This window comes from Amphiura filiformis, chromosome 3 (assembly GCF_039555335.1).
Source record: "Amphiura filiformis chromosome 3, Afil_fr2py, whole genome shotgun sequence".
NCBI lineage: Eukaryota > Metazoa > Echinodermata > Ophiuroidea > Amphilepidida > Amphiuridae > Amphiura > Amphiura filiformis.
This window is the reverse complement of record NC_092630.1, coordinates 35,081,430-35,196,429: the sequence shown is the minus strand read 5'-3', so window position 1 is coordinate 35,196,429 and position 115,000 is coordinate 35,081,430. Positions and strand designations below refer to the sequence as shown.

At 36.0% G+C, this 115,000-nt stretch overlaps 3 protein-coding genes across 4 annotated transcripts; 2 read left to right on the top strand and 1 right to left on the bottom strand.

The window, feature by feature from the left end:
- Positions 1 to 16,904: 16,904 nt before the first annotated feature.
- LOC140147220 (metabotropic glutamate receptor 8-like) lies at positions 16,905 to 18,262 on the bottom strand. The gene is made up of 2 exons (XM_072169000.1): positions 17,165 to 18,262; positions 16,905 to 17,015 (listed from the first exon to the last, which is right to left on the bottom strand). Exons 1-2 carry the CDS (start codon positions 18,260 to 18,262, stop codon positions 16,905 to 16,907), a joined length of 1,209 nt encoding a protein of 402 aa, XP_072025101.1.
- Positions 18,263 to 35,023: 16,761 nt separating this feature from the next.
- LOC140148423 (synaptic vesicular amine transporter-like) lies at positions 35,024 to 79,935 on the top strand. 2 transcript variants are annotated; one of them, XM_072170358.1, is made up of 16 exons: positions 35,024 to 35,196; positions 52,678 to 52,894; positions 57,116 to 57,413; positions 59,000 to 59,058; positions 62,094 to 62,177; positions 63,028 to 63,120; positions 64,814 to 64,903; positions 66,175 to 66,279; positions 67,164 to 67,259; positions 68,326 to 68,404; positions 68,853 to 68,904; positions 70,810 to 70,873; positions 72,847 to 72,966; positions 73,237 to 73,282; positions 73,973 to 74,060; positions 74,790 to 79,935. In XM_072170358.1, exons 2-16 carry the CDS (start codon positions 52,729 to 52,731, stop codon positions 74,928 to 74,930), a joined length of 1,581 nt encoding a protein of 526 aa, XP_072026459.1. In that variant the 5' UTR covers positions 35,024 to 35,196; positions 52,678 to 52,728; the 3' UTR covers positions 74,931 to 79,935. The 2 variants fall into 2 exon arrangements, with proteins under 2 accessions (XP_072026459.1, XP_072026458.1); XM_072170357.1 differs by lacking the exon at positions 35,024 to 35,196 and adding an exon at positions 51,135 to 51,341.
- An 11,544-nt stretch (positions 79,936 to 91,479) lies between these two features.
- Positions 91,480 to 100,082, top strand: LOC140147219 (transmembrane protein 26-like). The gene is made up of 3 exons (XM_072168999.1): positions 91,480 to 91,703; positions 98,115 to 98,274; positions 98,644 to 100,082. The coding sequence occupies exons 1-3, from the start codon at positions 91,480 to 91,482 to the stop codon at positions 99,265 to 99,267; spliced, it is 1,008 nt and encodes a 335-aa protein (XP_072025100.1). The 3' UTR covers positions 99,268 to 100,082.
- The last annotated feature ends 14,918 nt before the right edge of the window (positions 100,083 to 115,000 follow it).

The following is a 115,000-nucleotide window of genomic DNA, read 5'->3' as shown; positions in this document are numbered from 1 at the left end:
AGCAGGGTCATTTGGTGTCATCGAAATTATGCAATTTATTATTGCTTTCTACTGAAGACAGTTATTAGGTAATTTATATGGCAATCTACTGGAGACGGCAATTAGGCCCTATTTAATTAATTCTGGGAGTAAGTATATGGTCGAATCCAACGAAAAGTGTACACGGCATGTTCAGGGCCACAACTTAAAAGTATTAATCAATTGGCATTCGTTTTTGTATTGTGTTTATTCGCCTTGATCATACGCTTAGCGCCATATATAATAAGACCCCCTTCTGTGAAAAACTTAGACACAAAGACCCCAAAACATGCTATTTTTACCCATTTTTTCAAAATATTTCTTAAAGTATTTTTAAAAACATCTAAATCAGTTATGAAAAGAAGTCATTGGATTGAATCTAAATTAATTTCCTGAAAGGTGTATATTCAAAGATTGCCTGTTCAATTTTTCACATATTTGTACATAATTATGAATTTTTTTTGACAATTTTTTGAGTGGTATTTTTTTACATTACCTACGAATACAATTTTTCATAGCACTAGATATATCTTTAAAAATGGAAATCACTAATAAATGCGCAATTGATACAAGCTTTGATATGTCCAATACTGAAATGCATTGCATTCGGACATCTTTATTATTGTGTTTAGCTGCCAGAAATTCTAAATGGCACAAAGGTAGGTTTGGTAAAAATTTGCATTACCTCCGAATACATGTTAAAAGCTGTGCCATTTCCACAAAGTGAGAGAATAGTAAACAATAGTTAACCAATAGGTGCGGGGTAATACACTCTTTATTTCTACCAAGTTTCAATAACCTGCGTTTAAATATTTCTGAGATGTCAACAATAAAAGTAAGTATTCGTAGGTAAATTTCGGTAACCGAATGTTACCTACGAATACACTTTGACATCATGACAGTATTGTGAAACACCGCCATTCATGCCAATGCCCATATTGGTACATAACGAAGGCCTGTATGTTTGCTATCAAATCATATGTCAATGAAAGTTGCGAATTCACATACATGCCCACCATGCAAAACTGAATACAGCTTAATTGGTGAAAAATATGTACTGAAATAGACGACGGTCTGCTCATTTGAAAGAAAAATCAGATTCAAAGAAGATTAGAAGGGATAAATACTTGGATTTGTCAACTGTCATGTGTGCTTCATTTTAAATGTTTTCCGACCTTCTGGTTTCTGAGTAATTTGTGTCCAAATTGATTTATTCGAAGGTAACTTTTGACGTTTTCGCTAAGGTTACCTACGAATACCATGGAAAAAACGACTGTTCTCATTGTCTCATGATCTAGACAACACATTGATGGACCCTGGTATAAAGCTAATTGTAGTTGCCCTCAAACGAAAGGCCACAAGACGTAACTGACTCCAAGATGGACTTCACAAGTCTGCAATAACGGTTTTAAGCGATTTGTGTGCAATTAAGCAAATTAAAGTCACTTTAGTGCCTTTGTTTCTTACTTCAATCCTCTTTCAACCGCTGTGAACCGACATTATTAATACATGATAGGGTCTGAAATATCAATAAACGCACGTAAAGAAAATAATACATTCAAAGTGCTTTATAAAATGAAGTTTTGATTGTGATATCCACCAAAAGTCTAATTCTTACCTACAAATACTGAAATATTACTTACGAATACAGCATAATACATGACATGTGTAATGAAGTGTCCCTACCAATGGAAATTAATTGTCAAAACTTTAAGCGGTACCCCAGGGTACTATTATTACCCATATACGGATTCATTCAACAATTATTTATTATGTAAAATTGCTGATTAACTACTTGTATATCAAAATGAAGTGGTCAACATCTTGCTAAAAGCATCAAAAATTTTGATCTAAGGTAATAGCATTTATTCATTTGGACGTACCATCTGAAAGGGATCTAAAAACTGCCATTTTATTAATTCATTACCATAATAGCAAAATTTAAACCTATAAACTCAATATAGATATTGTTAAATCGCTCATGTTACCTACGAATACCCGGGTTTATTCACCTTTTCATTGTATAAAGCGTTAGGTATATGCGTATAATTCCTAATATTCTTGAAAACATATATCATACTCGTTCTTATACAATGTGTAAATTGATTCATACTCATTTGATAAATAAAATACAGAAACTGACCTAAACTTCAGTTTCAAAAATAAACTTGCATAAATTGACTAAGATCATATTGATCGCGTTATAAAAATAAAAACAAATATTTTCTAGTTGAGTTAGCATTTTCCTGACACCCTGTGGTCTACATTACATGAAAAAAGCGTTAATGGGAATATTCCATTTGTTTTAGGTTGATTAGTATTGCGATAGTGAAAGCATCCTAGTGGTATTCGTAGGTAACATTGGGTTTTGATATCACATTTACTATCACACGTCCTGGATTTATTTTTCAAGATTAGTAATGGCACTTTTGGTTCCTATAAGGCCAATATGTCATCAATCAATGGGCAAAAGGAAAAAATTGTGGAGACATTTTTATTTCGGACTTTTATTTTTGGCCCGTGGACACTTTTGGTTGGATTCGACCATATTCATTTTTGGATTTGGGGTCTGGGGTAAGGGTCATTTTGGGTTAAAGAACATTTTTAGGGTAAGTGTGGCGTCAGTAGTCATTTGTGGTCACTTTGAAGACAGATTAATTAAGGTCCCTTTGTGGAGCAGCGTCATTTGGAGTCACTATCTACTGAAGACAATATTGATATCGTTATCTATTGAATACAGTGATCAATTGTATATTGCTATCTACCGGAGACAGTAATTATTTAATGTATTCTTACTATCTCCTGAAGACAGTCATAATAGAATAATTATACTGAATCTACTGAAGAAGAAGTATGTATGTTTTTATTGTTATTATACTGACAGTAATCATTCAATTCATTATTACTATCTATACTATAGAAAGCAGTAATTATGTAATTAATCATTACTGTATAGGTCTATACGCTATTGGTGCCAAGTGGATTAGGAGGACAGGCAGCGTATGTAAACCTTGCTATAATTAGGCCTATGTTAATTAATCTCATTTACACTAAAAATGTTATTGTTTTTTACCTGGATGCATAAAAGGGGCGATACGGTATTTCACATAAGCTCGAGTAAAATCCATAATCTATTTAACTAACATAAATCCCCTTTAAGATAACTAAATGAATTATGACTATAAAAACGCCTATACTTTAAAAATATATAACCTTGAAATTATTTTGGGATACATTACTGTCACTATACTATAGTGGGTTTCTTTAAGGCCTACATTGTACTTTTTTTTTTATTGGTTTGCATTTTGATTTTGTAACTGCTACGGTAAAGCCACTTTAGGCCTGCTTTTATATAAGGTATGTAATATAGGCCTAATCGCATTAGTATTTTTAGAAACGCGTTTGTAGAATCCGCATGACCGAAATCTAATACGCTAGCTAATCTAGTATCCCAGACATTTTTCCTAAATGCATATGCATTTTGGGATCATCACATGATGGCGCTCTACTCATTCACTCCAGCCGGGGTATGTTCCCTATTAAACATGTTAAAGTGCCTTACACATGTTTTGAAGAACAGAATGTTCAGTTACTATACTGTAGCCTATACTGGTACATAATAGGCATAATTATGATTATTTCATAGTGTACATTTAGAGACAAAGCAATAATAATTCCTGTTTTATTATTACTGAAGCTGTGTACAAAAAAAAATAGTAAGATACGTCAAGCAAATTGTGGGTAACAAAAATGGCAAACAAGTGCGTGCAGAGATTTATTTTAAAGGCTAAATTCTATAGGTCCAATCTGTAATAGAGGTTATGAAATAGCTTGTAACTTTCATTTGGCGAGGACTGTTAATGTACGCGCACGAAGAGTTTATGTTTAGTTTTAAAAAAATAAGAGGGGGAGGGTAAAAGAGCAATATGTGTAGAAGCGATTGTGAATGTAGTAAAAACAAAGTCTGATTTTTGTTTTTTTCTTCTTGAAATATACCTCAATTTAAAATTGTTACGTATTATGTCTAATGAGACTGTCGTCTAGTATAAAGGGTATATTACAGTATTATACTGTATAGGCCTACATAATATCACAATAGCAGTGAGGACTGTGCACTAAAATGATGCGATGACCCGGGGCGATGACATGATCAAAGTGTATTGAAGGTCTGTGTTTGTAGGCCTATGTACAGAAGGGCGAGAACTCACAAAACGCAAGATAGAAAAAAGGGACACAATTTTTTTTACTTCGTATCCGCGTGAATATTTCTCACACTTTTATATAGTTTGGAGCAAATTTTTGGAAAAGGAAAATCGTGCTTATGAAAACATGAATACAAATGTGCATAATTAAGAATTAAAGTTTAAAGAACAAAATATGATTTTCATTATCATGTAAAGGCAGTCTACTGTTGGAGGGGCACTTAGCATTACAATGAAGGGCGTATGTTCAGATTAAGAATCCATAACTTCGGCCTAACCTAGGACAAATCTTATTTAATAGTTGTTTTAATTGCAAACTTTATACACATTCTTGATTTTGTAAAATGAGTTGATTAGCAAAAAAGCCATAGGTCATGGTTATAGGTATAATATCCTAACCAAAAGTGTAATTATAGGGTGGGAAGATTCCATTTGCTTTATTTCACAATAGTGATTAGTGAAACTGTAGAATCAAGCCTGTTCGTGAGAAAGGTTGAATCATGCGAAGTGTTTTAATATGGAGCAGACTCAAGTAAGGGGCTATTTATAACTTTTTATCGGTAGCCAAACTTTGGTGGCAAGAAGAGGTCCCTTTGGCACTTTTTTGCAGGTCACTTTTAGCCCTGAATTAAGAATTAAAGAAGCATAATTCTTTCTTTAAAAGTAATTAAATACATTTAGAGTCGAATTTATAAGACCTGAACATACAAAGAGCTACCAAAGTTACTCCTATGAGCTGAAGTTATTTCCTTTTACTGTAATTAGCACCCAAAAGTCATATATGAAGTCCTATGAAAATTACCTTTTACCATATTTACAGACCTGTTTTATTTACAAATGTAATTGATGTTTAACTCCTCCCCTCTTTTTGGCTCTAAAAATCTCTTCAAGGACATTATTTTCTAAGTAGCCAAGTTTATAAAGTTTAAAGTGTGTGTTTGTATTTTACTTCTGATACATGTGCATTTTTCTTTATACAGACAAAGTTACCCACCGTTAAAACCCTTGTTAAATATATCATTATATAAACTATGAAATATAAATAAATAAATAAAAATAAATAAATAAATAAATAAATAAATAAATAAATAAATAAATAAATAAATAAATAAATAAATAAATATCCGTGTAATGGTTTTTTTTTTTTAATTTGATAATTTTATGTTACATCTTGAATTTTTATCATTGCATGTGATGAGCAATAAATATACCAGGACCAAGGATCATGGCGTTGTTATTTTACATTTAGTTGTCTCATCTTTATAGGATGTATCGTTCTTTTAATATTAATGAATAAATAAGTAAATAGATAAATTTCTCATCTTTATAGAATGTATCGTTCTTTTAGTATAAATAAATAAATAGATAAATAAATAAATAAATAAATAAATAAAAATAGCTGTGTAATGTGCTTTTGTTATAATTGTATGTTTCATCTTGCATTTTTATCATTGCTCGTGATGAGCACTAAACGATTATGGCGTTGTTATTTTGCATTTAGATATCTCATCTTCATAGCATGTATCGTTGTTTTAATATCAATAAATATATAAATAAGTAAATAAATAAATGTCCCATCTTTATAGGATGTATCATTCTTTTAATAAGTAAATAAATAAACAAATAAATAAATAAATAAATAAATAAATAAATAAATAAATAAATAAATAAATAAATAAATAAATTAATTAATATTAATATCAGCCCATTGTCTTCATTCATTTCCCTATCCCTCTCATCTCCATTCATTACATCCCACTTCCTGCCCCAATTGATAGTTCCCAGGAACCACTTATGTCTTCTATTGTCTTGCTAATTTCCTTTTCCTTTATGTCCATGTCACTATATATATGCATGTTTGTGTGTTGTCTTGTCACTTTGTTTTGATAAAGATCCTGCTAGGATCGAAAGCTCAGGCCCCTAAACTTTTAAATTTTACTTAAACAGGCTATTTTTGTGGATAAGCAGTTTACAACAGCTCACCTTTTAACGTTTAAAATTAATTAATAAATATATAAAAATAAAATAAATATAATTATATAAATATATAAATAGACATATAAATAAATAAAGGAAAGAATAAAATAACAATGCCCCAATTCTTCACCAGCCTGCTTTTAAACGTGTATTACGTATTGGAATTGTGCAATACACATTAAAAAAATCATACCAATTGGGGCAAAATACTCTCATTTTTATTTATGAAACGTAAAAATTAAACAATTTTACAAAAGAGCGCACTCTACCACTGACCTCACCAACACATCAGAATATTTACACTCATCCACACCCACCTCATACCCATCCCCACCTTATTACTTCACCCACACCCCGACACACGAATAAGCCTACGCCTATCAACCAAAGCAACGAATACACACGTATACGCACCCCCCTGTAACCACACACTACACCCCCTCAATATAACCCGTCTTTTGCAATTTGTCACGTTGTGACAACAGAGGGCGCTGTGATTGAAATGCATGGTATTTTTAGGACGCATAACCTTTGGCCCCTTATGCGCAATAGATGTCCTCTGATCACTGACGTTTCTATGAAAATGTCCGCTTATAGCCAATATATGTCCCTTTACGTCAACATATGTCCGCTAATAGGCAATGCAAAAAGGTCCACTTACGTCAATGCATTGCCTATCAGAGGACATATGTTGACGTATAAGGACATCTATTGAGCATTAGCGGACAATTCACATTAAGGACCATTACTACTACTACTACTACTACTACTACTACTACTACTACTACTACTACTACTACTACTACTATTTTTACTACTACTACTTCTACTTTATCTGCTTCTTCTTCTTCCTACTCCACCTCTTTCATTTTCCTCCTCCTCTTTCTTCTTCTTCTTCTTCTTCTTCTTCTTCTTCATGATTGTCTTCTCCTCTTTTCTGGTAAAAGGCAAATTGACATATTGTACAAGAAGTATTAAAGTTTTTGTCAGAGAAGAACGGCATTTGTTTACATTTTGAGAGCGTGCAGAGTGTAAACACGGAAGTGGGCTTCTTCTTCTTCTTCTTCTTCTTCTTCTTCTTCTTCTTCTTCTTCTTCTTCTTCTTCTTCTTCTTCTTCTTCTTCTTCTTCTTCTTCTTCTTCTTCTTCTTCTTCTTCTTCTTCTTCTTCTTCTTCTTCTTCTTCTTCTTCTTCTTCTTCTTCTTCTTCTTCTTCTTCTTCTTCTTCTTCTTCTTCTTCTTCTTCTTCTTCTTAAATAAGCTTAAAGCATATACATATTCAGCAAAGAGGCAGCTGTGCATGATTTAGTGATTGTTTGATGGGCTTGGATTTTGCAATGAAATTTACCCTTCATATCGTAAGATTTAGAAGTATATAGATTTGGATGTAGTGAAATATATTGAAACTACGAGACTATTGTTTATTTATAACCGTGGACTTACGCATGCGATAGCACGAGACATTGGCTTGCATTCACCTGATATACGTTATCAAAAGTTTTCGTCAATGTTTATAAAGTTCTACGTTTATTTTTATTTTTCAGTCGATGCTCAAAATGATCGCATCAGAAATCAATATTATACTGGGAGCAGCATCTTTGTTACAATAAAATGTTACAGGACTCTAAAAAGAGACATTCCAACGACGCTCTTTATAATGCTAGCGCAAAAGATACTTTCAGGGTCATTGGTATTTTACTAAACCAAAATGAGAAAAGTCTGCCATCATTGTACACACCTGATGTGCTAAGCAACAAGTTTGCTGAATTCTTTAATGAAAAAGTTGAAAAAATTAGAATTAGTATAAAGTGTAGTCCTAGAAGTAGTGTTAAGGATAGTAGTGTTAAGGATAGTAATAGTAATGTAATTGATATTCCTCCAGGTAATGACTCAGTGTCCTCACTACATAGTGATGTTTTTATTCAAAATCATCTTGATCATTTCAGAGAATTGACTGAAGATGATGTTCGTTCTATTATTATGAATTGTGCCAACAAAACATGTAGTCTTGACAGCCTTCCCACCTGGCTGCTAAAGGAGAATATTGATATTGTTCTTCCATGTGTAACTGACATTATTAACTCTTCTTTAACAAATGGTATTTTCCCAGGTGATCTCAAACAAGCAATTGTCACACCTATCCTCAAAAAACCCAATCTAGATTGGAACAACTTACAGAACTACAGACCCGTCTCAAACATCGCCTTCATAGGGAAGCTAATTGAGAAGGCTGCAATTATCCAGATCAATGACCATATGCGTGCTAATGAGCTTGATGAATTATGTCAGTCTGCCTATAAAGAAAAGCATTCCACCGAGACAGCACTGCTCAAGGTGACCAATGATATTGCTAGGGCCATTGATGATAACAAGGCAGTCTTCTTAATTATGCTTGATCTTTCTGCTGCCTTTGATACCATTGACCATGACATTTTATTCTCTCGTTTAGAGCATGGCTTTGGTATCAAAGGCACAGTCCTACAGTGGTTCAAGTCTTACATATGTGGTCGTCAGTTTAGAGTATCTGTTGGAGGGTGATGTCTGATAGGCATGTTCTTGAGTGTGGCGTACCTCAAGGCTCTATTATTGGGCCAAGAGTGTTTACAAAATATTCTCAGTATATTGCTAACATAATCCGTCGTCATGGTTTACATTTTCACATATATGCCGAATGATGTTCAAATCTATGTGTTTTTCAATCCCAAGATTCCTGGTGATTCAGCATGTGCCATCTTCAAGCTATCCATGTGTGTCGAGGAAGTTCGAGATTGGATGCTTTGTAATATGCTCAAGTTAAATGACTCCAAAACCGAGTTTATCATTGCTGCCCCTCCACACAATATGCCCAGCCTCTCCAACATCAATATAAAGATCGGTGATGCTGAAGTAATTCCATCTGCTACCATCAGGAATCTGGGAGTTGTTTTTGATTCTACGATGAACATGTCTAACCATGTAACATCCATTTGTAAAACAGTTAACTTTCTCTTGTGGAACTTGTCCAGAATTCGTAGGTTTGTCACCGAAGATGCATCCAGTAATGCCATGCGGGCACTAGTGTTATCCAAGATTGATTATGCCAACGCCCTTCTGTCTGGATGTAGAAGCAAAGACGTTGCTCGCTTACAAAGACTACAAAACCGTGCTGCCCGCATTATCTTCCAAATTCCATGCCGTCACTCATCTTCACCTCTTTTAAATTTGTTACACTGGCTTCCAATAGACAAGAGAATTTGCTTCAAAGTGCTACTCTACATTTACAAGACATTGAACGATCTGGCACCACTCTACCTCTCTGATTGTCTGACCATCCGTATTCCAACTTGGGAAGGCCTTCGTTCAAATCAAGATCTTACGCGCCTTATCATTCCTAAGACCAACAGACTGATAGGTGATGGATCGTTCAGTGTCTTTGGACCCAGAATCTGGAACAATCTTCCTTCATCCATTAGGTCATCTCCCACAGTTACTACTTTCAAACGTAGCCTGAAAACCCATCTTTTTAACCATTGCTGATTTTATGTTGTTTCTTTTGCATATTTTTGTTTTCTTGTAGTCTTTAGTAGTAGGGTAAGTTTTCTGTAAAGTGCAATGATCATTTCTTTGAAATTGCGCTATATAAATGCCGTTGTATGTATGTATGTATGTATTTTGCGTTTTGAGAAACAAAACCAAATTAAACTAAAACGCTTTTAATATAGATTTCATAAACATGGACTGTCACAGGATGATCAGTTAGGTGGGAAAACAAAAAGAAACATTATATTTTCACAAGTAGGCTACATTAAAAGATAATTCAGCATGTCTTATTTAATATGGGGTTCTCCTTATATCGCCGATAATTTAAACTTGCTTTATGCTAGTTTTGTTACACGCTCGGGAAAATTATTAGATGTTCGATGAATTGTGAAAATATATAATTATTAGTTACTGACCATACACCTAAAACCTCGAATCCTAATAACCTACTCACCATCGACTAATTTCCTGACCAAATTAACAAGTTCAATGACTCCAAAACCGAGTTTTTCATTGCTGCCCCTCCACACAATATGCCCAGCCTCTCCAACATCAATATAAAGATCGGTGATGCTGAAGTAATTCCATCTGCTACCATCAGGAATCTGGGAGTTGTTTTTGATTCTACGATGAACATGTCTAACCATATAACATCCATTTGTAAAACAGTTAACTTTCTCTTGTGGAACTTGTCCAGAATTCGTAGGTTTGTCACCGAAGATGCATCCAGTAATGCCATGCGGGCACTAGTGTTATCCAAGATTGATTATGCCAACGCCCTTCTGTCTGGATGTAGAAGCAAAGACGTTGCTCGCTTACAAAGACTACAAAACCGTGCTGCCCGCATTATCTTCCAAGTTCCACGCCGTCACTCATCTTCACCTCTTTTAAATTTGTTACACTGGCTTCCAATAGACAAGAGAATTTGCTTCAAAGTGCTACTCTACATTTACAGGACATTGAACGATCTGGCACCACTCTACCTCTCTGATTGTCTGACCATCCGTATTCCAACTAGGGAAGGCCTTCGTTCAAATCAAGATCTTACGCGCCTTATCATTCCTAAGACCAACAGACTGATAGGTGATGGATCGTTCAGTGTCTTTGGACCCAGAATCTGGAACAATCTTCCTTCATCCATTAGGTCATCTCTCACAGTTACTACTTTCAAACGTAGCCTGAAAACCCATCTTTTTAACCATTGCTGATTTTATGTTGTTTCTTTTGCATATTTTTGTTTTCTTGTAGTCTTTAGTAGTAGGGTAAGTTTTCTGTAAAGTGCAATGATCATTTCTTTGAAATTGCGCTATATAAATGCCGTTGTATGTATGTATGTATGTATGTATGTATGTATGTATGTATGTATGTAATAAAACAATTTTGGCTAAATAATATTCAGCATTTAGTAACTAGTAGTTTCACGCCTCACGGCGATCGTCAGACTATTGCTCTGTTGTTGTTATGATCCTTGATTACGGAACCGAAAAAATATACGCAAAGTAGGCCTACGCGGATAGGTCTACGCATAAAGACGCGTGGATATGAAACATACGCAAAGTCGACCCACGCGGATAGGCCTACGCGAAATAGATGTGAATTTCGCGCGAAAATTTAATGGCACCGCAAATCAAAAATCAAAACAACAACTTAATTCCGCCTACTTCTTTTTTCTTGCGTGGCGACATTTTGAGATAAGTTCGGATTTTTTGTTTAAGAGGGTTTCTTCTGACATTTTTAGAATATAAAGCTTTTCTTCTAGACAAAGATTGCATTGACCGGATTCTCGTCTCATAGTGTTTGATTGCTTAACTATTTCCCAGATGATTTCATAATTGGAATTAGGCCTACTTTTTTTAAGGTTCCAAACATGTTTTGAAAGTTCAGTTTCCTTTTCATATTTCTCGTGTCTGAAGGACTTCGTATGGTTACGGAATCGATCTTTGAACGGTCCTCCTGAAAGTCCTATGTATACTTTAGATTCCACATCAGATGTTACAGTAGCCTTGTACACTATTGCTTCAGTCAAGCATTCTCCACGGAGGGACAATTTGCTTTGATTCTACAGTTGCATTTCCTTGCGGTTTCGGTTTGTTTATGAGTCCTTATTTTGATGACCTTATTATTGTGTGACTTGATTATTGACCTCATATTTTTCATGCAACTGTAGCTAACCTTGGTATTATTGCGATTAAATATCTTGTGCAACTTGTGCCCTCGGGGAAAATGCTTGTTTATCAGTTTGATTAATGTTCCGCCGACATTTGTTTTTACGTTCTTGCTGTAAGGCGGGTTAAACCAAATTATCTTCCTTGAGCGGTTCTTCTTCTTTCTCGTTTTCCTGTTGTCTTCATTGTTGCTGCTGAATTTGATGGATCCGTCGTATCCGCTGGATTTCAGTGCTTCGTTGTAACATGGTGCAGCTTTTTCAAATGTTCTTTGGTTCGATGATAGCCTGTTGATTCTCTTTTCTATGGCGGCAGGGATGTGCTTGATGATTTGTGGAGGATGGTTGGACTGTTTGTTAATGTACATTGGCTCATTATTTGGTTTCTTGTACGGTTGGTGCACGCCGGTTGCCAAGTTCATGTTTATGTCGAGGTAGTTCACTGATTTCAGGTTTGTCTCCACAGTTATTTTGAGTTTCAGAGACTGAAATATACGTATGATTTTTTTACGTTTACGATCTGCTTGAGGGCCTGAGTGGTTCTTTAACACTGCGAGACCATCGTCTCTGTATAATCCTACCTGATGTGCATCGAGCTCCTTCTCGATTTTGGTGAGAATATAAAGGCCTACTAGTTCGCATACTTCGGCCCCGCACACCGTCGACGTCCTATACGATAAATATAAATTTAATACTCCGTTGGTGAGCGACGGGCGAGTGGTAGTGAGCGACAGGCGAGTGGTATTTCACTGAACGCAAGAAAAGGAGTTCTATCTGATTGGCTAGCAATCGATCGCTTAGGTCGCTCAGTAGTCAACTACAAACTCATGCATTCAATTCGATTGAAATCGATTATTCTATTATTGACGAAGATAAAGAGCGTGATAGTGTGTCAATAATGTACATTGTATTGCACCTGGTTTTACCAGCATTCCTTTATAAAATAATTTTCTCAAAGAGTTGAATATTATCAAAATTTTTACCCAGGATTTCCAATTTTTTACCCGCACATTGCAGTTAAACATATCCACAGCAAAATACCGGTCCTCACTAATTAGTACATTTAATTTCCAGTTAGTACATTTAAACGAAACCTGTGATTTACGTGACAACAAATCAAATTTTCTTACAATAGAAATATCATATGGGATACTGATATGGTAGGCCGCAACCGCCACAACGTGGAGCTGCTACGCGTAGCTGACTTTTTGTTCCGTGGAGCCAAATTGACCAATCATGTTAGAGTTTTTCATTACTCGGAGGTAAAACTGACCAATCAAGTACGACTTACTCATTACGTGAAGCGAATTTAGTCATTAAGAATTTGCCAGACGAGCTTCACGTAGTTGCAAGATATCCTCGGTCACGATAGTTATGATTCAAAAAGTAATTTATGAAAAGTACGAACCGACTTATTATTAAGATGGACATGCACTCACAGGAAACTCATACAGTATTGTACACAACTATATAGCTAGGCAGAGTGGTGGTAAACCATGCACACAATTCTGCGATCTGCAGTGTATCACCGGGAGCTGATTTGTACATCTTGCGCGGCGTGGCCTGCAGAATTCGACCTTCAGCAAACCAGTTCGGATTTACTTTATATACTAGTAGTAGGCCATACATACTGTAGTTACGGTACTGCCCGTTTTCCTATACACAATACTCAGTGCGCTCACCATTGACGCGTGACCTAGTGTATGTTAGAAGTATTATGCCATTGCCTATATGACGTCACTGTGTAAAAAATAACCAGTCAATATTTAAAGTATTCTCTGAAATTCTAGAAAATATATTTTTGTAACATTTCCTAAATTTTTAGCTAATTTAGGTGTTTGGAAATATTGGTACTTTTGTGTTTTAGGAAGGATATGTAAACGACAGATAACACCAAAAAATATGAACAAATTATTTCTAAACCGTGTTAAGTCTGCAAACCATTATGCTTCTCATTTTCAAGAACGCTGGTTAACAATAAGCAGACTATTGTCTCATTTCGTAAACAAAAGCCCAGACAGTATTGTTACCTTGCGTTCGCTTTATAATCATTCACCCAACTGAAACTATAATACCAGCTCATTGTTCATTGCACAGGTAAAACAGACACAAGTGCAGTGTGTATTTAACCAGAGAAGATCTGATGTAACATAGTTGAGCTGTTTTCATTGAGTGTTATCTTGGTTTAATAGCTTTTAATGGGGTTTAAGTCCTTCAAAGGTCGTGGTGAATTCTACTGTAGACATGACTGCATCATGATTATTTTAAAGTCAACAACATTCAACAATATGATCACCGTGATAGTATGACAGTATCAGTACCGTGGGTGTCAGTGATCCTGGCCTGACACAGTAGACAAACAAACAAACACGCCACACACATGGCACATGCATGCAAGTAACATTGACTATACACTAATCAAACAATGGTATTGATCCTGTACAACTGTTTGTGGTTTATTTACATTCGATTCATTTAAAATCCACATAGTAAACATTAATTTTGGCAAGAGTTTTCTCTCTGGAACGATGATGCATCAACTGGCTCCGCGTAATGAAAAGATCTAACATGATTGGTCAATTTAGCTCCGCGAAGCGAAAAGTAAGCTACGCGTAGCAGCTCCACGTTGTGGCGGTTACGGCCAGCCATATACTGATCATGCGAAAATCGTAAAACATAGAATAGAAACAGTGTGGCCGGCTCTCAAAATCTCAAATTGTATGCATAGCCTGAGTCGCACGGCCTATCTCGAACAAAATAGCTCAAAATCACCATGCGTAGTTGTTGAAAAACGTGAGGATTTATCGTACTACCACGGCAATTTTTAACACGAAGATATAGGGATGACGACGGTGTGCCCCGTCATATGCCCCCATGGGCACGTCGAATGCGTTATCAGTGTCACGTTTTACCCATGGGTTGCCCTTTGTGTCGTACAGTAGTGATTTTCTTGCATGTAGTATTGTTTCTTTTTCTACATTTGAGATACTTGTGTGCCTTTTGGCCCAGTTCAGAGTTTTAAGGAGCAATTCCTGAGATATCGATGGGTAGAAGTCTACCACATCGAATACCATGAACGTGAGTTTGTCTTTGTCTTTAAGATCGGTGAACCAGTCTATTACTGAATTGGTGCTTCTCCATTGTTTTACTTTAGTTTTCTGTCGGATGTCATTGTTTATGCGATCTAACATACGTTTGCTCACCTTGCCTATTTCAGTCTTTGTAGGATTTATGAGTCTACATTTCGGGTTGTTCTCGAAGTTGCTCTTGTGGTCTTTTAGAGTTACGAATGCCTGTTGTTCTGCGGTGCTGTCAATCCTGTCACTAATGTTGAGTTTATCAGCGATGCTGTGGAATTCCTTCTGTATATTGTCCACTATATCGGTGTCAGCTGCTTTGTATTTTGCTGTGATGCTGTTTGTAAGTAACGCGTCGTAGTCCTTATGTTCCTTTTCGTATAAGTTCCTTGATTTATCTGCATTCACAAACAGTTTGTCAGATTTATTAATTTTGTCAATGTCTTCTTTCATCATAGATTGGAAGCTGTCGTTCACTGGTTGAAATTCTATGTTGTCCACCATTGCGAGCATTTCTCTTTCGAAGTCTGCCATCTCTTTGCTAGGTGGAGGTGTTCTTTTTGATTTTAATCCGAACTTTTCTTCATTGTTGTCTTCTTCGTCGCTATCGCTATCGCTTTCACTTTCCACTTGATCTTCAGCATTCAAAAGAAGAAGGCTTTCCACCGCATTCTCTTGATTATACTTTCTACCTTTTCCAGGAGCCGTTTGATGTATTCGGCATGCGATGGTATCGGAATGTTCTTGTCCGAGTATTGTTTTATTAAATTAGCTCTACCTTGTTAAAAATTGGTATTGAGCACTGTGAAACGACTATCGAGTGACTATTTATGTTATGTATGTATGTATGTATGTATGTATTTTGCGTTTTGAGAAACAAAACCAAATTAAACTAAAACGCTTTTAATATAGATTTCATAAACATGGACTGTCACAGGATGATCAGTTAGGTGGGAAAACAAAAAGAAACATTATATTTTCACAAGTAGGCTACATTAAAAGATAATTCAGCATGTCTTATTTAATATGGGGTTCTCCTGATATCGCCGATAATTTAAACTTGCTTTATGCTAGTTTTGTTACACTCTCGGGAAAATTATTAGATGTTCGATGAATTGTGAAAATATATAATTATTAGTTACTGACCATACACCTAAAACCTCGAATCCTAATAACCTACTCACCATCGACTAATTTCCTGACCAAATTAACATAGCTTATTAGGCATCATGAGGTTTAAAGGCCGCTTCAAATATCTGGAAAACACATTAAGTTAGTAGCTGTTTCAAGTTTGTTGGTATAGAGGTGAACAATAATTTACTTGATTATATTTTAAGCCTACTTAATTGGGTTGCCCTTGAAAGTTTGCCTGGTCAACTGGATTGGCCTTTAAATTAAGTACGAATTAATATGGGCGGGACCCAACTATACCCATGAAGACAGTATGAAATTAGATATTTTTGTAATGGGTCATGGCTCATTTTTTACTAACCTGAATGGTGATAAGAACACTGACCATGACGACTTGGTCCGTTACACTCACAAATCTGGGACGACGAACTGACCGCTTTCCCGCCTGAAAGATACGATGAATTCGAACAATCTTCAATAACGTCGGTGCAAACATAACAGTGAAGCACATTGAGATCATTGACTCTGCAATAGGACACGAAATATTGGTAGGCTCAGCTAACAGCAACAATGCATCAATGAATGCAATAGAAACACCTAGTAAATTGACTGCGCTTAGTTCTCTACTCGTCGCTTTAATGAGAGGGTGGTTTCGATAGATCCATAGTCCAACCGCCGTAACTAAAGATACTATCAACCCAACAGAACTCAATACCAGAATAACTAAGATAACAGGATTGGTAAATTTCACAAAAGTAGCCTTTATAAGTTCACATTGTGAGTGTCCATCGTCTGGCCAATGCGTCGATGGACATTCTTTACATCTGGTATTTTCGTTTACGACGATGGCATTTTTTGGGCATGCTTGGCATCCATAGCAACATTTCTCTTCTAAAGGTATCGTTATGTGTCCAGGTTGACATTGTTCTCTGCAGAGTGAAAACGGGGCATTGTTTGTATGGTCAACAAATTGAATTTTGTCGTCGTCTAAATCCAAGGAAGGCCCGTCAAACCGTGCATCCCAGAAACCAATGGTTTCAAAAACATGTTTGGTGTCTTTCATTTGTAAATTAGTCACCTGATATGTTCCAAAGGTGTCACCATGTTGATCAAATTCAAATACACCATCTGGACCGTTAAATGACACATTAAGCAGATACTGCTTCAACATTGGACCTGTGATACTCTTAGGAGAAATGCAAGGACCTCGACGACAACTGTCTGTGTAGAAGCTGTGCAATGCATGGGCAACTGCATATACTGCATTTATGACAGGAGCACCGCTAACTGGATACATTGGACACTGTGTGATGTTGGAGCATCCTTGTGACGCTTTCCACTGCTGCCAATAATCATGGTACCAAGGGGTTCCAGAAAAGATACCTGGATCACGACTAGCAAAGTCAGCGGCGAATGCTGGCGTTGGAAAGTAAAATATAAATGGTCGAATAAAAATGCTTCCCGTGGTTATCGTGGCAACTTCTCCGAATTCAGTACCCCAACCATCACTCCCAATCCATGTTAAATTTAATGCCAGATTCCTTTTGTTAATAGTGGATAAGATACTTGAAGCTACTCCGCTAAGTGAGAACATAACGACTACCTTTGCTTTCGGGAACTTTAGTAATCTGTCAACTGCATCTTCAACTTCATCTTTAGGCGCATACGGCTGAATGGTAGCAGACATTGCGATACAAATTCCAGTTTTTTCTGCGGCTGCCTTGACTTGACGTCCCCCGTGAAGGCCATAAGTGTCAGCAGAATTGATCAGCGCAATATATTTCCAATTGAACTTCAATAAAATATCAATTATGACAGCGACTTGTAACCGATCAGGTGGTACCGTCCTGAAGAAATACGGAAATCTAACGATGTCGCTAAGCTCGTCGCTCGTAGATGTGGCTGAAAGTAAGGGAATGTGAAAAAGATTGGCTACTTTAGACATCCATACTGTAGTAACGCTGGCAGCTGCTGAGACCAAGGCTACTAAGTTGACAGCATCTCGATCCTGTGGTGATATGTCACAGGTATCAGTAAAATAAGACAGAGATGACCATAAAGATATATCTTCAGTACTACAACCATCACGGATCTCATAACCAATAGTTATATTTGGTAAAACATCGGTTCTCGCGTTAATGTCTTCCACCGCCCATATCATAGCCTCGGAAAACATTACAGAAAAAAATGAAATATCACCTTTACATATTCCGTGTTCATTAACGCTGCTTTTGAATTGAAATATGCTACCAATGGAAACATCTCCTGGCTTTGAGTAAACTTGACAGGTCCAATTGGTATCGGTAGATGAAATGGACGAAACAAATGTCGGGAACAATAGCATGAAAGTCAGGAACAACTGCATTGTGTATGCTTTACACAACAAATCACTAATGATTAAGAAGACATATTGACAGTATGAAGTTATTTGAAGAAAACCCCAGCAATAAGCGTAATAAATGGGTCTCCAGGCAATTGCGACGTTCCATGATGAAACCCAATAGGCTAGTTGGCAAGAAATAGTGGCGCAATTCTAACGGAAAGCAAGCTTATTAATAACACGCAAGGTCAATATATTTATTTGCTTCTTATAATTGCCATGCTTTTCGTCGTGACATGCCATTGTAAATTGAAACGCGTACGTGAATTATTGAATAATGCTTCACTTTTGGTCATTTCTGTAATTAAATAGAAAGGGAGGTAATTTAAATCGGTAACTAAATTTAAATACGGATGGTTTTATTTCAAGGTGATGGGATCAACTGGTACAACAAACATTAAAAAGAGTCAAAGGCAATTGTTTACTATAATGTATCTGATTATTTCTGTTTTTCTCTTCAGGGTTCACGCAATGTAGCAAAACATTTATTTAAAGTACAAGTTAATGTCTGCAAGATGCTTCAAGTATAAAAACTGTATGATAAAAACTTAACATTGTCTAATTGTTTCAGAATGGTGTACATTTATCTTAGAGCAGTCCCTATTTTAACGTGCCTCCTGACATGTTCGTGCAGTGAGATTAAAAATCCGTGCAGTTACAATTAAAAACAGTGCTTAAACTATGTAGTATAGAGATGCTTAGTAGAGCCTTTCTTACGGTCACTTACCGACAAAAATGCCAACAAAAAAGCGCACTCAACACCTCTTTTCTTGAAAGTTTCATGTCGTAGGGCTCAAATCAATATAGAAATAGTTTGGGAACGGCTATCTTAGAGCAGTCGCGGACAAAATTATAAAATTATATAAAAAAATTTCTATAAATGCTTTTGAAGTTTGATTCTTTCCTTAAGGGATCTAAAATGAGCGTTTATTGAGTTTCGACAGTATTTTTTGTGGGACATGAGAGCACCTCAGACCTATCGAATTGCATTCTGAATACGAAGCATGTCTTCCTGATATCAAATAATTTTCATTTTTTGAAAATCACAATATAATACAAATTTTATGACAAATTATGAAAATTTGATATTTTTCAAATTTTTGATATATAGCAGTCCTCGAAGTAAATTATATAAATCACCGTGTGGTAGTAGGGGTGCGGAAGTTTTTACTACTTCCCCGCGTTCGCGTAATTGCACAGGCGCGGGGAAGTAGTCAAAATACCGTACTCGGACGCTGGCGTTATTAACCAATAAGATGTCTGGATTATCTAATTAATATTTATGAGGTATAGTAATAATATCTGACTACCAGATCATAAATTTAGAATCAAACAATTAAAAAAATCGTGGTCGTGTTGCGGGGTCTGTAATCCATGTTTAAAGGTGTGGTGAAACATTACAAACCGGAAATGTATTTTGTTAAACTATCAGTTACACTTACGCACTTTGCACTTTTGTTACTGAAAAGAGAGAAACAAGAAATGGACATAAAGAGACCATGTTCTTGTTTAAAATGAAATCCAATGTTAAAAACCAAGATACATTTTGTTTTTCAAAGTACGAACGTTAAACTTCATAATGGCGAGGTAGCTTACATGTAACCGAGGCTTTATCACCCATTCTAATATGCGGCCATGATCTCTCAATGGAGTAGCTAAATTGTCAAAAGCATTTTTAAAGGACACCAGACCACAGAAGGGATATGATCATATGCGTTTAAGTAAGCTTAGGAAAAGTGGGGGCGCTCAGTTAGTCACTTCTCAACATTTATATTTTTTCGAGATTAAAACACATTGCTACAGACCAAGAGGTTCAGGAAGAAACACTTATTTAATTTTCAACTAAAATTACATCACCGGAGAGGCAATGGCAAATTGATCTCAACTAACATTAAAAAAATTATGCCAAAATTGAAAATGTCTGTGAAAAGCTCTGTCTTTCCACTGGGGATTTGTCATTTGGTCTAATACCATTTGATCTAATATCCATTTCGTCTACATCCATTTCGTCTAAACCCATTTAGGTCTATATCCACTACGTCCAATAATCATTTGGTCCTATAACCATTTGGTCCGATAACCATTTGGTCCGATAACCATTTAGTCTAATAACCATTAAGTCTAAAACCATTTAGTCTAACAACCATTTAGTCTAATACCCATTTGGTCTATACCCAATAGGTCTAATAGCCATTTGGTCTAATACCCATTTGGTCTACAAACCATTTTAGTCTTACAAGCATTTAGTTTATTAATAAATAGACGAAATTGTATTAGACTAAATGGTTATTAGACCATACAAGTATTAGACCTAACGGTTATTAGACCAAACGGTTATTAGACCAAACGGTTATTGAAGAAATATTAGACCAAATGGTTATTAGACTATATGGTTAGTAGACATACTGGATATTAGACCAAACAATGTTAGACTAAATGGACATTAGACTATATGATTATTAGACTAAGTGGCAATTAGCCTTTCTGGTAATAGACAAATTGAATTTAGACAAAACGGGAATTAGACGAAATGGTATTAGACCAAATGGCAATAGACCTTTCCACTGAACATGCTGAATTATTAAACAACTACAACTAGTTTTAACTAAAATTGCTCGCTTCAAAAGTTCTTTCGATCTATGTATATTCTGTGCTTAAACTGTTATGTTACCCGCCGATATAGTATATTACTAGCTCCCTTTGGTAAAGTGGAATTTTTAGAAACGTTGTGCATTGACGTAAAAAAAAAAGGTTGTAACAAATAATATTTTATTTTTTAATATCTGGCCATTAGATCATACTTTTAGCATGAAACGTAAAAAAAGAATGTAGTCAAAGGGAAATTCTAGCTAAATTGATTCTAGCTAAATTGTCAAAAGCATTGCAAAAGGACACCAGAGCACAGAAGGAAATACTTATGTGTTTAAGCAAGCTTAGGAAAAGTAGGGTCGATCAGTTCACCACTTCTCAAAATTTCTACTTTTTTCCCAAGACCAGAACACAATGCTATAGACCAGGAAGTTATCTTTGGAGAATCATTTTTACACTATTATTGCTTTAAACAAAAACGCGTCCGGGTGTCCAAACCAGAAGAAAACGGTCCTCTTTTTGTATCCATAACACAAAAAGGCAACTAATATGATCATAGACCTACTTGATTTTTTTTAGCAAGGGCGTATCAAGGGGATTTCGGGGTGGGGGACGCCACTCTTGTAAAAACAATTGAACAATTTTAGGCGAATTTGGACCAAATTTGTACAAAATTTGGGCTTCTCCCCAGAATGGCTAATAGAGTAGGATTTGGGCTGACAATTTTTCATGATGGTGCTTCAGGGATCAACCGCCCCTACCGTGAATCTTGTCTAGTTTGTGGAAAGCGACGAAGAGGGTGGAAATGGAGTAAAGAGAAGATAAAGAAGGAGAAAAGGGGAAATAACAGATGAAAAAAAGAAGCACAAATGAAAATGAAGAAAGAGAAGTGGAGAGCGAAAATCTGCTTGGGGGATTTAAATAATCTCGCTCACTATGAGCTAATAATGGACTGGCGAATTATAAAAATTATAAGAAACGACAGTATCCAAAAAAATTATATTCAGCATTTTTAAGCACATTATGCATAACAAATCATGTTGTATTTGTATACTATTTGATTGCATCTTCGTCAATCAATACAACAAATATCGTTTCTAAATTCATCTAACTCTAGAGAGTAATACAGAATATATCATGCAGTGGGCAGCATTTAGCATAACATGAGGTTTAGTACAGATAATGACTAATGCAATGTACGTTTAGAACTTTTGAAGCGAGCAATTAGCCTTTTATAATTGTGCAAATATTTCAGTGGATATGTTGAGCGTTTCTCAGACATTTTAATTGTGCCCTAAATTTGGCATGTTAGTTGAGATCCCTTTGTCATTACCATGATTACCTCGACAATGATATAATTTAGTTATTTGTTAATTTTAAAAATATGGTGAAAATTAAATTAGAATTATTCTCTCCAAAAAGTGATTCTTCCTGAACCCCATGGTCTGCAGCAATGTGTTCTAGTCTCAAAAAGAGAGTATACATTTTGAGAAGTGAGGAACTGAACTCTTTTCCCTCAGCTTGCTTAAACACGTGCAAGCATTTCCCTTTGGGTGATTTGATTGGGTGCTTTTTGTAATTTAGCTACTCCATTGAGAAGATGAACGCAAATTATAATCTTCGGTTAAATGCAAACTACCTCGCCATTATGAAGTCTTACTTTGAAACAAACGTGATCTTATTTGGTAAAAGTGGCTTTCATGTACAGAACATGGTCTCTTTGTGTCCATTTCTTTTCACTCTCTTTTCAGTGCAAAGTGAGTAAGTGTAATTGATAGTGTAACAAACATATTTACGGTGACATGTAACGCACAAGGTCTAGTAATGAAACCTATAAAGATGGATCACAGCCTGACACATTAGATGGAAATTTAACTGCCATTGTCAATATAGTAATCATGCGTCTAGGTTAGTTTGGGACCAGTTACTTTTGGAGTTTTGAAATAAGAACAAGAAAAACCGCTGGATTTCCTTGTAGGCCCTAACTACATTCTATTTTATGCTTCATGTTAAATGACCTGGTAGTCAGATATTACAATTTAAAACCAGCTTCCCATCTTCTTCAGACAATACAACGGATAGCGTTTCTAAATTCCATCTTACTTAAAGCCATATTATAACATTTCTTTAAAAATAGATTAGTATTAATTTTCAATAAAATATTAGCATTATTTTACTGTCAGATATGTCCTCTTTTAATTTTGAGCCGAACAAGTGAGGTAAAGCAAAGAAAATCGGAATTTACAACTAGCACCAATGCATGTCACGCCGGCAGTTGTAATATGGTACGACCCTCTGGCGTGTGTGTGTGTGTGTCCCGCACGCCGTGTACGTAGTACTGTGTTGACATCGCATACGCGTTCGACTAATATTTCTATCGTAATAATAAAACACTGATTCAGGCGGTTTATTCAAAATCTCGGATTTTGACAAAACTACAGCACCTAAAGTCTTGATTTTTGCAGAGAATCTTTGTTTACTAAAGTACATTACAATCGTGTAAAAACCTGAATTTAATTTTTTTTTTGAGGGCGTTCTCCTCAGCAAATGTTATAATATGGCTTTAAGAGAGTATACACAATATATCACCGGCGCAGTCCCTGTTTACTCTCATTTTTTTTAAAATTCGCCGCCGAAGGCAGCAAGTTCTTTCTTTTTAATTTCATGCATTTATACACAGTTAGGTGGGGAAAAGTTCTTTTTTAGTGTTGGTGGGGGAAGTTTTTTTTTGTTTTTTTTGCTCATGTAGTGGGTGAAGATTTTTTTTTCAAAAACTTCTTACCCCACCTGAGAATATAATGGTGCGTCCCTTACAATTAACTTAGACAAGGAACTAACTATAATACTTGATTGTCTCGGTTACCAGTACGATAACTCGGGGTGCTGATTCTGGCTGTTATGGTTTATTGTGGATTGTATGGAGTGTACGCTTCTTATCCACGGTGTAGCTTACTGGTTTATAGTGTGTTTTGCGCAACAGTTATAACATTTGATATTGTTTACATTAATTCCCATGAATGTACATATGTTAGATTCCCATTTCTAACTGGATGACAAGTAATACATGGCTCATACTGCAGTTACTGTCCGTTTTCCTATACACAATACACAGTGCTCTCACCATTGACGCGTGACCTCTACAAACAGTGTATGTTATAGGTATATGGGCATTGCCTAGTTAACATCACTGTGTAAAAAATAACCGGCCAATATTTAAAGTATTCTCCAAACTTCTAGCAAATATATTTCTCTAACATGACCTAAAATTACAGCTAGGTTAGATGTTCAGAAGGGGTCGCACTTTCGTAGAATATGAGTGAGGGCAAAGCATAGCTAGCTCATAGCTAGTCACCTCCCCGTGTTAATTGAATGGAGATTTGACCGAAAATATTGAGCTATATTGGTAACGGACCGCTCCGTTCTGAAGGATGCCACAAAAAAACGGTACAAGCTACATTTAAAGTATTCTATGAAATTCTAGAAAATATAGTTTTGTAACATGTCCTAAATTTTTAGCTAATTTAGGTGTTTGGAGAGGGTCGCACTTTTGTGTTTTAGGAAGGATATGTAAACGACAGATAACACCAAAAATATGGAGAACTTATTTCCAAACCGTGTTAAGTCAACAATCATTATGTTGCTCATTTTCAAGAATGCTGGTTAACAAAAAAGCAGGCCATTGTCTCATTTCGTGAACAAAGGTCCACATACCATTGTTTCCTTTCGTTTCCTTTATAATCGGTTACCCAACTGAAGCTATAATACCAGCTTTATTGCGATATCGCACATGTAAAACACACACATGTGCACAACCAGAGAAGATCCGATTTAATCAGTTGAGCTGTTTCAATGAGTGTTATCTTGGTTTAATAGCTTTTAATGGGGTTTAAGTCCTGCAAAGGTCGAGATGAATTCTACTGTAGACATGACTGCATCATGTCAGATACCCAATATAATATCCTTACAGAAATTTATAATTTTGGCATAATTTTTTTTATGTTAGTTGAGATCAATTTGCCATTGCCTCTTCGGTGATGTAATTTAGTAGTTACTTGTTACTTAGAAAATATATGGTGAAAATTAAATAAGAAAAACAAAACACCATCAAAGGTGATCCTTCCTGAACCTCTTGGTCTGTAGCAATGTATTTTAGTCTCGAAAAAAGTATAAATGTTGACATGGTTGAGAAGTGACAAACCGAGCGCCCCCACTTTTCCTAAGCTTACTTAAACGCATATGAGCATTTCCCGTAAGTGGTCTGGTGTCCTATACAAATGCTTCTGACAATTTAGCTACTCCATTGAGAGATCATGGCCGCATATTATAATGTGTGATAAAGCCTCGGTTACATGTAAGTTACCTCGCCATTATGAAGTTTTACGTACTTTGAAAAAAATGTATCTTGGTTTGTAACATTGGATTTCATTTTAAACAAGAACATGGTCTTTTTATGCCCATTTCTTGTTTCTCTCTTTTCAGTGACAAAAGTGCGAAGTGCGTAACTGTAACTGATAGTTTAACAAAATCATTTCCGGTGACATGTAATGTTTCACCACACTGGTAAAGACACCTTTAAACATGGATTACAGACCCCGCAATACGCTCGTACGATTATTTAACTCAAATTTCCAATATCTTGACCACACGTGTAGCTTTTTGGAATCTTTACTTTGGTTAGGAAAAGTACTGTAAGAAGTGCTGCAAGGCCTAAGAAAAGACGACCACTGAATTAAAAACGAACATGAATTCTTTAATATTTGATTCTAAATTTATGATCTGGTAGTCAGATTTTACTATTTGATTGCATCTTCTTCAATCAATATAACAAATATCGTTTCTATTCCATCTAACTCAAGAGAGTAATACAGAATATATCATGCAGCGGGCAGCATTCAGGATAACATAAGGTTTAGTACAGATAATGACTAATGCAATGTACGTTTAGAACTTTTGAAGCGAGCAATTAGCCTGTTATGAATATGCAAATATTTCAGTGGATATGTTGAGCTTTTCTCAGACATTTTAATTGTGCCCTAAATTTGGAATGTTAATGATATAATTGAGTTATTTGTTAATTATAAAAAATATGGTGAAAATTAAATTAGAATTATTCTCTCCAAAAAGTAATCCTTCCTGAACCCCTGGTCTGCAGCAATGTGTTCTAGTGTAAATAAGAAAATATATAAATTTCGAGAAGTGAGGAACTGAACTCTTTTCCCTCAGCTTGCTTAAACACGTGCAAGCATTTCCCTTCTGTACTTGGGTGCTTTAATTTAGCTACTCCATTGAGAACATGAACGCAAATAATAACGAGTGCTATTAATCTTCGGTTAAATGCAAAGTACCTCGCCATTATGAAGTTTTACTTTGAAACAAATGTGATCTTATTTGGTAAAAGTGGCTTTCATGTACAGAACATGGTGTCTTTGTGTCCATTTCTTTTCACTCTCTTTTCAGTGCAAAGTAAGTAAGTGTTATTGATAGTCTAACAAACATATTTCCGGTGACATGTAACGTTTCACCACAAGGTCTAGTAATGAAACCTATAAACATGATAAAGATGGATCACAGCCTGACACATTAGATGGATGACAAGCAATACATGGCCAAAATACCCAATATAGCCTAATATCCTTACAGATCCTTTTCAATTTTGGCATAATTTTTTTATGTTAGTTGAGATCAATTTGCCATTGCCTATCCGGTGATGTGATTTAGTTAATTGTTACTTTGAAAAATACGGTGAAAATTAAATAAGACAAAAAGAACCATCAAAGGTGATCCTTCCTGAACCTCTTGGTCTGTAGCAATGTTGACATGGTTAAGAAGTGACGAACCGAGCGCCCCCACTTTTCCCAAGCTTACTTAAACGCATATGAACATTTCCCGTAAGTGGTCTGGTGTCCTATAAAAATGCTTTTGACAATTTAGCTACTCCATTGAGAGATCATGGCCGCATATTATAATGTGTGATAAAGCCTCGGTTACATGTAAGCTACCTCGCCATTATGAAGTTTTACGTTCGTACTTTGAAAAAAATGTATCTTGGTTTGTAACATTGGATTTCATTTTAAACAAGAACATGGTCTCTTTATGCCCATTTCTTGTTTCTCTCTTTTCAGTGACAAAAGTGCAAAGTGAGTAAGTGTAACTGATAGTTTAACAAAATACATTTCTGGTGGCATGTAACATGTAAGAAACCTTTAAACATGGATTACAGACCCCGCAATACGCTCGTACGATTATTTAACTCAAATTTCCAATATCTTGACCACACGTGTAGCTTTTTGGAATCTTTACTTTGGTTAGGAAAAGTACTGTAAGAAGTGTGCAAGGCCTAAGAAAAGACGACCACTGAATTAAAAACGAACGTGAATTTTTTAATATTTGATTCTAAATTTATGATCTGGTAGTCAGATTTTACTATTTGATTGCATCTTCTTCAATCAATACAACAAATATCGTTTCTATTCCATCTAACTCTAGAGAGTAATACAGAATATATTCAGTGGGCAGCATTTAGGATAACATAAGGTTTAGTACAGATAACGACTAATGCAATGTACTTTTTTGAAGCGAGCAATTAGCCTGTTATAAATATGCAAATATTCAGTGGAAAAGTTGAGCTTTTCTCAGACATTTTCATTGTGCCCTAAATTTGGAATGTTAGTTGAGATTCCTTTGTCATTACCTCTCAAATGATATAATTTTGTTATTTGTAAAAAAGATGGTGAAAATTAAATTAGAAATATCCTCTCCAAAAGTGGTCCTTCCTGAACCTCCTGATATACAGCAATGTGTTCTAGTAAAAAGAGTATACATTTTTTAGAAGTGGGGAACTGAACTCTTGTTCTCAGTTTGCTTAACACATGCAAGCATTTCCCTTCTGTGCTCGAGTGTACGTTAAAAATGCTTATGACAATTAGTTACTCCATTGAAAAGATGAACGCAATTATAACGAGTGCTATTAATCTTCGGTTAAATGCAAGTAAAGCTACCTCGCCATTATGAAGTCTTACATTGAAATAAAAAGTGATTGTAAAAGTGGCTTTCATGTATAGAACATGGTCTCTTTGTGTCCATTTCTCTTCACTCCCTTTTCAGTGTAAAGTAAGTGTATATGTAATAATGTGTAACAAACATATTTCCGGTGACATGTAACGTTTCACCACAAATCTAGTATATAATGAAATCTATATCGTATGATGGATCACAGCCTGGCACATTATTGAATGGAACTCTAACTCCCTTGTCAATATAGTGACAAAACGTCTAGGTTTTTGGGACCAGTTTCTTTTGGAGTTTGGAAATAAGAGAACAAAACGCTGGATTTCTCTGTAACTACATTCTATTTCAATCATAAATTTACGACCTGGTGGTCAGATATTACTGTTTGATCTTCTTCAGTCAATCATGTCAATACAACGAATAAGCTTTTCTCGTGGATATTTACTGTAAAACACAAGGGTTAGTACAGATAATGACTAATGCAGTGTACTTTCAGAACTTTTGAAGTGAGCAATTATAACTTGTTGTAATTATTCAAATGATTCATTTGAAAGGTTTTCTCAAACATTTTCATTTTGGTTTGGAATTTTAGTTGAGATCCCTTTGTCGTTGCCTCCCTAATTATAGTATTTAGTTATTTGTTACTTTTAAAAATATGATGAAAATGCGGAACTGAGCGCCCTACTTTTCCTTAGCTTGCTTAAACGCATTTCCCTTCTGTGCTTTGGCGTATTTTTATAAAGATGCTTTTGAAAATTTAGCTACTACATTGAGAAGATGGCCGAAAATTATAAAGAGTGCTATTAATCCTCGGTTCAATGCAAGCTACCTCGTCATTTAATATGAAGTCTTACGCTCGTAATTTAAAAAAGTGTATCTTGTTTTGTAAAAGTGGCTTTTATTTTAAACAAGAACATTGTCTCTTTATGTCCATTTTGCTTCTCTCTCTTTTCAATGACCAAAGTGAAAAGTAAGTAAGTGTAATTGATATTGTAACAAATACATTTCCTTTGACATGTAACGTTTCACCACACTAGTAAAGAAACCTATAAAGATGGATAACAGCTTTGCACTTTATTAGACGAAAATCTAACTGGCATTGCCAATATAGTGACCACATGTCTGGCTTTCGGCGGGCTTTCGGCTTCTATTACTTTGCAGTTGGTTAGAAAAAGTAGGAAGAAGTTTTATAATAGGAGGAGACGATTGCGAATTTCCCTGTGACTACATTCTCTTTTACGCTTCATGCTAAAATTGTGCATATTATTACAAGATTACAAGTAATTTGATGCCATCAGTCACAATAGCGTTTCTAAATTCCATTTTATTGAACAGTTGAAGAGAGTAATGTAATATATCGGCGGGTTGTTTAACATGAGTTCTTCTTCTTCTTCTTCTTCCTTATAAGTGCCTCCCTCATATGTATGAGTATTATCGCACTGCGTACAGACAAGCTGTACCTATTTTTTACTCTGGAACCTAGAGTAGATGAGTGTATTTTTGAAGTACAGTCAACAGTACCGGGATGATCCCCTGCTCTTTTCGAATAGCCTGTGACGTTCTTTAACGTGCACACTACATTAATGTGAGAAAATATGCATGTACACGGGACCGACAGCTTAAAGTGCCCTCCGAAGAGTTTTAGCACCGAAGGGCGAAAGTATTATAATTTGGGTACCCTGTTGTCTTACACATATCAAACTTACGATATTATCTGCCTATGCATCCTACTATCATGTAAGCAGGCAATCGGTAAGGTGTTATTAGAATCCGGTGCATTGGTCTGTGTAGATGCGAGTTCAAGCCCCGGCGCAGTCCCTGATTGTTCTTGTGAAATAATTGAGCTATAAACTTTAAATTAACCTAGACAAGAAAGTGACTGCTTAATAAAAATTATTGTCAACTGGTTACCTGTACGAGAACTCGGGTGCTGATCCTGGCTGCGGTTTATTGTGATTTGCATAGATCATGTAGATTATAATGGTGGTGTCTTACTGGTGTAAGGTGTGTCTTGGGCCATAGTATTCAGCGAATTCCTGTAAAGTGTGCCGAGGCCTGTGGGTGCTATTTTGAGTAAGCATAAGTTTTGGAGGGTGTTTTGGTGTTGCACAGATTATTGCTTAATGCGGCGGCCACCTCATATTAATTCATATGTCCCATGAATCATAGTTGTCGTGATTTGACAGAGTTGATAAGAAACACAGTGTTGGTGATGGCATAGATCCTTTCATTACTAACATGGTCAGTACGCTTGATGTTCAGCATTATCCTGCAACATGATGTACCAAAAGCGTTGATCTTATTTTCCATGTCAGTAGATATCACCCAGGACTCACAGCCATATAGCAATACTGCAATACAAATGGTGTGAAGAATTCGAAAAAGCTTGACTTTTGTTGCAATGGAGATTGTTGGACTTCTCCACAGATGCTCCAATTTCCATGCAAGCGCCTTCCGTCGGGAGAGGTCACTGGTGCTAGAGACCATCAAGATAGTTAAAATCGGTGACATACTTGATGGGTTTTCCGTATACTTGCAGTGGTGGCTGTGGATTGCAGTTGATGGTCATATACTCGGTTTTAGGAACACTGATGATGAGACCCGGGCTTTCTGCTGCAACCGCTGTTCTGATCAGCTGTGCCTGTGCCCGTGGAATTGAGAATTCAAGCAAGGCAATATCGTCAGCGAAACCCAAGTCGTTCAAAACCTTGGCAGGATATCGCCTTGAACGACGCGGATGTGTTTCAACACCACTGTCAGTTCCATCGGTAGCCATCTTCATTAGATAGTCGATGAGAACAATGAATAGGAATGGAGCTAGAACATCCCCCTGCAATACTCCAGTAGTCACTAGGAAGGGATTCAAGATGTTGCCATCTACCATTTCGGCGCTTCATCTTCCTGTTGATTGTATCAAAGGCTTTCTTCAAGTCAATGAATGGTATGGTGAGTGGAAGTTGGTAACTCTGGAAAGCCTCCACGATTCTACGGAGGATATGCGTTTGCTGAACACAGCTTCTGCCTGTTCCCTAATTCCATTCAGTAGGATCTTATTATACACCTTATAGCTACAAGCTTTGTAAAAACTCCTTCGCAGAATTCATGGATGATGTCTACCATAGCTTCACCACCACCCTGGACTGCCTCAGTGGTAATCACACAGTCCAGTCCAGCAGCTTTGTTTGTTTTCATTGCTTGAATGGCTTTTCTTGTCTCTTCCAGGGGGATCGGCATAAATAGGTAAGTCCTGATCGGTGGGAGATCAGATGTTGATGGTCCGTTCTCATTGTCCTGCAAAGCCCAGAAGTAGTCTTTCTACTCAGTAAGTAGTTCTTTGTCACTTTAGGGATCTGTCTCATCTGACTTCTACACTTCTACACATTATATAAATATAAGGGTATTCCAAAAGAAATCCAATTTTTGGTTTGCTTTGGATGTGATCTGAGATATGTTCTTATTCCAGCGGAGATCCTTTTGGATGCACACACCTAAGACTTTTGCTTCATCGAGACATTGGTGGGGGGATTCAGAAATAGTTGGGGTCTGTTTTGAATGGGGTCTGTTTTGAAGCAAATCTGGATGGCTTTACACTTGGAGAGATTTAAGCTAAGCTTGTTGGTGTTATTCCATTAATTGACCTTGATTCTTCCTGATGCTTGCTTGGTTGTGGATGTAAGCGATTCTCTGCAATTATCATGTCATCCACATACTTCCAACATTTGATATCAGAATCCATGTTTTGGGCTGCGTCATTGATCACCACTTGAAACCCAATGGGACTACTCCCCATTCAAATACAGCACCAATATGTTTTAGATTAAAAAATATTATCCTGTTTTACCAAATGAAACATAGCTAAATCCTAATCCTATAGTTATTCCTAACTGGCAATAAAAGTCAAATTTTAATATTTTTGCAATTTGAGCTAGAATGGTCCAAAAACATGCAATTGTGCATGTTTTCTTACAATTGTAGTGACACTGATTGTAAGACTTGGCACAAGTCTAAGCATTCAAAATCTTGAATATAGGCTAAGAGTTAACTCGAAATTAGTCTTTGTTCAAGTCTTTGGGTCTGATTGTCACAGAATACGAAAAGGTCGAAAAACAACCTAAAAATGCATGTTTTTGGCCCTTATTTCCAAAAATTGAACAAATATTAAAATTTGACTTTTATTGCCAGTTAGGACTACCTAAAGGATTAAGCTATGTTTCATTTGGCAAATCCAGATAATATTTCAATAAGCAAAAAAAAAAAAATTTCTGTTCGCAGGGGAAGAGCTCCATAGACAGTTTAGTTATATCGCACACATTTGACTCGTTTACTGACATCCATGGAACAATGGATCTTCCTGATGGTCGATCATATCGAACGACTTTGAGCAATCTGTCACAACCACTGTTCAAACAAGAGTACTAGTATCCTTCGATTTGAAGTGTAAAATGCGTGAAATATTTCAAATACAAGTAAGTCCGTGTATATTTCAAATACAAGTCCGTGTATTTCTTTACAATGTTCAGGGCCGGGTTTACCATTGGGCCAGAATTTGGGGGCCCCCAATGTGGCCATGCGCATGTTTCTTTTTAGCCTAAAACCCAGGGTTTTGGACCAAAATATGCTAAAATTGCACAAATTAACGCGCTGCGAGCGCACTGCCCCTTTGCACAGCAAAATTCACCTTCATTTGGGGTTAAAATTGTCTGAAATTGAATTTTTCGCTCGCTTCGTGCGCAAAATGTCCTAGTAAAATCGATCTTATAGTAGGCCCCCTATTTGTAAAACAAAACCTGGCTTCCTCACGGTGAGTTTGGGGGCCTCCGAATTTTGGCCTGGCCCAGGGCCTCCAAAAAGGTAAATCCGGCCCTGACAATGTTTGAAGCATGTTGCTCGTTGCAATAACAATTAAAACAACGGCACTACTGTAACAGACCTGCAACTTGTGCTGACTACCTAGTTTTAATTTTATAGATCCATAATGATGTGCATTCTGCGGCTGTTGTAATGTGTTTTAAATTTTACATGTAGATCATACAATAACATACATGTATACATTATATTTAACACGGAGGACTCGGGTACGGTAAATTGACATTACACTCTCTCAAATAGTGCCATGATATACGGTCAATATTAACGTCAATGCCGGAAATTTGTTTAAGAAGGTTATGGGGTAAATGTTACTGCAGTAAATTTGAGTGCATAAGTTGAAATAGAGAAAATTGGTTGGAAGATTAGTGTAGTGAGTTGGAAGCACTAGAGACAAAGGAATGGTCAGATTTGTTAACTTAAATAAGCGGTGCGTCAAATGTAAACAGCCTTAATACGCTCGTATTTGGGCGAAAAATAAACACCTTTTTGGGTTAAAATTTAATCTTATTTTATTCAAACCCTGACTTTGAGTAATCGCAAATCAATCGGTGCGTTGGGTTAACGTTTTTGCCCAATTAAAACATAGAGTGTTTATAATGTGATCAAAAGTTTTGGATTTGTGATTTTAGCCCAATGTTTTTGTATACAGAGGAATATATATATATACATGAAACTGAGGTTTATAAGAAATATAAGAAACCCCATAATTGACTGACATTTTTAAAACCTAAGTGTGTGTGTGTGCGTGGGGGGGGGGGGGGGGGGGGGTGGGTGTGTGTGTGTGTCGGGGGGGGGGGGGGGGGGGGGGGTGGATACAGCAGTGGGGGTATGTGTGGGTGGGTAGGGGTGTATTCTATATAAGTTTATAAGTTACATTTGTGAGAAAATACAAAGACAGGAAGTCTACCTTACTAGTATTATACAAAACAAAACAAAATATCCATGAAATTTGTCAATATCACATAATGAATTGTTTACATGGGGTATGTTGGGGTGTGGGGTGTGCGTGGGGGTGTAGGGGTTGGTAGATAAGTAGGTGTGCATACATCCGCGAGTTTTGAGGGGGGCATGTGTGTGTTGGTGGGGGGGGGGTACGTGTTGACATGTCTTTTATTTTTTCTTGCTAATCTTGATGAGTATAAGTGATGCAAACAAACATACCATCAGCATTTACATAAATATCCATTATATATAGACACTTAACAGATCTGTAGCCAGTGTTTTGCTCCACTGCTGCGTGCCCGACTTAACCATGTTAAACTACAACAGGCAATGATACAACGAACGAGCGCAACAGGTCAATACAACGTCGCCGACTTGCCTCAGATTACAAACCCTGAAGCGCTATTGGATGAAAATAAGTAAGCAGATACAACTTACGCTAGACTCTTTTTGAGTTTCTCCCTCTAACTACTTGCTGCTTCATGGTATACATTCTAGGTAAAATAAAGACTAGTTGTAGGAAAGAGTAAGCAAGACGATTTAAAAGACGAATCCCGAAACAGTGACAGAAAATATAAAGAGCACATCTTTATTGGCTGCGCTGAATTTAATTTGAATCTTCGTACGGGAAGGGATAATAACAAGATTAGTAAAAAAATCCAGTCGATGTTTGCACTGATTTACGAAATTTGATTCCCATGACGTAACTTTCATTGATGATGACGCAAGGCATCGACAACTTCAATGATTGACGTTTCTCTTCGTACAGAAGGCGTGGTCTATGTTACTCGTCATTTTATCTCTGGACTTAACAAGACGTCGTGTATCTACGTTGGTTCATTATGGGACAGCTATAAATGTATCTCTACAACCCTGGACTATTTAGCTATATACAAACAATGACTCTCATCTAATTTCCTTGGCAATTTCCGATTGTACGATGCAGAGGCGAATATGCAAATAGCAGCTTTTGATCTTAATGAAGTCATACTACCACGTACCACGCAACCAACGCACTTATTAATTCTCTGTATCTAACACTGATTTGAAGAAACCCGGCAACAGCTTGAATGATCTGTAGTTTGGATTAAAATATTTTAAACGTTTGTCTGAATGCTTCAAATCTAAATAAAAGGACTTTAGGATATATCTTGATTTGAACAATTATCAGAGTTGTTGATCATAATTGAAATTGATTAGTATTATTAAATTTAAATGCAGTAAGAGGTCTGATTTTAAGCTCCTATTTCATTTGGATGGTATTTTAATAGCCAGGATTCTACACCAGTCTCGCTCGCACGGATATTATTGGACTAGAACAGGTAAGAAAAACACTCAATTTGTTAAATATTGGTTTGTAGATTTCGCTAAACAATGACAAATTTGGAGAGATTTATATATGTGTGCATAAATTGCAACAAGAAGTGTCTCAGTTTTGGAAAAGTTCAGGCATTTGGGGGGTGTTTTTTTGCTTTTTTTGCTGCTGCATACTCTACAACAACAGTTAGAAATATAATCCACAAACACTCCATGCTTCTCAACAGCCCGAAAAAAGGAATTGTGTGGTTTTTAGGTGTGTTTCAAAATATGTTTACTTCTTTTTTGCATGCACGATTTTAGGCTAATCTAAAATCCCATAATGTACTCGTATATATATATTATCTGTAGGCCTATATTTTTTATATATGACGTTCATTCACAAACCTTTGTCCAGTACATTTGTATGGCTTCCAAGATGCCACTATTTCGAAAATATTTACATTATCTATGTCATCATTCAAATAATTAGAAACGAAAGTACGAATTTGAACCGATATGGCTTCCTCTACTACTACGAATACTAATAAATCCAAAACACTTTGTTACTTATCTTCAACACCTGTAAAATGCAACTCTTAAAAAATACATATCAATAGGCCTGCATCTACAACTTCGACACGCAATTATCACAATCATTTGGTAGTCAAAAATCACCAATTAATTTGACCTACTGCTGTTTTAATGAGCTATTATATATAAAATGATTTTAATTATTCTAATTTAAATAATTGTTTATACTGAAATTCAAAATGACAAAAGCCATGGATAATTATCCAATACAATGAATGTTCGCCGTCTTATAGTTTTAATCCCGTTGGTTGTTTGGCCTGCTTTTAATTAGGTCACTGCCCTAGGCTAATCAGTGAAATAATCGATAAGTTGAATAAAAATGTGTTATGCCAGTTCACTAATTTGGATGATTGAGAAGAATTGTTCATTGCTATATGACGAAACATCTTCGTTCCTTTGTTTGTCAATTGCAAATTTTAAAATTATACCTAACCCAAGTAAAACATCTTTCCACAGGAAATATAGTGCATCTGCTAAGCTGAATCATTTTGCACTTTGGACCACATAAACTTCATGTGTGGAAACCCTCATGCTTTTATCACTAAGTTCACAATTGTACCAAATTTGGGAGCTTACCAGCTGTACTAATATTCTGTGTAGTTTTTGAGCGTTACATTTTTGACGTCACAAAACGAGACAGATTATACGGGCGAGGATAGCCAACAACACACACCCTACCCACACCACCCTCCCGTATACCCCACTCACCCCGGTCCATACACCACCACGCTAACACACCCACACTTCGCATCCACCACCCATACAATAGAGATCATAGTTCATTCCATTTGCATGAGCGTCACTGACATTCATCGATGGCGAGGACTTTATCAGCACTAGACTAGACACGTGATATGTGTTATTGATGAAATAAATTACAAGAGAAAGATTTGAACACATATTACTGATTACACACTCATCTTTTAGCCATCAATATTACAATCTGAACCCAACCAACTTTTCTACGAAGATCTGAGAAACAGATTATATTGGGGCCAAATTAACTATTACCGTCATTGCCTTATAGAGATGTCCCAGAAAACACAAAATATTTTAAAAACCCAAACCCATAACCCCAATGAACCCGTTCAAAGATTTTTAAAACCTTTCTTTATATTATGGGCTTTGGCAAAACTGTTTTAATAACATTAAACGTCGGGTTTTATAAAGGTCATGAAAACGTTTTGTATGAAAACACACTGCAACAATATTTTAAAAATGTTTTCAATCATAAACTATTGTTTGAAAAGATATTTTGCCAAATATGTTAAAATATTTACATTATCAAAAAAATGTTTTTTAATGTTATGAAAACGTTTAAAATACCACCATTTTGAATCGTGAAGTCGAATTTAGGGAACTGAGCAGTAAAATGAGCGAATGAACAGTGTAATGAGTCAATGAGCAGGGTGTGAGCAGGAAAATGACCGAATGAGCATGTAAATGAGTAAGGGATGAGTGAATGAGCAGGGAAATGAGTCAATGAACAGGGAAATGAGCGAATGCAGGGGCGTCTACAGAACTCCATAAAAAATGGGGTCAATAATAGACAATTTTGTGCGCACTGCTTGTGCAGGTTGAAGAAACAAAGTACCGGGGTACATGTTGCTAAAATACTTGAAATCTTGGACACGACCCTTCCCTTTGTGCATGTTTACGTTTGCCACACTGAAGGATATTGATAAATGTAAACGCGTGTTGAAAATTTGTTTTGAGCATTTTGAACCGAAATTGTTCTAAATTAAAGACTAATTTTTTTTTACACTGTTATTCAAATGTTATACTTTATAAGACCTGTTTACAGACGCGTAGCCACGAATTCTTGATGGTTGGATCACATAAAGATTAAAAAAAGTTTGAAATGGTGGGCCAACGCGTCACACTTGCGCGACACAGGGGTGTCAGAGGTATGAATGAGCCCCCTAATAATTGGGCAATGTTTCAAAATTAAGGCCCAATTGAAGCCATTTGGTGTACTTTTTTACACAATTAGTGTGGACATTTTTGTTGGAAAAAGTTTGAAATATTTTGAAAATGGACCATTTTTTACTAATATTACTTTAAGAAAAAAGGTGGGCACTAGTAAAACTTTTGGCCCAAATTCAACCTGCCTATTGCCCAAAAAATGCCCACCCTGTAAATTATTTGCCTAAAAAAATTGGTCACCATATAATTACCATACAAATTTGATTTGATTAAAGTTCCGTAAAGTACAACTTCGAGCAGGAATAAATGTCAAAAAGCATGGAGAGTAGGAAGCTTAAATTATTTCTGAGCAATTTGCACACAAAACCTGAACGTGGGAAAGTTCCCTTGTCTAAACATTGATAGTGGCCCTAACAAAAGGTTCTCGCCAGGGTTGTTCATCACAATATGAAGCAAAATATTGTTGATAAGGCTGAAAGTCAAGAGGTGTTATTACCTGGTCAGACTTCTTGTTCATGGTTTAGTAATGTTCAAGGCAGACATAATGTACAAACAAACTGGAAAGTAGTTTTGTGTAACCTAGAATAAGTGTGAATTGTGGTGACAACATTAATGATGTACAATTTCGGTCATGACGGAGGGAATATAGTTCTCCTTCAAAATGGCATTGTTTTGTTGTCAGTGAATCTATTATTCAAACAGTTAAACTTCGTCAAAAGCATGAATTGTTTTTGTATTATTTGGCCTGAATGGAACGAATAATTGCACTCTAAATTTCAAGAATTTAAAATTAGTCCTAATCGATTGTGATTAGGGACCGATCTAGACTATGCCATAGTCGAATTTTATTAAAAATATGTTATTATTAGTCATGATGAACCCATTTCGTTGAACTCAAAATTATACTGATGTTTATTAAACTTAAAGTATTCAATAGTAAAATGGTCATAAAGAGTTAAAAATATCAGATAATTAGTGACAATAAAAATAATTGAATGCAACAATATCTTGCATAATTATAATGGCTCACTTTAATACTGAACAATTCTGATTTTGGAATCTACCAGTTTATTGATAGCTAACAAACAGAGGGAGTGCGGTGACTGAAAAGATCAGATACAGATGTGAAAATCTATCAGTTGCACACAAATCAATATAAATCAGTTTTATGCTTAAATGTAATAGCCAGAGTATGCAAAATGGGCAAGTGGACTACGGAGAAGTCTAGGACCGATCAAGCATTATAAATCTTAGAGATTTAAAACTCAAATCTATAAGATTAATTTTAAATTCAAAATTGTTTGGTCTCTAATTACAACCTTAAGGATTTATTTTTAAATCCGTGTAATTTTGAGTGTAGTACTAATAAACCAATACAGTAAATTGCTGCTACATGAGTGCTTATCTCAAAATGGTTCCGAGTTTGAGTAAAACTGTATCATTGTTCTTAGGGAGCGATCACTATTTACGCCAGGAGGGAGGACGGAGGACTGTTTTCATACATTTTCGCACAAATATTTCGCATTCCCCACCCCATATTGTAGGAAAATTTCACATCCCCCTTGAAACCTTCAATGCCTTGTATATAATTTCAAGTCCCGTGTGACCTCTTAACCTTTTACCTTGTGACCCATGACCTGGCAGTAACCCCCAGGTGACCTTTGACCTCGTTTGACCTGGAAACTCGTGTCCCATGCCCGGAAGTGATTCCTGTTGACCTTTGACCTTATGCCTTTGACTTCGTGACCCGGAACCGGAAGTGAATGTCCGTAATTGCCCGTATACAACTTAAAACGTTTTATACCCTTTATATGCCCTTTATATAACCCGACATTTAAAAGTTTTCTGTCAACCTTTTCTAACCTTTTGCGAATAATGTCGTAAACGTTTTGTGTTTGCTGGCTATGCAAGTCGCTTATAATCACTAAAATATTACAAAAAATATCTCATTTCAAATGGATTTCATTGATTAGTTTAAGTGAAAAAACATGTAAAACTTAACTGGATTTCAAACTGCGCACCTTTTCGCTGTTCGATATTTAGAGTTCAAATTCATATTGACACCGATGACAACAAGCCATCATGGTGGTTTTTTCATCATCAGCACAAATTTCGAACATGTTTAGAATTACCCAAACGCTGCGTTGCTTTATTGAAAGTGAGATAGAGACTTCATTTTGTATTACGAATATGGGTATGTTTTGGCGTTAAGACATCTATAAACAACTTTAAATTGTACCAATCAACTGTATTATATATATAAGATTGTTAAGGGTGGTCCCAAAATGGCGTCTTGTGGTACATCAATATAAATTTTCAATGATCCAGACATAATAGCAACGGCTGGCAACAACAACTGGCATGTTTCATAAAAACTTTTTGGTCAGTTGATCTAAATTCGGAGATTATACTTGTACAATTTCATTTGGTGGAAAATATTTAAGAAATTCAATGTTTACCTTCTTGCCCTCTTTCTTCTTAACCCGTGATTCTTTAGAGAAGCGAAGCTCAGCGTATTCTCTGAAGATTATGATGCCTAAACTGAACTAAAATTGTTTTTAAATGATGTGGGAAGAGTAGCATGAGGTATTCATCTCCCGGATTCATCTATGTTTATACTTGCACGAAAACTAGGCTGTTGCATATACTGTAAATTGCTCCCAGTGGCGGCTCCAGAATTGTTGAGATAATTTTAGAGATGGTAGAGCATGTGCCTCCACAGTGGAAATATCCATGATTTCATATTTTGACTGAGGGGTAAGCAGGCGAACAAAATGTCCCTATCGTAAACCATCTTCCCCGGTGGCGAGGCTCTTCCGCCAGGATTTTGTTAGTGCTCGAAAATCATTTAAGGGATGGAGTATGAATGTTTAGACAGTATTTGTTTTGGGACATTAGAGCACACCAGACATATTGAATTACATTCTGAATACGAAGAATGTCCTTCTGATATCAAATAATATTGTGGCAAATGATTGAAAATTGATATTTTTGATATTTAACAGTACTCGAAGTAAACTTTATAAATCTGATGATTTGTACTTAAAGTGTATGTAGGTGTGATGACAAGCCGACGATCAATTGAAAATTTTGACCTTTCGTATTGAAGATATGGATTTTTTCCCAAAACACCAAAAAAATTAGATCTGTTTGGGAAAAAAATCCATATCTTCAATATGAAAGGTCAAAATTTTCAATTGATCGTCGGCTTTTCCTCCCAGCTACATACACTTTAAAAATATATCATTAGATTTATAAAATTTACTTCGAGGACTGTTATATATCAAAAATGTGCAAAATATCAAATTTTAATAATTTGTCATAAAATTTGTATTATATCGTGATATCAGAAAGACATTCTTCGTATTCAGAATGCAATTCGATATGTATGTGCTCTCATGTCCCACAAAAAATACTGTCGAAAACGCTCATTCCAGATTACGGATGCTCTTATACATTTTCTTAAACACCGATACAACGGTGTAAACCCACTAGTGATCATTGTCCATTAAGTAAAGAACAACATACATGCTTATTAAAAATATCACCTCCTCACCCTTTCCTCTTATGAAATCACGCAAAATAAACAAACAACTTGCAAGAAAACAAATAACAACAATCAAAGACGTAGAGTATTTGTTTATTTTTCACAACATTGAATCCAAATGATTTTGGCGCCAAAGTACTATCTCTTTAGGCTACATGTGGATCGATTATGTGGCACAGACACGATCACCACGTGCCGTAGTCTTATAAATACACTACGCAGATTTACCCGCCAGCAAATCCATGTATCGGCAATACTCGATACGTTCTCTTTGCAACTAAAAATGTAAATATTTTGTAGTAAAGAAATGAAAAATATGTTACCCTCGTGGAATTATTGTAATGCTTAAGTAAAAATCGAAATGTAACATTTTTTATCTAATTCTGCGGATTGAATCTGTATTATTGAAATGCTTGAAGGAACGAGTACATAACAAGAATTCCTAATGGAAAATTGAATGATTATAACTTATAAGTTTGAAGAAGGAATTTGCAATTTTCCCTTTTTGTAGAGGAAAGATTGAGCATAAATTGTTTAAAAGTAACAATGATTATCGGTTTTATATACAAACACTCTCACACCCTCGCCCCTCCAACACTACTACTTCACCCCACCACACACCTACACCACCACCACCCCACCCCATCTCCACACATATCAATCAGACTACGTACAGGCTGAGTCAAAAAGAAGTAAACTCATGTTTGAGGGGCTGTAACTCGAGATCTGCAAGGAATCTGCTAAAAATAAAAATACCACTGGAAAGAGCAAATTCTACACGTTTAAATAAAAAAAGAATTGTTGCAATTGCTTTCAGCAAACTAAAGTTATACTCATTTGAATACAACCACCCATTTTTGTAGCTGCACACGGCTGATTGATTGATTCGACGAATCAGCAAAGTGCTAACAGGATTTATTAGTGTCCTATGCACATTGAGCTTGTTCACAATCTTATACTGCTCCCTTACATGGAACCCGGTTAGCTTTAGGAAATTGGAGACGAAAAAGACGCTGAAATTCAGTGGGACTCTTAGTTTCATGATACTTCGTCGACAGAAACGCGCGCTCTCGTGCGGCAAATTGTGGTGCCATGTTGTCAGTTGGCCCGTTTTATTATAATGTAGTGCAATGAGGTAAAATTCATATTGAAAAGAGCCCTTTAACATGTAGGAATTATTGATCGAAACCACACCTGCCACAGAACTTTGCATTTGAATATCGCGCCTTACCAATCAATATAATAGGTAGGCCCCTATTTGGGAAGTGAAACCGTGTGCAGCTACAAAAATGGGTGGTTGTATTCAAATGAGTATAACTTGAGTTTGCTGTGAGCAATTGCAACAATTCTATTTTTTATTTAGACGTGCAGAATTTGCTCTTTCCAGTGATATTTTCATTTTTAGCAGATTCCTTACAAATCTCGAGGTACGGCCCCTCAAACATGAGTTTACTTCTTTTTGACTCAGCCTGTATGAACTTGCATTCAAATGGAAATGTGTCTCCATGTTAACCAGGAATAGGAAAGTTTACGCTGCACTACACACTTGTTGCACTACGCATGTGGACGTACATAATTAAAATCAACCTGTTACATAAGCCTATATACAGGTATTTAGGGAAATTTAATTGAGTACAACTTACCTTTCTAATTAAATAGGTTTAATTATTCTGTAAATGCCCCGTGTTTACTTTGATCTGACATGACTAACGATAGGTTTTATTGCGACATTCTTACTCAGTGGCTATTATGGTTAAGCCAGCTTGTTCGGCATGTCGGTTTGATTGATTGAAAATGTTAATTAAACTCAAATACAACCAGATGCAATCTTCATAAATTGTCAACTCAAATGTTTTAGTTGTATTGGCATTATAAAATGTGTCCTTAAAATGTACACATACATGTCAGAACCTAAATATATCCCAGTACCAATACTAACAGCAATGAAGATGCATGCTTATTATTTTTTTTGCAATCTGATTAACACTAAATCGCGAACGTGGATATTTTGTTCTGTCAGCATGGTATGAAAGAATTCATGTTAATGGTCAAAGATAAACGCCAAAATACCACAGAAACTGACGTGAGTAATAATAATTTTGGAGCACCCGATGGCTCTCTATCAGTGAACAGCAATGCTTTTACTGTAACTTACATAAATCACTTTTTAATATGTCCCCAAATTTAAGAAAATTTAAAATTTATATTTTCATTTTTTTTTTTAAATCAAAGATGCGTGATGTTAGCCACAGTATTTCTGACCTATTTTTTCTAATGTTCAAAATTGTGGTTATTTCTTCTTTTCTGCTTGTTCTTTTCTACGCTTTTCCTAAACGTATCAAAGAAAACATCTGCGTGTTATAAACCCCAAGTCTTTCTTCATATTTCTCCCCACGTAACCGAGCAACAACAAAGCGCAATGACACGCGAGGCAAGAAAAATAATTCATAAAATGCAAAAGCTAAGCTTAAGATGATCAAATATAGGATCCCTTTGGCCAAACACCTTACCCCCGTAGGGTTACTAATTACGAAACGTATAGCGCATACACTCCGTGATGTTATGGTCTCGAGATCTGGATAGACATTATATAAATGGCTGGAAAATTCTTAGGGTTTTTGGCCGTAGCTGTATACATCATACGTCAGAAACGTCACCAAGTAAAGATCCGTCGGTTTGGGTGAATGGTAGCTCTGGGTACTGCATGCTGCTTCGAGGGAATAACCGTGAAAAAAATAGACCACAACTTGGCTGACGAGATAAGGCATGGCGTATGGATTTTAAAAAGCGTACAATTTAAAAAGTTTGTATACATTAAAAGCAGTTCGAAGTCCTTTTTTACAATTTCAATAGTAATCTTAAAGTCCAGAAAATTAGATGTGTTTGTTATTAGCAATCATAAAATTGATTTGGTATGAATTCGTTCGGAGCATAATCACAGAACTTGATGATCCTTAGACCATGTAAACGGTGTTAAACAATAAACTGATTTCAGTATAGTTTATGAGTTAAACAAATACATATCTTTAGGAAACGAATTTGGAGAAACCTTCTGTTAATAAAATACTATGCTGAGCCACCAGCCTGGGTGGCTCACGCTCCAGTAATTTCAGATGATTGAGCTCAGTAATACATCAAAGAATGTCTTCCAATTCATGAAAACAAATAGATAATCAGCTTATCGGATTAAATGCTTAGAGGGAAGGTCTTGCTGCTCAGCGAGTGTTTGTAATTATCAGAAGGTTTTCTCCAAATTCATTCTCTAATGATTTAAAATTAACCAGATATTCAACAGACAAATTGCACGATTACAGTTATTCGACATAATGCTAGTATAGTGAAAAAAAACAAGCAATGCAATACTTAATGGGTATCAATTGCAATACTTTAATAAGGACAGTATATACCAGCTATACTTACGCAGAAAACGCAGCTTCGGTCGATGTGTTTGAACTCAAATTAGTGTGTTCTCATTTAACGTATATAAACATTTGAATACTGTTTCAGATATTAACGTTTTGGTTGCCTCTAAACCGAAGCCAGGTTACACATCAAGGTTCCCTGCTAGTATCAAGTTTAAAACCTACGGCAAAAATCTATTGCCCTGCCCTAAATCTACTCAAAATGGGTATATGGGCCAAATCAAAATCGGTAGCGCGGGTAATAGCACTTATCGTCTTGAAACATATTGTTACTTTGATAAAACAATACCCCCAATGCTGTATTTTATTAAAGCGTATAATTGCAATCAAGTGTGTATCGCCTAGATATGGACGGGAATGTCGACTATAAAATATAAATATAGAACGACAACAAGACAGTGTATTCAACACCCAGATTCTAAACAAAACCGAAAGCGTTGTAATATTTTTTAATATGTTTTTGTTTTCATGTAACACCGTTGGAATATTAAAAACACAATATTTTGAAAATGATCAAAATAGTATCACTACCGTATATTTGCACCGGGCATCCGGCAGCTAGCACAGAACGAAAAGACACCAAGCAACGATATGAGCCTTCCATTCACCATTTGAACAATTTATAGTCCATCAAATCTGCCAACCTGCTAAATGAAGCTAAATGATGTGTACAATTAATTCTTACATGTGTTTGCTTTGTCCTTCTGTCCTCAGTAAATACAACATTATCATTAGGAAACGAATTTGGAGAAAACCTTTTCGCCAGCCCATAGGGCTGGTACCTAATTCTGAGATGGGGTTTGTGTACACTAAAGATTAGCTAAGATTATAGCCTTCTTCTATTGGTATGAATAAATTTTTTTTACTTCTCGTGGTGGAAATGTTTTTGATGTCTGCTAATTCGATTTGCAAGGAAAAGAAAGTATGTTTTGCCGTTTCAACGAACGAAAACGATTGAGTATTGTCAAAGTTATGTTTGAATTAATTATGACTTAAAAAGTTATCATAGGTTAGGCCTACACATATAAACATAAACTTGTTCAGCAATCAGCATATCAAAAAAATGACATGGTCAAAGCGGGGGAATGATCACGAGGTCATACCAGTGGACTACTGAGCATAGCATGATGTTTGGTTGCCTGTGAGTGCATAATTGATATCTTGATAACAGATCTAATAATGTTGTAGAATCAAAATCTTCATTATATGGACCACATTGAAGTCAAAGTAATTATCTATCCTATCCTGTATCGTTTTATGGATAAAATTGACTCAAAATGTTATTGATGATATTATTGCTATCTTTAACATCAGTTTTGTCTTTTCAACGGGAAAAATCCGATTGAAAATAAAGTTTTTAGGGGCTAGCTATAATATTGAACAATATATCCCATATTTTGACATGCACTTATAGAAAATAAATAAATTATTGTCTTACTTTATATATTATAAATACTGTAAAATGACACATAACTAAAGTGAGGCCAATTTCTATCTTTTTTATTTGATTCATAAAATTACATTCAACAAAATGATTGAAGACTGAGAAAACACACAAAGCAGACTATTACAGAATGGAGTAGGTTAGATGCCATGTCCATAGCTTTGCAGGAGTTTCGGACTAACAATATCAACACATTCAAAAAATACAGTTTAAAAGTGAAGATTGTAGTGAATGATCAGTCCTTTATCATGTGCTTGCCACTATCTACTTTATAGTAAACTATACATTGCGAAATAATATAAAATTATTTTAAAATAAAATGTGCATGTAAGTTGAGTTAACATAGCGAATTAACTAACAACTGCAGTGTATTTCTTGATTTTAATAATAAGCATGGGTAAAAAGCAGTAAAGACAAAAAATACAGAACAATTTGGAGTAATGAATTAAAGAGTTGACAGGAGTTATAGGAGTTAATGTTTTTTGCTGTTTCAGTGTGCATGTTCTCACCATTGATGGTTTGGTGAACTGTCATGTAACATGGATGTAAGCGTGACCCTAAAAAATGCCTTTCCAGGTGACCCTAACTATTTACAAGACCTCTTCTGCATTGAGGCTGGCCTTCCCTTTTAAAGGGAATTTTTATGTTAATAAAATACTATGCTGAGCCACCAGCCTGGGTGGCTCACGCTCCAGTAATTTCAGATGATTGAGCTCAGTAATACATCAAAGAATGTCTTCCAATTCATGAAAACAAATATAGATACTCAGCTTATCGGATTAAAAGCTTAGAGGGAAGGTCTTGCTGCTCAGCGAGTGTTTGTAATTATCATTCTCTAATGTACTTCTTCCAGCAGGTAAATGGTAAGGTTCACTGTATACGGCTACGAAATTCTAATCTTGGAAATTGAAATAAGGCGATCAATAATTGTTTCCGTAAATAACATCTTGTCGGGTCTTCTCACGACGCTATGAGCTGAACTACATAACATAAGCAAGAAGTAGTGATATTGGCGGTGAGATGAGCGATATTGAAGAAGAAAAAAGATAAACTAATACACGCATAGTGGCAATTTTTTTAGTGTTTCAACTTCAAGCATTCAATATATTCATGTTGTTATAAGAAAAGCTTTCACCAGATAGACGTAAAGTATAACAATAAACGCAATAATGTGAAAATAGGTTCCCGGAATAGGTGGGCTTATTAATAGCCACGTGGTTGATTTCAAATATGTTGTCGTTATTAAATCCCAATTTCTATTGTCTACGACGTTTAACAATAAAATTTTTATTAATTTGCACTGTTAATTGAGGCGATTATGTACGCAGAATGTTTGAAAATGTGACTTTCCTTTTCACCATGCAGGTTGGAACCTATTTGGTCAAACTCCTGAGATTGTGTCCCACTGAATTCCTAATCTATAATCGTGAATCATTTCCATAGTTTTAATTTTGCAGTATATTTGTGTCTTTTTTCTTTCCAAATAAAGCATTTAAAGCCATACTTCAATTAGATTTGTCATACAAACTAAGTGTTTTGTATGGTTTAAGAGTGTTCTTGCCAGTTTTCTCGCAAAAAGACTCACGTGATTGTATACTTCTGTGGTGGATTGCTCATTTATGTCTGTCCTTAATATTGCTTAATAAACAAAATATTTAAAGCCATATTTTGATATATTTTTCATACATCCTGATGTTTTTAAGGTTAGTTAAGAGGTGGGTTTTTGCCAGTATAGAAAACAGATTCACATGTAATACTTCCTGTATACTGTTAAAAATGTCCGTAAAAACAGTTTCCGTAAACTAACAGAAATCTGTAAATTTACGGAAACTGTTTTTATTTTAAATCATTTCAATGAAAGAAATATCAACTGACCTCAGATTATGATTAAAGTATTCTTATTTTCCAACATACATTTCATACTTACAGTGTTAAACATTTTGTTAAATACAGTAAATGTGCTTCAATAACTTTTGTTGACGGAAATATTTCTGTTATTTTACGGAAATTTTGACATTTTTCTGGCAGCAAAATTTCCAGAAGTTCCGTTTTCCACTGTATTTATTTTTTTCCGTAGAAATACATACATTTTCTGTAATTCATAACGAATTTTCGTAAAATATACTTAAAGTGTCTGTTACATTACAGAAAATATCTTATAATTATGGAAATAAAATGTTATTTAACGGAAACAAAAAAAATATATTCTGGAAATTTTACTGCCAGAAAATTCCGTAAATTTACGGAAATATTTTTAACAGTGTAGTCGATTGGTTAGCTTGACTGGTACCGCATCTTGTAGCGAGTTAAGTTGAGGCATGTATAGCGTATCCTGCAGTATTCGGTTACTTTCACCTGGCCAAATCGGGCTGGATTTTCGCTATCGATATGGGGGAAATCTGAAGTTCAATCAATCAAAAACCCCGCCGTGCGGATATAAAGTGAACTTGCGTGTTTTGCTGTTCACTTCGATATTATATTGTCTAATTTGCATTTGACAACTCAGTTCGTTATATACGGGGAAATTTAAACGGATCTTATACAAAATAGTGGGGTTGGGTGAGGTTTTGCTGAACATGATTATTTGTGTTGTTCAAAAAATATAATCAATATGTTTTTGAGATCCCGGTTTGAGATTCGGCATAATTTTGCCCTGTCTTGAGATATTAAAAAAGTGTGCTTCATAGTGGTTCATTGCATCCACTTATATTATGCCCAATGTCACAAGGGGGAAATGGGAAATCGCCCAACATTTATCTGATTGCGACATAACGACACTTGTTCAACTTTTCAACACATTTACTATTATATACTCTACTTCTAGCAAATACACAAACGTTTAAAACACGATTTAAACAAGTTATATTTTGGGTTTTGGTTTAGGTAATAACGTTTTAATAACATTAAATTTAGGGTAATATACAATGTACAGGTCATGAAAACGTTTGAAAACGTTTTGTATGAAAAAACACTACAACAATATTTTTAAAATGTTTTCAAAATGTTATTGTAAACTATTTTTTGCAAATATATTTTGTCACTTTAATAACATTATGTTAGAATATTTGCATTAGGTTATCGAAAAATGTTTTTTTTAATAATGTTATGAAAACGTTTTATGCCCTTTATATCCTTTATATAACTCGACATTTAAACGTTTTCTGACAACCTTATATAACCTTTTGCGAATAATGTCGAAAACGTTTTGAAAGAGTGAATTGTACTTGTTAAGGGATGGGGTACGAACGATTGGGCAGTATTATTGTGGGACATTAGAGCACATCAGGCATATCGAATTGCATTCTGAATACGAAGAATGTCCTTCTGATATCAAATAATTTTGAATTTTTTTTTAAATTCGCAATGTAATACACATTTTATGACAAATGATTAAAAATTGATATTTTTGATATTTAACAGTACTCGAAGTAAACTTTATAAATCTGATGATTTATACTTAAAGTGTATGTAGGTGGGATGAAAAGCCGACGATTAATTGAAAATTTTGACCTTTCGTATTGAAGATATGGATTTTTTCCCCAAAACACCAACAAAAATTAGGTCTTTTTGGTAAAAAAATCCATATCTTCAATATGAAAGTTCAAAATAATCAATTGATCATCGGCTTTTCCTCCCAGCTACATACACTTTAAGACCATATCATTAGATTTATAAAATTTACTTCGAGGACTGTTATCAAAAATGTGAAAAATATCAAATTTTAATAATTTGTCATAAAATTTTTATTGTATTGTGAATTTCAAAAAATGAAAATTATTTGATATCAGAAAGACATTCTTCGTATAATTCAGAATGCAGTTCAATATGTCTGATGTGCTCTCATGTCCCACAAAAAATACTGTCGAAACGCTCAAAACGCTCATCCCAGATCCCTTAGTAGCCTATTATAGAAAAAGTGAGGAGCACTTCAAAAATAGTCGATTTTGAATAGAAAATTGAAAGTCGTCAAACTATTGGTTTATAAAAACTCTTTTAACGACATTGTTTTTACATTTCAGCTGCTGATATCTATGACAAATCCTTTTCATGTTAAGTCAAAAAATTTCATGGCTGATTGCGTTTTGGCATGTTTGGTAGGCTTCTTCATTTCAACTGCTTATTCCCATAATTATCCTCTTCCAATGTTTCAAATTATTTCCCTCACACATCATAAGATATGTTTTTTTCTCAAATAGGACTTTGATTTTTTTCTGTCCTATATCATGACGTATATCTCCATGGAGTGGGTTAAGTGTATTAAGTGTCGACGGGCCTTAGCAAATATATTGGTGATGATGTGGTATTGTGCATTTAATAGAACTCGTAGAGTGAAGGCAATAATTGGTTAATGTATATTGACAATGTAAAAATATACATTGTTTAATTCACATTTTATGGTCTAATTCCACTTGGTAATGGCAAATTTGAATAAATATATTTTTAGAACATAAAATTTATTTTCCCTAATTTTATATTTGTTCATAGTATTGTTGTCAATGTACATGGTCCTTCAGGTAATATGGGGGCAATTTGTGATGAGGCTGTGGTCAATTTTGCGTCATAATATCCCAACGAACATAGAACATAGTAGTTAATCATGGACATATAGAATCAATTTGAAAATGCCCGTTTTATTCATCATGAGCTCTAGGAAAGTGGCCAGTTGCAAATAAAACACATTTAGTTGAAAATAATATTGATGCAAAACATTGCATCCATGCTTAACGGTCCCGTATTACCTGCAGTCCTGCACCCGGGCCTGCATCTATCTTGATAGGCCTTATGACCAATTACCAACCTCTCAAACGGTCACAACTCATAAGCTATATCACCGGAATCATTATCTGACAATGATCGAATCTATTATCAGCATAATCTTTGTCAGTCAGTGTCATTGATAGAAACAAACAATAGTCACACATCAAATTTGACTTGTAATAGGCGGGTCTCTTAACACCGTTCAATACATCATAACAATAGGCGCAATTAAAGGCATCATCCGGTAATACGTAATGACGTGTGGGATTGACATAAACGTCATTAACATGCTTGATTCAGTCATGAAACAAATGTCTCTGTCATTTGGTGGGATTCACATTTACTTAATGATCACATCTTGGTGAAGAAGACCTATACTTTACGGCCGCAATAAGGATCTATGGTTTATTATCATTATTTATTTGTGGGTGGAATAATACTTTGGATATAATGTGCCAGCAACGTATTCCAATACTTAAGGTAAGTGTAAACGATGTCCCGAAACTCACACATATGACAGTTTCTGTGCTATTGTCAAGTTTTATACATATTTATACTTAACATAACTGGTATAAAATACATCCTTTCAATATTTTCTGTCAGGTAATCCATCTGTTCCATAATGTAATTGTAAAAGATTAGAGCAAGCTTGCTGTAAACGTCAAATTACAAATATTGCACATATACACTTCAACAGCTTACCCGTAATATTTCAATATCTTTAATAAGGGGCACGATAGCAAGAACAATCATTATTTTTGAGACAATTGGTTATGAGAAGGGCTCCGACAATTTGTTTTTGCGATTTTGAATTTCCCGTTTTTTATTTCTGCTTTTAAGCCATTCCTATGAAAATTAAATATCATCTTCTTTGCGGGGATCGCTGTACTGATCAGTCTGATTGTTAGGTCTTTTATGAAATACTAGAGAATAAAGCTATTGTATTCAGCCGCTGTCGTGCATCTATCGTCTCATATACCACGTGCGGCATCATTATTTTTGGTGTAAAACAACTCGGCTTCGCCTCGTTTAAAATAATGACGTCGCCCGTGTTATATAAACGAACCCCGCTATCACATTAAATATATATATATATATATATATATCAATTTGAACACTCTGTTCTTGAAATATATCAATTTGGAAATCGTATTTTCAATCCATTTCACGATTCATAGAATGTGCATTGAATTACCATTCAAATCTAGTACCCAGTTTGGTACTTCAGGTATAGATCGTCATTATTGAAGTCTTATATATTTCAAGGACAAACGGCCAATTTTCAACATTCTGAATGTATATAGGAAATTATTTCTTGTCTTCGTTCAATCAGACATGAGATACATTTGGCATAGACGTAGATCCCGGGGGAGGGAGGTGGTGGGGGGGGGGGGGAAATTCCCCCGGGTAAATTCCCCAATATTTTGCCAGAGGAGTGGTCCTTATATCATCCCCAATCTAGCCTCCAAAGTGCTAATTTTTGCACGCTTCGCGCGAATTTATTCCACTTTTGCATGGGTTGCACCATATTTCACCAGTTTAGCTTCAATATGGCAAAATTTTTCGCGCGCAATTGTACCATAACCTTATTCTGTCACAAAAAGGTGCTGGATTCCCTAAACTTCAAGAATTTTCCCAACCCCATCCCCCACCCATGTCAAAAAGAAATCTACGCCACTGACGTTTGGAGCAGTTCACTGAGAATGGCTCATATAGTTACAGAAAGTGCAGAACATGTATTTTCGGGTGAAAACCCTAAAACTAAAACAACCCAATACGATTATAACTTGAGATATCTTGTTTTCTTGCATTGAAGGAGGAAGATTCCCGCATCTCCGTCGCCGACGGTTTCAGCGAGGAGCCCAAGATGACAGTATCTGACGTTTGGGAGCAAATTCGCAATGCATTACATTATCGTTGGAGGGATTTCAGCGCCAGAACATATGTCAAAGAGTTACGGCAATCTAGAAAGCTTGTCCTCTTTATCGTTTTTGTTGCACTGCTTTTGGACAACATGCTTATGACCGTCATAGGTGAGTTTTTTTGTTTTTTTATATTTTTTAAAAATTATTTTTGTTTATTGTTTCACTCAACTGTCACTTAAGGGGGTACTACACCCCTGCCCAATTTTGTGCCTATTTTTGCATTTTTCTCAAAAATTATAGCGCATTGGTGACAAGTAAATTATGTTTATTATAGGGGCAAGGACTACAACTACTGCACTGGAAATTTTATTTCAGCACAAACAACAATTATGAAGTTACAGTCAAAAATGAGGGAAAACCAATATTTGATCAATAAATCAATAACTACTTGCCTTGAGTTGCTGAATTTTCAGTGCAGTAGTTGTAGTCCTTGACCCTATAATAGACATATCTTACTTGTCACCAATGCGCTATCATTTTTGAGAAAAATGCAAAAATAGGCACAAAATTGGCCAGGGGTGTAGTACCCCTTTAAACATTCATATCTTTTCTCAGGAGTGTCGTAGGATAGTGATTGAGGTGTCAAAATACGCAGGACAATCCCCCACACGCGATTATTTAGCAAACGTACAAAATTAGTTGCTAGATTTTAATAGTGGGGAAATTTCCTAACCATAAGAAACTTATTTTGCGTAGTTCAGTTATAAATAGAAGTTTTTATGACTGAATTTCTATAAATTTAATATTCTGTCTATATTAGAATGTTTCTATAAATATACAGGCCTAAATTAAAAATAAACAATGGGTAAATATATTCTAATACAGACTTGACATTAAGTATGGAATATTTCTTCACGAAGTGCCAAGACTAGTCTGGAAGGGGTTTGCATAAACCGCACGGCCAATTAATTGTGGTGTGTTGGGAGATCGGAGATGTTGTAAGCTATTTTAAAATTGTTTGATAGAAAATGTGCTTTGCGTGAGTTTACATTATTGTAGTGCATTTACCAAAAATGGTGGATTTAAGAATTTCGGCATTTATGCAACATTGTTCTGTTATTATCCTATTTATTGGGTTTTGAGGTGATATTTCCTAAAGCTGAAATTACCTAAATAAGGCTCTTAAAAGTGGTACGTACTGGGCTGGGCTACATTATGTAAACTCATGGAAAGCACATTTTCTGTCAAAAATTATTTGACACCATCTCCCGATACATCCCAATAAAATATTTAGCCCGTGCGATTTATACAGACACCTTCCAGACTAGTCTTGGCACTTCGTGATGAAATATTCCATACTTATTGTCAAGTCTGTAATTTAAACATTATATTTAACTGCTTATACTGTCAATCCGCATACAATGTAGAAATAATGATATAAAAATATGGGGGTGTCGTATATATCCAAATTTCATTCTCATAAATATGAAATGAATTTGTACCTAGCAGTGGTTCTACGAAACCGGATACGGACGCCGATTGAAAATCAAATTAAAAAGACGTTCTCATAAATAGTCAGCTGCGTATCGCGTGTATATTTCAATATTTCTGAAAGTAAACTATGATTTCACGGAATATAACGATTCAGCACTACTGCCACGAGATCATGAAGTTACTCGGATGTCTCGATAGCATGATTCAATTTCACTACTTAATTAATCCTACAATACAGACTGCTAATTAACTTGTTTAATTAAGCTAGTGACGTACATATATGAAATGTTTATTTTTGTGACAGTCTTTTACCATTCAACATAATATACGTATAATAGAGTTGTTTGCACAATGCTAATATAAGACCATGCGGTGCATATCAAATAATATTTTATTAACTTTTGTCAGGTTCGGTTATAAATCAGTATTTTTTATTGATGCATTTGTATCTTTTATACTTTAATAACGATGCAGGAATAGACATATCTTGACTCGTACATGTTGCAAAATATAAGTTTGCTCTCTATATAATGAAATACAATTTTCAAAGATAAAATAAAAATGTGCAGGACGAAAAACTTTAATCCGTCTGTTTACGAAACAGTCAACAGACAATTTTGAAAAATAGATTGGAGTCAGTATTACAAATGTTTCAATTCCGAATTTGTAATACAGGGTGTCCCATAAAAAAATTACCGGGCGAATAAATTTGGACGTAAGTCGAGAAATAGACATCAGAATCCAAATATCTAAAAATCAGCGTGTAGCCCATCTTATTCTGCATCTTATACGCTAATTTTAATGGAATCGGTTGACTGATAGCGAAGAAATGAGCGATTACATAACGTATGCGTCAATTCACTTCATTCCAAGTTTGAAAGAAAGATCATTCAACACAATGCGCACTAGTGGTTAACTGTCAATCGACTTCATATTTTGTTCGGTGAAATCCTTTTCGTTCAAACAATCTGTTTCTTGCAAAACATTTAATTAGGTTTTGTTCAGATTTGACAACCTTCATGATATTAAATATGAAAGCTTGCATGTAAGATGATGCTCGGTACTTGTAAATATCTTTTTTCGTTAATGTTGATATAAATGTTACATAAAGAATTATTGTAGGCCCATTCCATGTCAACTCCAGGGATGTGCACCGCAGCACCTCTTCAATTTTTTTCTTTTTCTGTGTGGTGGTAGATATTGATGAGAAAGTAATATCCTGAAAATTTGGGCTTCATACTCCATTTCGTTTTCCCGTGGCATCAATTTGAAATTCAGGGGGGTCAGCGTAAAAAATGTGTCGCAACGCGAAAGACGACGTTTGGAGGTCCATAAATGTATAAAGGAACCCTTTAAAACTTTGAAAAGTATGTATCCTGGGGTACTTTTGGTGTAGAATTCAAATCTGCTATCAGAAAACTTGTAACTCCTTTACTTTAAAAATATGGGCCCTCAAAATGCAACTTCGTCCAGGGGGACCAACTTTGGGGGGGAACTCAGAACTCGAAAGTAAAAATAATTTCAGCGTCAATTTCTTTGCCAGTCAGAGCCCTTTGGTAGGACATTACTCTTATCCAATATTGAGCATATTAGAATACATTTAGCTGAGATATTACCCATGGAAAACCACTTTTTTTACATTTTTACACCCCTGAAAACCAATGTCAGACAATTTGCCCCTATATCTTCAAAGGAGTTACAAGTTTTCTGATAGAGATTTGAATTCTTGGACAACATTCTGAGATACATTGGCTTTTTCAAAGTTTGATGGGTTCTCTTTATACAGTTATGGTTTGCCTATCTCCATAGCGTTGTACACATTTTTGATTTTGCATGTAAATTTCAAATTGATGCCACGGGAAAACGAAATGGAGTATGAAGCTCAAATTTTCAGGATTTTACTTTCTCATCAATATCTACCACCACACAGAAAAAGAAAAATTGAAGAGGTGCTGCGGTGCACATCCCTGAGTTGACATGGAATGGGCCTGTACAGAGAATTTCAGCTGGCTTAAAAAGATTCTCACACACATTAATGTTGTTGGAATATTTCCAAGAAATTGTAATGCAAAGTTTAAATCGTTTAAAACTTCAACATTAATGTTGCATGGTATCAAAAATCACACATAAATCTTTAAGCACTTGATCACTGTCAGTCTTGGGTCAAATGTTCTTTGGAAAGTTAAAATATAACATATTTGCACAACCTAAAGAATTAAAGTGGGAAAGCTTCCAATTGCAGAAATCAAACTGTTATTCATCTTCACGTGAAAGCATGAATAACATAACACCGTCGGATTATAAAATAGATAATGTGGACTAATCGTTAATTTCTTCGCAACCAGACAACCGAATCAAATCAAATTTTTGTATGTGATGCACAATAAAATAGGCTATGCGCTACATTTTAAATTTTCTTATTCTGATGTCTATTTCTCGACTTACGTTCAATTTTATTCACTCGGTAATTTTTTCTGGGACACCCTGTATGTTATCAAAAAGTATTTGACGACGGAAAAAAATATGCAACGACGGAAACGTTTGTACAATATAACCACAAAGTCGAACAAAATAGACAATTTTGCTGCACAGTAGTCGCATGTTGTTCCGCCTTTGCATTCAAATGTATAAGAAGACCACCCGCTATGCAGAAGGTCACTCCGAGACCTTCTCTCTATAAGCTGTTATGGCAGCGCGGAAGTCACGTGCGTATTATTTTATAAAAACGTATTTATAAATATAGTCGAAGCATACTGCTAGAAGCAAATACTTTTATCTTGATTTTGTTTCACGTGTAAGGAATAACGGGATGCCTATTTCTGTACAATGTCTTTCCCATATCTATAATTCATTCATGTCTTCCTTTTTTCCTTTTTTCGCTTTTCTTTTATACAGTTCCTATAGTACCTGATTATATTATTGCAATGGACAACAGTAACAAAGAACCACCTGCACATGATTTGAATGACAATTGTACATTAGTACATGTAAATAGCACATCAATGCCAATATATGCCATATGTTTCAACGAAACTACGAACACAACAGAAATAGTACCGCCCACGACGGGTGCCGGTTCACCGAAAAGTGAATTCCAAAAACAAGAAGATAATGTTAAGATTGGACTCTTATTTGCATCCAAAGCATTTTTTCAGCTTTTAGCAAATCCAATTGTTGGTCCATTAACAAACAGGTAAGCTTTAAGAAAATAACGCTTGGAATTTGAAGTCAATCTCAAGCCATTAGGGGCAGTGGTGTAGCAATGGGGTGGTAAATGGTGGCAGCTGCCCATGTGAGAAGTATTCCTCCCTCTTGCCTTCCTGTGGTATGGCCGCCCTGCTACTATTAAGGTTTTAATACTTTTGTGTACTTTTAGCCCATTATTTGTCCCCAACTTCAAAGTTGCCCAGGAAAGTTGCCTTTTCCACATCCCCCCTCTGAAAGACTCCTGGCTACGCCACTGATCAGGTGTATTATGTGGTAGAAATTCAACCAAAAGAAAGTCATTTAAATAATGGTGAGGCAAGCACGCCCTTTCAACTTTCATATGAAAAGGTTTGGCTACAAAAGGATTCTCTTATAAATGCATTTACTCACAGTGTTCACCTTGATACACCCGAGTACACAGATTTTTCAAAGAACAGCGAGCTAGCCTCTACACGGTCTGTGTTTATACTTAACGGTTGAGTGTATAGCATCATAAGAGCTATGTGAGATCTAGCTGGTGACTAGTGGAAATACGGCATCTGTGATTTGTTTTTGTAACCCCGAATGTTCCCTTCATCCAATTATCAAAGTTTTTATATCAAACGAAAGCTAACACTTCCCACTATAAAAACACTTTTTTTTCACTCCGTCAACAGATGACGCAATTCAATGTTTATAGCAACGCGAATGTGAAACTTTTAAAAGTTAAAACCTCAAGTGTTCCTTACATTATTTTTCAAATTTTATGTCATTAAATGAAAGAGCACACTTATATTGCCCACATACTAGCTTCATTTCAATGAGCAATGGCCAATTTTCTTTAAATTGCAAATCTTGTGCAAAAAGTTCATATTTTTGCTTGTTTTGTCATACGGTTATAAATTCAATGAACTATGACTTTGGTAAAGACCACTTACAAATTGATATGATAAACGAAGCTAAGAATTGGTTGTCAAAGGGGTTATAGGCAAAAGACAGGATTACAGAGTTGGTTAGTGCTAACTGATTAGTAGCTCGATAGTTTGCTTTGTTAGTCTTAGATATTGCTGTTTTTGCCTAAACTGACTTTGCTAAAGACCACTTACAAATTGATATGATAAAAGAAGTTAAGAATTGGTTGTCAAAGGGGTTATAGGCAAAAGACAGGATTGCAGAGTTGGTTGGTGCTAACTGATTAGTAGCTCGATAGTTTGCTTTGTTAGTCTTAGATATTGCTGTTTTTGCCTAAACTGACTTTGCTAAAGACCACTTACAAATTGATATGATAAAAGAAGTTAAGAATTGGTTGTCAAAGGGGTTATAGGCAAAAGACAGGATTACAGAGTTGGTTAGTGCTAACTGATTAGTCGCTCGATAGTTTGCTTTGTTAGTCTTAGATATTGCTGTGTTTGCCTAAATTGTACATCTTTAAGACGGAATTAGAATGGTTTGCTGATGAGATCAGCTAAAATGCGAAGGATATCGGTCTTTTCAAACCTATTCCTTATCTTGTGCAATTTTAGAGATGGATTACATTCTTGATCATAATGATTAGTTTGGAAATGTATTTTCATTCATATTAATTTTCTGCAGATTTGGCTACAGTCTACCAATGTTCACCGGGTTTGCTATCATGTTTGCTTCAACGTTAGGTATGTATATTGATGACCAACAGCATGTCAAAGCCTAATATTAAAAAGTTATATACTCAGAACGCTACTATTATCAACATATTTTGGCTTATACTTCTTGACATTTTGTAAAGCATGCATAATTGCAGGTTCTAAATAATTGTTTCTATAATATTGCAAGACTGAGACATGAATTTTAAGTAAACCATTAAGAGCTAACACTTGAACTATAGCTTGACTGTAAACACACCGTTATAGTTACTCTCTTCATCTTAATCATGTTAATGCTTGTTTCTAGCGAAGTCAGTGTGTTGCAAGAGTCCTTATTTTACGAACATTGCACTATACAGTTCAGTTATTACTATTGCAGGTGCAGTGTATTGTAGAACACATGATTTTGCACAGTTACCAATGATTACATCCAATAAGTTCTGCGACTGGTTCAGGTGCATACTCCACAGATGTTAACACTGGCATTAATTTAGATTCATCTTTGCACCATTGAACATGTTAAAGTGTACAAGGATCATAAATAACTGGGCACAAAGCGTCATCCCGTGCCCATATGCTGGCTTGAAGATGAGCACGGTGAATATGCTGTAAAATGCCACCAAGCGTTTGGAAGAAGCTTGTGAATAACCTGTGTAGGTAGAAGCACCAAATATGTAGCAGCCTCTACTGCTGTGTGGTGGAAAAGGTTCAAAAGCTTAAAGGAAGTGTCCGGCAATCACAACATTATGTCTTATATGTTAGAAAAATAATTATCAAGCACGAATCATATGGTTTTATTTCAAACAATGTCATATTAACCATAAAAACGAATAAAAACAGCCATCTCTCAACACGCGATATTCAAAATTCCCGCGCTGAAATTTTCTAGAGCAGTGACGTCATGGTTATTTGTGCTCATTTGTCGTCAGGCTTCATTGAATTATTAGGACGTCATTGCTCTAGACAATTTCGGCGCGGGAATTTTGAATATCGCGTGTTGAGAGATGGCTGTTTTTATTCGTTTTTATGGTTAATATGACTTTGTTTTAAATAAAACCATGTGATTCGTGCTTGATAATTATTTTTCTAACATATAAGACATAATGTTGTGATTGCCGGACACTTCCTTTAAAAGCTTTTGAACCTTTTCCACCACACAGCAGTAGAGGCTGCTACATATTTGGTGCTTCTCAGTACCAAAGATGTATCAGCCACCACTGCTGTTTCTCTGCTGTTGAAGAGGTTACGCAGGGTATTGACAAGCTTCCTCCAACGCCCGGTGCTATTTTACAGCATATCTACCTTGCTCATCTTCACCCAGTTATTTATGATCCTTGCAAACTCGGATGGTGCAAAGATCTAAATTAATGACGGTGTTAACATAATGTGAAGTGTGCACCGGAATCAGTCTCAGAACTTATTAGATGTAACTGTGCAAAAACCACGTGTTCTATAAATGTGCTGTACCTGCAAGAGTAATAACTTACAATGTACTGCTCTGTGTAAGTGTAATGTTTATAGCTAGCGAAGACTGTTACAACACACTGACTGAGCCAGAAACAAGTGAGGAGGGTAAAGGTGGAGAGAGTACCTATAATGGTGTGTTCCAGTCAAGCTAATAAGTTTCAGTTCTTAATGGTTTACTTCATTTTCATGTCTCAGTCTTGCAATCAATATTGGAAACAATTATGCAGAACTTGCAAGTACGCTGTACCTTACAAAATGTCAAGAAGTACAAGTCAAAATATATGTTAATAATGGTGGCCATTTTGAAATCTGTAAAGTGTCGCTCAAAAATACAACTTTCTTGGATTTTTTTTTTAATCCTTGGCATTATGAAGATGTGTATCATTATTGCTACCGGCTTAAGTAACTCTGAATTTAAGACAAACATTGTGATCCGAAATAACGTTGACCCCCCAAAAGCTCATGTGCGAAGTTCAGGCTTGTCAAAATCGAGAATCTTACACTAGACGGCTAAATTTCACACCTAAGTGTAACACCCCCGGGTAACACCATGGATTTAAAATAAAAAGTAGTATCAACCGTTATGGTTTTGCTTTTATTTGGCCACGAAAATTTATTTTAAATTAAAAAGGTGTAGATCACAATGCGTGTATTTCAACACCGAATTCAATCGGTGCATTGCGTCATTATTGACTAAGTGAGCCTTGCATAACAATAGTCAGCAAGTGACCAGCGTTCTGAGTGTATATAATTCACTCACTGATGAGTCTATTATTATATTCCAAACAATAACATAAAAGTTTGGGAAATATCCGGGGGAAACGCTTAAAGGGCATTGGACGTCATCCAATTAGGCCTATTATGTTATAGGCTTGTCAACTATAGTAGAGCTACGTCATGTTTGACCATGATGTAATAATTAAGAGTATACCGTGGGTGTCTAGGTCAAAAATAGAAAGCCATAAATATTTTCTCTACTAGGAACTAATTAATCATTTAACTCGTCTTTAATTAGCGCGACAGTCCAACTCAATTGATTAATAGCTGCAAACAATGCTACGGAGGATGGCTCTGCCAGGAAGCTTCAAGAGTGACGTCGTATTGCACAGGGTCAATTTTACACATTTTTTCTTTAAGGCACTTGTACCGTAAGGCCAATAAAAATGTGTGTTCGTCCGACCCAAAAGACAATAAAACTCTGGTCGCTGTTCTTTTTTGTTTGTTTGTTTGTTTTGAACTCGTAAAATTTCATATTTTTTGCACCTTTTCACTCCCAAATGTGTAGTAATAATTTCTAAGAAATACTTTGATTGTCAAAACACCACATCAGGTGCTCGTAGCTTGTAGTTGCAAGATGTGTTTTCACTTTCCATATGTGAACATAGTGGAAGTGCCCATGAAAAAAAACCCGAACTACTTATTAAGGGAACTTATAGCAACGTTTGAACAGTATTTTTTATGGGACTCGAGAGCACATCAGGCATTCGAATTGTATTCCGAATACCCGAATGCGAGGAATGTCCTTCTGATAAAATCGACGTATATTTTAAATAATGTTAAACAAATTGTCATATGTTTGTTACTGTTTGTCTTTTCAGTGTTTGCATTTGGCGAGACCTACGTAGTATTATTAGTGGCGAGATCCATTCAAGGAGTGGGATCGTCGTGTTCCTCTGTCGCTGGTAAGCATGTCACCATAACAAAGAAAAGGATTCATGTTTTTGTGGGTCATTAATCTCAATTTTGAAACTATTTCTGAAATAATTGCGAGTTACTACCAAATCCTACCAATAATGTTTAAAGGATGAAGACTCCGGCAATCACAACATTATGCCAATATATGTTAGAAAAACAATTATCAAGCACGAATCACGAGGTTTTATTTAAAACAAACTCATAGTGACCATAAAAACAGCCGGCTTTCAACACGCGATATTAAAAATTCGCGCGCTGAAATTGTCTAGTGCAATGACGTCATGGTTACTTGTGCTCAATTGTGGTCAGCCTTCTTACAAGGACGTCTTTGTACTGGGCAATTTCGGCACCCGGGAATTTTGAACATCGCGTGTTGAGAGACGGTTGTATTAGTTCGTTTTTATTGTCAATATGAGTTTGTTTTAAATAAAACAATGTGATTTGGGTTTGATAATTAATTTATAAGGCATTATAATCATATAAGGCATAATGTTGTAATTGGCAAATACTATAGTCTAGAGATATTTATTTGAATAGCATCACAGTGTACAATGTTTTACCCTTCTCTGTGGTATGGATATTTAAGGTTTGTCATACTTTAATAATGAAAATTAACATGCCTATTCCAGTAACATTGAAGACAGCGGCATCTCTTTGAAAGGAAATATGTATAACAGAAAAAAAGTTTAAAAAACATGTAGAGAGCAACCAAAGTAATATTAATTACACCGGCGTTAATTAAGGACATTCACACAAATGATTTATGATCTTGAGGATATTAAAAAAGATATTAATGGTTTTTTTCTTTTATATATACTTTTTTTCACTGGCTCTTAGGAATGGGTATGTTGGCACAGAGATACTCAGGAAACGAGGAACGTGGGACGGCAATGGGGATAGCATTAGCAGGGCTGGCCTTTGGAGTACTAAGTAAGTTATACAGAATTCATGGAATTTGAAAACTACAGCAAGTGAGCATCCTACTAATAATACGGTACCTGCCGAATTGTGTCCCTATACTGTATTGCTACACATTATACACAGATCATCCAAATACCCCACACCCACCCCTCCTACATGCCTGCCAACCGTTCCGATTTAAGTTTTTGGCGACTTTGGAGAACCACTGTACCTATTCTGAAGTGCTAGGATCATAAGGATCATTCACAGTTAATTTAAAAAAAGATTGGAAAAAAATTACAAAAAAATTACAGTTTGTTATTTTTAATATGCAAACCATTAGCCAATATTTACCTCTTCATGTAGCACATATTGTAAATGCATGGAAAACCAATGCATCTATAATATGTGATACATGAAGAGGTAAAAACTAGTTAATGGTTTACATATTAAGGATAACAAACTGTAATTTTTTCATAATTTTTTTTTCAAATTACCTGTGAATGATCTTAGCACTTCAGAATAGGTCAATTGGTTCTCTAAAGTTGCCAAAAACTTTGAAATTTTTTTGTAAAAATTAGAAAAAAAAATAAATTAAAAAAAAATAATAATTTTTTTCCAACCTTGAATAACAAGTAATTTAGGGTCTATAGCTTCTTTTTTCCAAAGTTTTGTTTCGCTTCTCGCTTCACTCTAATTAGACACCGACCTTAGTTCCAAGGGTTGACAAGTATTCGCCGTTACGGGTGAGCGCGTGCTTCGCGCGCCCCGGGTCGCGCGCACCCTGTACAGACTTTTATTTTTACAATGTTGGCAGGTATGCTCCTACTACAACTACTAACCCACCCACACAGTCAACACATCCTACTGCCGCGTGTTATTGCATTTGAAATAGTTCTACTATATTTTACACAATTTCTAAAAACAATGACAAATCATGTCAGCTACAATTTGATGTCTGACTTGAGTAATAAAAAACAACGAAATAGGATGTAACTGAATAATAACTATACTACCCGGAATTTGTCAATTGGATGTTGACTATGTTATTGGCCTGAAACAAGAGTTGTCATCGATCGCTTCGCACCCACGTTAAGCGTGATTTGATTCCACGCGTTTGGTGTATATATCATTTAAGGGAGACCGTACCAGTTCTTGCAACTTGTAACCTTCTTTTCCTTTTTTTTTTTTTTTTTTTTTTGCTATTATTCATTCAGATTGCAACATACATGTATCAGTTTGGGATTAGCAGTATACAATATGTGTGTGAATCCCGGGGTTTCCCGCAATGTTTATATATATTTCTTAAAACTCATTTAAGTCATGTAGCGTGACCCTCTCTTTATACATGTATAGACGAATCCAATTTCACGCATTCATACACCTCAATGGCAGCCATAGCTGGGTCCCCGTCGGGTATAATATAACACCTAAAATATGAAATGATGCGTCCTTTGTGGGGATTTTAAACTGCAATCATCATCATCCGTGTTACACGTAGACAATATAGAATGATGGAAGTTTACAACACAATACAACATAACATTGATTTTTAAGCGGCTTTGATCCACCTAATTGGGCAGTCACAACACCAGTTTGGTGCGCCGGGGACCCAGTCATGGCCGACTAAATTCTGACAATCACTTGGCTCGTTGGATTCGTCTATAGGCAAACACTTGACTTTTATCTTAACCAAGTTTGCACTTGTTTTATCCTGTTGCAGTTGGACCCCCCTTTGGCGGCATAATGTATGACTTTTGTGGTAAAGAATCGGCATTCTATGCGCTTGCAGCACTAGCTCTGGCTGATGGATGTGAGTAAAACAAGAAGTGTTTTTAATCAGAAAATTGATCAAGTATGGTTGGTTATTAGAATTTATTATAAAGCATTTCATTTTATGAGCAAGAATCAATACTATAGGGTTCTAGCATATTTTTAATGAAATAGAATCTAATCTTACATATGTAGCTAAACAAACAATTGTATATCTTAAAGCCATATTATAACATTTGCTGTGGAGAACGCCCTCAAAAAATTTAAATTCTGGTTTTTACACGATTGTAATGTACTTTAGTCAATAAAGATATTCTGCAAAAATCAAGACTTTAGGTGCTGTAGTTTTGTCAAAATCCGAGATTTTGAATAAAACGATGGAACCGGCGTTTTATTATTACGATGGAAATATCAGTCGAACACGTATGCACAGTACGTACACGGCGTGCGGGATACACACACACACCCCGAGGATCGTACAGTATTACAACCGCGGGAGTAACATGCATGGACGCTAGTAGTAAATTCTAATTTTCTATGCTTTACCTCAAATGTTCGGCTCAAAATTAAAAGGTGACATATCTGACAGTAAAAGCTAACATTTTATGGAAAATAAATACTAATCTATTTTCACAGAAATGTTATAATATGGCTTTAAGAAAAAACATGTTTTAAAACACTTTGTCTTCTTAAGACTAAGCTTGTTCCCTTTTTTGGCAAAATATCACTGCAAAACAGCAGAGCAACACTTACACTTTGAACACTTTAATATGGCTAAGTTTTTGCAATTTGAGGGAAAATGGTAAAACAAAATGCAATTTTGCACGTTTTCTTACAATTTTAGGCACAAAATTGTACTTGCACAAGTCTAGGCATTCAAAATCTTAAGTATAGGGTAAGAGTTAAAAATTTTACTTTCATTGCCAGTTAGGACTATCTAAAGGATTAGGATTTAGCTATGTTTCATTCGGCAAAACAGGATAATATTTTTTGAATTTAGTTTCTACATAATAGACTGATTCAGTCTTCAGTTTCGATTTTACTTGTATCAAAATTTAAATTGACATGTTAAATTTATGTACTGCTCTATGCCTCGAAATTTGGCTGTTTGTTCGTTCAATAGTTCAAGCAAGATATAAATGTTTCATATCTAGACTTATATAGCCTCATGTATAGCTGAAAATGAAGAGAGACATGAATTTCATGATCTTTTAAGTTCGTATATTTTAAGATGCAATAACAATACTTTCTAGAGTATCTTGTAATAATTACTATTATTAATCGGAATCTATGCTCTGTTCCTCTTTTTAGTACTTCAGTTATTCGTCTTGAGTCCTGGTATCAATAAGGAGGCTGAGATGGAAGGAACACCACTCTGTACATTATTACGTGATCCATACATTCTTATCGCAGCAGGTAAGTCATAGACTCTAGTCCAGTTTAGTCTGTGTTACAGACTGGGAAACTGATTACTACCCGCGAGCTACCAACGTGTGTAGGAGTATAGCATGGTAAAACCGGTCCCGAGCTGTCGCGTCTTCGCCGCTCCCCCCGGCAAGGATCGTGAGTCGTCTTTGACAAAGACTAGTTCAGTTACGTGTTTGGTTGATTGCGTGATGATCAGTACATTCTTATCACAAATCTTGTTTGTGATTTTACATCACAAATTATTATGGGTCGTTTGTGAACTCGATTATAGTAACGATTGCGTGATCTTTATTGCGACGAGTGTATGTTGTTAACAAATTATTTTATCATGTTTAAGGGAAATTTCTCTTGATATACTACGCTTTTCTTTTAATACATCTTATACTTCGGAAGTGGTATACAACATTGGTTATCAGATGCAGAGGGCAGTAAATGATCTATAATGAATATGGTATATAATTTAGGCCATATTTGTGTCAACACTGGTCAATGAAAATACGTTTACAAAAACATCGCAATATTCTCTTTGCATCTCATGAACCGGAAGCATATCCATCCTAATGTTAAACACTTCCTAAAATCACTTATTATCATTATTTTTATTATTATTAAAATTCCCCGAATTGTGCTATTAATATGACCAAATAACAAATCACAGATTTCACAAAGTTAAACAAAATAGACAACTTTGCTGCACAATCTGGTGTCGTTTACTGCCTTTGCATTCAAATGTACAGGAAAACCCAAGCTGTTATGGCAGCGCGGAGTAAGTCACGTGCGTATTTATAAATACGTAAAGCATGTTGTTATAACACGCTTCATAGAATTGGTATAGATAGTAATACCGTTTGTGATATTTCATTTGTGTATAGGTGCAATCACATTTGGTAACATGGGAATAGCACTATTAGAACCATCATTACCGATATGGATGATAGACAACATGACGGTATCAAAATGGCAAATAGGTAAGCAAATATAATACGAACGAATTCAAAAAGCTTGAACTTGCCTGGTATTGATATTTTGGAATCCCGGCTTGTAATTTTTCTTTAGCTTTGAAGATAAGAGTTCGATTATACATATAAATTTATATCAACTAAGTCAGAATGGACGATCTGTTTTCCAACTGGTTGTAATGATTCAAAACTGTGAAGGGACCCTTATACCTTATGCCAATTACGAACTCATATAAGAAGAACCTATTATTAAAAACATATTACCCATTAAACATAGCTCGTTAGGGGATTCGTAATCAAACTATAGAGAGTTCCCGTGTTTTGGGTTACCCGCCATCTTGGAGGGAAACCTAAACTCCGTTTACAATTTTCAGAATACCAACACTCGCGCAATAATTAGCAAATGTTATTTTGTAGAATGTAGCACCAATAGGGTCATTGACCAAATCAAAGGAATGAGGAATACGGCGGTTCGAATCACGTTATAAACACTATTGTAGTCCGTTCCGCTTGAAAACACGGGAACTCTCTATTGTTGGTTCTGCACAGAAGTGGGCCCGGGATATTAGGTCAAAAATAAAAGGTCTGTTTACCCTTTCAGCTCAAAATTTATTCCGAGTCTGTATTTCGACTTTTTTTAAGATCCCAAAGTATTCCGTGGAATCTATAGCTTCCCATGGACCATTTGGTCAATGAGAAACACTTGGATTTATTAATTCTTGGTCAATATTAACACTGAGGCAATTTTAACAGAATGTACATGAATGTACATGACTACCATATTTGTTGACATCTATTATAGGAGAATATAATTGGGTATACACCTTTTTAAAGATCTAAATTTCACCAATATTTAGTGCTGAGAACTCCATCAATGTTAAAATGCTATAATACGTTTGAAAAAAAAAAAGCGACTGCATGATTTTTCGATATTTTGAGTCGGTCGGGTAAGGGCAATCAAACCTTCTTTTCAGTCCTAACCAATATAGCACTCGTTCACTTTCGTAAGTTGTAACAAAGTAAATAAGCGTCCAATACACAATAATGGTATAATAGTTTTGTATCTTCGTTTCAGGTGCGATCTTCTTGCCAGCCAGTTTTTCTTATTTAATCAGTACAAATATTTTCGGGCCGTGGGGATACAAAATTGGGAGGTAAGTATACGCCCACTCTCTTGTTTGTTATTTGACACAATGCAATAATTTATTTATTATTATCCTTATTATTGTAATAGCAGTGCTGTAGTTTAGTTTGCAATAACCTTATATGGTATTCGCTACTTGCACGGTTCCGCCATTATGCACTATGTGCGGGAGAGCCTCGAACTGGCAGCATACATGAAAGGAAGAATTATGTAACCTTACACAGAACGTTATGACTAGTTCAATTCCCATTCATGTATGCTGCCAGTTCGAGGCTCTCCCCGCACATAGTGCATAATGGCGGAACCGTGCAAGTAGCGAATGTTGTTGAATGTTGATTTATTTTTTTATTTCGTGCTTTTACTTTAATGTATTAACTAAATGGCATATGTATGGTTTTCATCATATATCTAGTCTTGATATAATTTTTTACAAATTAAAATTCATTTTTAAATCACAGGTGGCTCTGTTCGCTTTGTGGTATGATTTTAGCCGGAGTGGCGATGGTAACGGTGAGTTTGCAGTTGTATTGTATTTGTGACACGATCTGGTCCATGGGGGCCAAAGGAGGCATTTTTGACAATTGAGTTACTGTGATTATTACATTATACATACAATAGTCTATCATTTACTGAAAACACCAAAGGTCTAGCATACTTGGTTCTAAAGTTATGAAGTTTTATGATGTCTATTTTCTTATGTATTTTATTGTTTTTTACTCCATATTTTTACCTTTATCTCAGTTTTAAATTTGCCGCCTTTGGCCCCCATGGACCAGATCGTGTCACATTTTAACTAACTATAAACGAACAATTATAAGGACATGATAATCTACCCTGTTTAAGAAATAAATAGCTATTAGGAAATCAGTAATCCTATGACCCGAAGTTCCCATTCCCAGAAAGTGAATTTCAAACAATGTGTGAGTTTGTGTGTGGGGAGTGTGTGAGGGGTAAAGGGGGTCAGCGTATGTGTATTTGTGCGCATACAATTATAAATATGTGGCTGTGCCAGCCCCGCCCCCAAATTTGCAAAAGTATACAAAAAGTCCAAAAAATTACAATTTACGAGCGTAGCGAGGTTTTTTACGCTTTTTTGGTCAAAAAAGGTTCAAATTTTGGGAAGAAGGTCCACTTTTCACAAAATCGCCCCCCCCCCCTCCTTGAAAAAAGTCCACTTTTTCAAAATCAGCATCCCCCCTCAAAAAAAAAATTCTGTGTACGAGCGTGGAGACTCTGTGCAACGTTCAGAAAAGCGACATAATAAATTTAAAGTCATATTAAAACATTTGCTGAGGAGAACGCCCTCAAAAAATTAAATTATGGTTTTTACACGATTGTAATGTACTTTAGTCAATAAAGATACTCTGCAAAAATCAAGACTTAAAGGCTTAATGTACGATTTCCTTCAAATTTTAAATTTGTCATTATATACTCAAAATGCTGAAATAATACTAGTAATAATATAGATAATTCTTATCGGGAATGGTTTCTGTTAATTTAGAGCTGAAATAACGAGGTAAAGTGAAAGAAACACTGCTTGTTATTTTGGCCGTTTAACACGCAGTTCTATGGGAGGACATAAAATCATAATTCTAAATTATGACTTTATGTCGAACTTTGCTCTGTTTACCTGCAAACACAAGAAATTTGGCTGAATCCATTTAGGTGCAAGTTGTGACATGTGTAAACATTACAAATATGCCAAAAAATCAGGTTTGAAAAAATTAACCAAATTCATATTATAAGATCGTACATTATGACTTTAAGGTGCTGTAGTTTTGTCAAAATCCGAGATTTTGAATAAAACAATGGAACCGGCGTTTTATTATTTCGATGAAAATATTAGTCGAACACGTATGCACAGTACGTACACTGCGTGCGGGATACACATACACACACCCCGAGGATCGTACCGTATTAAACCGCGGGAGTAACATGCATGGGCGTTAGTAGTAAATTCCAATTTTCTATGCTTTACCTCACTTGTTCGGCTCAAAATTAAAGGGGACATATCTGGCAGTAAAAGCTAACATTTTATGGAAAATAAATACTAATCTATTTTTACAGAAAAGTAATAATATGGCTTTAAGTATTGAGAGTCAACGGACGCTTTCCGTTTCCTTGTTAAACATATACCATTTCCATTAAAGGCCTAATTGCCACATTTGTATAAACATGTATTTGTTGTTTCTTTGTGGGTGTGTGGGGGCTGTTTTCGGGATGTGTTGTGTAATGTAGGGGTGGGTGTACTGTCAAATTTCATTGTTAATTTGAAAATATGACATACACCTTTAACTGCAATGTGAACTTACAGTACCCGGACATCTTCGGATAATAAATTTTACAAAATTACAAATGCAAACGTATTATTGGCCTAATGATCATCGTTGATTGTCTTTACTTTCACTTTCACAGATACCATTGGCGAAGTCTGTACCTCATCTCATTGCACCAAATTTCATGTTAGGATTTGCCGTAGGTAAGTTAGCAAAATATAACCCACACCGGGCTAAGCAAATTCAGTTAAAGCGTCGTTTTATCAAACTATCGAGTCAAAGCAAATTCGACTAAAATTTGATCGCGTTTTCCTTATGAGCCCCGTTAGAATAGTATCAGGAGCACAGGGTCAATATATCACGGTTGTTTGATGTATATAGAATTGGCTTCATTATTAAGCAAATACAAACTATAGGTGGCGCTATTTACCCTAAATCATATTTCGTAATTTGCAAGAGGTAGGTAATCAATACTGCCATTAAAACAGATGGAATATGTGAAACAAGTAACAAAGAAGTTTTATAAACATATTTCATCCAAAAATAATAGGAATTATTTGTATTAAAGCTTGAAAGAGTAATTTGCAGTAACTAAAAAATAGCGCCACCAATCTTGTCATAAAATATACATTTTATACACGAAAAAGCTTTACAAAACGCTTTGAAAGTGAATAATGTTGTAAATAACGGGAAATTAAAGTTGAAAATGACTCAAAAGCATCTGTATACATTAGCTTTACATTGGCTTTACAATTTTGCCCTTTAGAATTCTCTCCACTTTGTTTGAGAGCCATTCTTTCTTTCAAAAGATGTTTGAAAAGATTTTGAATCACAACATTGATATTACCTTAGCTGCTAAGAGTAATACTATTTCACTATTGTTGATTTTACATCACAATATATGCCCCCTTTACAAGTATATTATTTGTTATATCTTACCGAACGAGGCTTTCTCCCCTGTCCTATGTTTTTTCATCCAGCAAGATATTAATACAAATATATGTAATTGAACGCTGTGTCAATATTGTACCATAATGATATACAAAAATGGAAAGTAATAATTATTTGGTTGAATATCAGTCGCGAGAATCAAATGGGTGGAGCAGGAAATTTAACGTACGAAGAAGCCTATCAAATTTGCTTTTGCAGATAGGACATCCACGTGCACATTCAAACAAAGTAAAGCATATTATAGGCTTCCTACCAACCCATTAATTAGTCTGGCTTTCTACCAACCGGCAAATCTTCTTACGCAGTGACACACATTTCTTCCGATACCGAGAAATATTCCAGTTTGTATTAATAATGCAAGTCAATCCCTAGAACCTTTCTGAGTGTTTCAGCAGTAACAACACAGTGTTGAAGTTTTGTGATGGAAGAAAATATGTCACATAGCCTTAAACTTACATTTGACAAAAGAAGTAACAACTGGTTTATTCAATAGACATCAGCAGATGATTTTAAGCCCAGGCACTATGTATGACAAAGTATATACACCAGGCACAACAAGAAACTCGTCAGTTATATTCATCCTTGCTGTTCAATAACTTGATAATTTTGGATTATTCTGAAATATACATTTTGTTAATTGGACTTTGCTTTCTCATTTGACACCCTGTTAGTGAAAAACGAACAAGAATTGACCAATATATTCGCCTCCAAAGCCTCAAACCCCAAAATAAAAGGTTGCATTTTCAACGATTTTCAATGGGAACGCATCGTTATATTGCACACAAGCACCACAGGCCAATCAATAAAGCACACGGTGTAACAGGCACAATTGAATCGTTAAAATTGCAACTTTTCATTTTGGGGTTTGAGAGTTTGGAGGCGTATATCTTGGTCAAATCTTGCTCAATGTTCTCATGTTCGTCAAATAAGAAAGAAAAGTCCAATTAACAAAATGTATATTTCAGAATAATCCAAAATTATCCTATTGAACAGCAAGGATAAATATAACTGACGAGTTTAAACCTTCTTAGAAACGTAACCAATTATGTTATACAACCTGTTTTAAATCGGTGAATCAAATATTGGTGAATCCGAAGTGCAGGGGACTGTGCTACTGATCTACCAATGAATAACTTGCTCAAGCTCTCGTAAACCACATTATCATTTGGGAAGATTAATGAATAATATCAATAAGAACAGAATACTGATCTGCTTGGTTTTGCAGGTATGGTCGATGCCACGATGATGCCAATCATGGGTTATTTGGTGGATATTAGGCATGTGTCTGTTTATGGCAGTGTTTACGCCATCGCCGATGTAGCCTTTTGTGTAGGTTTTGCCATAGGTAAGTTTATCAATCTTTTTACGTTTCACAGCCGTGACCAGTTTTCACAAAACCTGGACGACATGTCAAAAAAGAAACTTTCATCTGCATGTTTACATTATAACACCTTATAACAGCTATACCTTCGACTATATATTTATAAATATGTATTCTGAATACGTGCGTGATATGTTTTATTACTTTAATAAGTTAAAAATATCATTATATATAATCGTTAAACAGTATTATACCAAGTAAAACTAATTATTTTATGATATCTACCCTTTACAGGTCCTTCGTTGAGTGGTGAGCTAGTACATGTAATAGGCTTTCCATGGTGAGTGCATATAATTTCATATTTTTACGTTACCTCTGCCGCACAAACTTTGCACTTTCACCAAGGTTTACTATTTGTCACCGCACCGAGGTGACCACACCAACTGTTAGGCTAAATGGTCCGTATGCACAAAATAAGTTGGACCAGGTCTAACATAAAACCCGGTCTAACCAGAGAGGTTAGAATTAGGGAGGGATCCTTTTACTGCTTTCTTTTCCTCTTTAAATTGCTCCTACTAGCAAAGTCCAAAAGTTAAACTGCAGCCAACTAATATTAAGCTACATGTATTTGCCCTTAACAGCATCTATAAGCATAGAGAATAATTTATGTAAATACCGAAAAGTTTTTCTGCGTAGGACTAATCTCCATAGTTAGACCACGTCTGGACCCGGGGTCTGGACCTGGTCTAAATTGTTTTGTGGATACGGACCATGTGATATATAGCCATGCACGATTTGGCCGAAAAGGGGGTGATATTCTCAAAAGACACTGCTTTTTTGCTTGACATAAGTGACATTAATTCAACATCCACACTCACTTTAATCACGTGAGCATAGTTATTAGATTCACTGGCAAAACGAATTTCACAAACTTAATTTATACACAGTAATCATAGTCACTTTCTTGTCATGAATTCGACATACATTGCCTTCCTGTATATTTTATGCTTTATCTAATTTCCCTATACAGGTTTCTGAGAATCGTGGCTTTGATGGGATTCGCATACGCACCTTTATGCTACTTTCTCAGGGACCCACCAGCACGAGAAGATAAAATGGTATGTATACATGATGTTGTATCGCCCAAGGGCAAACAAAATACAAAGACAATTAGATGATGAATACAAAACAAGATCCAAATTCACCCTGATACAGAAACTGATTAGTTGTTATTCAGTTTCTTGACAACACAAATTTAATTTCCCCAAAATAAAACAGGTTCACAAGAAAAAGTACATCGCAGATCGTAGTGATATTTTAAGGGAACATATCAGATGTTTTTATTTATTCAGAAAGGGTTTGGTAATGTGGCACACAACGGAAATAATATTATTATCAAGAATTCGAGTTATTGATCATCAATAATTCGATCATCATTTGATTCATAATAATCTAAATGATTATTAGGCGATGAAAAATCCTGTTCTACGGGCAGACAGACCTTTGAAGTAGGATTGGTCCGTCTGACTTTCTTTCTTTCTTTCTTTTTTTTTTTTTTTTTTGCAAATGACTTCAAAAATCACCAAAATCTGTAAATATTTTGTAGTTTGGGGAAATACCAAAAGAAAAATTTGCTCCTGATATTTTCGACATTTGGGTCTTCATTCATTTATACAGGAAAAATTTGTTTCCCAATCATTGTAAAATCCGGGTTGGTCGGGCCCGTAGATTTTCGTCGTCTTACCATCCAATAATTCAATATAATAAAGTAACTGACGCGTTATGTTTAATTATTTCTGATTCTTCACTAATTTCTGTTTAAAATTGTTTTTGTTTTTTGTCAACAGTCTATTCTAATGGAAGAGCGACTGCCAGTATCATATACAACACACAAGATACAGCAACAGAGTACGTTAACCTATAACAGTATACAAGATGATGGATACCATACGATGGCTGATGAAATGGAATATACGGCAGGGGAATGACATTGCAACTCATAACTAATTTATTATAATGTACGGTGCAATATTTAACAAGTGGTATAAGGGTCATTATGTTTTTTAACCATGAAAATCGAAATGACTAAATAACTGGTCGTTTGTATATACCAAAGGCTATATGCTTGAATCGAAAGAATTTAAAGCTTCTGAAATTAACATGCTGTACTGTACAGTTCCAAAATAGCATTGTTGCTCACATACAAGAGTTTTTCTTACTGATATATTGTTGACATGCACCGCCAGTTTATGTCACAATGTACTAACCCGAAACATTAACCTATTCAATAGGTCCAGCGTATTTCGCCAAATAGTATTCAAATCTTTAAGCTTCATTGAAACGTCAAGGGGTCGAATTTTTAAAACATTTTGTTCTTAATGCATCTGAGCACAAAAATAGAGAATGAAACTCATATATTTTCATAATTGACTCCATTAGCTGTATGTTCTTTCTAAGTTCGTAAAGTCATCCCAATCATCATACAAAAATGAATCCATCGTGAAATTAGAAATTACGCCTTTTATTTGTTCTATATTTTGTTCTACACATGTACTTTACATGTACTTCAATGTTGGCCAAATTCTGTTTATATTTTCACCAGAAGCCATATGAATACTCGCGAGTGATGGACGTTTGTCTTGAGTTGGATATTTTATTTTACTCTTTAATTTTAATGTTAATCAATTCATAATTGTACTTAGTATAATACTAGTGGATCAAAGTTTAGGAGTGATCATTTTACCGTTAATTGTTATGCTATTAATTACGTTGACCTTAATATTTGTCTTTTTCTCTGTTATGAAAGTATTGCTTTTAAAACCTTATTGGCAAGGACCGAGCAATTTTATTGCAAATTGTAAATTAAAAAGTACCGTAAGCATAAATATATTTATTTTTATTGACATTAAGTGAAATCAAATGTGCAATTTGTAAATATATTAATACCTTGTACATTACATTTATTCAGCCAGTTAACCAATATGAGTATATACGTCTGCAACATCTATACTAATGGCTATATTAAATGGTTGGATATGTTTTCAGCTTAAACCTTTTATTCCAATTGCTAGTTGTGTGTAGTAAAGTCTATGAAACATATTTGGCCCAATTATAATTTTAATCATAAGACGCTCAACTCTAAATCAATCTTCCTTGAGGTGCTGATGCTAACAATCAGCGATGTTGGCATTACATTTTGAAATGTATTGTGGGATAGTTTGAACTATGACCTAACGGGAAAATTGCTTTTATCAGTAGTAATTCATGTATTATTGTAATAATGTTAATTGTTATCATTCGAAATATATAATGAATTATGAGATTACATTTTTTTTAAATTTGTAGTAAATCATTTTTAAACAGTATTTTGTGAGCACACAAAAACAATTTTTCTGATAGTTCAGATGTACCATATTTTGCTACAACAGTCCCACAATGTATCTTCAACTTGTAATGTCGACATCGCTTATTGTCAACATTTATCTTAGCAGTCCTGATGTTCATGTGGAAACAATGAAAGAATCGAGATTTCGATTTGAGCGTGTTTATGTCTTGTGGTTTGTTATTTTGTAAGTTCATAGGTGCAAGTATAAAAAGTAGAAAGATTAGATTTAAACTTTCATCTGGTTCCTTCCTCAGTGGGTAGTACTAGAGGCGTGTAGATGCTGGGATCAGTTTTTTAGATGTTCTTCTATACCATACTGAGATCAGAGACACTAAATTGGCAACTCTAGTAGAAGGATATTATTTGCTTGTTGTGCCTCGTTCATAGCGCCTTTCAGTGATTGATATCTGGAAACACTGATCTCGACATCTCACACTCCACTATACGCCGAGGAAGGAACAAGTTAGTTCCGAAATGATCTAGAAAAATAATCCGATGAGTGCAGATGGAAATTTGAATCTTGATAACCTTTTTTGGTTCTTTATTGTTTATTTTATGTTGAACTATAAAGGACACAACGATGTTTTGATATCATTGTAAATTGTACTTTTTGAGCATCATCTGGTGCTTACCGTATTTTGGATTGTATACTACCAAAATATCACCCATTTTATCCCTTGCGACTTGAATACCAGTATTTTAAATATTTTATGTATTTTACTAAGTCAATGTACGATTGAAGAGTAAGGTGTAACCCTGTGTCCAAGAGGTAATGCTGTGCTGTGCTGTGCATCTGGGAACTGGGTGATGATGTGGTGCTGTGCATCTGGGAACTGACACTCAAAATGCAAAATTGAACACTATTTTTTTCTTTGAAATGATTCTGTTCAAAACATAAATTTACTTAAACTATTAGAGGTTGATGATTAGTATCTGATTTGGGGAGTGCAATACATTATTATAACGTATAAAAACTACAATTGACCTAAGACTAGGCTGAACATTTCGAGTATGAAAATGTCTCTGAAAAGATTCAGTTTCATGGTTTTAGGCAATAACATTGACAAAGTCACTAACTGTCTAACTGACTGACTGACTGACTGAGGGACTGACTGACTGACTGACTGACTGACTGACTGACTGACTGACTGACTAACTGACTGACGGAATGAATGAATGACTGAATGAATGACTGGGTTGTTGTCTCTACTCTTTGGCGCCGCAATCCATCATCCACGTAACGTAACAAGAACCAGACGTATCAGACAAGTGAGACCGTTTTAAGATATAGTAAGAATTTACAAAATTATGTAATCAAAAATAACCCCAATCATGTTGCTATACAAACAAATTCAAGAAGACATGACATACTGCAGATGACAGTCTATATCGTTCAGTTGACTGACCCAAATGATTAACAGAATTTCACAAAGTACCCATTTTTTGTCTTCAGAATTGCGCAGACAGCCAGACTTGGTTGCAGGTATTTGCTGACCCTTGAAATAGTACTACATCAGTTCTCTGCAACATTTTAAGCAACGATCATGGCTACCTTATGAGTTCTTGGAGAAGAGTCGGGATTTGATGTTATTGACAAGGTTCTCTCTCTCAACTCGAAGACTCAGAATTATCAGTCGTCTTAGGGCATTTAAATAAAGACACTTAATTTAATGCCCACGTGACCACATGGGCGCAGACATTACAGCGTCTAGACAGTATATCTGGAAAAGTGACCTTTGGCACAGCGGGGGTCTTCCTGTGTATTTCAATTGGAAACGCGGGATACATGTCCAGATTTTCTAGCAAATTTGTCATTTTTTTGCAACTTTGTAGTATTATTGTAAGAGTTTCCGTCGATAACTTTTTTTTCCGTCGACCAAAACTTTCAAAATTTAGTTCTTGAAAACATACTAAAAAAACAGAATCTCCCAATTTTTAATTAAGTTGCACATTAAATTTTCAGCAATTTTGATGATATTTGTCTGAAAAATTCCTATCTCTTAGCATTGTAGCACATCTACTGATCACTTGGTGGTCTTGGTATGGCGGCGCCCATGGGTCACGTGGGCATTACATTTAGTGCCTTTTATTTAATACCGTGTGGTAACTGATTATGATATACCATGTATTCCTCAAGAATTCGTAATTGCGAATCATCATAATTGTTCGATATTCCAATAAGTAATCAAGAACTTTGGGAATAACAGACCTTTTGACTTTTCAGAATAATTGACTGGACGAATCCACTTGTGAACTTATGACACGTATATTATAATAGTAAACCACTTGCTGACTTAACGCATAACTGTAGATGATGGTAATTTCTGCCATCCATTGCAGTCATGAAATTATCGGTTTTTATCGTTAGGCGACAAAAAAAGAAAACCCTGTTCTACTGGCCCGACCGACCCAGATTTTGAACAAATTGGGAGAAAAGTTTTTCCTGTACAAATGAATGCCGACCCAAATTTCGAAAATTTCAGGAACAAATTTGTTTTTTGTATTTTCTTCAATTATTTACAGTTTTGGTGACTTTTTTTGGGTCATTTTCAAAAACAACAACAAAAAAAAACAAACAAAAAAACACACCAAAAAGCCGACCGACCGACCGTACTTGAAGGGTCCTTCCGCCCGTGGAACAGGATTTCTTTTTTTCGTCGCCTTACCGGCATAGTACCGGCCGTATTCTCTTATAGGCTTCTGTAGTTCATTATATTTCAGTATTTGACCAATAATCTTTGCAAAAGACAAAGCTGACGACCAACAGTGGCAACGAACTACCATTTGTAGCAGAGTAACTTTGGTGGGATAATTCGATAGCCAATGATAGCAATAGCAACAATTTGTTCACTAAGCGCTTTATTTTTGGTGGAACAAACAAATAAATTTTCCCAAGTTTTCCATTCAAGTAAATACCCTGTTAATGACATGTAAATGACTAAGTTATCGCATTCCTAACAGAATAAACCAACACTATCGTGATGTATTTGGCATGATTATAAATAAGTTTTAATTGTCTTCGTAAAAGAAAACCACAAAAAAAAACCAGCGTGGGCGTCCAGGCACCTCTTTATTGAAGACATAATACTTTGACTATATATTACAGACCGACTAATGACTATCCATATAAAGGCTTCATCAGTTCTCTGTTTTTTTCTTATTATTTTTTATTGGAATATATAAGAATATTTGCTTCTCCTACATGTAATTTTGAATGTTAAGACAATTCTGAACAAAAGACGGCATACTTCAAGTGCGTCGTCATAGTGGTGAAAACTATGTACAACATTGTAGACATTTTGTTGGTTTTGAATAGTTATTCGAGAAGCACCAGTCTTGAGAGCCCTATAATGAAATATATAATGATGTTTAAAGGATTTGTAATGTTTATCTGATGTGCCACGATACTGCAGAAATTAGCTTTTATTTTCTCACATTTTAGAGTAACAGAATTAGAAACAGCATGTTTTTTACATCTGGTCCATAGGGCGTACACAACATTACAAAATCAGTGAACATTTAACGTTATGACCTCTGTCGAAAATGTTTGGCATTGTTTTTATGTGCTTAAATGTAAATAAAATATATGGTTGATTTATCAATATGAACATCGATTTCTGTATGCGTTTTTATTGATATTAGTAGGTATTTAAACATTTGAGTTAACTATCACCATTTCTGTAATTTTACTACTTTTACAGTTTATTTTTGAGACAAACATAACTTACAATAATTAGGTAAAATAAATATATTAAAATCGTATAATTTTACTACATATACACACACTGGCCAAAAGTAACTTCGCTACAGAGAATTTTTTGGAATTGAATAGAGTACCGAAGTGTGACGTCATAAAATTTTCTTTTTAGCATTTCAGCATTTTCATGACCATATTTCAGTAGAACATGATGAAAAACATCCACAGTCCAAATTTGGTTGGAATCGGATCATGAGGGCCCGAGATATGGCCGCATGAAAACCTAATTAGCCCCATTGAAATCAGTGTAAATTGGCCTGGTTCATAACTGTTTGGAACCAGACCAATTTACACTGATTTCAATGGGGCTAATTACATGTAGGTATTCATGCGGCCATATCTCGGGGCCCTCATGATCCGATTCCAACCAAATAATACGGGAATCAGCGTCTTTTGTTAGAAGTCACGCATGAGTAAAGTGGATAACCTCTATTAAAGTACCGATATCAAATTTCATTTAATGAAGCAAACTATCATTTCTCCCCTTTCCTGCGTAGACATTCAATACAAACACTTCTAACTGATTGGAGGTCCCTCGTTACACGTTAATTCAACCATCTCTAAATTCTACCCACTGAAATTCTAAATTCAAACTTCCGTCACGTTTTTACTTTTGTCTTCATTGAGGAATCAGATAGTGACGTTTGCAGAGTATTATGGTGGGTCATGAGAGCACATCAGACACACCAAATTGCCTTCTGAATACGAGGAATGTCCTTCTGACAAAATCTAATGATATGTGCTTAAAGTGTACATTTGCAAATTTCGACTTTGCGTGTTGAAGATATACCTCCCCCGGCGTAAATTGCAATTCGGTGTATCTGATGTGCTCTCAGGTCCCACAAAAATACTGTGCAAGCGTCGATATCCTGATGTGATGGAAGAATGAGAGTTTGAAATTGTTTGATGGCATGTAAAACTGAGTCATTTTTAAGAATAGTTGAACAATGAGGGCGCTATTTATCTTAAATCGTGTTTGCATCTTTACAAGGGATAGTGATATTAGATCATCAGCAAAGACAAAAAAAGGGAATTTTCAAAAAACTTTGTATCATGAAATGTAAGGTATACTCATTTTATTTAGCAAATTGAAATTTAAGATATATGTAAATAGCACCCTCAATTTGCCCACAAATATACAGTTTATAGAATAAATTAGCACTAAAACCATAGGCGTAGATCCCGGGGATTTATCCCCCCAATATTTTGCCAGGGGGATGGTCCATACAATAATCCCCCCAATGTTGACGCCTGATAATGGGTTTCTGACCAAATTAACCTCATATTTGCCCATTTTAGCCCCAAAAGTGCAAATTTTCGCGCGCTTTCGCGCGCATTTAATCTACTTTAACACCATATTTCATCAGTTTAGCTACAAAATAGCAAAAATTTTCGCGCGCTTCGCGCGCATTTATATCAGAAACTAATTCTGTCGCCAAAGGGTGCTGGATTGACTATACATCAAAATTTTTTTCCAACTTCATCCCCCTCCCCCAATGTCAAAAAGAAATCTACGCCACTGACTAAAACGCAGAAAAAAGATGAATAATTTGATATAGAAACGAAAATCGATGTTAAAAGTTGCTACATAATATATGTTTATATGCAGGTTATTAGTGTGATAGCTGTTGGTATTATATTCAGGTGTAGAATTGAACATTTAAATAATGTTTTGTTCGAAAAATTGATAAATTTTCATATCAAACAACCGTGAGTGGGTGGAATTTACATATGGTTGAACCCGAGTTCTCTGATTACAGTTGGAAGTGTTTGTATTAATATCTATACAGAAAAGATGGGACAAAGGGTAGTTTACTTCATTAAATGAAACATGATATTTGTACTTTAATTAGCATGGGTTAAATCGTATAGTTCCCTTACTGTTTTTGACAATGTTACATGATCTGATGATATAAGCTGCAAAAAACCACTAACCTAACATTTATATATAGTATTGGAACGAGTAATTATTTTATTTGGGGACCTTGTGGCATCGTCCCAATGCTGAGCTGCTTTAGTATCTTTCACTTCTAGTCCCAATTCTACCTGGCCAAGTTGATGGCTTCGAAACAGGTAATCCCGTCCGTGGATTACCACTGTCAGTGTTGTCCGTTTGCGTAAAATATCAAACGACGGCTGTGTTAGGTTGAATGACATTGCTTCCTTGAAGACTATTTCTTTGGAACTATACCTGTGATTCCTTGTCGCTTTTTTGAGCATGATCAGTCCGTCATTTGCTTCTGTAGCAATATGGACAGAGATGTTTGCAGCTGAAAATTATGATTTGAGAAAAAAAGAGAATAACTAAGTTTAGTTTTAGTTCTTCAATACATTGAATGAAATAAAACACTGATTTATATGTTTTCCTCTTGAAATGTAATTTCTCGAACGTCAACCTTACAATATCTTTTTAAAACAATCCAACATCCGAGTCCAACATACCGTAAAACCTCGTCTACAAGCATATATATATAGAATGTTTTGATGAAAGCTAAACTAATATGAAACAGCCGTCAATATGCCAATACAACATATTAGTCTTACAATAATATTTGTTTGTATATGCTTGTATCGGTACTTTATTTGCTCAATCTCTATAATGCTATAATATTGTGGATGGAGGGCGCCTGGATTAATATGCTTGTAGACGAGGTTTTACGGTATCTTGTTATATCCAAAAGATCAATAAAATCAGTTTTAACGTCGAGTTTTTAATTGTTATGGTACTTACATTTCATCATATGTGAAGACATCCCACTGATTTTTACGATTGTGACAATGAGTCTCTTTTCATACGGCTTCACACAAATGGCCATGCATAATTTTGGGTGCTGGAAACAAAAAAATGATAAAACCTTTAAGACCAGAAGATAGCAGGAAACAGTTACCATTATTTAATTTGTATGTGTAGAGTGACAAGAAATATGATTCTGATTCTTAATATACCTGTTCTGTAATTGGGTATGTGGTCAGAGCATTAGGGGCTGTGCAATATTTATGAGCCCCCAAATGGCATGCCAAAAATGGGTTGCCCCCCCCCGCGGCCTGTCAAAAATGCAAACCTAATGGTCTAAATGATACTTCAGGTACCGACGGTACAGATCATTGATTTAATGTCTTGGAATTATTGGAAAGATGAAACTCTACTTGCAAGAACAAAGGGGTCAATTTTCAAAGTACATCATCTTATTATGTATTTACATGAGTTATTCGATTTTGTTTTGCTCAGAAATCAAAATACTCAAAAAATGCAATTCAGAGACAACTACAGTGCCAGTGCATTCAACTAAACTGCCGTATATAGTCAGTTTACAAATGATCTTAAACTGATCATATACGTCAGTTTAAGATATCTAAGTGATAGCGCCCTCTATTGTTATTAATTAAATTTAGTTCGTATATGTAACGATAATTTGAATGTAAAAGTAGTAATTTGATAGATAAAATCCTCCACGAGGAGTGGGGAAGGTTTTGGTGGTGTCGGCCGTAAAAACAATAGCGCTCAAAGACAGCATTCTTCAAGGATGCCCCGCAGGGCTACAAAGAAACAATTAGCGCTCAAAACAATGACATAAAAACAATAGCACTCAAAGACAACATTCTTCAAGGATGCCCGCAGGGCTACAAAGAAACAATTAGCGCTCAAAACAATGACATAAAAACAATAGCACTCAAAGACAACATTCTTCAAGGATGCCCGCAGGGCTACAAAGAAACAATTAGCGCTCAAAACAATGACATAAAAACAATAGCACTCAAAGACAACATTCTTCAAGGATGCCCGCAGGGCTACAAAGAAACAATTAGCGCTCAAAAACAATAGCATAAAAACAATAGCACTCAAAGACAATATTCTTCAAGGATGCCCGCAGGGCTACAAAGAAACAATTAGCGCTCAAAAACAATGACATAAAAACAATAGCGCTCAAAGACAACATTTTTCAAGGATGCCCGCATGGCTACAAAGAAACAATTAGCGCTCAAAAACAATAGCATAAAAACAATAGCGCTCAAAGACAATATTCTTCAAGGATGCCCGCAGGGTTACAAAGAAACAATTAGCGCTCAAAACAATGACATAAAAACAATAGCACTCAAAGACAACATTCTTCAAGGATGCCCGCAGGGCTACAAAGAAACAATTAGCGCTCAAAACAATGACATAAAAACAATAGCACTCAAAGACAACATTCTTCAAGGATGCCCGCAGGGCTACAAAGAAACAATTAGCGCTCAAAAACAATAGCATAAAAACAACAGCACTCAAAGACAATATTCTTCAAGGATGCCCGCAGGGCTACAAAGAAACAATTAGCGCTCAAAAACAATAGCATAAAAACAATAGCACTCAAAGACAATATTCTTCAAGGATGCCCGCAGGGCTACAAAGAAACAATTAGCGCTAAAAAACAATGACATAAAAACAATAGCGCTCAAAGACAACATTTTTCAAGGATGCCCGCATGGCTACAAAGAAACAATTAGCGCTCAAAAACAATAGCATAAAAACAATAGCGCTCAAAGACAATATTTTTCAAGGATGCCCGCAGGGTTACAAAGAAACAATTAGCGCTCAAAACAATGACATAAAAACAATAGCACTCAAAGACAACATTCTTCAAGGATGATGCCGCAGGGCTACAAAGAAACAATTAGCGCTCAAAACAATGACATAAAAACAATAGCACTCAAAGACAACATTCTTCAAGGATGCCCGCAGGGCTACAAAGAAACAATTAGCGCTCAAAAACAATAGCATAAAAACAACAGCACTCAAAGACAATATTCTTCAAGGATGCCCGCAGGGCTACAAAGAAACAATTAGCGCTCAAAAACAATAGCATAAAAACACTAGCACTCAAAGACAATATTCTTCAAGGATGCCCGCAGGGCTACAAAGAAACAATTAGCGCTCAAAAACAATGACATAAAAACAATAGCGCTCAAAGACAACATTTTTCAAGGATGCCCGCATGGCTACAAAGAAACAATTAGCGCTCAAAAACAATAGCATAAAAACAATAGCGCTCAAAGACAATATTCTTCAAGGATGCCCGCATGGCTACAAAGAAACAATTAGCGCTCAAAAACAATAGCATAAAACCAAAAGCGCTCAAAGACAACATTCTTCAAGGATGCCCGCAGGGCTACAAAGAAACAATTAGCGCTCAAAAACAATGACATAAAAACAATAGCGCTCAAAGACAACATTCTTCAAGGATGCCCGCAGGGTTACAAAGAAACAATTAGCGCTCAAAAACAATGACATAAAAACAATAGCGCTCAAAGACAACATTCTTCAAGGATGCCCGCAGGGCTACAAAGAAACAATTAGCGCTCAAAACAATGACATAAAAACAATAGCACTCAAAGACAATATTGTCCAAGGTTGCAAATGATTCCGCCACTTCTACATCTGCACCTACCTTGATGGTATCTTCAAGGATTCTCGTTATCCGTGTAAATGCCATTCCACGGGCACCTAGAGGCACAACTACCTTTCCGGCACGACAGCCAATATCTCGGCAGTCTGATCGACGAATCATTACTTTGAAGGTGAGATAGTAAGAATCTAATTGACCGTTTAGTTTAAATGTCATTTCTGATCCAAATAAGTAGCCACTGTTGTTAAATTCGGGCATCCATCTTGTATGTTGTCTCGAAAATCTGCATTTGTCATTGTGTTTTCCAAGCCACACGATCACCTTTGCGTCTAACTTATGTATGTCTACGTCTGGTAAATAAGCCGAATGAACCGTAATGTTGACTGTCTTCAGATCATAATTTACAATGCCAGAAAACTCTATAGATGGCTGTGTGATACTACCGATCAAGATCGAGTTAGTACTGCAATAAACAATCGGAGATCCACGGCTCGTGCTCTCAGAATGGATTGCAGGTGATGTTGTTCTTCTTCGTGTATGTTTTGAAAATCCAATGTCTTTTGCACAAGGTACTGATGAGGAACGATTGAAAGATGATCTTCGGATTGATCCAGTGTGCAACGATGACTGTGATGTCATCTGCTCATTCTGTTGAGAGATCTTTGCTGTGCTGCATGTATCTACACTTTGAAGGGATTGACGGGATGTTAAATTTCTGCACGGACATTTTCTTGAAGAAGCTGTGTGAAATATACTCTCGTCAATGTCCCAACGAGCAGGTTCCTTGAGCATAGGAAAGCCGTAGCTTGTTGTTGTATGTTCAATATGTTTTAAAGTCATTCCTTTTGGGAGTCCAGGATCAAACAAGTTTTGTGGTCTGTTTGAAATTTGTTTGCTTGTTGACATGCTGCTGATAGATGAAACACTAGCAGAAAAGCTTTCAGAAATGGGTTTTTGCAACACTTTGCAGACAAAATTGTTCGAGTCTGAGTGTGCTCTTTGCTTCTGGAAACGTACATCTCTGCAGGATTTACACCTTTGGCGACTTGGAATGACAAATTCGGGCACTGTGTTTGGAGTTAGCCCTATCTGTGAGGAACTTGAGTTTCTACTCAACGGAAAGTCATCTATGGAAGTTGAAAAGGGCGAAGTTGCTCCTTCAGATTGGTCACGAGAAAGCCATGTTCTGCTACCTCTGGTTAGTTGGTGATTTTTCAATGCTGAACTGAACTCTTGAGACATGGTCAACGGCCATCGTTTTTTATTTACAGGTGATCTTGGAAAACGATTTAAATTGGGAGTGGACATTTTCTGCACGCCAGGCAATCTTCCTATAAAGCTGTGAGTTTTAGACAAAGAGGAATTAGACTTCTTGGCAACATTTGTGAAGCTGTCTTGTGTTCCTAGACAAGGTGGTTGTATTAGTGGTAAACTTTGTCGTCTGCGTATTTGTTTTGATGGTTTTTCTGCAGCTTTATCGCTCGATTCATTTTCTATTGTGATAGCTGTGTCCAAACTTAACTGCTTTTTAAATATTGCCTTCTTTTGCCAGTGGGATTTCTGTTTGAAGGTGATTTGCCCAATATCTGCCGGTTCCGCTATGACTGGTGGTTCGCGTTCACAACTTTGTGACCTTTGACCCTGAGTCTCGCTTTCATTACTCTTTCTTTCTTGGCATTCAGGTATCGTTTCTAAACTTGGTTGACGGTAAGTTTCTTTTATGACATTAGATACTGATAGGTCTACTCTCATTGCCGGCATACTCGATCTTCGTCTCAATAGTTTTTTGGCAGGAGTTTTGGGTTCTTCTGTGAGATGTAACCCATCATCTTGAGCTTTGTTCGCTTGCGGAACTTTAGTCTGACTTTGCGCGGGTAATGATTGACAATTTTGATAATCAAACGATTTTGAAATTGCTGAAAACATCGACATTTTAGATCTTGTCACAGGTAAACTTTTCGTCGCGATTAATTTGCTGTGAGCAGAAGGTTCTTGGTTTTCGGATTCTTCCTTTCCTTTTGACGTATACTTCAATGACACAGTGTGGCTGCGTTTTAGTGGGTGCTTTCTCCGTTGACGCACGATATTCGAATCTGAACGACGCTCTCCGGTCCTGGCCACTCCACGGGTGAAGCGGTACAACCATGTTGAGGCCGTGAATGTGGTCCTGCGCTGAATGCTAAATTGGGAACGAAGTTGACTATTTTCTCTCCTAAACATTTTTATATTTGATCTCGGAATGTCTCAATGCCATCTGGTTTGATGAGTGTAATATGTCTGGTATTTATACCTCATGCAAGACTTCTCTTAAGTAATTGAAATCTTTCAAAGGTTAACCTCCGTTTATGGGCCCATGTGAATAAAATTTAATTGTACACAACCATTGTATGTTTTCTAAATAATTAGTAGTCTCACTCTAACATGCATTAAAACAAAACACATTCTAATGGGCAATTATCTGGTGATGAGTCCTGGTGGTCTAAATTCATTCACAAAGCAACAAACAATGTGTCGTGGGTGTGGTGCAACTTTTATATTAATTACATACCTCTGACAAATTACCCGGCTTCCCTATTGTGTTCTTGATCCAATGCATCGTTATGATATTGATATTGCATATGCTTTAATAAAATGCTTCGATAAATTTGTGACTGTTTTTGCACTTTTCTCAAAAACTAATAAAACACTGGTAACAAAAGGTAAAAAAAAATGTATATTATAGGGGCAAGGAATCCAATTACTACACTGGAATTTCAGTGACCCAAGACAAGCGGTTCGTTATTTATGATAAGAAATGAGGTACCGCTAGGATGTACCTCATTTCCTATCATATATACTGAACCGCTTGTCTTGAGTCACTGAAATTTCAGTGTAGTAATTGGATTCCGTGCCCCAATAATATACATAACTTTTGTTACCAGTGTGTTTTTAGTTTTTGAGAAAAATACAAAAATAGTCACAAATTTACCACAGGGGTGTAGTACCCCCTTAAATGTGCGTGTGAGTATTTTATTTGATGGGGTGTATTTGTGGGTCTGTGATGAAGTGCCTTGATGTCAAGCCTTGACCTTAAGGGTACTTGCCCATCAATTTCATTCAGGGGCGTGAAAAACGGCACAGCGCATTAGTAAAAAGAATAAAAAATACTAACATTTTCACCAGGGTTCGAACCACTGCCAATTGCACTATGAATGCTAAAGATGCCTACTGTGCCACGGTGACTGTGGTTAACATTCGGCGATTTTCAAAGATATACATATCAACACGTTTCTAGTGTATTGAAAATCAGATTTTGGTAGGAATACAGTCATAGAAAGACATATGACTCTACTTGTCTGTTTGTTTTTCATTTAATACAAATTTATTTTGATGAATTGAACTGGTACGACTCGACTCGTGATAAACGACGATTAATTTTGTAATAATAAAATGAAAACGCTGGGTCACTCACGACGTCATTTGTAATTCATGTCAAAACCTGGGGAGGACCACACACATCAGTGTTACTGTATACGTGCGCAATCGATACTCAATGATCCAGACAATATCGTTTGAATATACCGCCCTTATGTATGCACCTGCTTGACACATCTTGTCACTTGCGGGAAGATATACTATAGGCTACAATAGATACCCCACCGTAAATAGCTCTCTTCATTACCTCGCTGTGCCATTATATACGCGTAGTGTACGCACTTTTGAACCATATTTTGTTCAAAAATGATAGGAAGGGACTGTTTTCAGCTAATATGTTGGTTATCAGCAGATGCTTATAATGATACCGGGAAGTGTTGCAGAAAGGTAAGCGTACTCTTTATTTATTTATTTAAAATATCACATATCACTGAATTTAAATTGGAAATCCAAAAAGGAAATGTCAGGTCAAAATTCTCACCTTAGAATTATTGTGAAATAAAATCAAACCAAATTTAGGCTCCGCAAACAACGTCCAATTATTTCCATTGGTGTTTGCTATACGTGCATATAATAAATTATGATTTGGGGCTAATTTGAGAAGAGTTAATGCCTCGAGTTTCAAAATACACCGAGTGATGTTTTTTGATCAAAAACATCGACAATTCAAGACTCTGTAAAAACAAATCAAGAATTTTCTGGGATAATTGCAACTAAGTATAGTAAAAGTTATGATCTAAGCTACCAGATGCATCATTAATTTCCTGACTATGATATTTAGTTGTGGGAAAAGATTACTTTAATGTTTTGGCGGGATTATTTCCCGCCAAAAATTTCAACCAAAAAGAGCATGTAGCCTTAAGGTTGTCTTAAGGCTTGATTTTAGGGTCTTTGGCTTTGGCTTTGGCCTTAGCCTTGAGGGCGAAAGCCTTGATCTTGGCCTTGAGGATCAATATCTTGCAATTTTCAGTCAAGGTTCTTTAAGGCTTAACATATTTTTGCGTTGTCTTAGTAAATTGTAAAGTGGGAATTTTTGCCTTTTTATATATAGATGTGTAACCCTAATGAACAAAGACACCTTTTTCCTCTTAAGGTAATTGTAATAATATGTATAGAATAATGTGGCCCAAGTATTCAAATTACTGATCACCTAATATTCATAAACAATTCATAATCGTGCGATAAACAGCATAACTAAGAACCCCCGGTGAGGTGAAAATTGGGAAGGGGGAAATGTTTGGCAAGCCAAACGGGATTTACAAACAAATTTTGTCAAGTATAAAAGGGAAGGGGCGATTTTGACGCACATTTATTTATGGCGGTACCTATATGCAATATTACAATCTAAAAGCATAGAGAAACACTTTAAATATGCAAGATGGGCATTATCGCATTATAATTAAACTGTATACAGGGTATCCCAAAAATCATTTTGAACCATCATATTTCTTACACATATTATCGTAAATAAAATCCGAAGACATAATTTGAAAAGAGCAAATTTTTAAAATTTAATATTGTTATACCAAACGTGATGTAATTTTCTTTTTCATTGAAACCATTTTAATGCTTAAAAACACCATTTAATGTTTAAACACCATTTCCAAACTACAATTATTTCGTTGAGTTCCTTTACAACGAAAGTGCCCTTTTTAAACCAATAATATTAATATCTACTTTTAGATTTAAGTCAGGAACGTTTGCTGGTGATGTTTACTACCTTTCAATATTTAATATTGGATTATAAAGTTTAAATTGTATTCTGTCACTAGAAACTCTCAAAAACATCATGGTCATTTAGCTGAAACTTAATAGTTTGAGCTAAATGACCATGATCATGATGATGTTATCAAAAGTTCCTTTAATGCCAACACCTCTCTATTAATTAGTTTTGTGACCAACAATGTTAAACCACAGGCTATTATTGCACGCTCTCAAAATGTGAACAAGTACCCTTTTTCTCTGCCTGAGACTGTAGAGCTAGTAAGACTAGACAGTAGTTTGTTATAAAGTAGAAAGTGGAGCATTTAGTCTGAATTTTACCTCCAATCCACGTTCACGAACTGAAATATTAATGAACACGTTTTCATGCGATTATGTACAACGTAATGTACTAGCTAAAAAGAACTATCTTTGCTCTTTCTTATATTAGATACTGACTGGACGTATCACTTGAAAACCATTATGAACGTGAAATGAAAAGTGTTTGAACAAAGTCATGTCTGGAAGTTGAAAACCTCGACGCCAACGCCTGTTTTTGTATCAAACTAAGTGGAAGGAGCCCACCTGGATCCCATTTTGAAAGAAGTACCAGGCTGGGTCACTAAAAGGTGTCGAAAACCAGTCAAATGTGTTATGCATAAATTCAATTATTATTTCCATTTCAATAACTTCTATTATATAGTGTGTCGATGGGTAGTTTGACGCATAACTATTTACAGGTAGTCTTGACGTTGAGTTGTCATAATTATACACAACACAATAAATCGTTAGTGTTAACATTTCGTTAATATATGCAGACGAAATTGTCATGCAAAAGTATGACAAGACCGTTCTATGTGGTTTGAAGTATACATGACTTCTAGTTCGTGAACATCATGGCTACTCCCACTGCCAGAATGGTTACAGCAGCTTTCATTTTCGCCGCATGGAAGGCTCTCATCAGTAGATCGTTGTTTGTAATTCATGGCTTGATCACCTTTTGGCGTGTTAGTGATGTCTATAAGGACCCCTTGTACTATCTATTACTGGTTCCTTTTGTGCTTTTGCTCATTGAGTATCCGGTCACTACCAAATGCACTAGAACAGGTGAATGGAAATGGTACGGTAACTATACTTTTTATGAATTTATTGATATAAATCTTTAAGATTGGTCTTCAATGGTTAAATTAATTTTATAGCATCAACAACAGCCTATACTGGTATTCCTAGTGAACACAGTCCAATCAAACTGACAGGTATGCTAATGTTTTATGTGTAAATCGTTTGAATTCAGGCACTTTGCAAATTGACGAGGTTCCTTGAAAATACATGCCCCAGTAAGTTGTTTAGTTGGATACTCATTTGGACAGAACTGATATTCGTGTTTCGATCTCATCTAATTATTTATTTTGTTTTGTTTATTTTAACTTCCGTATTCAAGGTAATAGCAAGCGCAATAACATATAATTTTTCTATAGTGACCCCTCACTGTGTTAAGGGAACTGGAATGAGCGTTTTGAGCGTTTCGACAGTATTTTTGTGGGACATGAGAGCACATCAGACATATCGAATTGCATTCTGAATACGAAGAATGTCTTTCTGATATCAAATAATTTTCATTTTATGAAATTTACGATATAATACAAATTTTATGATAAAATTTGATATTTTTCACATTTTTGAGATATAGGCCTAACAGTCCTCGACACACATTTTATGGCAAATCATTAAAAATTGATATTTTTGATATTTAACAGTACTCGAAGTAAACTTTATAAATCTGATGATTTATATTTAAAGTGTATGTAGCTGGGATGAAAAGCCGACGATCAATTGAAAATTTTGACCTTTCATATTGAAGATATGGATTTTTTTCCAAAAAGACCTATTTTTTTGTTGGTGTTTTGGGGAAAAAATCCATATCTTCAATACGAAAGGTCAAAATTTTCAATTGATCGTCGGCTTTTCATCCCACCAACATACACTTTAAATATAAATCATCAGATTTATAAAGTTTACTTCGAGTACTGTTAAATATCAAAATATCAATTTTAATGATTTGCCATAAAAAATGTATATACATTGCGAATTTCAAAAAATCAAAATTATTTGATATCAGAAGGACATTCTTCGTATTCAGAATGCGATTCGATATGTCTGATGTGCTCTAATGTCCCACAATAAATACTGCCCAAACGTTCATACCCCTTCCCTTAAGGGCTTTCAAGTGCTATGGCGTGTGATGCCTACTTATGAATTTCAAGAGGACATAGGTCAAAAGCCATAGGTCACAGAAACAATTGACCTTTTTCATCCAAACATCCATCTTAATAAATTGATACACTTACCAGTCCATGACGCATATGTCATGTTCAACAATATTCCCATGTAAAATATTTTTGGTCAAAACTAGACAAAAATCACCAAATAATGGCATTTTCACGCATAAATGAAATGCATTGAATTAAGGGACGAGTTTGTTCATAGCTGTTAAATATCCATGTGTTATGTATTCTGCACACCAAACATGATGTTTCCAAAATCATGAATTTTAGAGAAATAGCTAATTAAAATGTGACATTTCTGGGTAAAAAAATGACAAAAATCTTTAAGTGGCCGTTCCCATGGTTACGAAATAGAGCGTACACATTTGACAACATGGTGGGAAGGATTCTCCTGACTCTTCTGAACATTTTGATATATGATTTGTCCAACGACGCAGAAAATTCATGGGCTGGTCCTTATAATACTGCCTGCTTGTTCATAAGAGTCAAAAAGAAATTTCATTCTTGTAAAGGAAACCATAAAACGACACATAACATTGTCGTATAGTATAACACATTACGTGCGGAGTTTGAAGCAAGAAAAAAGTTTTAAAAAGTACATAATATAATGAATATTCAGTATGATATTTTCCAACACCGAAACAAGTCAGGTATTCATATATTCTTCCTTAATGTATAAAACGTAATCTTTATCATCTTATTATGAAAGATTGGTCGGCATTTTCTTTTCCATGTTAATTTGTTTTGAGGATTGATACCTTTGTTATTTGATTTTTTCTCCACCACTTTATACGTTACCATTTATTTAGGGTCTCTGTATCTAAATAAAATCTTGAAAGTGACACAAGTCATATCGTTTGCTTTATTACTGTTAGAATATAGCAATACAAATAATGAAACACTAACCTCACCTCACCTCACCTCACAGGCCTCTGTCGAATGTAGCCCTCCTCAAGTAGTTTCCATTAACTGTTCTGTGCCATCTTTGCTTTTGTCTTCCCTTCTTCTCTTTCTTGTTCCATACTGCAGTTACTGTCCGTTTTCCTATACACAATACACAGTGCTCTCACAATTGACGCGACCTTTACAATAGTGTATGTAAGAAGTATAGGCATTTTGCCTAGTAAAATCACTGTGTGAAAAATAACCGGCCAATATTTAAAGTATTCTCCAAACTTCTAGCAAATACATTTCTCTAACATGACCTAAAATTACAGCTAGGTTAGATGTTCAGAAATAGTCGCACTTTCGTAAAATATGAGTGAGGGCAAGACATAGCTAGCTCATAGCTAGCCAACTCCCCGTGTGGATGGAGATTTGACCGAAAATATTGGTAACGGACCGCTCACTTCTGAAGAATGCCACAAAAAAACGGTACAAGCTACTTTTAAAGTGTTCTATGAAATTCTAGAAAATAGAGTTTTGTAACATGTCCTAAATTTTTAGCTAATTTAGGTGTTTGGAAGTAGTCGCACTTTTGTGTTTTAGGAAGGATATGTAAACGACAGATAACACCAAAAAATATGAAGAAATTATTTCCAAACCGTGTTAAGGCGTGGGGTATGAGCGACCTTGAAGTACAGGTATCTGGAGAAGGGAAGCAACGAGTTACCCCAAATCACAGCGACAGGTAGTAACTTGGCCGCCGAGTGTTAATATATATTTATTTTGGAAGGTTCGTGTTTGTTTTAAATTTTTGGGCGTTTTCCCAAAATTTGATATTTTTGGTGATAAAAGCGACATGCCAAAGACAAATCTTTTTGTACATACTTTGTTATTGCTAATACAACTTTTTTCTGCATACCTACGTTACAATTCGTTTTGGAGATTTAGTAATATTATAAATTTTGTGACTGCATTTTGGCGTTTTCGATGCGATTTTAGGCTTACCGTGATTTAACGTTGATATCTGGTCTTGCTCCTTTTATAATTTCACTTTGATCGTCTGCTTTTGTAAATAACAGAATGTAGATTGGCTCTGAATAAGTCTCGTAGTCCTCTTGGTGGGTTTTTTCATGATATATTTAGTTTGTATTTGCATGTAACAACCCAAAACCGACCTCTGATTTCAGGGTTGAAGGCTGTTTTCGGAATGCCCGTAGACTCAAACAAGTGCACGAGTGGCGACTATGGTTTTATACTTCCCGCATTGATGATTGCGTCTACGCCTAACAATATACTTCTTTCTATATGTTGACTGTAGCTGGTATATACACTAGTATACAAAGAATTGGTTACATGTCAATGACCATTAACTTCAGGGATAGACCCTTCGATTATTTATGCGCCTTTCTATCATGCAGTATCTTTACCCGCAGACATTAGCCCGTGTCATTTGCCAATATTGCGTAACGTTAAAGGTTAATACATTTCGAAGAAACTGTGTGATTCTATGGCCTAGCGGTCTAAGGTGTTGTGCTTCCTAAGTTGCTGTTCTAGGCGTCGCTTGTTCGAAACCGTGCGTCTGTCACTTTTCTTATGCTGCTTTATTTTTCCAACGTTAGGGCCTAGAAAAACACATTTATAATTTCTTTTTGTATTATTTATTTATTTATTTATTTATTTATTTATTTATTTATTTATTTATTTATTTATTTATTTATTTATTTATTTATTTATTTATTTATTTATTTTATTTATTTATTTATTTATTTTATTTATTTATTTATTTAATGACGTTTTGGGGCTCGCCAGAACGGACACATTTATTTATTTATTTATTTATTTATTTATTTATTTTTCGATTGATTATTTGATGATTGAGTGAGCAGATTTATCGATTGCTACTTTAGTTGTGGGATTTCTATTTGATTTTTTGTACATTAGTATTGATTTTTTCCGTTAAGCATTATCAAGAATTAATATCACAGGTTTTAGGGTAGATAGAAAGTTGGCTTAGTGATACTAACCGTTGATTCAGAACCGGAAGGTGCAGGGTTCTATTCCCACCTATGCCTATTTTTGAAAGAAGACTTGGAAAATTTCTGCAGTAAGTTTATTTGGCGCGTGATCTCAGTTATTCATTTTCTGATGGCTGTGCCTCTTACAGACACCCTCCCTCTGGAATCCAAACCACGGTTCGCTCATGCTCATTTTCAAGAAAGCTGGTTAACAAAAAGCAGACCATTGTCTCAGTTCGTGAACAAAGGTCCACATACCATTGTTAACTTGCGTTTCCTTTATAATCGGTTACCCAACTGAAACTATAATGAGCTGCATTGCGATACCGCACAGGTAAAACAGACACTTGTAATTGTGCACAACCAGAGAAGATCTGATTTAATCAGTTGGGCTGTTTTCAATGAGTGTTATATTGGTTTAAAAGCTTTTAATGGGGTTTAAGTCCTTCAAAGGTCGTGGTGAATTCTACTGTAGACATGACTGCATCATGCTTGGCTGCCATTCAGTTAAACTCTTTGTTCATCTATGGTCCTCGCAACGAGTTATATGACCTGCCCATTTCTTTGTCTCTTTGATCCTTTCAATGATATCTTTAGCATTTGCTTTGTCCTTCATTTCAACATTGTTACTCGTATGGTGATATATAGCATTTTTCATTCCATTCCATGCTATGCTACCTTGAGTTTTTGTTCCAAACAATTGGTTATTGTCCAAGTTTCACAACCATAGGTCATTGTAGGTAATACACACTGGTTGAATTCAGTGTCGTTGGCAATCTTTTGTCACATAGGATATCTTTGTCCATTACGTTTTGTTACCTGGAGAGATTTGATCATGTCTCACCTCCTTTTTCAACCAAATCGACGGTAATAACTCTTGTAGTGAGGGATCAACATTATTGCCTCAGGCAAAACTCACTTCCTCATGGGAACTGAATACCACATAAGGTCATTTTTATGTAACTCATTAACCCATTTGTGTTATATACTGCCTCTAGCTATAATGACATCCTTATGATCTAAGCAAATCATTGCTTTTGTATTGGTGAATGTTCGGAAAGTACCAATTTTGTCCGGAACATGCGAGGTCTAGTCCGTATTATTAGTCCGCAAAAGATAATTCAATTCACTCTGGTTCAGAGTTTGGTTACTTTGTCCGAAAAAGTCTACAAGAGTCCGCAAAAGTCCGTAAAATCCTAGAGCTTGTGATAGAGCTGTATACATGAAGTCACACCCAGCTCCAGTCCATTGTTAAACTATTGATATAAAGGGTCATAAAAATTCTGGCCCTGTTGGCTGTGAGCAATAAAGTGTTAATTGCAAATGGTCATGGTTACTGAACATGGTTGAGTCTAAAATCTTTTCCTATTTTGTTTTATAATTTTTGCATGTTTTTACTATATATATCCATGGTTAAATGAAAAATGTGACTTTGCCGGGACGTGTGCGAGCAAAGCGTGCAAAAATTTCCCATTTTAATGCTGAAATGAACTGAAATAAGGATAGTTGTGGCCTAAAAAACCAAACGGAAGATAAGCCTTACAAATTGGCCAATTTTGGCGGTCGGTACGCCACTACTATATTTAGTGGCAACATTCAGGGCGTTCCACGGACAGGCTGGTTAGGAAAATAGCACTTCCGCAGACAGAGTCATAGGCTTAGGAACCGGGGGGGCTTGAGGGGGCTCAGCCCCCTCAATAATTTTGGTGCGGGGCTGGAATACCTTTCAGCCACCCCCCCCCCAATAATCCTAGGTGAACTTAAAAAATTGTGATAAAATAGAGGGAAATGAAGTGTGCCTGTCATCATGCATTTGATGTTACACTTACCGAGGAAGAAGAAGAAGAAGAAAGGGGTCTTTGTGACCTATATTTTGCAAAATTTTCTGACTGCGAGGGGGAAACCCCACTGGTGCACCACCCAGTCTGGCCCCACACCATTTTTTAAATTTTCAGCCCTCCCCCCAAGTTGAAAATCTTCCTAAGCCTATGAGAGTAGCTGTCTTGAACATGCGGTCGGGCTCTAATTTGCACACTGCTGTTAGCATGGTTAGGTATTCAACAAATTATAGTGCACCAATATGCTTCAATATACATTCTGCTCTAGCGATAGTCTGCTATTTTGGTTTTTGTTGATGTTGCTCATTTAATGGGTAATTTTTTCAAAAAACATTCCAGCCCCTCCACCTGGAGATTTAGTGGTATGTCCCTTACCATTTAATGAAATGCCATTATGATATTTACTTTCCCTCGGGGTAAAATTCACCCTTCCCTGCGAGGCTCTTGATTATTGCACTACCCACAATCAACTACCATTGACCCTTTTTTATTATTTGTATATTTTCAGGATTTGTCCCAGCCTCTTCTTGTACATACTTGGCGTAGTACCCGGCATATGGCTACTCCAACTTGATGCGTTACATTCAAGAGTAGAACATATGAAAGTATCAGGATCGCAAGTGTGTGGTACCTACGTAGCCAATACAACATTTGGAGACATACAAGGAGTAGGTAGTACCAGGCGCGTAACCATGCAAAGGGGAGGACATGGGTACAGGATATTCCCTCGGGAAAATATTTTTCGATGGAATCGGCCTGGAAAAAATCAACAATACATCAACCATTATCTGATACTCTAAATCGGTACAAATAGTTTTGTCTCCTAACTTGAGAAGTAACATTCCCCAGAGGCATTTGAAAATATTGACAGTTCACAAGCGATTTGGCGGGGGAAATTTTGAAATATTTCATTAAGTGGCACATGTAACGTAATTTTAACCCCGCCAAGAATAATTATAATCATAATAATCTCTCTGCTATATCTGTTGGTGGGGATAAGTTTATAAGACTCTTTATTTCTATTTTGCATACAACAGATTCAAATCCCATTGGAATTGAGCTCGGCGGAATGGACACTGGCTCTGGAACAAATTCTTCTCGTTCTTCTTATCCTCGGAAAATGGCTATTACCGAGAGGTCATTTATCACGTGACCAACTTGCTCAACTTCTTATGGGTTACATTGGTGTTGCAGCTGATAGTCTGGAGTTCTCTCTGGAAAGCCTTAAGGAACCACAGGTGCTCTGCGATCTGGTTATCATCATCATCATCTTATCTATCTGGTCCTGGAGTCTTCTTCAATTCTGCCTCAATACGACCGCACTAGCGATTTCAGATGAATCTGATGATAGTGAAGAAGGAATAAGAAGCGCTTGCTCTGGGTGTTATCAAAGTGATATTTGGGCGCTAATCGTGTCTGTTATCTTACAAGATGCGCCTTATCTGGCAATGCGCTTATTTTTGATGATATACGTTGGGGCTATTCATCAGATGATGCTGTTTTTCACATGTAAGAACGTGCTCGTAATCAGTCTTCAGTTTTACCGCCTTGGTGTTTTGTGCTGTGGTAAGGATGATGTCACAAATGCAGAGTTTGGTAATGGAGAGGTATCGACACGCGAAGAAAGAACCCAAATTAACCCAAATGTAGTTGTTGATTGATCCCCGGATTGATCGCGGACATTTAGCTGTTTTTGAACATCTAATTTTAATTTACATAATGTGCTTAAGCTACTTTTAATAATTTATTTGAAAGATTGTGATTTTTCAATATGGCACACGCTTTGACACACTTACGATTCCCTTGAATAGCAGCAACGTGATTTTCTAAAGAATTAGCAATGAGGGTAAGGGTCGGATCATACTTCATATTCAACGTCCATGTCAAATATGCATGAACCTGATAAATCACAATATGCGTCAATGAAATGTTTGCACGTCTACACTAAGATACTAGGATTTCTAGACTCGGGTTAAGACTTTCGTCGGCGAAAGAAGTACATGCAAGTGAAAGAATTACTTTCAAGTGAAATAATTACTTGCAAGTGAAAGAATTACCTGCAAATCGAAAAGGTTGAAATTTGAAAGGTTGTGCAAATCATCTCTAAGAGACGCAAGACGATGCTACACATAGAATTGCTGACAATATAATGATTATAATGACAAGATGTATCGAGAAAACTTGCCTTCACTGAGAAAGTCCACTTTCGAATTCGCGATTAATGGGTGCTGATTCTTTGCAAAACAAAAGATCCGCATTGTACATGTCGCGTCACCGGGAGATGATAATGTTTCAAAATAACAATTCAATCTTTCAGAGGCGCAACATTTCAGTACACATTTTCCCCCCAAAAGACCTAAAATTTTTTAGGTGTTTTTGGGGGAAAAAAATGTGTATTTCACAATACGAAAGGTCAAACTTTTTAAATGATCATCGGCCTTTACTCCCAGCTACATACACTTGAAGTACATATCATTAGATTTATTTATAAAGTTTACTTCGAGGACTGTTTTTTAAATTTTTAATAATTTGCCATAAAGTTTGTTATATATCACGAATTTCAAAAAATTAAAATTATTTGATGTCAGAAGGACATCATTCGTATTCAGAATGCAATTCGATATGTCTGATGTGCTAGCATGTCCCATTTTCTACTATTGTTTTATACTAATTTTAACTGACAGCCTTTATAAAAGCTCCTAAATATACATATTGTAAGAATATATCCCGAATGTTACCATTTTAAAGATTCAATCCTTAAACCGACAATAGCCGTCGGACTACCCTATTGTAGACAAATCCATTTTCACGCATTCCTACACCTCAGTGGTAGCCATAGCCGCGACGGGGACCCAGCCATCTCACCTAAAATGTGAAATGATGCGGCCTTGAAGGGTATTTTAAACTGCATTCTATCACCCGTGTTACACTTAGACAAAAGAATGATGACAGTTTACAACACAAAAGAATCTAACATCGAATTTTAAGCGGGTTTAATCCACCCAATTGGGCATTCACAACACATGTTTGGTGCATGTGGGGACCCTATAATGGCCGACCAAATCCTGACCACGACTTGGCTCGTTGGATTCGTCTATACCTGCAGGAGCTGTTGAGGCCGGGTGTTGAGGTCATTGGTCGTTTTAGTCGTAACATGGAATAGGAAAAGTAGACCAATAGTTTGTATTGCCCCCGCACGCGCAGACCTTCCTCGGGCCCAGACACATGTGCATTGAAACGATTGAATTAATTACGTCACGGGCACGCGTACTTTGTGTTAGAGCTTACGGGCGATGAAAAAGTGGATATAACAATTTATTATATAATGTAAAATTTATTTTAGAATTAAATCCATATTATAACATTTTTGCCATAAAATGTTAGCTTTTACTGTCAGATATATCCCCTTTTATTTTTGAGCCGACCAACTTCGGCAAAGCAAAGAAAATTGGAATTTACTACCAGCGCACATGTCGCCGATACGTACCACTCCTTCGGTCATGTTGTTGTACGACCCTTTGTTGTGTATATCACCGTCCCGCACGCCGTGTACGTACTGTGTGTTATGAACATCGTGTCTGCGTTCGACTAATAATTCCATCGTAATAATAAAGCGCCGGTTCCGGCGTTTTATTCAAAATCTCGGATTTTGACAAAACTACAGCACCTAGAGTCTTGATTTTTGCAGGGTATATTGGTTTAATAAAGTACAATTTAATCGTGTAAAAAAGGAATTTTAAAAATTCAGTGAGGGCGTCTTCCTCAGCAAATGTTATAATATGGCTTTAATGAATGCGTTTGTTTGCTGTATTATCGCCTTAGTAGCCCAGCAAACACAAAAATGTTCTTAAAACTGTATTCGAAACGTTTTAATAACATTTGAATGTCGGGTTATATTAAGGTAATGAATACGTTCTTAAAACGTTGTTGTAAAACATTTTGGAAAATATTTTTATGAATGTTATTAAAACGTCTTTATATCCTTATCATAACCCGACATTTAAACCTTTTCTTGAAAACGCTGTGTGTTTGCTGGGATATTCTTTTCTTTACGCTGTAAAAATCTATTTGTATGCTGTTTCTCGTCTCATATTCACGTATTATATGGTTCCGCCATATGCGGGCAGAGCCTCGAACTGGCAATATATATGAAAAGAAGTATTACGTAACTAGTTGTTCAAATTTGTGCTAAAACGTCATCTCTGAAATAAACAAAATTGGGACTTTTCCTCAATTTCTCATTTATAGACACTTGTCGAAAGCAAATGAGCTGAAAACGTGCGAATTTTGACTATACTTTTAGAAAATAAAGACGCAACAAGCTGAAATAAACGGTGGATTATTTTAACCACATTTCACTGGTATTATTATTATTATGATTTGGTAATGCGCCCTCTTCAAATCTGCATGTTTCCGAAGACACCCTCTACGTCGCGCGAACTTTTACATTTTCTACATCCGTAACATCCGCCACTTACTGGCCCCCACCACTTTAATTACGTACATACATGCATGCTATGATTTGTCTTGCAAAAGTATATTAAAAAGAACGGTCTGTGTAGTTTGGAGTATAATAAAGTACACCACGGCTACCGCTATCAGAATGGCTATAACGGTAACTTTCATTTTCGCCGTATGCAAGGCTCTCATCACCAGATCGTTGTTTGTCATTCATGGCTTGATCACATTTTGGCGTGTTATCGATGTCTATAAGGACCCTGTGTACTATATTTTACTGGTACCTTTGGTGCTTTTGCTCATTGAGTATCCTGTCACTATGAAATACACTAGAACAGGCGAATGGAAATGGTAAATAGACTTTGTTTATGAATATATTGATATAATTCTTTTGAATGTGCCTTCAACTCAATGGTAAAATTAATTTTATAGCATCAATAACAGCCTATACTGGTATTCCTAGTGATCATAGTCCAATCAAACTGACAGATTAGATAATGTTTTACATGTTAATCGTTTGAATTCGGGCACTTGTAAATTGTCGAGATTCTTTGAAAATACTGGCTCATTATCTATGCCTTGTAACGTGATATCTTTCGTTACCCCGATTGTTTACGAATGAGGGCAAGTGTCATTTTTTTCTCTTCTACACATATAAAATCTGAATTTTTGTCAGTTTTTGATTTCAAAACGCAAGGTTGTTTGTCAATACGCTCGCTAACGACTATCGTATTCTTTCAACACATATATTCAAGTGCAAGCCTTAAAATGCAAGGCTTCTTTAGAAAGCAAAAAATACGGGAGATACTCATTATTTTCTACCCCGGTATCAAAAGATTTATCGTCTGAATAGCAAATCGTGCATCAGAGGAGGCTTAAAGGCATTCCTACAATGCACTATGATTGGGAAATTTGACCAATATAACCTAATTTTAGAGGCAAAGTCCCCATTGCCACACACACAAAATGGTCATTTTAAAACTGCAGCCAACGAGCTAATAGTTGAGACTTAGGACTGATATTTGATTTACTTACAGGAAACATTCATATTGTCCCACTGCATTAATTTTATTCCTAAGTCTCGATCTTTTCAATGTTAAATAATAGGATGAAAACATCAGATATTTGCACAGAATCCCAATGCAAAGTATGGTCAACTTGCCACATGTGTACAAAAACCAGACATACCAAGGTCAGAAACCCCATTGGGCCATGGGAATGTCTTTAAACATCCTCTGATCGTGCATAGCACATACACGTGTATCGATTCCGGGTATTGATTTAGTTTCCCTGCTGTACAATGTAATTATTTGCCAGGCGATGTAGCTCCATAATGGGTAAGACTTGTGTTCAGCTTTGAAGTAAACATTTTATAAACAAAATTATATCTTCATTTTGAAAGAAGACGATACACGTTGCCATAGTTTGGATGCATGTCATGGCTAGAGGAAATATACATTACGTATTTTTTTTATTTGTACACTCTTAGAAAAGGGTTCTTCTCTGTCCTGTTTGTATAACCCTCAAGAGAAATGGGTTCATGAAAATTGTATTAACCCCAAAATGGTCTTTCTGGCCTTTCCAGAACCCTTTTCAGAACAAAATATTCCTTTGATATATTTGTCACCTGTAATGTTGATGAACGTTTCGAACATTTATAAGCTTGTAATGCGTACTATTAGCAGTGTGTAAAATTCAGCCTAAAAGCAGGATAGACTGCTCTGAAAAGTAACCTGTGGCCTGAAAGTAACCTGTCCATGTGTAACTTTGTTTTTGATGTATCGGTGCACGGGCACTGTCTTAGTCTCTAGTTATCAATTGACAAAATCTCTAAGGTGGGCATAATATTGCCAAATCGTCCAGCTGACCGCTACCAAAGTAACTTTACTGGACATGTGCAGGCGCCAAACGGAAGATAAACATCCCAAATTGGTAAATTTTGTCCGAATATTTTGGCGGTCGGTACGTCATTACTACTTAGTAACAATACTTCAGGGCGTCCGTCGTAGCACGTCCGAAGACAAAGTAGCCCGTTTCGGACGTGCGGCCGGGCACAGTGTCATCGCCCCGATATCTTCATGGCAGAAATCGCTATGGTAGGTTAAATCCACAGCCACGCATGGCCATTTTGTTCCGACCTTTGAGACGCATAATGAGCCGAGGGACATGACTAAGGCTAATTCGTCGGCTGTATTCCATAGTGGCGTATAGTGATTTTTGGTCATTTTTTTGATTATTTGCACATATGTATTTAATGATGTTTTCTTTCATTTGTTGTATGTATCATCAGTCATAATTAGCGTATAGTTACAAAGTGACATTTTTCGTATTCCATAGTGGCGTATCGACCATACGCCACTTTTTATACACATTTTATAATTATGAAATATCGGCAAAAATGAAAAACATCGTATGTCATAGTGGCGTACACGTATCGGACCTATACGCCACTATGGAATACGAACGACGAAAAGTAACGCCATAGGGATTACACGGCGACCGAGGTGGCGTACGGTTAACGTTAGGTTAGGGTATTGCGTTTTGTTCGTTTTCCATAGTGACGTATAGTTTTATTTTCAGTTTGCCAGCAATAGTATGTATTTATTTCTTTTGAAAAATATATAACAATAAAATCTATTTAGTTTACTACAGAAATTTCACATCATTTACAAAATATGATGCATGTCTGATTTACACAACTCGATTTTAAATTGGCATTTCTTCAAACCCGATTTTCTCGAAAAGTTGTTTATTCGCGGCGCCCCACTATACGCCACTATGGAATACGGACGACGAATTGACCTCTCTGTGTGTGAGTGAGCATGTATACGCCATTGAGGTCAATGGTCATCGACTTTTATACTGCCTCCACGGGAGTGAGTGCAGCTAGCCTACGCGCTGTGCTATAGTTCGGCACATATAAAATCAGAATATTTTTGTCAGTTTTTTAGTTCAAGACGCACGCTTCTTTCTCAAGACGCTAGCTAACGACTATCATATCCGTTGAACATATATATTCAAGTGCAAGGAACCAAATCTTGATTCTATAGACTAAATCATATTCATCATTTTCTACCCCGGTATCCAAAGATTTATCGTCTGAACATCAAATCGTGCATAGCACATTCACGTGTATCGATCCCGGGTATTTATTTTAGTATCTCTGCTGTACCAAGTAATTATTAGACAGGCGATGTTGGTGTGCCGGGCTCTATTTCGCACACTGCTATTCAACAAATAGTGCACCAATATCAATACAGGGACGCACTCCAGTTTTTTAAAGTGATAGTGGGCTATTTTTGTTTTTGTTGTTCTTGCTACATTTAATGGATGATTCAAAACATTCCAGCCCCTCCGGGCAGCCCCTCCCCCTGGAAATTAAATGGTATGTCCCTTACCTGAAATTATGATCTGCCATATTTACCTTTCAATTGTGTAAAATTCACCTATCCCACATTCTTGATTATTGCACCACACATTAACAACTACCATTGACCTTTTTTATTATTTGCATATTTTCAGGATTTGTCCCAGTCTCTTCTTGTACATACTTGGCGTAGTACCCGGCATATGGCTACTCCAACTTGATGCGTTACATACAAGAGTAGAACATATGAAAACATCAGGATCACAAATGTGTGGTACATATGTAGCCAATATGACAGTCGGACTCAGAGACATACAAGGAGTAGGTAGTACCAATGGGTAACCATATAGAGGGGAGAGCATGGGGACAGGCTATAGACCTTTTCATACTGAGTAATTCCGATAAAACCCGAAGCATGAAATAATTTCCCGTATCGCCCGCGCATAAAAGTACCTCTTCAGCATCATGTACAGTGCAAAGTTCCAATGTATAACAGGCATCATAAACTATGATGAACTTTCGACGGTCAAATGTGGATGAGAGAGGTACTTTTGAGGATACTCAACATGCAATCAAGCGTGTGGTGGTAGTGTTATGTAAAAGACTGACTGTGGAAGAGGTGATGCGCATAAACAAAACGTTCTGTAAAAAAATTACTGACGAAAAATGACGGACATTGTCCATTTCTTTCCATTAGTATCTTATTGTGAAAAACCAAATTGCTGAGGTGTTAGCTCAATATGCTAGGAAAATATTTCTCGCGATGACCCCATGTCAAGTTCACATTGGCTTAATAAGCTGTATTTTCGCGCAAAAGGGTGTCGTAATTCATGACATTCCTTGTCTGCCAGTTACAATTTGACCCCCTAGCTTACTGAATAAATAGCGCGGTTTTCCGATCTTGATATGAAAAGATCTATAGACGAATCCGATGAGCCAAGTGATGGTCAGGATTAAGTCGGCCATAGCTGGGGCCATCCGTGCCAGTTCTTAGTTCGTTTGGATTGCGATCCAAGACTCCCAATATCGCGAGCGTTATAAAAAAAAGGTTGTCAGCAAACGTTACATTTTGTCGGGTTATATAAAGGGTATATTAAGGGTAAAACGTTTTCATAACATTAAAAAACATTTTTTGATAATCTTCTGCCCAGCAAACACAAAATGTTTGACAGAAAACGTTTAAATGTCGGGTTATGTACGAGCGTAAAGGGTATAAAAACTTTTTAATAACATTCCAAAAACATTTTTGAAAACTTGATACAAAACATTCTAAACATAATGTTATTTTGGGGTTGAAAAAATATTTTGCGAAAAATGTTTGCCCAAAATAATTGTAATAACGTTTTAAAAACGTTTTCATGACCTTTATATAACCCGACATTTAAATGATATTAAAACGTTTTGAAAAAAAAAAACATTTTAAGAACATTAATGTGTTTGCTGGGTGCAAATACTTTAACATAATGATATTTAAGGGTTGACAATATATTTGGCAAAAATGTTTGCAAAAATAGTTTAAAATTACATTTTGAAAACATTTTAAAAATATTGTTTCAGTGTGTTTTCATAAAGAACGTTTTACTACGTTTTCATGACCTTTATATAACCCGACATGTTAATGTTATTAAAACATTTTTACCTAAACCAAAAGCCAAAATATAACTGATTTAAATCGTTTTTAAAACGTTTTTGTGTTTGCTGGGTGTACAATTCTGCAGAACATTTAAGGTTGGTCTTAACCCTAGAATTGTGGAAACTTGTGGGTCTCAATAAACTGCTAATATCTAAAATATATAACACATGACACAACACCATTGTGAACAATTTAATTTTCATTATATTTCATTTATCTTTCCTGGTCTTTCATTCATTGTAACTATAGTATTGTTGGCACTCTTCACTTCCTAGCTTTCAGTTTTCCTTTATTGTATTCTTTCTTCGAACTGTATTATACTTTCTTACTTCGCTTGTTCGTGTTATTTATTTTCTTTTTCTCTTTTGCTTCCTTGGTCTTGTATTGTTATTTTGTGGTGTTTTGTTTCTGTACCTTATCAGCCTTTCCTGTTTTTATTGTTAACAATACATAGTTATACTACATATTGAATAGATTGTACAATGCCAAGAAAAGAGAGCATATAAAAATTCAAGGGGTTGATGAGGAATCTTATTGGTATTACATTACCTGTGCCTGACACAAAGTTTGCATTTATCTTTTATTTCACAGCCCCCTACCCCAAGGTCTTCCCTCTGTCAATGAGGTGACCACATAATAGGTCATCATATAGCCAGAAGCAGTATTTCACCCAAATGTGTCACTTAGCGTGTTTATAGTCAATTTAAGGCCGAGTAGCGTGTTTATAGTAAAGTTTTAAACATATCTTAAGCAGAAGTAGTAGTATTTGTTCCAGCTGGCTTGTGCTTGTGGCTTGTCACTTAATATAGTAACCACAGAGGAGTAAGATAAAACAGAGCGCGTACCACCAGTCAAAGTCTCCGCCTCATCCGATAATGAGGGCCGATTGTTCCATGAAATGCGACAGACGCAATTACCGCGTATTGTTATGGTCGATCGCGTAATCGCTAAAGCACGCAAAGCTCTATCGCGTATACGCGAAGGAACGCAGCGCTGGCGTGATTGTTAGACACGGCATGATCGAACAATCGGCCCTCATGAATATGCGAGAACTGGTAGCATACAATACACGGGGACTTTGACTGGTTGTACGCGCTCTGTTTCTTCCTCCTCTGTGATAGTAACATAACATCATCCGGGATATTAAGTAATGAGCGACGACTGTGACCGAGACTATTATAGGTGCATTCCGGACTTACAGTGAAGTGTTTCCAAACAATGTGTGACCGCATAGAATTTATTTGTGACCATTTATATGTGAAGAACGTAAAGTTTCTAGTCCATTTAGTTTTACAGATAATTATAAATGTGACATTTTGGGGTAAAATAGCGTATCCGTTGCCATGGATACAGAATAGAACACGCGGCTTACACAATATTGTCAAAATTAAAAGATTCGTCAGACTATTCTGAACATTTTTATATAATTATGATTTATCAATTGAATATATGAATACAAAAGCCACCCAAGTCCATACTTTGGCCAAATTGAGTTAAGCATGGGAAAGTGTTGCTATACATAGGCCTGTCATATGTATGAAAGAACAACTCAAATTCATCCTCTGTGTCTATTGAGCATGTGAAAAATAGCATGTATGAAAGAATCAACCCAAGTCCATGATTTGAGTCTTGTAACACATTGATTGAAATCCAGTATGTATAAAAGTCCACTTGTAACACATTCATTGCTGGAGAGTGACTTTTGAAAAAAAAATGGGTTTAATAAAGGAAAGTGTGTGGTTTATATTACATGGCAGAATGCTTACCAACATTATACATAACTGTGTGCTTTATTTTGTATTATCTTACTAGTGGTAATCTCATTCCAACATTATTGTCTTAGTATATGATTCAAAAAACCACCCAAGTCCAGAATTTAAAATGAACACCACGAAGTCCCTGAAATGCTAATCGTCATACCTAATACAGTTTAACCCACCATTTGCACGTACAACTTACCATATTGACCAGGTAAATCTAACTGAAGGAATTAAAATGATACACAGGTTTTTTTCTCAAAATCACTTCCCTTGGACTTGGGTGGGTTTTGGATTCAGGTATTCAATTCTAACTATCTGCACGACACCGTTAAATAAAGCACATTGGATGAATGGTCTGCACACTGATATCTGTTTCGGTGGGAATGAATTTATAAGACTTCCTCTTTTTCATTTTTTATAAAACAGATTCAAATTCCATTGCAACTGAAATCAACGGAATGGATAGTGGCTCTGGTACAAATTCTTCTTGTTTTTCTTATCCTCGGAAAATGGCTACTACCTAGAGGTAATCTATCACGTGCCCAACTTGCTCAACTTCTTTTGAGTTACATTGGTGTTGCAGCTGGTGGTCTGGAGTTCTCTCTGGAAAGCATTAAGGAACCACAGGTGCTCTGTAACTCTGCTATCATCAACATCATCTTATCTATCTGGTCCTGGAGTCTTCTTCAATTCTGCGTCAATACGATTAAAGCAGCAAATCCGGAAGAATCTGCTGATAATAAAGGAGTGAGGCGCGCTTACCGTTGGTGTTATAAAAGTAAAATTTGGGCGCTAATCGTGTCTATTATCTTTCAAGATGCGCCCTATCTGCTCATGCGCTTATATTTGATAATATACGTCGGGGCTCTTCATCATATGATTTTGTTTTTCACATGCAAGAACGTGCTCGTAATCGGTCTTCATGTTTACCGCCTTGGTGTATTGTGTTGTGATAAGGATTGTATCACAGATATGACAGATGCAGTGTCTGGTAATGGATAGGCATCGACACGATAAGAACAATAATAATAATAATAATAATAATAATAATAATAAATAATAATAATAATAATAATAATAATAATAATAATAATAATAATAATAATAATAATAATAATAATAATAATAATAATAATAATAATAATAATAATAAAACAGTATTTATATAGCGCATTGTGAATCTCAGATTCCTCAATGCGCTTTACATATTTAAAAACTACCAAACTTAATTTACAATATATGATTTTAACTTAAGAATTATACAAAAATACAAAAATACTAAGCATAAAATAGCAGACCAGCTGCAAGCAAACAGCTTTTGAAAAAATGCCAAGAGTAACACCAGTGAGAGGCCCACCGACAAAATCCCCAAGGGGGATCGTCGGTGCACCTCACACCGGCAAGAAAGAAACCATATGTGACCCGGCAGCACAAATGAGCCGTAAATTCCCTAAATTGTATTCTGAGTTACGGTGTAAAATGTGTACGAAGGTCATATTCATCGGTAACCTAAGCTGGCCCGACATCCGTCTTATTTTGATAGTCAAAAACTAATCAATAATCCTATTGTTGAAGTGGATAATAAGCTTCTACCTTAGATGGCTATAGAACTTTTAATAGCTCTGGTCTTTGTTTGCTTTTGCTAAAGCCTGTTCAAGTGGTGGGTTACCAGGCATTGTAATTTGTACAGGTATGCATAACCAACAATTAACAACGAGAGAACTTTCTTAAACCTCGTTGACTTGGGGATGATTTGAAATGACCGCCAATTATGACTGTTTGATATTTATTGCCAGCAATGTGGAAAAAGAGACACATGTAAAAACGTAAAAAGCTATAATTTGACCGGGGGAGGAATTTACGGCTCATTCGCCGTGGACGGTCACATATCAATCCAAATGTAGTTGATTGATCGTGGAGATTTGACTGTTTTCGTAAATCTAATTTCAAGTAATGTACATATGCTTCCGCTACTTTGATATTTGAAACGTTATTTTATAAAGAATTAGCGATGAGGGTAAGGGCCGGTTCATACTTCATATTCGAGGTCAAATATGGAGTATTGAACCTGCCCTAATCACATTCGCTTAAGAGTAGTATGCGCCAATGAAATACTTGCACGTATATACTAGGCTTTCTAGACTCAGAATAAGACTTTCGAAAGAACTACGTACCTGCAAGTGAAAGAATAGTATAGTTGGCTTTTGCTACGAAAAAGGAGATTAATCCAGGCCCAATTACTGATAATTACCCCCTTTGGTCAATTTCACTCCAGGCTGGACAAGCCCACCCCAATGATAAACCACAGCAGACAATCCAAAAGATAGGAAATTGTTATGTAATAATGTTATTATGATACATGTTGGTACACTTTTTGATTGTTCTATAATGGGAAATCAGCAGGAGTTAATTGGAGGGATTAGTGGTTTTGATTTTTATTCCTTTTCGTAGAGCAACCAGAGTATACATGCAAGTGGAACAATTATTTGAGAGGTTGTGCAAATCATCTCTGGGAGACGCAAGACGTTACAGTGACGTCACACACAAACCTGCCGACGATATAATGGCAACTCTGCAAAGCTGGTGTAGAGTCGAGGAGACTTGCCTTCACTGAGAAAGCCCGCGATGAATTGATGCTTATTCTTTGTAAAACAAAGGCATTGCAGAATTGTTTGGCACGGAGTATAGTTACTGTTTTGATGTTCATTGATGTATGTAGAGCACGACCGTCAACACGCAAAATTCTGAAGGCTATTTAGCATAAATTGATGACGTCATTTCACTTTCACGTGTCGCGTCACCGGGAGATGATTTGCGCAACCTATAATGTTTCAAAATAGCAATTCAATTTTTCTGTGTAGCGCAGAGGCGAGACCTTTGTCCCACGAATGACTATTAACTTGGGTTAATCGCGACCTTCCACGCTGTACATGGTTGTTCAGCAACTTAACCGAAGGACTGTTCCAAGCATCAGTGAGCAAGAACACGGTGCATGGAAGTGCAGTGAATAGTCCGTAATTAAGAAAAAAATCACTAAGCTTGACTGAACGTAACCTCTCCAGCAGAGAATTTTTTCCTAAACTATCAAAAAACGTTAAGACATTTGATCTGATGGGTGGAGCTTATGCTTAACTTTAGAAAGAAAAAATAAATAGAGTTAATTACAGTAGTATAACCATAAATTCGGCGATGCACAGGTTTCATCTCAAGGCAGCTTTTCTGTGCAAAGCTGTTTCAACAGCACGAGGCGAATCGGGTCCTATGCAAGGTCGCGTCTTATTCTGGTTCATATTTTTCATACTAATTCCGGAATTTATTCTGACCGACGATCTTTATCCTAAAAAACATATTCACTGGGATATAAAATGTAGCTGTTACCATTAACATGTAGTCCTTAAACCGCCGACAGCCACAGGAAGCTGTTGAGGTCATCGGTTTTAGTGGCAACATGGAATGGGAAAAGTAGAAAAATAGTGAAATAGTTTAAGCATAAAACTCTGATTTGTGTACCGTACTTCCTCTGTTTGTTAGCTTCCGAAGTATTTTTTACTCGAGCTTTCGCGATAAATAGACTGATAGATCCACAATCAGCATTGTTCAGTAAATGAGCCCTCATTATTACTCCAACATTATGTTGCATTCAATTACATACGTATAGACGAATCTCATTTCACGCATTCCTACACCTCACTGGTAGCCATAACTGGGTCCCCGTCGGCTACAATGCACCCAAAATGTGAAATGATTCGGCATTGGCGGGAATTTTAAACTGCATTCCATCTTTTTTTACCAGTTTTACACCTGCGGCGAAAACACACGTAGACAAAAGAATGATGAAAATTTACAACACAATAGAATTGCCTTCGGCAAAACACACAGCTTCTACATTGTCTATTGCCTTTCTCACGTGCGGCACAAAGACAATAAAGTCAAACGCTACTTCAAATGGATGTCTAGTACTTGCAAACAAAAGGACTATGTATGAATAGATGCGACGGGATTACCTTTTATTCGCACGATTGTGCGGTCAAAACACCAGTTTGATGCAGCGGGGACCCAGTAATGGCCGACCAAATCCTGACCATGACTTAACTCGTGAGATTCGTCTATTTTACTTTTACTGTCACAATTTATATAAACTTTTTTTATGATAATTTATTGAAAAATATATTTTAATTGTCATAAACATCAGTATAATTTCGAGTTCAACTAAATGCGGTCATCGTGATTAATAACATATTTTTAAGGATCAACTATTGTACATGGCATAGTCTAACCAATATTTTGTATTGGCCCGCACAGACCTTGGAAGAATGTTCTTCCCAGGCCCAGACACATGTGTATTGAAAAGATTGAATGGCACGAGTACTTTTTGTTAAGGCTCAAGGGCGATGAAAAAGTGGATAAACTATTTATTATTATAATGTAAAATATATACCGTATGTTCCTTTACGCAGTAAAAAGCTATTTGTATGCTGTTTCTCGTGTCATATTACTCATATACGTTATTTACATGCCTAGTTAATTATATAGAATAATTTTCAATGATTTATCCAAAGAATAATGTGCATAATGTTGCTGACCATTAGGTATCGCACCCGGGGTATCACACCGTTTAGGTATATGCCCTTATATAGAGCACCAAGTATATTAAACTAAGGTTACTTTTACGCCCAATTGAAGTACACGTAAGAAAGCTGATTGTTTGCTTTGCTTGTTTCGAGACCGTTCTGGCAATATATGAAAAAGTTCATGATAACCACTCGATTGCAATCGATGAAAATTTAACATAATTATGTTTCAATATATGGGTAGTCTTCCATCTCGCTTTTTGGGTACGAGGCCTCAAACAGCGCCCTCGCTGTTTTCGACATGTGTTAAGGCGCTCAAACCAGTTTCTGGGACCTATATTACCTAGATGTTTTTTTCTATCGATTCAAATTCCTCTATAGGCCGTTCAAGCTATAAAATGCGCTACTCTTTTGGATTACCAGATTACCAGTCAAAATAGGAGCCCGGAACTCATTATCGGGTTACCCAAATGGCGCAATGAATGATTTAGTGGAGTGCTCCCTTAACATTAAGGTCAGGTTAAAAGTGTCAATTCCTTTAGAAAAATATTTTACTCAACATAGAGTAAAAAGGTCACAACTCAACAGTTGAGTAAAAAATTACTCAACATTGAGCTCATATAGGTCACAACTCAACAAATTAGTAAAATATTTCTCAATATTCAGCCTGCGGGACTCTTCTATATTGGAACTCCATTAGTTTTAAGTCTTTACTATGAAAGTCAGCGACCTCACGGGTTTGGGCCACAGAGAGCGCTATTTATCATGTTTATGCTGTACTTTCCAAATTATAACAATTGAATGTAAAACTAGTGGCAAATGGTGGTCATAGACCACAAACCTAGCTGGGGCATGTTGGTGTTTTGGAGGTATCTGACCCCAGCAAAATGTTCAAAAAATGTTCCCCTGGTCATCGAGGTTTATTTTCACCAAATTTGAGCCCCGTACTCTTTACAGATGTCCAGAAAATGCAATTCTAAGATTGGACCCCAGGTAACCTTTGACCTGACCCCTGCACAGTAGTCCAAAATGTTCCCCTGGTCATTAAGTTTGTTGTCAAAGAGTTTGAGCCCTGTACCCCTTACAGGTACCCAGAAAATGCGTTTCGAAAAATTTGACCTCTGCATGAGCTTTGACCTGACCCCTGAAAAATGTTTCCCTGGTCATGAGATTTGTTGTCACTAGTGCGTTTGAGCCCCATACCCCTTACCAAGGGTGAAAATAAGAGAGCTTGAACCAGGGGCCACTTTGGCAAAAAATGGTCCCTGGTTCACCAAGATTGGAAGGATCCAGGGGCCATTTCCACTTAAGAGGGTCAATAAAAATAAAGATGTCCTGGATGAGTAAAATTAAGCACTTGTTGCTTTGAATTTAGTTCACTATCCAGGGGGCTAGTTTTGTGAGAAAAGTGTCCCCTGGTCAACTACAATTGAGATAGAACCAGGGGCCATTTCAGAGCTTCTGGGGGCCAAACGGCTCCCATCACCCACTTAATTTCACCCTTGCCCATTACAGATATCCAGAAAATCAAATTATGAGATTTGACCCCAGATAACCATTGACCTGGCCCCTGCAAAGTGTTCCAAAATGTTCCCCTGATCATTA

What these genes read in the sequence shown, in the direction of transcription:
- LOC140148423 (XM_072170357.1), top strand. Translation starts at nt 51,312, where the DNA reads ATGTGCCAGCAACGTATTCCAATACTTAAG. An exon ending in CATGTTTGCTTCAACGTTAG is followed by an intron (nt 59,059 to 62,093) that starts GTATGTATATTG and finishes TTGTCTTTTCAG; the next exon opens with TGTTTGCATTTGGCGAGACC. An exon ending in TGGGGATACAAAATTGGGAG is followed by an intron (nt 68,405 to 68,852) that starts GTAAGTATACGC and finishes TTTAAATCACAG; the next exon opens with GTGGCTCTGTTCGCTTTGTG.
- LOC140147219 (XM_072168999.1), top strand. Translation starts at nt 91,480, where the DNA reads ATGGCTACTCCCACTGCCAGAATGGTTACAGCAGCTTTCATTTTCGCC. An exon ending in AGAACAGGTGAATGGAAATG is followed by an intron (nt 91,704 to 98,114) that starts GTACGGTAACTA and finishes GTATATTTTCAG; the next exon opens with GATTTGTCCCAGCCTCTTCT. An exon ending in CATTTGGAGACATACAAGGA is followed by an intron (nt 98,275 to 98,643) that starts GTAGGTAGTACC and finishes TGCATACAACAG; the next exon opens with ATTCAAATCCCATTGGAATT.
- LOC140147220 (XM_072169000.1), bottom strand. Translation starts at nt 18,262, where the DNA reads ATGTTTTCCGAGGCTATGATATGGGCGGTGGAAGACATTAACGCGAGA. An exon ending in ACACCTTTGGAACATATCAG is followed by an intron (nt 17,016 to 17,164) that starts GTGACTAATTTA and finishes TTCACTCTGCAG; the next exon opens with AGAACAATGTCAACCTGGAC.